This window comes from Athene noctua, chromosome 2 (genome assembly GCF_965140245.1).
Source record: "Athene noctua chromosome 2, bAthNoc1.hap1.1, whole genome shotgun sequence".
Classification (NCBI taxonomy): domain Eukaryota; kingdom Metazoa; phylum Chordata; class Aves; order Strigiformes; family Strigidae; genus Athene; species Athene noctua.
The window spans coordinates 90,729,997-90,874,175 of record NC_134038.1 but is presented as its reverse complement, the minus strand read 5'-3'; the positions used below and the strand labels follow the sequence as shown (position 1 = coordinate 90,874,175).

The 144,179-nt window shown below is 41.7% G+C and overlaps 1 protein-coding gene across 1 annotated transcript; it reads right to left on the bottom strand.

The window, feature by feature from the left end:
* Positions 1-28,933: 28,933 nt before the first annotated feature.
* Positions 28,934-143,325, bottom strand: CDH20 (cadherin 20). Its single transcript, XM_074897864.1, has 12 exons — positions 143,041-143,325; positions 65,841-66,208; positions 59,123-59,417; positions 57,337-57,456; positions 53,745-53,912; positions 51,703-51,890; positions 46,771-47,024; positions 43,121-43,257; positions 40,537-40,658; positions 38,544-38,661; positions 31,940-32,191; positions 28,934-30,471 (listed from the first exon to the last, which is right to left on the bottom strand). Exons 2-12 carry the CDS (start codon positions 66,081-66,083, stop codon positions 29,972-29,974), a joined length of 2,397 nt encoding a protein of 798 aa, XP_074753965.1. The 5' UTR covers positions 66,084-66,208; positions 143,041-143,325; the 3' UTR covers positions 28,934-29,971.
* Between the last annotated feature and the right edge of the window lie 854 nt (positions 143,326-144,179).

The window sequence follows — 144,179 nt, the reverse complement described above, 5'->3', positions numbered from 1 at the left end:
TGAAGTCTTGTTAATTTGTGCCACTGAATTTGTGGGGAAAGTAAGAATGGGAAGTTGGTTCTTCTCCCAGCCTGGTCAGTTCTATTTTGTGAAATAACATTGGGTCTACTTCAATACCTCCAGCAGAATCAGTTGGCAATGGCACTTTTGTTCACTTCCTTGTCTTAACAGCTGTGTTTTGCTACTTCTCTCTGTTCCTACAATTTCTAAAAGCACTGACAGCATTTCAAGGGTTGTATCTGTGTTTGCATGTGTATGTGAATATAACTCTTAATAATATTATAGGGGGTTGCAGAATTAATAAGAAATTCATTTGGGTACTCACTGTGCGTCACTTTTGCTGGCTGAGTTTCTCTACTGCTGCAGAGAAGAACTGGTGTGAAAATGCATGGCTCACGTGTGAATGTGTAATAATTATTGTCAGGCCCCAAATTTGTGGAACCTCATCTAGTCAATGAACGATTATAGTGGTTCAGTATTGATAATATCCAGAAAGTTGGCCATTAAATATTCATCGGTAGGCTGCCTAGTATACAGAACTGTGCGTGGGAAAGGGAATATTTGGATGAAGACATGGAACAATAAAGAGAAACTTTACTGGAGTTCAAAGAAATGTGGTCTCTCGTGGAATTCGCACTTTGTCACATATGCATTATTGTGACCAGTGAACTTCAGAAGGAAACCTTTAGCTCAGCCTAGTAGACACCAGCAGACACTATATGAAGAACTTAATTACAAAGTTTAAGACTAATTAGCTCTTCTGTTACCTTAGTAGTGCCAATTCATTTAAATGGATTTGATGGAGCACGGTTTGATCAAACAAGGATCAGAGAGAGGCAGTCACTGATGGAGGTTGGTGGGAGGAACAGACATCAGGAGATTTGTTCCTTTCTTCCCCCAACCCGCTGGCTCTCTGAGAATTACTGTTTGTAATGATAGCAGGCTTCAGAAGAAGCTTGCTGCAGTAGCTAACTTGTGATCCTGATTCATTTTCTATAACTCAGTAAACTGTAAATAAATGGATTAAAGAGCCATTTGATCTTCAAGAAGAGGTTTAAAGTGGCTTTGATGACTAAGTACCTGGGGGAATACAATGGATTATCATGGATAATTGATTAAAGAAGAGAGGACGTTAAATTGATGTATATGTGAATACATATAATGTACAGTTTGTGCATCTGAGTTCTGCGTGTCTGTGAGCACATGCGTAAATGCAGACATGTATATGAATGAGCAGAGTGGGTGTATGGAAGTATAGATGTTACTATTTATTTACTTTGTCTTCTTTCTAGTTAGGAAATGAGAGATGAGACATTACTCTGTTAAACCGTAACTACATTTGGAGATACAGCAGCATGCTACTAAACTCCAGGTGAAGTTCAGGCACCAGGCAAATTTCTATGAGACATGCTATCCATTAATAAAACTGAATGTAAAGGGCAGCACCATAGCTATAAACTTGTGTGAGGTGAAGCATTCAGTGATGATTGAGAAGCTAGGTGGGTGGTGTAAACACCTCAATACATTAGAAATCATCTCATAAATAAAAGCACAAGCAAGCATGCTTGCTCTTGCCATCTTCCCTAGTGTGTCTTATCTTGGATACCAACACCCCTTTCTATGATGGGTATGTGCTCAAAAAGAGGACTCTGAGAAAAGCTTAAAAACATGTAGAACAAATAGTAAGGGCACAAAAACATCAAGGATCTGCCCCATCCAGCTTTCATAATGAAAGAACATAAAAACTTGGCTCAGCTTTTAAAAGAGCAAATTTCAAAGTCCCATGTGGCTAGAAATAAAAATAATGTAAGGTAACCCTGAGACTTGTTTTGTGACCTCTTCAGATTAAACAGTTGGCTCTCCTGCTTTATAAACTGGATTTCAGCCTGCAGTGTATTAAGTCAGCAGAGCTGTATAAACCTGCTAAAAATAAGAAGTAAAATGGAAACAAGTCAGTCTTGACCTTAGTCCTGTGAAAGCTAGCTTACAGGAACAGAAGTAAATCTATATATTGTTTCTTCTCAATTTCTTTCCTTCTCTTGGATGAAATATGTTTAATTTTACAGATTCATTTTTCTTTCTCTTCATTTTAGTGAAGACTTTGTGGAATAGGGAAGGGTGACAATAACTCAGGGAGGGGAAGAGGAAGGTGATGTTTGTACCTTGTGGCAGTTACTCTGTTGCATCAGTGATGGTATTTTTAGTTTTGTCAGTTTTGTAGTTTAAATGATAACTTTGCAGATAATACAGAAGCAAAATTATATAAAACAATTCATTCCTTGCTTTTGCTCCTCTCCCTCATATATTCCCTGCCCAGCCGTCACTGCTCTTTAAAATTAAGTGGAGAGAGAAGGATTTATTTTGCACTAGGGCTTTGGGAAATCTAGAAAGCAGCTGTTCACTTCCACTAGAGCAACAGAGACGGCACAGACTGTCCTCTGGGAACTGACATTGAGTATAGTACTGCATTATAAATACCATTTCCTAAATGCAGACTAGGCTCCCTGCGGCTGATGAATAGACCCATGCTGTCTTAGTACCGGGAGTTAAAGAACAACATTTTCCTCACTTTCAGAGCAGGGGGAGGTATCGCACAGCATTTCTTTTCTTGAGCTGATTGTGTGTGTGGTTGGATAGGCCTTAAACAATCATTTATGAGCTGACCTTCAGACTATCTCTGGCATCATCATCTCCAACTGAGTTGAGCCATGTTTAGGGGTACAGATCCTTCCCAGCAGAGTGAGAAGAAAGATGTGAGTTTGAACACTTCTGGGCTCAGGCACTGGTTTGATGCATAGCCCTTGATACATGGCCTCACAGGATCTTTGCATTGCATTGCTGGTTTGTGAACTGGAGACTAAATTTCCTCCTAGTACTGCGGGGTTATAATAAACTACAGTAAATGACTGTTGGCTTTGCTGAATGCCTGTCTTTTCTGAAATAACTCTCCAGTCTCATTAGGAGAGTTGAACTCCTCTTGCAGGAGGGAATTAACTTCATACAACCAGTGCAAACTAAAAGAGACATTAAGTAACAGGGTAAGCTCCCACTGAATAACTGTTAGAAATACTCCTCATTAGCGAATGCTCATCACTTTGGGTGCTTTCTTCCTCTTTTGTGTTCCATTTTCTGCAGGAAGTTATGGCCCCTCCTATATTTCATATTCTCATGCACCTGTTCGCCATGAGGTATTGTCTGAGGAGGTAAGAAAGTGGAGCAGAAGGCACTTTACAGCTCCCTGTATCAGCCGTGAAAAGCCTCCTGTGAATTACAGTTGAACAGACATATAATCTCTTCCTTAGAGAAAGCAACTTAAGACAAGACCGTGCTGTTAGGAAACAAGCAAGCTGCAGTGGGGTTTGATTTTTTTTTTTTTTTTTAAATAACTCTTAAGTGAGTCTTTACTGCTTTAAGAGCTTCTTAATTAATCACCAGAATGGAAATGATTGTCAGCATTCAGTATGCTCAGCTGCATGATCATTTTGTTTCTGAAGATTTGAAATTGCAGTAGCTGGTAGTATCTTAGCCCTCATAGAGCTAAACTGCGTTTGAAACTTAGGAACCTCCTGTCAAGGTCACTTCCATGCTGCGACACCAGCCCAAGAGCCAGGGTTTGCCACATGCATCAGTGATATGAATAGTAGTGCAAGAAATAAGAAAGAATACTGATTTTGCCCTCTGTGCGAGGAAAAAAAATGAAGCTGGAATAGGTAAATACAATTTTTCACAAGGTGGAGCAGGGTTGAGTTATAACTTCAAAGAAGACATTGTTTTGGGAATAAAGAATACTTTTATGGTCTCTTGATAAAGTTAAAGCTTAACAACTGAATTTCTGAAGTTCATTCTTTCCATGTTATTTTTCAGTGAGTTTCCTGGTTATCAGAAAGGCAAGCACATACCAGCTGCTACTGAAGTCAATAAAAGCAAGCCTAATGTTTGCCTTTTATTAATTGCTTCTGTGCAGTGGATTCTCCCCTGTGAATCTGTCCCTTTGTTTTTGATTAGAAAAACGGATATTTAGAGCAGAGCTATTTGTGCATACTGTAAGAACCAATCAACCAAATTAAACTTGTGTTTAAAAACTGATTCCCAACATTGAGGAAACTGTAGTGTAGATGAGGAGGAACCAGCTGGAAACTGGGTGAGGTTTTTCTCACAAAGAATTTAACTAATTTTTAGTAATGTGTCAAAATGTTCAGCAGATGATGTCAGTTTTTCACTGAAAAAGGAAATAGTTCATTTTTTCCTATCAAGACAGAGCACTATTCAAAGAAGGAATACGCTTTATGTAATGACAACATTACATAAGTTATAATAATGATGATAATAATGAAACAGGTTTGAGTTGATGGAAAAGATGCTGAAACAGGATGAATGGGATGGAAAGAAGGCTGGAACAGGAATCAAGGCAAAACTGATGGATAGCTCTGTGCACTGAGGTTCCCAGGACTTGTGTCACCAAATGGAATTGCCACAGCAATTAAAATTAAAACAGGAAAATAAAAAAGAAACACAGAACTCTTCCCATTCTTCTTTCATTTGCAGATGTTGTCCCTTCTTGCTGTGTATCACCAGGCATCTTTTGCTTTCTGATGAGCAAAGAAGTTATTTTAGGATAGATTTACTTATTTATATTTTATATTTATATTTAGTAATTTTAGATATATACCCTCTTTTTGAATGTAGCCAGCTGAGCTGGTGGGACACAGAGCTGACTGCATCACTGCATCCGGTCATGTCACTTTAACTGTGACTGAACATGAATTTTTCAGGTTACTCTACTATCCATGTTCCCTGTTTGAGCATGCTGTTTAATGCATCATAGCTGTTTCCCTCAGAAATAAAACCAGAAATGATGATTCAAGTTATGTTTAAAAAACTGCTGATCTTGTTTGCGGCTTTGCTACTTCCCTGGAGTGGAGGTAGAGCAGAGCTCTTAACCAGTGCATGGCGGTACAGCCCATAACTCGCATCAGAAACCATGCCTTGAAGTCAAGGCAAATTCAGGACAAGGAAGCTTGAGTGCTGCCTTTCCTTTCTTCTGTGTGTCCTGTCTCTTTGGAGCACAAGTATTCCTGGTGTAACGATGACACTAAAGGAAAGTAAACAGGGCTGATAGGTAACATGCAGAGTTTAGCTCAGCTAAGCATTCTAGTGTTATTTCTTATTAATTATTGAGAGCAGCTGTGTGCTGGAAATGGTGGAATACACAGAGGATAACATAAACCAGAGAACTCACTGTGTAACTGAGTCACTATATTGCTCTTCTGAGAAGGGGAAACTGTTTTAGAGTGGGTCTCTGATGTGGGTCAGGCATGTGTAGACACGGTGACTTCCTAGAACATCCAAAGCACACACTTAGGATGAATTCTTACACCAAAAAGCCTGCACTTTCTTGCCCTTGCTATAACCTCTCTGTCAGGTGGCATGGAGAAGCACAGGCTCACCCTGGCCCCTTCTATGCCTTGTCCTCCTGGTGTTGGTAGTGATAGTGTCAATTTGCTTAAGGAAAAACTTGTTCTGGATTCTATTTTTTCCAGTCTACACCAGTGCATAGCCCTGACTGTGAGAAATTCATTCAGGACTGGGCCATGCCATCCTCTCAAGCTGAACAGGATTCAAGCTGATGACTTAAAAGGGAAAAAACATATAGGCTATTGGCAGTGTCATGTGGCTTCAAGCTCTCTGTGCACCTATGAGAATGAGTCTTCTAAATTTTTCTCCTTGGAAAAGCAGTGGATGAAGTTGTTAATTCTTTCATAGTACAGTCAAAAGATCTTTTCACAGGACTGTTTCATCTGGACTAAAAATTGCTGTTAGGACAAAATCAGGGCAGATGTAACTGTTATAATTAAAGTGATCCTGTCAGAGAGTGCATGATGTGAATCACACATACAAGCAGCAAGTGAATGTGCTCTAAATTGCATTTGAAAGGAGATTTAAAAGATGTGGAATAGGACCCAGTTTTCAAAACAGAGGTGTCATAGTGCCTTTACAGATGCCCTCCATCTCCTATACTCCAGCTGCTTCTCCAGAAGGTTGTGGATTTGCCATCTCATGTCATGTGTGTCAGGCCCATGTGGATGTCCCACATAAGGGCCTCTGAAATGGCAATTCATGCCTATGTTCAGGCAGCTGAAACCCTTCTGAATTACTATTCCAGCAGCTGCTTGGGTGGAGCCATGGGGCCTAATCCATTTTTTTGCTCTGTATTAGTAAATCCTATTAACATATTGTTGTTCTGCATCATTGCTGAGACCAAAAGTGAAGTAAAAGCAGCCTTTATCACAGGGTATTGTGCACTTATGTCTGTCCCACTGTGGGCAGAGGTAGAAGCAGTTACTCCTAACTGAGGTTTGAAAAATGAGCAACTCTAACTGTCACATTAGGTGCAGGTGTTTTTAATCTCTGCTTGAATCACACATTAGAACTTTTGACTGAGTCAAAAGAAAACATCATTTATTTTCCTAAATTAGGTTTCAAAAAGATCCTAAAAGTGAACATTCTAGATCATATGAAACTGAATGTAGTATTTTGTCATTAAAATCTTGTCCAGACAGTTAAAAGAAGAGTTGTATTAACTAGCTGTGCACTATTCAGTGATTACTTAAGGTAGTAGTTCACATTACCATAAACACTTGATAGTTCTTGGACTTAAATTTCAATACGGAAACATATGTGCCATATTTATATGTCCTCATTCTCTCTTTTTCTTTTTCTCTCTTTTTCTTTTCCTAACAAGATAATAAATTCAGTTCTTCAACAACTGTTCTGATTCTTTTCTTCCCTGAACTGTTCAGGTTCCTGTCTGTGAATAATAATTGCTTTTTAAATCAGTTGTATGTGCAGTGGAGGGCAATGCATTTGTGTTTGGAGAATCCAAAGTTTTAAAATAATTAGATTGAGGGGGGGATCTTGTCTTATTTGTATGTCCATAAAGCACTGCTATTCTGTGCAGGGTCATACATCATTCTAGCATCTGAGTTCCTTCTGGCACTGCAGTAAGCGGTGTGCTTAGTGTTTTGCGGTCTCTGAACTCCTCTAGACCAAAAGCAGAGCCAGAGATTGCATTTCCTTTGTTTTTTTCAGCCACATTAGGGAGCAGTGAGCACACTTTGTATTTGATACTACCACCTGACCTTAGAAACATCAGAGTTATAATACCTTCTTTACATAGGCTTTACAATACTGTAAATTTCCTTGGAGCTCAGATAATCCCAGTTTTGCAAATGATTTGGACATTCTCTCAGATTTTAATGCCATTTAGCTTTCCCTGGAACAAAATAGTGCTATCAGGACTGCTACTTCCAGCTAGATGATAATAACTGTGTGCCTATATTTTGGTGATCCAAAATTTGCAGGTTTATGTACAGAACTATTTTTTGCTGAGGAAGCGGTGTATAATGAGCTCTGAGACCTGCTAGCTAGTGTCTGCAGCTTTTACTTGTACAGCTGAAAAATGAGTTCCTCCCTGTAAATTGTAGGCAGCTCCAGGGGAATCTTTTTAATATGTGTAAAGTAGGGTGTGCATAGCAATAGCAAATGCATGGATACCACAGTTGGAGCAGGGAAACAGTGTTTTTCACACTGTTTTATTTGTTTCAGCTAAGTCATGTGCAGCATAAAAAATGATTTCCAAGACTAACTTTGAGTTCTTGAAAAGTCCCTGTCCTGTGTTAAACTGCAGCAGTGGGATGATGAATCAGTGTGAAAGCGAAGGAAATACGGCCCTGTGCATCGCGGTTTGCTCTGCTTTGTGTAAGGTAGGACTTTGAGACTTGCCATGGGCTATTGAGTATCTGGGGAGAACAAAGAGGTTCTGCAATGACTGCTTGCACCAATAAGTCGTCGTGCTGATGTTCTTGCCAGGGCACTTTGCCAGTGCAGGAAGGCACTTCAGAGACTGCTAACTAACAAGTTACCACGCTTGGGTAGTAAATTACCCAGTTTTACCGGGCCTCCTTATGAAAAATCTTCAGTGAAGCAGGTCTTGTGTTTTGACTGCAGTTCATCAGCCAGCCAGCTGCAGCACAATGTACCTGCTGGTGGGACGTTAGCTGCCTCTCCTTGGGTCAGTGCTCGCAGGACACTGCACGTCCCGGTGAAAGCTGTAGGTCAGAACTGCCGAGCCTGGAACATGACACTTCCCAAAAATGCTTCACTGCTAATGTAACTTTGATACCAAAGACTGAGATACATTTGCCATCCTTCTTTTCCAGTTAAGGTTTGGGCAATGATGATGCTTTAAAGCTCTTTGTTGCTGAGGCTGTACAAAAGCCCAGCCTTTCAACGGCTGCCGTGTTGCCTCTTGGCAGTTGTGAACTCCGTGCCTTCTTTATTTTGTTTACTTTATTGCTTCCGCTGTTTTCTCACAGAATTTGGTAGAGATGTGCTGTATGGTCTGAATCTTTTTTATGTACCTGATGATGTATCTTCTGTGATATCCTAGTTCTTCAAAAACATCCTGGTAAACTTTCAGCAGTTTCACTTCAGGTGTTCTTGCACTGTGAGCAGCCTTAGATAGATAATTTTTAATATTCTTAGTTTCTTATTCCACTTACCTGTAGGACATCATGGCCTTCTGGCATGCTGCTCAGTCTTTGAGCAGAAACAGAAGAAAGAGAAGACAGTGTAACATCCAGGCTTTTTACTCTTTCTGCCCATTTATTATTCTGTTACTAAGCGAAGCAGAGCTCTCTTAGTTTGTAGGCGTAGCATTCCCTCTGTACAAGAGCTCTTTTTGTCATCTGGATCACCTGAATTTTTCACCATTCTCTGAACATAAACTATGAAAATTGTCCCTTTTCTTCCTCCCTGCCTTGTGAATCCCAATTATAAATTGTGGGAGGGTCACGATCAAGATGTGCAGAATACAAGATGTTGCATTATAAAGATTTTACTGATGCTCATTTTGGATGACCTACATAAGTCACTGGTCATGTAATGCTCTAGAAAATTAGAAGGAATTAATTTATAAATGAAATTAATGGAAAAAATGACTATGAATTTTAATAGAAGTGTAATATTAACAGGAATGGAACTCATTAAACTTTGAAATATGAGGCAGCTTCTTCATCCACTACACTCCACAGCTGTGATTATAACTGATGGAGATTCCGAGGTATTAAATTGGCTGCATGAAGGCTTTCTAACTGGCTTATGAATAGCATAAGGGTAAGGGGAAAGGAGAAAGCTAGTTGTAGGGGAACAGCAGAGAAAATCAAGAATGAGGGAAAAAAATACTGAGTTTATACCATGCCTGTTCTTCAGTTCATGGTGAGTTACAATGATGTTCATCATCTGCATTACCTGGGGTTTGGTTTCCTCAGTAAGAAAGCTGGAAGAATTTTCCTTGCCTCTTGCATCTTTGCTTGTGTATTTTCCCCAGTTAGAAGTACTTTTCTGCTCTGAGCATGCTTTATATCTCTCATAAGAAGCAGCCTCTGTGCAACCTGGTGCTTCTCTCTGACTACAAAGGCTTCACACCACTGACAGTGGATACAGAGCAGCATCCTTTTCAGTTTGTCTTGCTTCAGACTGAACCGCAGCTCTGTACCTTGTATCTCTTGATTCCTCTTGGTTTCTTTCCTGCCAGACAATGCTAAGGTGTCCTATGAATACCTGATTACAAGTTTTCAAAAATGTTCTCCTGGGTAAAAAGCATTCCTCTCTAGGCTGATGCTACTTGACACATACAACTGAAACGTATCTGTGTGTGTTGTCTGTCTGCCTATCTAGCTACTAATAATTCTCTTGGTCTTTGAAAAATTAAGGCTCATCTGTGTTTGCCCAGTTTCTTCAACTTGGTATCTAAAGTTTGGTTCTTTTCTGCTCATGCTTTTCTTGTATGTCTCATCGGTGCTTAGTTCTGGTTCACTTAATATGCATTTATACACCTTACTTTTCATTTGAACTTTTACCCGTCACGGGCTGAGAGGCAAGTTATATTGCCAGTCCTTAGTTAATTACCAGTGCCATTATTTTTTTATTTGCAGTTCCTGAGCAAGCAGAAGAACAGCAGGTTAAGTCACATTTGCAAAGAGATCATGACTCAATTAGTGCTTATGAGTAAAAAAGACAAAAATGAATAATTAAGGGTATGGCGGTAACAGCATTACATGCCTGTCTTAGTGCTAAGGAACGTGCTCAAAGTAGAAGCCCAATAAAAGACCGAAGGATTAGAAAGGATGTGCGTAACGCTTGAATGCAACAGGGAATTTTTGTGAGAGACTTTTCACACAGAGGAATTAGAGTTAAAGGATCTTGTTAGAACCGGGCATAAAATCTTGACTCTGGCTTTACAAAATCAATGTATGCAAATGCCTTGGTTTTAGAGGGTTTGCTGTGTGGCTAGTTTAATTTTGGTTGTGAAAGCAAAAATAAAAAGCACCAGATATTCAAGATCATCCCTCTTCACTACAGTCAGAAAGGCCCCAAAGTGTCAAAATTTTGCTTATAAGCTCTGCTCTCTCTCGGAAAACTGTTTTTTCCTTTCAGTTTCAGCTATGCTTCTTCTACCTCCAGCCATTTATAGTTACACCAATTCACATTATTGTTAACTACTTGCCTCAAAAAGTGCTTAACTGCAAACTGAAGAACTGAATGGATCACTCTCATTTGAGTGAATTTGAAGGGCTATCTGTAATTTTGCTACGGCAGTTGGATCCAGTTGAAAAGCTAGCTTTTTGGGTTACAGGTCCTTCCCTGAAAACTAACTTGAGGAACATCACTGTGCTTGGTCTGTGTGTGTAGCAGGGGAGGGGGATCCAGTGGTGGCCCCTGTGAAAAGCTTTTCAAAGCTCCCCCAGCTCCAAGTTGGACCTGCCTCTGTGCCGAGGCCAAGCCAATTAGCAGCAGTGGCTGAGCCTCTGCGATAGTGTATTTAAGAAGGGGAACCTGAGAGGAGGAGTGAGAGTTGTGAGGAGAACATCTATGCAAACACTGAGATCAGTGGAAAAAAAAAGAAGGAGGAGGTGGGGGGGAGGTGCTGAAGCAGAGACTCCCCCGCAGCTTGTGGTGAGAGGGCAGGCTGTGCCCCTGCAGCCCGTGGAGGTCACAGGTGGAGCAGATGCCCACCTGGAGCCCGTGGAGGACCCCACAGCGGAGCAGGTGGCTGCACCTGAAGAAGGCCGGGACTCTGTGGGGAAAAGCCCTTGCTGTTGTAGTTCAGTGCTGGGAGGACTGCAGCATCCAGGAGGGATCCATGCTGGAGCAGCTTGGGAAGCATTGCAGCTGGTGGGAATGACTCACATCGGACTCACTCTCTGCACCGCCATTCCCTGTCCCCTACGCCACTGGCAGGAAGGAGGTAGAGAGATTGGGAGCAAAGCTGAACCCAGGAAGAAGGGAGGGGTGGGGGAAGGAGTTTTTAAGATGTGGCAATGCTTCTCACTGACCTACTCTGTCTGTTAAGTGTGTTTGAATTAAATGGATGTTCTTTTTCTTCCCCCAATGAATCTGTCTTTTGCCTGTGACCTAATGGGTGAGTCATCCCTACCTCTCCTTATCTCAATTCCCAAACCTTTTTCTTTACTTTCTCCTTCCCATTCCTGAGGGGGAAGGTATGAGTAAGAAGTTGCATGCTATTTGTTAGCTTGGTGAAATATTTCTGAATGAAGTGGCAGTTAGAGGATTTTTAAAGGAATTCTGGGGAAGAAATTGTTGTACACAGAATATGCCATGAAAGGTTCCCTAGATTTTAGAATTTCAGGTCCAAAGATGCGCCCTTAAAATGAGTGTGCTGATTTCAAGTTAGAGCAGAGGCTGTCACCATCATCATGTCAGGAGATCCAGCCAGTGCCTGGAGCTGCAAAGATGGAGCCACAGGCTCAGGGTCCTTGAAAATTCTCCAATGATCACCCAAAACCACAGAACACATAAGACCACAGTGTACAAAAAAAAGAGAAGTAACCCAAAAAAACTGTACATCTCGTTTTCCACTGAGGAGGCTTCTCTGGCTTGTCATCTGCTTCCACGCTGGGAGGAAACAGCCCCTTGGCTGTGGTCTGTTCCTTCTTGCACTGTGTAGTTGTCTTCCAAGTTTGTCAGCTTGCTCACTCATTGGGGAAATCTGTCTCCTTGTGAGATATACAACTACTTGCCTTTCCTACAGGCTGCTGGCTGGGAAGATAGGATGTCCTGCATGAAGAGAATCCAGCTGCTCTTAAACCTGGGTGCCTTTGGCTCACTTCTTTGTGGCACTGTTCTACCCTTCCTTCTTAATTTTTTTAAAAATTCTGTGCAGCTCCTGTGATGTGAGTCTGAGTAATCAGACTGGCAGTAATACACAGTTGGACAGGGAAGCTGAGTTGCACATCTAGCGCAGTAAAAAATAATACTGGCATCACCCCAGTCTGCAGTGATGACTACATGCTGATTTCTGTTAAGCATGGGTACATTACAGTGACAAAGGTTGGTTTGGGTTTTTTTTTCCCCCTTGTGTGTGTGTGTGTACAGATCATCAGAAAAGACAGATGATGGTGAATGTGATTATTTTTTTTTGCTGGGTGACAGATCTGTCCAATGATAATACCCTAGAGGAAGTTGATTCTGCAGTGGAGAATGGCCACTCTGCAGTTTCCATTTGAATATACAAGTGCCAAGATGTTTATACGCCACAGTGCCATGTAGCACACATAGGCTAGCTCATTACCTAGCTTACCTACTGGGAGCAGTACAGTTTGGTATTCTGGTGTTCTGCCCTAGCACTGCTAGGAAGTAGGGGTTAGTATCTTCAGAAAAATGAAATTTTAGTGCAGTCAGATTGCAGCTAATTAAAATGTGAACTTTTTCTGTGAGACAGGAGTATCCAGTAACTCATGGGGGCCTCTGAAAGCTCAAACAATGGAAGGATTGTAAACGTCTTTGTTTTGTTGGGGTTTTTTTTTGGTTTTGTTGTGGTTTTTTTTTTTTTTTTTTCAGGAGGGGTGTATGTGTTTAAATTTTATGTATGCCTTTTCAAATGTTGCAAATATTTTCTGAATCTGGGAAACTGATTAGGAAGCACTTTCCTTCACAGAGCCTGGGACTCTTCAGCAGGTGAGCTCGGTGCAACCTTAACCAGCTGATGGCTGCAGTGGCTGCACTTAGTGCAGACATCTCATGTAGATCTAAACAGGCCTGAGGGTTTGATTACATTTGCTTTTCTTATAGAAACATTGGCACCAGTCTCCTCCCTTGATGTGGAACAGAAGTGGACTAACCATACACAGAATTAGCTGTTGCTCAGTGTAGGACTTGGAGGAGAGTGTACATTATTTTCTAAAAGGACATGTGCCTAAGCCAGTGGGTGCTGAGTGTGATTTTTCCTCTAATACATAATTTAGTGGATGAGGATAAAAATTTTTCCTGACTGTCTATGGAAGATGGAGTAAAGAGTTGTCTGGCAAGAATGCTGAAAAAGTGCATTGTCTGTTGCTTTAAATGAGCAGCAGGGCGGTCTTATGCCTCCTAGCTGGCCTTTGGTAGAGGCAAAGTATTAATACTAGAGCAAAGGAGGAATATCAGTGTCTCAGAGTCATGGCATGAATGATAGAGAGCCCTGTCAGAAACATTTGCTTGCAAAAATCCAGGTAATAAGGTGGGAGATGCTGTGTTTCCCACTGCTCTAGAAGAGCAGGAGCCTATTGACCTTCGGGGGCAGGCTGCCAGGTTAATTATGCTCCTTCACCCTTGAGCTGCAGGTTAAGAGCTGGAGATTAACGGCTTTGAGGGACTGGGTAGGTCAGCTGGCTTTTGTAACTTGTACTTGGGGTTGTGCAAAGGGTATGTTCATGACCAGAGCATTTAGAGTTAATAGGGCACTGAGAGATGTTTTAGTATATGGTTAATTAGTTATCATGCAGGCTGATTGATTGCCTATCTATTAAATCTTCTGTTGATGGACTTATAAAATGTATTACTCATCTGTAAAATGGTTATAACAGCTATAAATCATTTAAGAAACCTTATAATTCATTTATGAACCTATCCTTTAGAGTAAAGTAGAATTGATCTTCATCTTCATGCCCTATATTTTTAAATTACACACATGATGACAGTACCTCATATGAGCATGTCTGCTATACTGGGTGGTTGAATAGGAAGGATCCCATGTGTTTCATAGTGGCTGCTTATTTTCTTCTCCAAGTTTTGGTCCTTGTCTTTGTGAAACTTATCACACTGCCTTTAAAGATGCTCCACAGGGTCTGTTGCAAAACCCTGTGTAGCTGTTGAAGCTGACTGGAACACAGCCATTTGCTCAGTCTGTGGGAAGCGCTGCCTTTCGGGCTGTTACACCACCGTGAGAACAGAAGTGTGTCTGCCAAATGCCAGGTGGTCCTTTCCGGTGGAAGCTGGTGGGCTTCTGCCCTGGTTTCAGCTGGAATAAAGCTAGTTTTATTCCTAGTAGCTGATATGTCTGTGATTTGGATTTAGAATGAGAATAATGTTGATAACACACTGATGTTTTAATTGTTGCTAAACAGGGTTTACTCTAAGTCAAGGACTTTTCAGCTTCTCACACTGCCCTGTCAGCAGAGGCTGGGGGTGCACAAGAGGCTGGGAGAGGACACAGCCAGGACGGCTGATCCAAACTGGCCAAAGAGGTATTCCATACCATATGGCATCATGCCCAGGATATAATCTGGGGGAAGCTGCTGGCTTGGGGATTGGCTGCTCATCAGTTTCAATTGTATTGTGCATCTGTTGTTTCGTATATTCTCTTAGTATTATTGTTATTTTCCCTTCCTTTTATGTCCTATTAAACTTTCTTTATCTCAACCCAAGAGTTTAAATTCTTTTAAATTTTTTTCCTCTGACTCTCTCCCCATCCCACTGGGGCAGGGGAGAGTGAGAGAGTGGCTGTGTGGTGCTTAATTGCCAGCTGGGGTTAAACCATGAGAGGTTCTCAGTGGCTTAAGAGGAATAATGTAAGCTCTTGGCCAACACTTTCTGGTTTGATCAAGTTGTGCGTAGCCTGGTTTAACCTGGTGGTCCTTTACAGCATTTCTGGGGTTGTGCTCACTTATGCCTATTTGTAGCACTGAGGAATACTTCCAGGGACTGTGGAAACTTGGGAGTGAAACTTGTTCCCAAACCCTCTTTTTTTCAGAGTAAAACCCTCTGTGTCTGAAAGAGTGAGGGCTACGCCAGCTTTGGGCCATCCTGTCATTTCCCTGCTTTTGGAGAGACCTTGTGGATGACTTGTAGACCCTTTTGCTTGACTTGGATACTATGTGGCTAGGCTGACAGTATAATTCTGGCTATTTTTATGGGCACGGTTTCTGGCACAATTTAGTTCTTTGTTCATACACAGGGACTTGTAATCTCTAAGCGAGATGTCACAGCTGGGTGCTGCGGATGCTGGTTTCTGTCGGCAGGACTTTCCGGGGAGCAGCCGCGCCAGCTCTGCCTGCTGAAGCTGGGGATGCAGAGAGCTGTGAGGCAGAAATGCTGGGGAAACTCACCGAGAGCTTTTTTATTTATTTATTTATTTATTTTTTATTTTTTTAATTTTTTTTTTCCCCTGATTCACCTACAAATGTGTCATCCAGCCTCACTGCTGCTGCTGGAAAGAGACTGCCAGGGCATTTTTAAAAATGAAATTTTAAAATGCTTCTCTACCACCCCTTTACTTATGTTAGGCTCTTGGAAATCAGAAATTGAAATCTGTTTCCTCCCTCAGGTTTTCTTTTTTTTCTTTTTCCTTATATTGCTTGAGCATTTGATGGCTGCTTTTTAAAGGCAGCCTGTAAGTTCATGAAATGAAACAAGCAAAGAAACAAGCTGTACTATATTGAGATGGAGAGGGTATTTATTCAGTTTGCAGACTTCAGACACAGACAGGAAAGCAAGGACACTATAGGTAATATTAGAATGGACTGCATCCCATAAATACCTCTGTGCTGCTCTAGCACAGATGTAGGTTGCCAACAAGCAGCTGGTGCCAGACAATGAAGTTTATACACCCTGTGTAAGTCCATGCAAGTCTCAATGCTATGTGACGAAGATGTTTATATGCTGGAGTGCCTCATGTCTGATAAATCTTTCAGGAGATTATTCACATAGGTCTGTCCTATGTCCTGGAGACCACGCACACTTGCAGAATGACTAAGAGTCCCAAATGAAATGTGTTTCATTATGGCATATACTACATTATGCCTCAGGACATGTTGTCATGAAGGCTGGACATCAGAACATTGGTCCAACAAACGATGCCAGTTTCTCTCTGTGTCGTGTTAGTGCAGTGGGGTGTGATGTCATGCAGCTGTCTGGAGGTGATGCTGACTCAGCCTGGACTTTCTGGCACTATGCCCCTGAAACCCATCACCTCTCAGGATGCATCAATACCACAAAGTGGGCAATAAGCCTGTGTCTGTCTTATTTCTTTTTCCATGTGCCCTTCCACCCTGTCAAGGGATTAACTTTAGGTATCAGATACTAAGAAAATCAGTCCAATTTTTTATAATAAAAACCTGACTCCAGAAGTCCTGGTCAGTATTGCTGGCTTTGGGAATTTCATCACTAAATTCAAGCAATTTGTGCATTTTCATTTAAAAAAAGAAAGCAGCCTCCTAAAGAAGCAGCTCAGCTTTTCGATTATTTAGAGAGGCAAGTTTTTCATGACTGGGAGCTCTGGAACGTGAGCTTCAAAGTCACCAGTGTTAGTGGCAAATTGTTAAAAACAAACTGTGATTTTTTTCTTAAAAGAAAAACATATTACAATGAAGCAAAGAAAATGTAATAATTTTGCGATAGCTGACTTGTGTTTTTTTGAACATTTGTAGCTGATGTAACTGTTCCCTCCTACAAAAGTAAACATAGGGTTAAGGCAGGATTAACTGTCCTCCATATCTCCTTCTAATGTCAGTATGATTTATCCTTCATCTGGATACTTGGTATTAATGACCATAAAAATATAAATAAATGATTTTTTTTTGGTACAACTTTTAGCTTAATTATTGAATATTTAATATTCAAGAAGGGCTTCTGGAAGTGTGCAAAATAGCAAGCTCAGCTATAAGGATAGGGGGCCTTTTTTCTCCTGCCCATGGCTTTGCATGACTGTGTAACCTCCTCACCTGCATCAGAAATTCCAGCATGAAGTAGCTGCTGGAGCCATTGCTTTCGGTTCATCCTCAGATCTTTGTTCAGGCATTTCTAACATGGTCCTTACTTCACTGTCTGCCCTTTTTCCTCTTCAGCTAAGAGGATGGGAATTGGGATCAATGCTTTCATATTATTGTCCTGTCCTCATGTTCTGCATGTGCTCTTTGCAGGGATAAACTGGACATCCTCACAGCTGAATACCTCCAGCTTCTCTCCTCTGTCTGATTCCCGCCCTTTTAAATAATGCTTTCTCTCTGACATGCCCCAAAACTCGTGATCACACAGCAGCTTCTCCCCTGCTTCCTGCTGCTCTTGGATCTGCTCACTCCCCAGCCCTGAGATGCTACCTCCTCCCTTTTCATGTGAGCTGTGCTGCCACTTAACGTGAGTCCACTTGCACATCTCAGTCATGCACCCATTGCGTGGGTCCCACGGGCCTGCGTGAAGCAACAGGGAGAGGTCAGTTGCACCTGATGACAGTCTGGGATATGTGTAGTCTCCATGCAATCTCAGTTCACAATCAGATGCATTTTGACCTTCTCTGATGTGGGTGTTTCTAGATGGAGCCCACCCACTCCAGTGCAAGCCACAGGAATTAATTACCCTTTGCTAAGGCTATCATGAATGCAAAGTAGTTATTATTCACCATGAACTCTTGCTCATCACCTGCACAGCATGACCCCCTTATCAGTCATGCTCAAAGCACCTCATCACTGAGGGAAATCCTGAGCACAGTCAAAACAAAAAAATGAGCCCTGAAGGCAGGAGCTTCCAGCCACAAAAAACTTCAGTTATAAACTCAGCTCATCCAAGTACCTTAAAAATATCATCAGGCTCCATAAGCACTGTTGCAGTGTGTCAGCCCTGACTGCTTGTTGCAGGGAAAGCAAAGCTTTTCCAGTTTTCAGAGTGGTGCTGCTGGAGCCATTGTAGGGTTGGAGTGGACTTCATTGGCTACGTGGAGCAACAGGGAAACCAAAAGCAAAGAGGGGAGGCAAGAGGCCGGCATGTGTAATGGTGTAGTTGGCTCGCAAGAAGTTGCATTAGAGCCTGATCATACTATGGCTCCTGATCCCTTGACTCATTTTCAGCAAAGGGAGATGCTCCAGCTTTTGTAATGTATTGATTAGCAGGGAAAATAATGTGCATGGGTGATGCTGTCTGTAGGCTTTCTCTGTGTAACTTTTCAGCCAAAACTAGGTCAGGTTTAAAGGCCTAACATGTGCACTGAAGTGTAAAGGCAGCAAGAGAGATGACTTGTTCCCAGTAATGATATTTTAAACAAAAGGAAAGAGCCGGCATTCTGTTTGTTTAATGGCTGCAAGCTGATCGGATATTTCACTGCAGCTGTGTTTTGCTGTTAGACGCTATCATAGTATTTACTTGCAGAGACAGGACAATGAGTTGCAGGCAGAGACTGGCAGGGAGGATGCTACAACAAAAGTAGCTAAATAATGTCATTTTTCTTGTTATAATTCTGATACATTGCAGTAGCCATTATCCATACACAAAATGAGAGATGCTCCCCTGGCCTTACAGGCAGAGTAGCTAAGGTGGAGGAGACCATTATCTCTGTTTTGTGGACAGGGATCTGATACTAATAGAATAAATGACTCGCTACAGATCTAAAGAAAGTCTTTACCACAACAGTGTATGAAACCAGTGCCACGTTCTTGCATGTTGTCTTCAGTACAAACATCTTTTATTTAAAAGAGAGGTTGATCAGCTTGGTTTTGCCACATGTCACTGAGCAGCAGAGAATTGGTAATTGGTGCTGTCAACAGGTATATTCACCAGTAGTGGCAGCTCTCACTCACCTACTTTCGGGGCTGTACACCCTCATAAAGCAGCACGTACAGCACTACAGGTACCCAACCCAGCAGTTTGGGTTCCTCTGAGATTTTACTCTTCACTAGTGTCTCTTGCACCAATGTCTCAATGAAACCTCTCTTCATCCCTGTTGGAGATGTGCAGTCAGAAGTCAGGATGCCTTCAGCAGTCTCCAGGGTACCTCTGTCCTGTGTGGACATCTCCTCTGTGGCCAGCAGTCGATGGCCTGGGGAGAGAGAAACAATCCTCTAGGGGCCAACTCTTCCTCTCAAGAGAAGGGTGTCTAAGGTAATATAGTTTTCTTGCTAGGGAATCTTCCTCTGTCTCTATTGTCTATAAAAAGAGCTTAGACATTTAATTTTTAAATCTGTTCTACATTTTTCTGGAAAAAATGGGATCTGCTGTATTATTGGTCTGAAATCCTGCTGGGCTGCACCAAGACACTCAGTTGATTTTCTTTAGTAATAGTATTAACATGTAATACTCTCCAAGGGCTACGGATAACAGAGTCACCATACGCGTCAAGGATGCTGTGCTGCTTCAGTAATTCATATTTACTGTGTGCTTTGATGTTTTTGAAGAGAAGGTCTGACAAAGAAGCAAAATATTGTGACTACAGCTGATAAAGTGAGACAAAGGGAATGGATTAGGATCTGGCTTGCTACAGCACTTTGCTCAAGTCTATTCTAGGTAGGCTTTAAGGGAGCCTGCATCACTGCAATCTCTAAGTGCTTTCCAGTAGTGCGTTAAGAGATGCTACCAACATCTGCTACTTGTGAGTCATCCTTCTTTTCCTCTTTTCCCCGAGGTAGAAGGTCATGTGCTTTTTGAAAAGAAATATGCAGCTTTATATCCTATCTAGCATGTGCTTGGGGCCCTAAAATGCTTAGTAGTCTGCTGAAATAAACCTAAAACTCTTCACATCATTATGCTACTTTAAAGTCGGTAGCAAAGATGGTTATCCTCATGGTATGCTGGGTGGAAAGCCACAGCACAGACTGTGAAAATTTGTCTTGCTCTTATGTAGCATCAACATCAGAGACAAAACCAGCCCACAAGTCTCGTAGTGTCTTGGTGTTGTTTGTTAGAGATGAGCTGGGAAAGCAATTGGGCAATATGTGGCTTTTACAGGGTTAAGGCTGTTCACCAAAGTGTTGGTGGGAGATGCCTTGCTTTCTCTGAGCCCAGATATAAAAATATGACACTTGGATCGTTGGGGAAACTTTTCAGCCTTCCGTTCTCCTTCACCAGACATGTTATTAGGGTGGCTGCTGCAGTGGTTTATACAGTCTAACTCTACCTGTGGGATGGAGCCATTTTCCTTACTGACATTAGTTTCTCTTGTACCAACCTGCAAATGAAGTCAGGACTGCCAAGGCACTGAGCCTAGCCCCCATCCGAAAATGCTGACAGAAAATGGTGACAGAAAATGCTAGTTTTATTTGATCTTGTTCTAAGAAAAGTCAACGGTTTACCATGTCTTTGAATGTGCTGTTCATTTATCAGGCAGATCCATGAGATGGCTGAAATTTTTCAGGGAAGATGAAGGAGGCTCAGTATCTTATAAATCGGTCAGTTTAGAGCTCTCACTGTGAGTAATGTTTCCACAATGCTAACATCATCTCTAATTCCTCAAAATTGCACATAATTTATGTTGTGGTTGTTCACTACTCTAACAGTTTAGGAAAACACTTTACAATTAACTCTGGATGATAAGATTTAATAAGAGCTTTCACACATTTTTTATCCTGTTCATCTGTTTTGAGTTGTAAATGCAACATTGACTTTTGATTTCTTTAGTGGTTGGACAGCTGGCTGAATAGTAGCTGAGAGTTTTAAATATACAGGAATCATGAAATTAACTTTCCTTGTATTAGTAGCAGAGATAAATTTCTGTTGTGCGACTATATTTCTCATTTAACCTGTAGACATGTTTATATTATTGGTAAAAAATAACTTTGCACCTGAGGTATAGCTCAAAATTCTGTTGCCCACCTGCAACATAGGCATAATTTACAATGTCGTAAGAGGAAGTCTGCTTAGATCAACAGACTAACTGTTGGGAGAGGTTACCATTTCTATAATTATTTCCTCTGAAAACTTCATAATTTTTGTAACTTTTCTGTTCTTCCATTCATTTGTCTGTAAAAAACCCATGTGCTTATTCTGTACCAGATATGAGGGCCTTACTTAACTGAGATTTGCAAAACACTTTGCAATCTCAGGACAAGAACATACAGTCTATGGGCAGAATATGCGTAGTTTTCCTTACTTGTAGTTGGCATCTTAAATGCAAGACCACGGTCAGTAAGCACAAGATTGAGGCTGTTTAAGTACATATGTCAACTAGTTAGTTTTCTTTTTAGGAATGTGGGTCCAAGCTGTAAGTAAAGAAGAGTTTTCTAAACCAAAAGGATGCTTCAGTGTTGGAATAGATCATATGCAGGCTGGGGTTCTGTTTCTGTCACCATTAAAAAGTCACTTGATTGCTTTGTACCTCTTTTTTACTACCTTTTCCATCTGTGATACCTATGACCTTACAGAATATTTGGTTGAGATCCTTCAAAAAGAAACACTTTTTGGACAGGCTGTCTCCCTTTGACTGTTCCAAGAAGAATCCGCGCAAAAAGAAAAATACATAAGCCCAAACAACGCATCCTGTGTTAGCACTACTGCTTGGGAGAAGAGCAGCTCTTCTCCTCTGAGCTTGGAAACACTTTTGTAAGTTCATGGCAGTACATGTTACATCTCAGGAAGGCAACAAGAAGGTTATGAAGCTGTAAAGATTCTCCTGTTCCCCATTACATCCCAGGCTATCCAGGGTCAAATACTTCTACACCTGAAGGAAAAAGAGGATTCTTGTCTTTCCTGATATCTCCATTATAGCTGATTTGAATGATGACCTGATTAAGGCAGTCTGGGGCCGTTAGAGACTCACTGGGGACCAGCAGTGGCTTTGATGCTCTGCAGTGATGATGGCACTAAACCCTCTTCCCATCGTAAACGGGGAAAGAGAGATGCAGAGAAGTTTTATTGTACCTATAAGAGTGGGAGCAAGAGAGAGGAAAGTTCCCTTGGCCATGGCTTATCTTCACTACTACTGGTTTCAAGAGGACCTCTCTTTTCCTTCCTTTATCCTTCCTACTTGGGAGGGGTGGCCCTTGTGCTGAAGGACTGGTGTGAGTGGAGCATTAGGCTGTGCTGGGAGGAATAGGGCACTGCACACTGCTCCAGGCTCTCTGCATGCTCCAAACAGCATCCAAATAACATTTTCCAGAGTTTTCTTTTTTAGACATGGTGGAAAAGGCAAAATCTCCTATTCAGCACTCACTGTGGTACTCCGGTGCTGAGGAGAATCGTGTTGTATTCTGACTTACTCCTATTTGTTTGGCAGGATGAATGCCTGGAAATAATAAGCCTTAACTAGGGATTCAGCTTTCCAAGTCACATGATGAGCCTGGGAACCCTCACCTTTCCCACAAAACAGGAACAAATCTGACCGCCCATTAGGATAGACATCATTATTTTATTTTTTTGTTATATGGCATGGCAAGCACTTCTGTCTCTAGCATTAAATGTTGTAGCTCATGCACCTTTGAGAAAAAAATTATGGAATCAGTCATCATGGGACTGACCTACAGATACTAAGATGCTAGTTTGAAAATTCATATACCCCAAGAGATCCATTCTTTAGTGGGTGGCCTTAATAACAAACAAGGTCTGAAAATGGTATTCAGTGTACGGTCTTCTACATCAGCTCTTAAAAAAACACACATGATTTTTTAAAGTAATTATAAAGTGACTCTTCCACCTCCTCCACTATACTACTCCAATGTCTCTTGGGAAATAGAGTATCAGGATTGCACTGCTGCTTCTGCTTGGAGCCAGTGATGCAGGTGGCCTGATTTGCCACCTCGGAGGCCAACAGTAAAATATCTTGCATATCAGTGGGGGCAGGATATTTAGAAGGTTGATATAGGAAAGCAAAACTGAAAATTTGTCCCTAAAGCCTCGGTTTGGCAGTGAGACTCCCCAGCCACTATTGCTTTCCTTGGATCATGGCTCTGACTACACCTCCCGTTCACTGCTGTCCCTTCTAATTTTCCTCTGTCTGTTTAAAGAGGATGCACTGATAGAGATTATTACTGCATTACAGTCCAAATGAGAGGCAAATCACTGACCTCTGTGCATGACTCCCTTAGGTGATACAGCTGTTTTGTAGCAGTGACTATCTTGGAGCACTCTGATGGCATATGCATTGCCCTGAGACAGGGAACTACTGAGTGAACGGCAGTTCCTTCTCTTCTGAGTACTGCAGATCTCAGCAGGCACAAATTAGGATGTCTTGGACAGATTTACTCCCGTTTGTACCAGCTGCATGTGAAAAGAATACATTAAGGGCTATTTCTTGAGTAGGATGCAATGGGCTGCCTTGCATCCTGACAGACAGGAGGGAAAACAGCAACATATTTACTTGCAGCAGGTATGGATTTCCTCACAATGTCATCCTCACTTGTTATTCAACCCACCCTCTTTCCTGGGGAGCAGCAGCCTCTCCTGGGTTTGGTCTAAATGATAGCTAAGCTAGGATAAACCGAAGTGATGATATCTTACAGCACCTTAGTAATAAAACTCTGTCAGCCCAAAGGCAAAAGCAACTGTATCTCCTCAACTTTGAATTTGTCCAGGTCACAACTTCTGGAGTTTGTCAGGCATCATTTGTGCCTCTTTGATGTGCCTCATTTCTCTTACTGATGGCCAGGACAGGTAAGATGTGGTGCATATGCAGGGCAGACCTCTGGGGCCCATCTGGCCCTATTGTTTGATGGTTCCTAGGAGCTGTGGTCAGGCAGAAGGCAATGAAGCAGATTCCATTTTGTGCTATATGACAGTTTCACCAAACAAAACCCAAGTACAGGCTAGTACACCATATTTCAAGGTGACCAAAATATAACTTGTGGGTACCCCAAGGATCTGTGTCACTATTGGTTTTAATGAATGGTCTAAAAGGGGATTGTAGCAGCAAAAGTGACAGTGGCATAAAATGATTAAGAGCAATAAAAGCTGGAGAAGAAATGACAAAATCAAGAGGGATCTAATATAGCTGAATAAATGGGCAATGCAGCAGCAAATGAGACGCGGCATTGCAAGAAAATTTACGCCAGAAAGAATGATGTTAACTCTTTTTATGCATTCTTGAGTTCTACATTGTGCTCTGAAGAGATCAGACTCTTGGCAGACAGCTTAAAGAACGCTGTTACTCAGATCCTAGATGTGATGACCAGTGCAGTATAAGACATAACAGGTCATGCAATCTATCTAGACAAGACAGAGGTGGGTGGTAGAAAAGGAAAAGGAAAACATCAGAGACCGTAGTGTTTGCCAATGGTCACTCATAAAACCAAATATAGAGCAGAGGACTTGAGAATGTCATGCCTAGGGCCGGAGATGGATAAATCCCCAGAGGCCAGGCCATTAACTGAGAGAGAAGCACCTCCAGAGGGCCAAAGCATCATACAGATGGCTGAGACGGGGAACAAATCACTCTTTGTCTAGCTCTGTTAGAGAGAGCTTAGATGAGTTGCTTAGGCCATATGCTTAATTTTTAAGTGCCTGGAACTAGTAAAATGGCTTACACCCTCTGTTATTTTTTTTTCCCAGGAACCATTTATTTTCAGCCACAGATGAGACTAGGGATTGTTCCTGGATGGTAAGTCCTTTTGTTTTTTTTCCTGAGAACTGGCAACTGTGGAAAAAGAATGTTATCAGAGGTACAAAATGAAATTAATAGTGATAAAAGCTCGATGCACTCAGATAGGTCTTGGAGCACAGGAGGACTGGGAACACAGGTGAGGGCATATGGGATCTTGTCTTAGCCTGCTGACATTTCTGCCCTCATACCAGGGCAGTGGATAGAGTGGGAGTCCCATGCAGGACTGGGGCCATCACTTTGAGGTGTGCTGGTGTGGCAAAGCCCTCTCCATCATGGCAAGCTGAGCTCCCCGACTGCAAACCACCAACAGGTTTAATGTAGTGCTGCAAGTGCTCAGGCAGACTGCCAGGTCAGGCCTTGAGGAGCCCCAGGGCAGGAGACTGAGGACCTGTGTGATCAGCATGTTTGTTTCACTGCCAGCCTGTGGCACTATACATTTTATTTAGGCTTAGGTTCTTCTCCCCTCTCCTACTGTGGGCCAAGCCTGCTGATGTGTCTGTACATGGATCCTTTTTATATCTCGTCAGTAAAACCAGAACATTCTTTAGTTTCGTTTGTTGGAGGGTGATAGATGCAAGTGTTGGTTGTTTGCATAGAGATTTCAAGAATGCTAAAACACCATCACCTGTTTCATAAAATGGAAAAAAAGCGCCAGACTGCCAAGAGCCTACTAAACACCAGCTGGTAAGTGTCACAGCGTCAAGCTGTCCGGCTCCTGACTGCTCACAAGCTGAGGCAAAGCTGAGCCTCAGTAATCAGATAGCCTAACGGTGACATGCAGTTAGGAAGGTGGGTTCAGAGCACACTCTCCCTGAAGGCCCCTGTGGTGTGAGTCCAAGCACAGAATCACAGAATCATCTAGGCTGGAAAGGACCCTGGAGATCATCTAGTCCAACCGTTCGCCTAGCACAGTTCCCACCTACAGCATATCCTTAAGCTCTAAATCAACCCGACTCTTGAACACCTCCAGGGATGGGGACTCCACCACCTCCCTGGGCAGCCCATTCCAATGCCTAACAACCCCTTCTGTTAAAGAAATGCTTCCTAATATCTAGTCTAAACTTTCTCTGGTGCAACTTGAGGCCATTCCCTCTTGTCCTATCGCTTATTACTTGGTTAAGGAGACTCATCCCCAGCTCTCCGCAACCTCCTTTCAGGTAACTGTAGAGGGTGATGAGGTCTCCCCTCAGCCTCCTCTTCTCCAGACTAAACACCCCCAGTTCCCTCAGCTGCTTCTCGTACGACCTGTGCTCCAGACCCTGCACCAGCTTCGTTGCCCTTCTCGAGTCATTCAATGTCCTTTTTGTAGTGAGGGGCCCAAAACTGAACACAGGAATCGAGGTGCGGCCTCACCAGTGCCGAGTACAGGGCTCAGATCCCTTCCCTGTCCCTGCTGGCCACGCTATTGCTGACACAAGCCAGGATGCCATTGGCCTTCTTGGCCCCCTGGGCACACTGCTGGCTCCTGTTCAGCCGGCTGTCAATCAACACCCCCAGGTCCCTCTCTGACTGGCAGCTCTCCAGCCACTCCTCCCCAAGCCTGTAGCGCTGCTGGGGGTTGTTGTGGCCCAAGGGCAGCCCCCGGCATTTGGCCTTATGGAAACTCCTCCAGTTGGCCTCAGCCCATGGCTCCAGCCTGTCCAGGTCTCTCTGCAGAGCCTCCCTACCCTCGAGCACATCAACACTCCCACCCAACTGGGTGTCATCTGCAAACTGACTGAGGGTGCACTCGATCCCCTCGTCTAGATCATCAATAAAGATGTTAAACAGGAGTGGCCCCAAAACCCAGCCCTGGGGGACACCATTTGTGACCGGCTGCCAACCAGATTTAACTCTGTTTACCACAACTCTCTGGGCCCAGTCGTCCAGCCAGTTTTTTACCCAGAGAAGTGTGCGATTGTCCAAACCTCGAGGAGCCATTTTTGCCAGGAGAATGCTGTGGGAAATGGTGTCAAAAGCCTTGCTAAAGTCAAGGTAAATTACATCCACAGCCTTTCCCTCATCCAAAAAGCAGGTCGTCCTGTCGTAGAAGGAGATCAGGTTTGTCAGGCAGGACCTGCCTTTCATAAACCCGTGCTGACTGGGCCTGAGCATCTGGTTGTCCCTCATGTGTTGCATGATGGTGTTTAGGATGAGCTGCTCCATCAGCTTCCTGGGCACCAAAGTCAAGCTGACAGGCCTGTAATTTCCTGGATCATCCTTCCGTCCCTTCTTATAGATGGGTGTCACACTGGCCAATTTCCGATCAGTCGGGACCTCCCCGGTCAGCCAGGACTGCTGGTAAATGATGGGAAGTGGCCTGGCGAGCACCCCAGCCAGCTCCTTCAGCACCCTCGGGTGTATCCCATCCGGTCCCATAGACCTGTGTGTGTCTGTGTGATGCAGCAGGTCACTGACTGTCTCCTCCTGGATTGCAGGGGGGTCGTTCTCCCAGTCTCTGTCTTCTGGCTGTGGAGCACCTAACAAAAGTGCTGTTGGTTGTTCCCCACCGAGTGGTACACGCAACCTGGGAAGATGCTCTCGGCTGTCTCATAGCCTGTCTTGCAGAGGCCACTGCCGGGGGCTTCTGCGGGTAAAACCAAACCTTGGAGCAGCTTGTCCTGGGAAAACCCTCAGTAAATGCAGTAGGTATCTTCAAGTTGAAGACAATATGATGCTAGACTGCATTTCTGCCCCTCTACCTCCCACTCTGCCTACAACAGGAGATGTAAACCATTGCAGTATCAGGACATGAAGAACTAATCAGAATCTTTTTGTTACTGTAGACTGTGACTAAAGGGGGAGGCAGTAATGGTCTGAAAATACCAAACCATAGCTCTACAGAGGGACAAAGTCATCTATGTGCCTTGTAGGCTTGTATGGCAGCAAGGGATACTTGCTTTATACTTCCCAGGGAAGGCTTTCTGCACTGAATATATTGATGCAGTGGAAGATTGCCTAGAAGGGTTCCAGATGCTTAACTATTAGGAATTTTAAGAATAAACAGGCATCTGCTTAAAATAATATATAAAAATATATTAAATATATATATAATGATTAATTCAGACAGGGAAGTGGTGTAATAATGTCCTCTCTTATCTTCCTTCCTGCCCTATGTTCTGTGATTCCTATTGGCTCAAGAGCTGAGGAAGCTCTCGGAAGTCTCTCAACAGCAGTTTTGCATCCTGTACACCACTTCCTTGATCATGGTGGTTGCCGTTCTTTGTCTAGTGTTATAAAATCAATGTGATATATGAGGGTAAGTGCTATGGGATGAGTAAAAGAACCATTATCACCTATTTTTCAGTGCTCTTTCTGCAATAGTGTAAGGCAGGTTCAGGTGATAAGCAGTATTATGTTGTATGGCGTATTATGTTTGTTAAGGCACAGATTTTAATTGTGTCAGATGAGCAAATGTTTGGAAAGTCACTAAAAGATTTTTGATTTGTTAGCTGCCTGGCTCTCCAGAGGTGCATGACTTAGTACGAGTTTGTGGAAACAAGGCTCCTGTCTTAAACGGGTATAGTCTAAGATTAGGCAAAGTAGAGACAGCAGTGTTTTGTGCTCATCTGCAACAGAAACTAAGTGCAGTATGCACTTGGTAGAAGTGTGGTAACTGGGTGATTATGTCTGCACATCTGTTTTCTGGGCAATTTGAGATGGAGAGAATCCTTATCTAGAAAGTAATCTGAAAATGCCATTGCAGACTGTTCTGCTTTCAGAAGCCTTTCTCCACCTTCCATGAAACTTGTGTTAGTGTAATTTCCCTGGCCCTTCCCATTTACATGTGCAAACAAGAGAAGATCCAGGCTCAAAACTTCGATTGCCGAGTAAGAATGACCAGAAACGGATACTGTGTGTTACAGACTGTCATGTGTCTGACGGCATGAGATTCTGTCAGGGCTGTGTAACTGTTTTCCAAGCTTTCTGTCAGGGCTGTGTAACTGTGTTCCAAGCTTCTCAATGCCCCAGCCATAACGTTTTAAAAAAATCAGCCAAGACTTTCTTTTGACTTCAGCATGGTTGAAACAGAAAAGTAACTATTCTGGTGTGCTGAACTTGGTCTGATTCACTGCTAAGGACAATGTCCAAGTGAACAATGATAAAAGAAGCAGAAAATCCATTCAAACCTGCAAACTGAAGGCTTGTCTCCTTGACGTGATGCTGATGAACAATATTTTCGTGATGCTCAAGGCATGTAAAGCCACAGATAAACACTAATTACTGTGTGCAAAGTAGTCAATAAATTGCCATTCAGACTTTCCCTTCTGTTTAACTTTTATTAAAAGAGGTGCTAAGGTACTGTACTGTATGCAGTACATCATATTTATTACCAAAATTAACAAATATACAAAACTTATACATGTAATTTTCTTACATCCATTTATTGGTCTATAATACTGCATTTGTTCAAGTAGGTTATCTACAGTATGTAAACATCCCTTGGATTGACTTCACACAGATTAGGAAAGCCCATCTAACCCATGTAGTTACCAAATATAGCTTTTTCTTTTTTTTAAATTTATTTGGCTTTCATTGGTAGAATCTAATCTTCACATTTGGCACATGGAAGAGACATCTACAGTGCAAAAGAGGCAGATTTTCTGGTTTTGTTCTGAGCAGTTTAGCGGAGTCATGGTTTTAAAGAGCCAAGAATAAATTTACACAAACTTCATAGGAGATGGATTAGTGTTAATGCCAATGACTCACAGATCAGTCATCAAACTAGAGCAGAAATTCAACGCCTCTTCCCCAGCCCTCTCAGCCAGGTGGAAAAAAACCCCTCAGCCTTGTTTCTAAAGGCTTAAAAAGGACTCAGTTAGCAACAGAGAGAGGAGGTTTAGTTTACAAAGAGCCCTCTGAGATTCCAGTTTAAATTTTCTGCTTTGTGGGATTTTTTTTCTTGTTAGCAAGCAATTTTTTTTTTTTTTCTTTTTAATGGGGGAAAGATAACCGGTGGGGAACAACTTTTCTGAGCTGGAAATTTCTCAGTGAGTCAGAGATTACAGTTGGAGTTTACAGATCTTTGAACCCAGATGTATAGAGCTCAGTAAGCTGCCGTGTACAAGGGAGAGAGAACGGGAGTAATGTCATTATATTCCAGGAGCTTTCCAATTTTGCTGTAAAAACCAGGAAAAAACTTTCTTCCTTCTGCTTCTCACTGTTTCAAATACATGACTTAATTTAACTGAGTAAAGCTGATCCAGAGAGACCTTCATTCGCACCATTCTTCCCATTCTCATCCAAGCACCGTATTGCTATTTTTTAGGAGGCCTCACCTATGTCCATGGAAGCATCTGATGAGAATGGACCTAACTGGACACCGTTTCACATGGAAACCCCTCTGCCATTCCTCGTCCGTTACCACAGAGCCCCGCTGCTGTCCGTGGCACCGTACATCTCAGCCAGCTTTTTGAAGCGCGGCCCCCAGTCCGTCAGGTAGTCGTAGCTCTGGTCTGAGTCTGTTGTCACCGACTGTAGGGAGCTGAGTGACTCCGCCACTGAGCCGTTCCCTTCAAACATGTATGTCTGGAGGGAGTCGAAGGGAGGCGCCCACAGGTCCATGTCAGCTTCGTACAGCTTGGCGAGCACGTAGTTGTGGACGTTGTTGTCCATGACGCACGCCTGAGGCACGTATCGGGAGAGGCTCTCTATTTCAGGGAGCATGTCCTGCCGGTTTTTCAACACCAGCTGAGCCTCCCGTGGGTTCCACATGGCAGCGATATCAAAGGCCTCTGTGTCCTCCTCCCCACCGCCCTCATCGTCGTACCTGACGATGTTCTCGTGGATGTTCTCCTCCTCATCAATGATGTATGGCTGCTTCCGCTGGCGCCGCATGGAGAGGATGAGGAGCACCAGCACTGCAGGAGGCAACCAAGACACAGGGCCATCAGCGAGGGGGCAGATCTTGCAAGGGCTTCAGGCTCTTTGCTGCCCTATTTTCCCCTTGGTAAGCCCAGCCAACCCCTTGGATTTAAAGAGCTGTGGTGTCTGTAGGTGGAGGGGTATAGAAATCCCCCACCCTCCAGACAAAAGTAGTAACTTGAGGTCTGGCTAATCTGCCCCTTTTCTCACCTTAATTCTTAATGCCTGGTGACACTTAGGACACACATATCCAGCGGTGCTTGCAATGCACTGCAGCAATACCTGAGCTACTTTCAAGCTAGCTAGATCAGGTATCAGTAACAGTTTATCTGCAGCAGCACACAGCTCCATAGAGATATTTTTTTCCTGCTGTACACAGCAGGGTTTTGCAGCCTGCTTTTGGAATGCCTTTTGGGCTGGGCACTGCACATGACATAGATGGATGGTGCTGAGGCACCGTAGTGATATGTCTGCCTACACAACAGAATGTACAGCTCTAACCCCTTAGTCTGCTCCAAAGCATTTTTTTTTTTGTTTATCTGCAAGCCTTCTGCAGTGCTGCAGTGCTGGTGCTCCTCATCCTCCCCATGCTTGTAGTATGGGGAGGAGTGGTCATACAGGCACCAGAGCACCTTACTATTGAAAATGGGCTGTCATGTGGTGACTGTATTTCCAGGGCTAGAACTCAGCAAAGGTTTTGAATGCTGAAATTTTGAACTGAGGTATCTAGGCTCCTTTGAAGAGCCAGAACTGAGGCACTTTTAAAGATGTTTTCCTGTATCTTACTTCACTGTTCCTCAAACTGTGCCCCCTGAAATTTCAGGGAATGTATGTTTTGAACTAGTATCTCATGACTTGAGAGAGTGAATGAGGGAACTGAAGTTCTTTTGATACCAACAACTAACAGGGGGCATAGCAGGTCTGGACAAGAAAGGATGAAATTTATTTGTGGAGACAGAACACATGCAAGATGCTCATCCCCTTTACAGCACCATTTAAATGTATCATCTCAAGGAAAATGGATGGAGGTGGGGATATCTCCTGCCAAAAGACAAGAGGTGAAACTGGGCTTACCACTATTTCCTGTGGGAACATATGATCAGAAACTGCTGAGAGTGAGACAGTAACCTGTCCTCATCCACAGATCCCAGCACTTCTGGCATACTCCTTCCAGGAAAGCAGGGCCATACCAGACATCCTGGCACTCTGGACATCTGGCAGAAATACTTGCAGGCCATAGTCTTCTCCCATTCCTACACCCAGCATCTGAAGCCATATGTAGCTGACTACACCATCTGGTCCTTGATTTGGCCCTTTAAGTATCTATATATGTGTGTCTACATATAATGTATACATAGATGTGTGTGTGTGTGTGCCTTTGTGTCCTTCACCTTCAGTGGATCAGCAACCCCCTGGCCAGAACCAAAGAGTTTGTCCCCTCTCAAGAAGAAGCCAAGGGTTTACCTAGCAGGACAAAGATGCAGGCAAGGATTGCAATGAGTGCCCCTCTGCTCAGGCTGACGGGGAGGGCGTAGGCCTCCGCATTGCAGGACATCACCATGCCGTCATCATCACAGCTGCACACGTGCACGGTCAGTGTGCCTGTGCTGCTCAGCACGGGGCGGCCATTGTCACTGATCAGGATGGGGAGGTAAAAGGTGTTCTGCTCATGTTGTCTGAAGCCGGAGCGCCTTGTCAAAATCCATGCCGTATTGTCTAAGGGTAGAAAATAAATGGAGAGAAGAGCTTGTATGCAGAGCAAATAAATTCAGCAGAGAAGGAAGGTTAAGAAAATCAGCCCTAGACCTGCACACATTTGTCTTCTCTCTTTTTTCCTTTGTTTTTATCAGTTTCTCACTAATCAGCATTTTGTCTCTGCCTCCTCTATTCCAGTATCTTCTCAGGCCATAGCTCCAAACCTGCAAGGCATACACACCTTGGGAGTTGCCTTTACCCCTTCTGACATAAAGTGCCCAGGGCAAACTCACAGCCTTCAGATTTAGCTAAAAGAGCTTTCAGAAGACAAGACAGAAATGAACAATTGAAGGCAACTTGTCCCTCTTTGTTCATGCTCAGCAGCTTTTCCAGACCTCACTCTTAAGTGCTGCCACCATTTTGGAGATGCTGGTGTATAACCCTTGTGGACATGTTAAGGTACTTTTTATGTTTTTTGATACATGGCATAGTCATCTGCTTAGGGCAACAAGAAGACAAAGGAAAACCCAGCTTGCTATCCTAAAGCAGCAGCAAGTTGAAAATTTGCAACTAAACATTTTTCAGGGAAATACATGCAATTTCATTGGCACATTTGCCATTGAAAAAAGTCAGAATGCTTCATGTTATCAGTGTCAGAATTATTCTGCTTTGATGTGACCATTCTGCTTCATTTAGTGTGACCGCCTGTTTTTTATAAGAACTTAAATCAAAAGGAATCAAAATGATGCTGCTGAAACCTAATAGTAAGAGAGTGACCTAACAGCCAGCTGCTGTTGGTCATTTCAAGGGAAATCCCTACCTTTGGGGCTTTTTCCTCCATATTCAGCATGTTTTTAAAATGTCAGAATTTCCCAGTGGCATTTGAATTCCTGTCTACCCCCTCCCTCAAATTCCTCAGACTGTGCACCAAGATTCCTAATCAAAAAGAAATTTGATTCAGGAATTTGTTCTTTTCAATTATTATCTCAGGAATGCCAAGGCAAAATCTTTGGAGATCAGTGATGATTTTGTCAGCGCTGACCTTCCAGCTTCTTGGCCTCAGAGGCTTTTGGAAGCACGAGATCAAATGTTTCCATTGTGATCTGGGCCACTAGGGAGTCTAAAGGAATCTGCAGGAAAATTGGCCCTTCTTACAGACATGTCTGCAAATCTTGCGTCAGCAAAGATAAATGGGGAACATAGGTACTTATTCTCTTTGACAAACCTACAAGCCCTCACCCCATGAAATGATGCTGTGGGATTTCTGGGAGCTGATCTTTATACAGTTTCTTTTACTGCTTAGTTTTGTTTCCTGTTTCTTTGTTTCAAAAGAGGTCACAGTCCGACCATCTGCATCTCCAGGTTGTTACCAATGTATATTTGCTCTGCTTGGAAATGCAGGAAGCCAATCAGCTGTTCCCAGGTGGACTGACACAATGGGGCTGCTACCTGGCAATGGCAAGAAACCTTCTGATCACAAGCAGAGTGTGAACAAAGCCAAAATATCAACAAGGGGTTGTTCCATTTCCTTATTATTTCCCTGTCAATTCACTGCTAAAATTTAAATCTTGGGTGATTTTCTTCTGTGCAGAGACTCAGGTTACATGCAGATGTATTATCTGATGTAGTCTGAACATCAGAAATGATTTGATGTCTTTTAGGAATGAAATCAGGAGTGTTATATACAGCCAGCTATGGAATATATGCAAACTCAAGCTAGACTCTCTAGACTTGCCTGTTAGACTTAAATTATTCTCCATGTTCCATACTTTGTGCTGCAAATTTTATGGCATTCAGACAGTACTGGCACACGTAAGTATTGAGACATTGGGCTCCACAGTTCATGAGATTAGTTTGAATTTTGACATGATTTTAAAAGGAATCTCAGGGTATTTTATTTCTTGCACATCAATGACATTTCAAGCTTTTATTCTGAAAGCATAGAATTCTGACATGTGTTTGCATGTGAATATATAGTGAAATTGTAGTGTCTCAATAAATCATGTGATCCCAAGAGCTGTATCTTTGAGGAAAAACCATCAGGTGCAAGGTGAAATCCCTAAAGTTGCTTAAAATTGATTATGTTTCAATGTTTACTGATTTCACCACGCTTTGATATGCCATGTAGCTCTGAATTTACACAGCAGGTGTAGACATAGATAATTTTCAGGAATTTGTCCCAAAACCCAGCAGAGAGCAGCACCCTGTGGCTCCCGTGGCTCCTGGGCTGTGGGCAGGAGCGCTCTCCTGCAAACCTCCCTCTCTTCTCTGTTGGGGCACATGCAAGTGCTTTCTCTCCCTCAGGCTGTTTATGTGCCCTTTAGTATGTGCTCTCCAGCTATTAATACCACATCTTTTCATCACTGGGCCTGTTTTAGCATGAGAAAGAGCCGCCCAAAGGGCAGAAAATGGCAAAGTGCCTGCATTTATGCTGTGTCAATGGAAATGTCTGAGTCATCTGAACGGTGTAGTGATTTGGTTACATTTCTCTTTCCTGGGAGAAAGACCTACTCTCTTTAAACTGACTTACAATAGAAGTCACAAATTTTACTCAGCTGACAGCAAACCTTCATTTTATGTAAAATTGTTCTTTGTGAGGGCAAAAGACTTCATTATTCTGAGCTGGCCATACTTTGCCTGTAGAAGTTACAGGCAGTGAACCTGACTGAAGCTGTGCAAAATCAGCTAGTGAGATCTCAAGTGTTTTTAACAATAATTCATTTTTTCAGGCTGAAACCAAGTTTCTATAATCAAATATTGAAAGATATATGTGTACATATATATTTTTGCTGTGATATGCTGACCCTATCAACCACATCTTAAATGATCTTGGTGATAAAATTGTCTTGGTGACTCTCAGCATTACATTTTGACCCTTTTGTTTTGCTTTGCTTTGTACCAGGCAGGCATCCAAATCATCCCTAAAGAATCGCTCTACCTGTTACTCTGGAACTGCAATACATTGGTGCCAAAGCTTGTGGTGTGACTCATCAAAAGCAACGTGATTTGACGTGCTACTGCAGTGCAAAGGGCATGCTGGAATGTGATGCAGCATGGCAGAAACCAGAATACACAATTTTCTTCCAACTTTGATATCTGCTAAGCCCCAGCCATCAAGAGAAGGGGGCTTGTAAGGACATGAAAGCCCCATTATATTGGAAAAAAAAAAAGCATAATAAGAATGCACAATATTTTTGCATCACAGCCTCCAACAGTGTCTTTGGCTCACAGAGGGCTGGACAATAGCACTTATCTACCGTGCTGAGCAGAGATACTGAAGATTGCAGTATGGTGGGTTCCACACCTTTGAGATCAGCAGGAGGTGAAAACTGAGCTTCCTGTGGGTGTGCAGGCTGGTGTCTTTAGGTGGTTGCGAAAGCAAGCCATGGAGCATCTCCTTCCTGCAGTTTGGTGCTCCACTGGGAGTAATGTACCTCCCTGGAGAGGTCAGGGGAACTAACCACTGTGTCACGAATCTTGAGATCAGAGCTACCCACCGCTCTTCTCACAAGAAAGGCTTGGTTTCTTCCTGTATGCATCTGTACAAGAACTCAGGATGATTAGCCCAGAACTTCTGTTAGTTTTTAAAAAATAAGTGTAAAAATGATGAATAGTTAGGAATAATATAAAGAAATATTTAACCAGGAGTGGGAGAAAGAGCACAAGGAAGCAGGCATTACAGACACCACCAGCTTGAGGAAGGGGTCACATTTTTCATGGGGATTTTCAGCTCACTGCTTTTGATCTCTGTCAAAGTCTGAGGTAAACCAGTTTTAGGGAAGGATGAAATAGCTGAAAAAATTCCTAGGACAAATTTAAATGCAATGGGGAGGACTTCCAGTGATGGGCCTGGCAGTGGTATGACACCGATGCCTGCACCCATCACAGTGGGTACCCTCCATCAGTTTTTAGTACTCAAAGATGGAAGGCAGCAGTTAAGGGTCAACAGAAGATCGGCTCAGCATTTAATCTGGAAATGCAGTTATCTTATTTTGTCCTTCATCCCATTCTTACAGCAAGCCTCTTTTGCCAACTTTTCCCCAGCATAATCTCACCTGGATTTAGAAGCGGGGGAAGATGGCTTGCTAATGCCCTACATCAGTAACCGAAGAGATGGGAGACCCCAGCTCAATTCCCTGCTTTGTCACATATATCCTATATGGCCTTGGGAAGTCATTTAGGCTCAGATCTTTGCAGATACTTACATGTCTATCTTCCACTGATTTTACTGAACTCAAAGGGAACCAGGCACGTAAGTAGCTTAATTTCTCCTTGCCCTGGATCCCTGTCTATAAAGTGGAGAACAATAGGATTTCTCTGTCTGCTAGAGATATGCAGAGAATGAACAGACTGAAGAAGTTCTCAGAGACTAAAATGACAAGGGCCAAAGAAATATGTAAAACAGTTAATCAGAATGCAAACTGTGATCTATCTGTTGCTCAGTACAAATCAAGGTTTTAACTGTTGCCAGGATGGCTGCATGTCTTGCAGCTTCTCTTACTGCTGTATTGGACAACCAAGTAATCAGCACAATTGCTGATCTTAATAGCGCCTTCCCACAGCCCGGAAAGTATTGCTGTCTTGTGTTTACTTGCATAGGTTGTGACTAGCAAGGTGGGTCTCTTTCTTGTGACATGTGGTATAGCTATCCCCTCTGTGACTAAGTCATATAATTTATATAGTCCTTAGTGGTCCCTAGATGAAAATATAAATATAAATTATTGTTACTGAAATGACTACTGTACTCCAAATTGCTGAGGCAGTAAATGAGTCCTTAATGTGTATATTTCAAATGGTCAGTGGTTTGATACTTAACATTTTTATTTCAAATTTCTAACCAATAGTACCCTAAGGTTCTTGTAATATATATCTCTCTGGAAAACTGGTATTTTACAGAGAGTGGGAGGCACAGCCATTCAGTCACTGCTGTCACTATAAATTATTGCAAGTATGGCCTTAAACAGAAAAAGTACATCTGATGCTGGGGATTTTGTGAGTTTCTTTTTTTAGAACAATGCCTTGAGGATGAGATGAGCCTAGTTTGCCAAATGTTTTAGCAATAGTTGTGTTTTATTTGTTCACTTATTTTGGCAATATATATTCAAAACTAAAAAAAGAGGGAGACATGGATAGAGAAGGAGATAAAAATGAAAGAAATTGTGTGTGGAAGTTCAGGGACACTCTAGAAAAAAGCTGCTTTTAGGATGAAAAAGCATTAGCATGCTGTGGAGGAGGGCTCCAGACTCTGCAAGTAGCATGTTTTTAAGACATGTTTGGTTAGTGACAGCAGGGCCTTCTTTATTAGCCTCTGTGTTGCCTTTCATATGCCTGCAGAGGCACAGATAAGGGCTTATGGAAGTGCCACAAGTAGACATGTGTGGGAGCAGGGGGAGGCACTCTGCTTGGAGACTGGCCACGAGTGTGCTTCAGGTGGCCAGTCCTTCTCCCCCTTTATTCTGGAATTGCTTGCTGATCTGTAGTTCTTTACACATTAAACTTCTACTGAAATCCAGCCCCTTCATATTGACTTTCAAAGATCTGCATCAGGTCACTCTAGGTTGTCCCTCTTTCCCAACGAAGGCTGGTGTGGACCCGACCTCAGCACCGTTGTCTGCCCATGAAGATCTTCTATCACCAGCAGTCATGCAAAAGCCTGCCACAGCAGGGCTTTTCTGCAGACTCCAAAACCACCAAAGCTTCCTCAAAAGAAGCAAATTCCACTGGTTAGGATACTCAAACGCCAGTGCTTTGCCATGGGTCTTCCCACTGGGGTTTCAGTTTCTACTTAGCATATCTTACTCAGACTTTTAGCTGTATGCCAAGTTACCCCCCTAAGGCTCTTCATCTCCTCCCTCCCTCCCTTTCCTAGGGAAATGAGGATATGCAAAGAGGAAGAAAAAAAGTGCTTGGAGGAAAAGACTGGAACAGTACAAGAACTTTCCCTTTCTGTGCCTGGGAGAAAACATGAAGAGTAACAATAAAAGAGCAGTGTAATTCCCTTCAGATTTGTCTCCTAGTTCCAGTTGCTATCCTACCTTTAAGCATCTCCTTTTGAAGGAACGCAATTTCCACTCCGGTAATCCGAGATGCCTGCAGCCTGACCACAAGACCTGAATTTGCACAAAACACTGGCACATTTCCTCGAAGAAGAAAAAGAGGCCTACTGCTAGAGAATATTTATAGAGAAGAAAATATCATATAACCTTCAAGTGTATTAAGTAATATGTCATTTTATCACTGCCTTTAAGGAGCAGGTGTCACTTGGTATTATTTCTAATGGCAGTCTTATCACACACTGTAAGTCACAGACTCTCAAGTCCAACTCAGGCATTAGAAATTAGAGTAGCTAACTGTCTGTGTCCACTCTGATTACCTTGATTGTCCCTTAGAGTAAAGTTGGGGTTGTTGGCTGCCTCTGGAGCCAGGCTGTAGTAGAAGTGCTGACCCTCCTGTGGGTCATCCCTGTCAATGGCGCTCACTGTCTGGATCAGCTACAGAATATGAGAACAAAGCAGAAACAGGTGACAAGTAATATATATATATATATTATAAATAAGTAAACATAATATTTATATATATATGAATATAAGCAACTGGAGCATTTGAATAAAACTGTCTTGCAGAGGTACAATAGATAACTCAAGAAGAGACTTAAACCTTGCAGGCTTCATTTATTTTGCGATGTTCATGCAAATCACTTTTAAACAAAGGAGGAGATAGTCAGTTTGTTTCAAATAACAGATACTTTTTTCTCATACATCCCTGTCTTCTGTTGCACGTTTCTTTTTTCTTTTGAGGGCCCAGTGTGTCCAGAAGATTCATTGTCCATTAGAGAGCTTGTAAGAAAGTCCATATTTATTTTCAGCTTCATTTTGCAAGTAGAAAAGGACTTCAGGTTGATTATTTTATCACTCTCTTAATTTTAAATCAATTAAATTCTTCCCAAGATGTCAGTGGAGAAGAAAGAGAGAAAGGCAACCATGCAGAGACTCTGCATATGCAATAAATAACACCATGCAAAGAAACTAAGACAATGCTAAATCCAGAAAGAGATTTGTCACCTCACCTATAGAGGCTTAGTAAAGTAGGTCTAACACCTTGAAGCACAGTGAGCTATAGCTCTGTCTGAATAAACATTCTGACATCTTTTTAGTCAAGGAATAAATCTTCACCTGGATTTTTGCATTCAGAACTTATTTTTGGATTCAAAGGCAAATGACAGACCCATAAAGTCTTATTTACCACCTTTATAACTGATTTCAGACCTTTTCAAAATGTGGCAACAGAATTTGGCTTTCTATACTGAAGGAAGTCCCAATTAGCATGCATTTCTCAGAAAGCTTATTATTTAGGACACTCACCCTTCAAAACTAGGAAAAAAGCTAGGCAATGATTTCTATTCCCTATATTATTAAGGACCTCTATAAATTAGTGAGATGAAATTATCCTGTGTATGATAGTTGTGAGGACAGTTGTCCCAGCCGTAAGTAGTTATTTTATCCTGCTTCACAGCATGCTGGGAGAAGCTTCAGTGAACACAGAGTGATAGTACTAGCATAATTTTTCCTTCCCAAATAATGAGTGGTGCATGTATGTGTTAAAACTATACGAGTCAGCTTTGCCTTAGGAGATGCAGGTCCCCACTGTGGACCCTGGGTGGTGAACCATCAGGTTGCCTCTCCACAAGTGATCAGCAGTAGAGCTTGCACCAGCTCCAGCGAGGAAAAGCTCATGCCTATCTGTGATACAGGCAGACTTTGTTTAAAGTCTTTTATGGGGTTTTGGAAGGGAGAGGAGAAAAGAGGCTTCACCGCCTGCTTGGAAGTGCTGATTTACAGTGCACAGAGTGGCAAGTCCTGTGTTGTCTATGGCTGTTTGTCATCTCCAGTTCACAGCAAAAAAGATTCAGTTTGGCACCCCGTTGAAGCTGATGTAGTATGTTCTGTCCAGCTCTTAAATTCAGGGGTCCTGAAGACTCTTATAAAAAGGGTCTTTTAATAGTAATCCTTTTCTGTCACATGTGGGCTGGGCTGATTCCATGGCACTCCTCTCTTTGTTGCTGCTACAGGACACACTGGGTGTTTGCCTGCTGGCACATGCTCAAGGGAAGGCTTTATTTCAGCCAAGAAGTGTATTGCACAGTGAGCCTGGAAACTACTGCAGGAGAAAAAAGGGGTGCTATATATGATGCTAATCCTGGTGTGATATGATTGCTTTTTCAAAGCAGCACAGACAGCTCCTGACGAGAGTACAGACGAAATGTGTGTTTAGCTGAGCCCTCTTTCCAATGCTCACCCTTTCTGGCACGCTGTCTCCATGTAGGACAGCATCCCCCCCCAACCCCTGGTATCACTAGCATTTCTCACCTGCCCCGCTTTGGCGTTTTCACAAACAAAAGCTTCATAGAACCTTGCAAACTCTGGTGCATTGTCATTCACATCCAGGACTTTCACTGTCACGGAGACGCTGCCCACCTGTGATGGATTGTCTGGAAGGAGAAGCCACAACGTAAAGAAAGGCAATACAAGGGAAGAATAAGAGGCTGCTCCTCACTCTGCTCAAGAGGTAAAGCAGCTTTTTCATTACTGACTTGCATTAAGTGGCATTTTCCCAATAGGAACTGTGGTCGCTTCTGGGTTGTGTGACTCGTGGTGAAGTTGCAAATGCTGCTCTGTGTCTGTCCTGGTTTCCCATCTAATCACATCTTTTCCAAACAAATTCTGTGAAGGACTTCAACCTAGTTCAGTCCAATGGGACTATTTCTACACCAAAAGCATTTTTTTTTATTGCCCTTTGACTGGGCAATACTGTTTATTAAGCCTTGGTACTGGTAGCACGAATTAGGAAGACACTCTTTTAGGATAGGCTTGTTACTCAGAATTTGTTTAAAGTGGTAATTCTGCAGTTCAGATATGTTTTTGCTCAGAATTTATGTTCCTTGAACTCAAAAATAGTGTCAAGTCTTTGGACAGGGGGGTTTAAAATGTAATAACACATGAAATTGTACAGAAAAGTGTTCACTGAAACTTTAAAATGGCAATGAAAATTTTACATTCTGCATGACATCATTTGTGATATTTCTGTCCCACTGGTTCATTAGCTTTCTTTGCCAGTAAGTCCATACATTGTTTCGCATAACTTCACAATTTCCAAACTAAGTAGCCACAGAATATTTTTTTTGTCTTACTGTGTTTTTCTGCCCCCAAACATCTTTTTTCCCTTATTTAATGATAAAACAAAACTGTAAGCAGAAAGAAAAAATCATTATTAAGAGGTTATAAAAGGTGCAAAAATCCAGAAAATTCTTAAAAATGAGTATTCTTTTTAGCCATACAACTTTGTGCATTTATCTCCAAAGAAATTATATGTTCATATAAACAACAGAGAATTTTCTTACATTCTGGAATTTTCTTCAGTGTTCAATGTGCTGCATCCATAACGTGTTACATTGTATCACTGAGATAATACTCTTAAACTATATTGTTTCTCCCTAATTTATAACTTAATCCTTCAGCTTCCCACATATCCATACCTGTCTTGCTAACACATCTGTCATTGTGGCAGATGAATGCCTGCATTTACACTCTTAGTAATATTGATCTAACTTTTAAAACTAGGAGCTTTATTCAGGAGTGCACAACTATGACATTCTTGAAACTATTCACTAAATTAAATATTGTGCTGCACATGTATAGAGCAAAACTGACAGATTGACAGAGGATGAGTCAAAGGAAGACATGCCTTCATATTGGTTTCACCCTCGAGTGCTGCTACAGGGGCAGCTTTTACAGACTCGTGTGTGTATGTAGATTTACATGGAATTTCAATGGCCATTGGCGGCTGAAAAATAAAACTAGCATAAAAATAGAGGGGGGTGAGATCCTATCATGTCACCAACCGTTCTCACTCCTAAAAAGGGGACAGAAAGGCATAGTGTGCTGGAACAGCCTGCAAATATGTGGCAAGAGTCACCCCAAATCTTGTGAAATATTCCCTCTGCTAACTTCAAGTTGTCTGATTGCATTTTGGGCAAGCTTCTTTTTCCCACTCAAACTGTGCCATATCTCTGGTACAGTCTGGGTGTGCAGGGAGCTCTCTCAGACATGAGGAATGACTTGGCTCTTGGCAGCAAGCTTCTGAAAAGCTGCTGCCCCTCAGCAGATGAACTGAGATCTTGAGCAAAAGCTATGTGGACCAAAGAGATTTCAGATGAAGATTGGGTGAACCTTTTATTTTATTTACTTATATATCCCAAGCTCCTTTATGAAGCTCACTTCTGTTAGTATTTCAAACTCAGATAAATTTTTCATACTGACACTATAAAATGATCAGCATGTCCTTGTTCTTATAGCCTTCCTAAATACCTAGCATGGATGAACCCTCAGCTGAGTTTTAGCTCATTGTAAAACCCAAAAGCATAGTGAGTTCAGCATACTAGAAGATCCCAAAGCACTCTGGCCCAAATTATTTATACAACAAGCAGATGGTGATGACATTTACTTGCTGCTGAACCAGAGCAGTTTTCAACTAGTGACCTAGCAGTGTAAGATCATTGCTGCCTCCCAGTCCCTGCACCACTCAATCCTCCCAGGTAGGACTGGCAGTTCTGGCAGCTGTGCAGCTTTTGCAGCGTCTGCTTTAGCTGACTAGCCCTTCTGACGAGCTACAGCTCTTGCAGAAACACGTTAAATAAATCCCTGGAATACTAATGAATTGAAAAAGCAGTACTCTGCATTTAATTGCCAGCCTCTACTCCTCCCACCACCCTATGAAAAGGAGTGTAAAAAATAAATAAAATGCAATATTCGCTTGTTGATGTCAGAAGAGTAATTTAGTTAATACGGCTTCCTACTCAGTGCATAAGAACATGTGAATTGCTGAATTTGGGTCTCTCAGCCTGCTTTGTCTATTGTATCTCTTTAATCTATGTACAGTCTGCATTCTCCTTACTCAGCTCCACGGCCAGCACCGTGATGTTGTGCCAAGAAACATCCTCCCGGTCAAGAGGTCTTGCAGTCATCAGTGCTCCTGATGTAATGTCGACATAAAAGAACCGCCCCGGATCACTACTTCTGTCAATTGAGTATCTGCAAGAGTACATATTAAAAATATTATGCAACCCTTGTGAAAACTGGGTGTTATAGCCAGTGAAGTACCCCAGCAATGGGAATGCTGTCATACACGGCTGATCCACATTCTTCCACAACCTAGTTATGTGCTCCATTGACTTGTGTAGGTACAGAGTGAGATGCTCAAAAAAACAGAGTATGTATGGATAATGGCATTTAATGGTAAGTAGGACTTGGATGGAGCTGGAAGACAGGGAGATTTAGAAGAAGAAGCCTCAAAGCAAGGCACGGCTCAGCACAGGAACATCTGCTTTACAGAGAGAATCTGTCAGTGAGGAGTGTGATTTCTTTTTCTAAGCAAAATAATTATGCCCTTTCCTTGGGCACAATTCAGACTGGATGAAAATGGCTTTGCATCAGTTCCAGGCACTTAGGCTGTTCCCTTCCTCATGCTTTTATATTCTCTCCTCCTTCAGTGGAATAAACTACCTGCATCCTGGACCATCCTACTGATTGAGCCAGGTCAATGCAAGGGGGATGATGACTGGCTTTCTCATATCATCCAGCCAGAGAAACAGCTCCCTCTGTGAGGTTGATTCATCATAATTACTGAACCTGCCTGGCCAATATCATATCAGTTTAATGCTGGGAACAAGCTTCTCTCACCTGTGAGGAAGGGAATGTGGTGGTACCTGCAGGCCAGAAAATCTGGGCAGGAAGACAGCTGATTTGACAGTTGTCACTGCTGTACTCCGTCAGAGGGACCATTTTGCAGGATGTGTAAAATACTCAATACCCTTCATACGCATCGCCTTGCTCTCCACAGCAGTTTGTGAGTTGCCTTCCTAGATAACTGTGTCAGCATGGTGAGAGATTCTTTGGCAAAAGCCACATGTGCTCATGTAAATGCCACAGCTTAGAACAGAGCCCACACTTATTCTCATTTTTGTTGGTTCTTTCTTCGAAGTTGATGGGAATTGAAAGCATTAGTCACAATGGATGCTGAGCAGGGCTTGTTCTTCTGAATTTTCTCCTTTCAGCACAAATGCGTTCACTAGAACAAGCATGCCAGCCTGATCTTTATCTAGGGACTTATTAAACTGGGATATAAAATACTATTGAGCTATGTTGTTGGAAAATGCTTTTACACTTCTTTTCAGAAAAATCAGAGGGTGGCATGGCAGGCTTGCTTCCCTTACCTTCCCTTACCTTCCCATCACTTCTTAAATAAAGACATTTCCGAGGCATTTGATTTATTTAGGAAATAAGAAAGAGTGTTGCTATATTTTGCTATAATAATTATTCTTGTATGAGGGCTATAAAAAGAATGTCTGACAGTTTAAGGCCAACGAGTATCTGAAATTGAATAAGGCCTTGTGATTAGTGGTGCGATATTAATCACCGGTGTCAAGAGGCACAGGTAGAGTCTTTGTCTGGATTCTCCACATTAAGTTCTCCTATTAATAATAATACCTGCCCCTTCATACTCATTTCCACTGTACTCTCTAGGTAATCTTCCTGAATTGCTTAACAACAATCATGGCATAATTCCAGCCATCAGAATTTCACAGTGTGCGAGTCCATATACTGGACACTGGGAAAATGAGGATTTGAGAATTCCCCCATGTTTAGTGAGCCCTTCCAATATGTGCCCTGGCTTTTCCATACTTGAAAAAATGGCAAAAAGAACTGTCAGATCACAGTTTTAATTTCAGTTTGATTTCATCTTGTGTAACAAAATATATATCTCTGGGATTTTGTTTTCCTTATCTTGCCTTACCCTGTGCAAAATGAATGCAGAGCACGTATAAAACATTGCTGGACTGATACTGCACAGAGTTGGCCTGGATTGAGGAGACCACTTAAGAGGCAAGGAGAACTAATTCCTAACATTTGCATTTTAGATAGCATTACAAATGGTATTTATTCCTTTTTTTCCTGTTTCCTCTACTCCAATCATTTATGTCTATATGTACAAGGTGTGGGGGAGGAATGAGGGAAGAAAGGAAGGAAAGTGGGAAGGGAGGAAGATGGGAAGAAAGGAAGGAAAGTGGGAAGGGAGGAAGATGGGAAGAAAAGGAGGAAGTAAGTTAGGGAGCAGCAGAGTTACAAAGGAATCTGCATATTTGCAACTGTTTATTTTTTTTTTAAATATATCTTTGGTGATGTATTCCATGCTTTATAGAGTGCTGTTTCATCAAGGGTAGTCACTGGAAAGCTCTGAAGAAAACTAAGAAAAACCTCATTAAAAATAACAATGAACACTTCTACCCTCTGATAGTCTGCAGAATTATACTATTTTAAGCAGATTAGCACAAAGCTGTTTGCACTGCAGTGTTTGGATAATGCTAGACAGTAATCAGCAAAATAAGATGCAGGTGGAAAAAAGTTTAGGGTAATGAAATTGTGATGCAGTCACTATAATACTTAGTTTTATTGAAGAATTTTAGGCAATGTCATGAGAAGTACGATAACCTTATAATGTAGGTAGAAAAGATAGGTATATTAAGGTAACAGAGATGAAAAAAATAATTAGAGCAGCAACACAGAAGGCAATATCATTAAGAACAGGCTCTGTGTCTGCTCAGCTCTTCCACCTGAAGCCCACAGAGCTGCTCATATAGATTTCACTTTCTTCAAAAACTCAAAACACTTGATGTTTCGACTTCCCAGGACTGTTCCCAAACACAGACAATTCAGAAGCTGGACTGATGCAAGGTTAGGCAAACAGCAGCTCAACACCCAAAGCATTTCTCAGATGAGAGAAGCATGACCTGCTGGGATTATTAACTTGCAGTCACTCGGAGCTTCTGCAGGTTGTGAAAATTAGTATGTGGGCTGGCCTCAGAGAAAAACAGTGTTCTCTGATAAACTGGGCTGACTTGGCAGCCAGAACAGAAAGGAGTGCTGTGATCACACAAATCTGCTCCTTTGGCTCCTTGCTGAGTTGCAGCTATGAAGCTCCCATGGCTGTAAATACACCTTTACCTTTCTTAACCCCGTATGGGAATATCTAGCTCCACAGCTCTGACCAGACACTATATAATTTAGTGGGTCATGAATATTTATTAGTATGTATTCAGTCTCCTCCAAAAGTAGCTGTGTATTTGAGCTGTTGACAAAGGCAGGCTTTGAAACAGAAGCAGGGGTAAGGAGAAGCGAGTTGATTACCCTCCCCTCAGTATGGCAGCAGATTCTCAGCAACGCTGTCAGGTTTTGTGCCAGCAAAGGCACGAGAGTCCAGGATTTGTTTTTAATGTATGGTATCAGGACACGCCTGACCAGTTCATTGCAATGCTAGATGCAGACATCCTCCATACCACAGAAAAGGCAAGGGTAAGCTCCTGCATTGGTTTGACAGCCGTAGCAGAGCCCCTCTGTGTGTAAGATCTGGTTTGACTAAACCCACTGACAACTACTACTGGTTAAAAAGAGAGAGTTTCTCCCACCAGTGCTGTTTCAGCCCCATCACTGCCACCAACCTGAGTACCAGGGAGTGCTCCTGGGGGAACACAGAGAGAGAGGACAGACCTGATGGAGTTGTTGGTCACATCTGGGTCCCTGGCAGAAATGATTTGTATGGTGGTTCCAATCTCCACATCCTCGGGCACTTCCACAAAGTAGAAGCTGGGCTCGAACACAGGAGGTTCATCCACATCCTCTACGCTGATGTGGACGGTGGTGGTGTCACGGAACGGACCCAGGTTCAAGAACCGCATTTCCAGGTGGGGGTTGGCACCCTCTACTTTCAAAGTGTAGCTTTTCTTGCTCTCAAAACTTAAAGGCTGAGGAGAAAAGATATATCTAGCATTAGTAATACTGAGCCATATCATTTAGGCCATATAATTTTAATTTCCAAAAGTAAAAGATGCCCTCTAATGTAAACTGATGCCTCTTTTTAAAAATAAATCCTTACTATGATTCTTAATCATAAGGGTAACTAAATATTTGCAGATGGAAACAAAGCACTGAGTGACAGTAGTATTAGAAATGGCACTGTCTACATATTTTTTTTTTCTTTTTTACAATTTGACAGTTGAACGAAAAAGCCAGGAGGAATATTTGCAGATCACTTCGGAATACATATTCTTTCATTCTTCTTGCTGAAATGAAAATAAAAGTGGCCACACCACCATTGAGTTGTGATTCATACAGTGAGCTTCATGCCACTCTGAGGAGAAACCAGGCAGAAACAGACAGTATGGGAGCACCTGAAAATAAGGTAAAGATGCAAAGAGTTGGTTCCTCCAAAATGGGTCCTGGTAGCAGGGACAAGGATGCTCACACATGAGGTGGAGGTCCTAGTTAGCATCCTCTTTTCTCCCTGAAGAGATCAGTCTTGTCTCCAGAGAGCCCTGTCTGCCAAGCTGCTAAATCTCTTGCGGGATCCTGTTACAGTTTTTATTATCCTTCCTAGGAGTGGGGTTTTTCACCTCCTCTCAGTAAGTATCTTAAGCACAGTTTAAAAATCCAGGTGTGCTGAGTGCTAGGATCTTAATCTCCTCCCCTGCCTAGAGAACAGTTTAATTTCAAAGCATTATGAGGTACCTCTGACCTCTTCCTGCAGGAGCTCTTCTACTTTGCATGAAATACTCAAGTATTATTTGGAACAGGGAGGGGGAATGTCTCTTTTTTTTTCTTTTTTTTTTCTTTTCTTTCCTGAGATAATGGAGAAAGGGGGGTCAGCCTTCTTTCGTAGTAGTTTCATGAATTTCATTTCTTATCTAGATAAAACTACTTATTTGGTGAACATGGATACAGAAATAATTAATGCTGACACTGAACATTTCAATAAATAAATTTTTCATCTCCTTTCTCTCTTCTTTTCACACATCTCTGAAGAAAATAGGCCTCTCCAAATCCTGATTAGAAATAAATGGAGAATTCCATATTTAACGTGCAATTTACCAGTCTCGATAAGAGATGACTAAAAGCATCTGACAAACCAGAAAGACAGTATGGAAGGATCAGTCTAAAATATAAAAAAAATTTTCACCAGATGAACTACACCTTACAGAGGACACAGCCATACTTGCCAAGTTGCAGTTAGAAGTTGCAAGCAGTTGTGCTGTGGTTAAATGGTCACAATGCTTTACTTGTATAACCTGGGGAGTTTTAATGCTGAAAAGCAGCACAACTGGATCCCCTTAGATGGCACAGAACCTGAGCAAGCCAAACTTTGTACCAGGAAAGAAATGGCCCAGTTCTAAGGGTTGCCCAGTGGGACATACTCCTTTTTGTTATATGAATGGCTTTCAAAACATGTGGCTTTATTCATACGTCGGGATTTGAGCATCATGTGTGGAACCACCACACACAGGCTACAGTAGGATCATTGCTGTTTCCATCCAACACTTTTATGCTTTTCCGATTCAGCTCTTTCATTTTAAAGGCCTACCACCAGACTGGGGCAAAGAGATGGGCAGGAAAACAGAGAAGGAGAATGCCAAAGCAACTGGAAGCCAAAGGTGTGAAGAGCATTACTGTAGCAGTGAAGTCCCACTCAGCTAGTCATAACCCATGTCTTTTCTGCCCCGCCCAGTAGTGCCACCCGCCAATTCTGCAGCCATGAGATGTGTATTAGTTTAAGCAACATCAGCAGAAATGTCACATGCTCAGGCATGGCAGAGTGTATACTGTGGGCCTCAAGACACTCCCTCACTTCAGTGGTGGTTTCAGTACTTGTCTACTGCCACAACAGCTTCTTTCTTCAGAAGTGGAAACACTGCAGTGACATACGAAAGCCCATGTTGTCACAGTAAAATTACCTGTAGTGATGTCCTGCATAGGAATGCCTGATGAAAGACTGGAGTTCTTGAAATTATAGAACTAAAACTCACTCAGCATTTAGTACCTGGGGGTGAGGAATGAAGACGAAGGGGAACTGGTTTTCTTGTGCTGGGGGAGATGATGGTCCAGTATTACTGGAGGTGCTGTGCAGTGATGCAATATGAACTGTGCAACCTGTGGCAGCAGGTACAAACAGATGATCTGAAACTTGCTCATGCTCCCTTTAATTCCACCCGGTAAATCTGTGACTACTGGGGGCATAGCACTTGTCAGCAAAGATTTAGCTAGATCTACAAACATATTACCCATTACCTCAGAGTCATTATAGTCTACCAGTTGCATATTCATACATTGTAAAAATAGCAATAAAATATATTTACATGACCAAGCAACACTTATTGTCCATCTGGCAAGGAATGTACAATGCAAAGCTGCCTAAACATATACTAAGAAGGAGGCCATTATATCTCATGGTTTCTCATGTGAAGAAAACTGTGTAAGAAACATTGCATGTGCACTAAAAAGCTAGGTTATAAAAAGAGCTGTTGAATCACAGAAACACTTAGTAACTATAAAACCCAACTGCATTAGGAAAAGACTTAATCACCTAGTTAGAAAAAGTGAGAAAATCAAACAAGTGTGCAAGGCCATCACATTTTTGATGCATCTGACTTCAGACACCCTCAGTTTGCTTTGGACTCCTTCATCAGCAACCATGGCTTTCCCTCCTGATCCTCTCATGTGCTTATGCCTCAACACCGCTGCCTGCCCACCCCATCAGATTTGTCTTCTATGGGTGCGTTCAAGCCTCTTTCCAACACCGGTCTCATGGGGAGGGCAAGCAGGTTGCCTTCTTCTGTGAACTGAGAATGCTGCAAAACACAGCTGAGAAGAGAGGCAACCCATGGAAACCTCTCCTTGTTCTCGTCCTCCTGCCCCTGGTGCTAGGCAGGCACTGAGAGATGCACCAGGCAGGAGGGATTTAACAAGAGCTGCCGAGTGGGCAATGGCTGGGGACGAGGGCAGCGCAGGGCTCTCCTGGGCACTGGGCTCCATGCTGGCTGGGTAGTCCATCACCATGCCTCCTACGGGCAGCCCAAAAGGGGAGGCAGGGAGAAAGGGGAGGCCGTCACCAGGGTGAGTATCAGCCTCACAAGCTTTGAAGCCTCAGACCTTTGAAGGAGCTGTAACTCTTCAGGAGGTGCTCAATATTTGGTGGGATTAGTGGGCTGAGGTAAGTGGCCACAAGACCTCAAGCAGTGGTCTTATCTGTAACTATAAATTCTGACTTTTTGATGTCCATGATAGAGGCAGAATTAGTGCTAGTTATTTTGTCCGGGAAATCGGTCTAGAAAAATGAAAAGGAAAGTTTTGATTTCTTTCAAATAAGATTTCATTGTTAGTTTAGAAATTCTCTATCCCCTTCTCCCCATTTTGATATAATTTTCTATCAACACCAGTTGATTTTTTAAATTTTTTTTTTTTCAGTTGAGTGGATCCAAAAGACAACTTTCCTAATGTTTGGCTGCTGATAATCATAACAAAAAGCTACAGGCATATATAGAATTTTACATTTATGTACAGTAGATGGATTGAGCAGTATGTACCTGATGCCAGTACATATCTGGTATGATCGATGGCATAAATTTTTATAACTCCTCCTCCTGACGTACATGAACATCTAGTAAAACTGTATTCATAATAACAAAAGTCAAGCTTATTGACACATTCACTCCAAATAAACTGTTTTCTTTCATCAATAAATGAGTGAAAAATTACATTTGAATTTTCACTCAACATCTATTTCATTCCAGCAAACATGCTTAACTTTAGGGACTAGTGTGCATAAACAGGAGTTGGAGAAAGGTGACCATAAATACATTCTTAAATGCTTTGCTGTAGGGCATAGAGGCTTGCAGGGTCAAATCTCTCCCATGTGTTGTTCCATTTTAGTGCACAATTTAGTCTCAGGCTATTTAAATGGAGACTATACTTCCTTATTAGTACACTAGATATGCTTAGGCAGAAATACGGTTACAATTTCATAACCTAGAAACAGAATTGAACTTCTAGCATTTATGTAAGATCGTAGAATAAATATCCGATAGCAGGGAGTCTAAGCAAAATACTCTATGCCTTTCTGCACAGCCTGCGGTACAGAGTACTAGCAGTTTCACAGCTGCCATTTTAGAGACAGCTTCTTCTACCCTAATTAGCATTTATGGATCTTCAAGCAGCAATTAAAAAAAAAACTGCCTGGGTTTTATTGGTTTATAAATAATTCTAAGGCATGCTTTATTATTGTTTGTGGGACACCGGAGTGAAAAATGTGTACAGTTCAAATGCAAATATTGATCTAATTTCTTGCATTGTAGGATAATTAAGCTACAGAGAATATTTAAATAGAGAAATAGTGAATCAGAACATTCCTTTGGTGGCAAAAGACATGTTTATACTAATGCTGTCCCCACTTTTTAAAGGTTGCTCCTAGGAATACAGTCTGCTTTCATATTTTAGCAATGAATGTTAAAGAAATTGTGCTTTACAGCAGGAAAGAGGCAACTGTCATGTAATGGGAACCAAGTTACTACAGGCATAAGGGAATATTGCGCACATAAAATGTAACCAGGACTGTTAGCCATATAAATTACGATACAAAAGAAACTTTACTACCTTTCTCACAGTTATGATGCCAACTTGGTAATTAGGATCAGTGTTAATATCAAAGACATCCAGTCCATCTCCGTCCACAAGGCTGTATTTCATCTCCGCATTAATGCCTTCATCCAGGTCTTTAGCAACCACGCGGCCCACAGTGGAGCTGACAGGAGCAGACTCCAGCACACTCATCTGGTAATGCTCTGGCACAAGCAGCAGAGAGGAAGAGGGTAGCAAAAAACAGGCTGTGAAAAGGAACCAGAAACTGCACAGCAATGAAAAGAGTAGAGCAGGGCAGGCCACAGTACTGCATAGCCTGCAGGGAGTCTCTAGTACCTTTCCCAAAGCTGCAACAGTGGTGTGATTTCCTTTAAAAAGCCACAGCCCGACTGAATTGCCTGGGAAAATTTTATTTAGGTGTTTGTCATATCAACAGGTCTGTTCAACAGATTCTTCTCAAAACAGCAATATACCTGAAAATGGGAACTTCAACTAGAAAAATAGGGCAATTAACACTAGTGCTGTTGCAGCCATGATATAAACAAGATATGAAACAGATTTAATAGAACAGGCATCTTTTACTAGACCAGCTTGTACAGTGGGAATAAACACACAAGTTTTGAGCACCACAAATCCTCAAGTCCATACAAACTTCTTTTCAGCTCTGAACAAGGCTTTGAGAGCTCAGAAGCTTGCCTGTTTCTTTCAAATTAACCAGTTACTCTATCAAAATATACTACCTCTCCCTACAAACCCTGTCTTGAGCACATTTGGTACATCACTAATTTGCTTAGCAGCACACCTGGGGAAAGAGAGAGCTTCTATTTTAGAAGTGTGTTTTAAAAATATAAATATTGTATCTAAAATACTTCTCTGCCATCATACTTCATGTTCAAACCTTCCTTGCTGCTCTCTCTGTTGACTCCACCAATTATTGAGCTTTATAAAGCAGAATAACAGCAAGGATGGGGTTTGATCTATTCTCATTTTTCTTAATCAAGAGTTCAACATCAAACAATTACAATTCATGCCACTTTCAAAACAAGATTGGCTATGGTGTGTTCAACAAGTTGCTCTGACAGAAGAAGAAAAGTGGAAATTGAGGCTTACTGCCGATCTTAGTGGAAGGCTTTGATATAGCAGTGCAACATGCTGAAACAGATGGAGAAGAATAGTAACGAAAAGAACTGCAGCAGTTTTCATTTCTCAGCTAGATGAGAAAAATGGCAAAACCAAAATGGCTTGAGACTTATCTACATCACCAAAAGAATCAGTTTTCTTAAAAAAAAAAAAAAAAAAAAAGTATATCCCTTGAAAGATTTAGTTCTATCAAACTGGAAGAGTTTATTTAAATTTTTTAACAGTAATGTAGAATTATGTAGATAAATTTGTTCTAAGAAATTTGAAAAAGAAAGAACAAAATATTACAAATCTTGCTTTGAAATGAACTTTTGTAAACAAAAAGTAGTGCTTCTGATAAGAGTGGAGTTGGCTATTTTTGCATTCCATTAACTGTGGCTGTTACATATCTTAGGATTTAACTGTATATTGCCAAGGTTTAGATGAACCTTTCCTGGAGAGCAGCCTGTATGACAATGCACTCTACACTGGCAGCACAGCTACCCGACGCTCCCCTGCAGCGGCCTGGCTGGAGTGTAGAATGAATTATCTTTCAATTTCCAGCACTGCCACATGTCCCTGATTTGACAGACATCCTTTTGGAGATAGGATGAAAAGAGAATCAGGGCAGCAATTAGCAGCCAAAGGCAATGGCCATGAGCGACTTCTAGGAACACAAAAGATCTTTCCTTTTCCTGTAAATTAATTTCCCACCCTTTAAAGAAAGTGTTGTCTTTGATGATTCTGGAGGTCAGAAACCTATTCTGAAAGCCAAGGTGGTGAATGCTCTGTTTTGACATTTTTCTGGAAGTTCCTTCATTGATCTGAAATTCTGCCCATCTCTAATTGTCACTCTCCCAAGTATGAAAATGGCGGTAATGAGAGCAAAGAGCAGACGTACAACTCAGCCACCACGTCCCGGTGCAGCTGGTACTCACTCTGTGGAAATCTGGGTGGATTGTCATTGACATCAGAGAGAGTGATGTTGACTGTGGTTGTTCCAGCTAATCCTCCCAGCTGTCCACCCATATCCTTGGCCTGGATAATCACTTCATAATATTCTTTTGCTTCTCGGTCCATGTTCATCAGAGCTGTTCTAATTAACCCTGAGATTGGGGGGGAAAGGGGTTTTGGAAACAAAAGAAATGGCAGTTAGAGAGTACACAAACGAGGTTGAGTGCTCTTGCTTGTGCATTGCGTTCCCTGTGTCAAGAATGAGACCAGACTCTGCATTTAATCTCACCTTTCCTGGCAGAACAAAACTCACCCGATTTAAATCTAGGTTAACAGAAGGTGTGAATTCTAAAGAAGCCCAGTTAAAATGCATCACCTCTGGGGCAGGCTGGCTGTTCAAAATTAAAATGTTGCCTTCCAAAGGAGCTGGAGAAGCATGTCGGGAACAGAGCACGCTACGCTGAATTACGGTCCTGCTCAGGCTAATTCTGTCTGCACAAAAGGTGGACGTGATTAGTGAAAAGCTGTATGAAGACAGACGGGTTTTCCAGAGTGTCTCTACCCACAGAGTCTTGGAGGCAACCTGACAGAAGCCCACATGACTTTGCTCGGGTCCTTCGGGACGCAAGGCTGGCGGCTACGAGAGCAGAATCTGGGGAGCCACCGCTGGTTCGGGCCGCTTGCTCCCGCCCCGGGAGGGGCGGCGGGGGCTGGTCACCCTGCCGAGCGTCCCTTTCCTTCGGGGTAACACTACTGCAAGAGGACATGAGGTGGCAGCAGCACCTCTCCGACGGAGGATGCGAGGAGCCGGCCCGGGCAGCGCTGCCGGGGCCGCCGGGGAAGTGGCCCTTGCCGAGGGCCCGCTCCCGCGTCCCCGGCCTCTGCTTGCCTCGCTGGCCTCGCCTCACCCGAGCTTGTCGGGTGCCGGCCTCAGGGTCTGGATGTTGGGCGTCGGGCCTGTTGGTGAGCGCACTCCCTTTCCTTTTCCTGCTTTCCCCACGTCAGCCTGCCAGGATGGAGGGATACAGGCCTACGTTTGAGAGCTCTCAGGCCTCCAGTCCTGCCAGGGAGAGCCCTTCCTCTCGTCTCAGGAGAGCACCGGTGGCTGGTGATGCAGCCCAGGAGACTTACTGCCAGGGGGACGCTTTCAAGGGCACGAATGGCCCTTGCCAGACACGGGCTGTGACACATCTGGGGTGCCCTCCTGTGTGGGGGCAAATATGTGTCAGGCCCTGGCACCATTCCTGTCGCACGGCTCAACATGCAGTACTGGCGCATCAGGACACTATTAACTTGAGTGATCTGCATTTAGTCTTTATTTTTAGCAGGAAGACAATGTATGGGTTTAATAAAAAAGCAGTAAAAAGATATTGCATTGGCAATTATCACTGTATGTAGAAGGGAAAAAATATTGTACTGAACAATTCACAGTGCGCTATTTTAATCTTGCTATATGGAGTCCTTAAGAGTCTCATCCTGCAAAGTTGAGTGACTCCTGTTAAATGCTGTCGCTCCTCAGCTCCCATGGATATAAATAAGATATGAAAATGCTTAGCATTTTGGGAAGTATTTTCTCCATATATGAACATTTTGTAGGGAATATCCACTCTTGGCTTGTCCTTAATACAGAACAGGCTAGATTTAAAAAAATACATCAGTGCCTAAAAGCCAGGCTCTGCGATGCCTGTGTTTGGGGCCTCTGGTCCCTAGAGGAGGGCCCATCCAGGACACCAGGACTCAGAGTCAGGTTGAGGTTCCTGCTTCTTCAAATGGTACCCAGGGGAGCAGCCATGCTGAGCAAAGGAGCCTCCGATGCTGCTTGTGCACAACCCATCAGCAAGGAAATGCTGAGGATGGTGACGAACCTTAAAACTTTCCTTAGGGCTATGCAAAAGGCTCAGATCCTCAGATGTTCCAAAATAAAGGTGCTGGTACCATTTCTTCTACCTAACTGAGTGAGGTTTGCTCTCTTAAAAAATAGTAGTAAAGCGCAGAGGTGATGTCCTTTCTTTTCTGTAACAGCCAGGTGGTTTCTTGGGAAGTGGGTGACTCAGGGGCCTTTGCCTACTCTGCCTGAGGGCATTTAAATCCATATTTTTTAGCTTCTAGGGGGATATGATTATGAACATGCTGTAAAAGTATTATGGAAAAAGGGAGGAGGAGGCTTTCAGCTTTCCTTTGAAGTTGTGCCCTCGCATATACATTCGTTCAGCACCTGTGTGGCCAAGTGACAGAACAGGAACAGGAGTGCATTTCTGGAACCAAGAGGTTGTGTCAGGAAGTGAAGGATAAGGGCCACACATGCTTCTAGCAGAGGAGTGTATTGAAATGGGTTGCCTGCTATGGGGTGCTTTAATCACTACCCATCAGTATAAAGGAGCTGGTGATCATTTATGCTCTAGCTCTGTTTTAGAAGAATGTGAGAGCTGCAATTGCATTTTGTGGGTTACCAACTCCTGCAGGTGGGTTTGCACCGGGGAAGCCAGTTAGAGTCCTGTGCCTGTGATGGGGGAACAGCTTCTGGCTCACAACTGCACTTAGCCTGAACAGGTGCCTTGCTGCCCACTTGTAAAGGATGAAGCAGCTCTGGACATGTCCAGAGATGCAGGTCTAAGTGACTGGGAAATTAGTAAGTGGAGAAAGAGACCTTTTCTGGGTTAAATGCCAGTCAAGTACATGATTTTGGACTTAAAGACCTATCTTGTAAGTTGCACTCTAGCAGTTAAATCTGTCTCGGATCTGACCCTGAGTATTGCTGTTTTCCTTTCTTAGAAATCATTTATTACTTAGCAGATCTATGATTATGCCCTTTTTTGTCTGTGGTCGATAACCTGATTACAAAATTAACATTACTCTTTTATTTATATTGTAAAGACCTGAGGAAATAACATGCCACATATGAGTTTGTCTTTGGCTAGAGCACCTACCCCATAAACTGCTAACTTTCAGAAGTAGATTATGCAGTGTTTTCTGTATTTGGTCCCCTAGGGCTCAGCAGTGGCTATCGTCTCATGAGTTTCTGACCTACAGATGCCCTTTAGAAACTGTCAAAACCTGTCAGATTCCTCTTTTAGATATAAACCTTGGATATACACAGAAAAGGAGAGTGAGAAAGAAAGCAAAACAGAGAGGGTGTCCTATAGATAGATTGAAGGTTATTAACAGAACACCCTAGGTAAAACTACTCCAGTAAGTGCATCCTTTAGCTTGCACTTTCCAGTCCTGGTTGGTTCATAGATTGCTTTTTTTAACTAAGTCTTGCCACCAATTAGATCTGCTAAAGACTTTGTTGCAACAATAGAAGTCAACAAAAGTATTTACAGCATCAAACCCACCCACCTCCTGAGCTGCAGAATATGGTCATTCAGACGAATATATCATTGCAGAAGCATGTCCTTCTTCTGGAGCTTGTCACCACAGTCATGCTTTAACCCTCACATGGTGCTGCTCTATCTTGGCTCCAAGACATAGAAATACATTTCTCTAACCACAGTCTTGATGCACTGCCTTTTCTTTCTGCTTGAAACTTTTTCTTTCAGTTTTCACAAAGCCTCATTCCCTGATGAAATAACATACCTGTCCGAGAGTCCACAGAGAAATACGGCTGTCCTTGGAGAATACTGTACACTACTCTTGCACTGTTCCCATAGGTTGGGTCATCAGCATCTGTCGCTGTCACCTGGATAACAGAGGTGCCTGACAAAAAAAACCATCAGGTAAGACCTTGTGGGATAAAGAGCCAGCATGAAAAGCACACAGTTCAAAACAAACTGAAATGCCTATCAAGAGCTTTCCCACACCAAACTTCTTCATTTGATGCTTATAGTGCTTTTACTTATTGCTCATACTTGTATCTCATTAGTGCTAAAGGAATTAACAGGCATAAATTCATCATGCATCAAGATATAACTATGGACCACAGTTACAGAATTGCTGATCTAACAGTACTTTGTTAGGGTTTGCAGAGAGCTGGTAGTTACATACCGCTTGCTTCTTTTCCCCTTTTCTTGATTTTAAATGTTATTTAAAGGCAGCTCAAATAAGATCTATAGCTATGCTGACATCAATCATGAACTGCTGTAGTGGGCCCATGGATGCTGTATGTTGACTGAGGGATGGAAATTGTACACAGTGAGCATGAAGGGATGCATCTCTGAGATAATCTCTCTGTGAGACTGCAGTTTACATTGCACAGCCTAGAGATTATACCCTCCTGAATTGCCTTCTGGAGCCCCCACGGATGCACATATATTTCTTTTCTTCAATTGGTTTTCAAGGTCTGCTTCCTCTGAAGCTAATAATGGCTTGCAGGTGATGTAATTTATCAAGAACAAGGAGAAGGTAAGACATCACTGTTTCAAATATATGTGTTTTGACTCATTAAAATGTCAGACAATGCCTTTATGAATGTATCTAGCCTTCCACATAATGTTTTGTGTTAGAAACAAAGCCAGTGTTACTAGATACACCCTGGAAAATAAATATGAATTTAAGCTAGCCATTACCATTAAGAAATACTATTTCTGAACAGAACGTTTGTATTTGATGCTAGTCTCTAGCTTTATGTCAACATAATATTGAAGAATGAGCAGTTGAAGCATATCTGTAACTTCAGGACATGAGATTTATATGGTATTATTATCTCTGTAATGACGTCACAGAGTCAAAAACCAATAAGCAACTCCAAAAGAAAGAAGAAAGTCCAGAAAAACAGTATTTTATGTGACTCTTGGATTTGTTATATGGGAATGGTTTCTCCTGACTTGTGTTAAGTAGGAAGGCCGCTGTTTGTCTTCTGCATTGCAGTAACAGGACTGTCTTTGACATGATCCCATTTTCTAAAAGTGGAGAGTAAACAGTATCAGAATCTTGGGATCCACTGAACTGTGTTTAGTGCAGTTTACAGGGATTAGGGGCAAAGCTGCTAATAATTATTGTCATGTCTCCATATTTTCAAGGACAGTATTTCAACTCAGTATAAACTAGAATAGGTTTCTAAAAATGTGTATCTTCTGGATAGCAATGGTTGTCTAATGGTCATTACAATTGCTACCATCTGATAGCAGGGGAAAAGGGGCACTACGTTACTGCAAAATGTCTGAGGATGGCACGTTCAAATTACATCTTTTTTCATCTCTCTTGCTTGCCATGGCATGTTTTCTTTCAGAGGGACCCAGCTGATGGTGGTGTGAAGCCTGCTACCCCTCCTCTGTGGCACTCAGGCATCCCAGGGGGAACTCTCCTGTCCTGCAGCTCTTGCACAAGGGCAAAAGCTGAGTCCAAGGAGTCAGGGAATTTATGTTTTGGTGACCATCTATGATTTGCTTATAGAGGGGAAGAGACTCCACAAAATCTGCCTTACCCACAGGCGACATTTCTGGAACAGAGGCTACGTAAGGTCCATCCAGGAACTTGGGTTCATTGTCATTGATGTCTTGGATTTTGATGATGAACTCTGACTCTGGTTCCATCGGCCGGCCTGTTCGCCTGTCCAGAGCCTGCGCTCTGAGAGTGTACTGCGACCTTTCTTCCCGATCCAGTCGCTGAATGGCATGAATGTCCCCTGTTGTATCATCAATTGTAAACACAATGCCAGCTCCCTCTCCTGAGAGAATGTATTTGATTGAACCGTCTCCCCTGTCCATGTCAGAGTGGAGCTGCAGAAAGGAACAGGATTCAATTAGACCACGAGCTGGGCAAGCAGCTGCTGAGAAACACTAAGCACGTGAGCATCCTGAGCATTTTGGTCTCACTGTTGGGACTCACAAGCTGGTTTTAATGAACTTGTTTTGCTGAAAGAGGCAAATACTCAGTAAAGTCTGCATCAGAGAGTTGCAATTAAAAACCCTCTCCTGTCTTTCCATTTCTGCATCCACAGCTGTGCCAGAAGAAAAGGCAGAGATACCCAAACAGGAACAGGCTCTGTGCCTTTTTATGAAATTTGACTCAACACAATAATTATTTTTTGCCTGGTTACAATGGCCATTGAGAAGAACTTACTGCCAAGCTTGGAATAAGGTGAGGTCAGCAAAGCTGCAGACTGTGCTTGCTCACATGGCTTAAGAGGGGTCAGATATTCCAGGGGTAGCATAACATTGGGGCAGATAAAGCAAACCTTTTTGGGATCAAGGAGAAATCAGGATGGGAGAGATGCTCAGTAACTGTCATGGTTCAGATTTTTTTTTTTTTTTTCCCATGAAAATGTTAGCAATAAAAATGAGGCTGGATCCTTAAATCTTCAGGAAAGAATTATTGTCAAACAGTAGGTAAGGTAAGCAGCGAGGAACATTTGATTGCGTCCATGGCAGGCTATAGAGATGAGAGGCATCCCAGATTTTCTAGGGAATTAGCAAATGGATTTATTGCATGACTGCTAATTAGTTCTGAGCAGCCACAGATAGCTGTGAATGCAACAGAACAGAAGAAAAGTAAATGCAGTGTTAATTATCATCTAAACCAGAAACAAATCATCCTGGGGACTACCGTTCTGCTAAACACCTGGTTCCCATGAAATACTGGAATGACTATCAAAAGACAAACAAATCACTTAATTTCACTCACACTATGAAGATGTTTAAGAGCCATGCTTTTGAGGAATAAAGTATAAAGACCAATGGCCAGAGATGATATTGGTTCAAGCCCAAAATCCAGGAAAGCAATAGACTTGAGGTGCAATAATCAAAATGGGATTTTCAGGAATGGTTCAGGTGTGAATGCTGTTTTCCAGTGTGATTATAATTTTGAGAGATGAATAAAGAAGAGATAAATAATAATAATTAAAAAAAAAGTGGTCAAAGTGGGCTGGATTCAGTTAAGCACATTTTAAATTGCATACATGAGCTAATTATTTCAGGAAATATGGTCAGAATTAAGTGTGTGTTTAATGCTTTGGTGAGCTCAAAGGACACATGGGAATAATTGTGGAGGATGAGACCAAACACAGGTAAATATTTGTATTGGACAGAATAATCTTGGAATAATAAACTGAATATATGAACACAGAATTGGTAGGATTTGAAGAAAGAATCCAAATAGAAATGGATAACTTGTGTGGAAAAGCAGAAGTCAAACTTGATGCATGTGATTACAGGCTATTCTCTCAAGAAAAAAAGAAGAAATCTCATCTCTAAGGTATTTAAAAACACACTGAAAACTATGGACAAATTGGCTTATCTGACCTAAGCATTTCTAATGCCAGTGGAACAGCTCTTTGGCTGGTTTAGGACATATGGTCCCCTTGACTTGGGAAAGGAAGACCATTGTCCCAGTGAAGGGTCTGGTTGGAAGATGCTCATTCTCTGGAGGTTATTTACCTTACTGGCCTCTCAGAGTGCAGCACATGATCTACACAAAACTTGGGCCTACTGATTTTAGGGTAAGACTGATTTCAGCTGAGGTGGGATCTGTATGGTTCTCTATGGTGTGTCCCACCCTGCAGACAGGTCTGTAAGTAGGTGGGCCATCAACTCTTAGTGACTGCTGGGACACCAAGTGTCAGGAGCAGCAGCACTGCAAAGTGTTTGCAAGAGCTGAAGGTACAGTTTTTCACAACTGCTGTGTCAGGTCATCACTATTTCATTTAATCGCTTTGCCACTGGTCTCTGCAGTGGCTACTGCATCTGAGAGACATTGGTCTTTTGGAGGAATGCTGGCAGCTCTCAGGTGGATGTATCAGCTAAATGGAGGATGAACATGCCCAGAAAAAATTGGCAGTGGCAAACAGTTAAATTTAGATGACTGCCATGTGTATTAATTCACATGCAGGCGCCAGGACTGCAAACTGGCGTATCTTCAGGAAACACCATCTTGTGATTAATTTAAAAAAAGACAGCGGCTGTCATTATTTACCCTAAACAGCCATAACTCAGAGATTATCAGTGTAAGAGCTAGTAAACAGGATGCTTCCAGAAGGAGGACACTATTATAGCATTTTGAATTGATTCAGAACCACTAAGCTACATCTTGGGCATTTGTCTGAGTGCATCAGTACTGCCAGTGAGAGAATGCAGCTGCTGAGTCATATACAGATGTTAGACCTGCTTGGGGAATTAGAACTGGGCCTAATGGAAGAAAATGTGGTTTGGAGCATCAAAAAGTCCTCATTAAATAAGAAAACGCAAGAAGAAGTCAAAATTGAAGTCAAAGTCAAAGAAAAAGCAAAAGCAAGGAAAAATTAAAAAGAAATGGAAAAAATGAGAAAATGAAAATGAAAAGACCAAAACAAAGAAAGAAGAAAGCATTTTTTAAAATAGCAAAATGTGTTTGGAAAAGTTCAAAAGACTTAGAAGATAAGGAATCAAACTCATGGGTTAAAATACACCACCTGTCCAGAGCCCTATTTGGAATGAATGCAGTTGCGTAGGGAGCAAACTAGGAATGCACATGGCACGCTAATAAGAATTTGGGAGTACAAGAGGATCTCTGTCTAACTGATTTGTTAAAAACATTGGGTTTCAACCAAGGCTAGGCAGTGAGAAATGCTAGCAGCACTTTTGCAGCTTCTCACATAACCTACTCTTTCTAGACAAAGCAAAAAAGAGCATGAAAAACATAATACTGCCAGACTGCAATAAAGCGGAAAGAATTTGGAGTCTGAAGGGACTGAAGCTCACACCACTGATCACACCAAACCCAATATTGGGATGCTGCAGTTTGGGGTGTATGTAGAAGTCACTGTGTTGGAAAGGTGATCCAGTTTTAAGTTGGCTGTTTTATGGGTGGTGCAATAAACTGTGCTGCCGTGTGGCTGACATAGAAGTAGGAGTAATTAATTTATTAATTTATTGCTTCATATTAAGGAATGAACTATGGGAGAAATAAAGCTGATAACTCCTGAGCAATTATTAACTGTGTCAACCTGGGTTGCTTCTTTTGATGAGGATAGTACAAAAGACCAAGGAGGCTACACCTGCATCTGAAAGACACATTTTCCAGCAAAAAGCACGTGGAAGAGAGTGGTGCTGCCAAGGGCAGCTCAGGGGAGGACTTGAGCAGCTCCACTAACTGAGCTGTGAATCCATCTTTGACATGCTCTCCCTTCTCTACCCCTAAGGAGGTAGCACCTGCAGGGCATTTTTGTGAGGATGCGTGACTGAGTTTGGTTGATCTGCAGTGATAGTCTGTAGAAAGGATGCATTTTATTCACTCACTCAGCTCCCGTGGTTGAAATGCCTCTCTCCTTCGAAGCAGGCTTAGTGAGTCTCTGACATGGCAAAGTGGTGAAGTCTGTCCCCAGTTCAATTACTGACGCAGTTTAGGCCACTGGATGAATGTGGAAAATAGCTGCTGTAGCAAATGTGGGGGCTTTGTTTCCCTAGTTCATCCTATTAGCCAATAATGGCTATCTCTAGGAAGGTTGAAGGCTCGATTTATCAGTGACAGGACCAGGAACCCTCTGAAGCTAAAAGACTTTAAATTAGGATCATGAGCACTGGAGAAAAGCAAAAAATTGTATGGACTTCACCTCAGAAAGTTTCATTTCTCTGTCTAGAAGGTATTTTGCATCTTGCCTTACAGTTATGTAGGAAAGTACATTTTTAATAGCAGCCTTTAAAATCATATTAGGCAAGTCTGGACCTATGGTTCAAGTCAAGGTGGTTTTTGGGTTGCTCCAGTCATACACAGCTAGCCAGAAACAGCTGTACAAGAGCATCAGAAGAACTCCTCTCTCACGAGAGTATAAAGTAAATACAACTGGATCTATGCTGTGCACTTTCTCCTTCTGACATGGCCTTGAAGAAAGCAGATGGATAAAAGCAAGGCCTGGCTAGCAGGATGTTTCAAGGTGTTGTGGGTGATATCAGCTAGAAGAGGCTCCACCGGGCAGACGTGGGACCCAGGGCTGTTTGGAGGGCTGGTGCTAGCAGCCTGGGAATCCTTCTGCACCTCCACCCCACTCTGCACAAGCCCTTCCAGTCAGTCTGGAGTGATTAATTCAGCCCACAGTCTATTCCCTGTTGACCCCCTTCTTAAGGATCCCTAAGACAAAGGCAACGTGAACGTGGCAGGGCCATGAATTGTGGTGGGCTGCAGCTTCTTCCAAGAGCCTATGCCTTAGGCTGTATGAGATGAGGGGAAGCCTTTCCCTCACAGCATTCATCCCACTGCTTGGCTGGCTGCTCTGCACCCAGTTCAGGGTGAAGATGAAATGTTTGACATGCAAAGGCCCATTTCAGCAGCAGAAGTCCCTGGTGTCTGGTCTACACAGAGCAGTGCAGAGTTAGGAGGCCTTCAGAAATATTCAGCCATGTCAGCTCAGCAGAGCGTGGGACTAATTGGCCCTGTTAACTGTGGGGAGCTAATCACCCCTTGCACACCCCTATATTAACACAGCCATGGTGTAGGCGGTCCTGGAGAGAGCTCACTCATGACAGCTTGGGCCTTTGTGTGCTGGACACAGACCATGAAGAGTCATCTCTGCTTCCCCCATTCAGCAGAGCTGAGCAGCAGTGAGCTCAACAGCACTCACTGATGACTGTGCCAAGTTTTTGTGGTCCTGATGGCACGATCAAGTCTAAAACAAAGATGAGTTGGTTTCTTCTGGTACTTGTTTTAGCTAAAATTCAGCTCACAGTGCAAGTCTGGAGTAATTTCAGATGAAACTGAGTATGTTAAATAATATGTCTGGCCCTTGTTCCAAAGCTGGGAATTGCATGAAAACAAATATTAATTTCTTTAATCAATAGAGATATCAAGAACTGAAAAGCTAGGTGCAGAGATGAATGAAGACTAATGAGGTCTCATTTGGCAGCAGTTACTAGTTATGCCATTGCTGTGGAAGGAAGGCAAGCACATCTTGCTGTCAGTCACACAGGGATAAATCAGGAGGAGGTCTTTAAAAGCCTATGGATTCATTTTGATTTATACTTGTGTGACTGAGGACACAGTTTATCTCTATGGGGTTGTAGAACGATGAATACAAGTCCAAAATGGGCCTCTGGATATGTGATTTTTTTTTTTTTTGTTGTTTTTCCCCCTGCAAATGGATAGTTTGGAAGGAAAGGAGCTTTGATCATGTAAACACAAGCAATGAAATCTGTAGGAATTGTTTTCTGACATCCTTTCTTAATTTTTTATATCTATCTATATGTCATCTGCACTCAGCACTATCTGATATTCTAGGCATGTAAAATCTTAATTGTATTGTTCAAACACTTAAGCACGCTAACTCTCCCCCTCCCCACTTTTTCCAGATTTATCACCTTGGTGTAGATTAGAAGCAAACCTGGTGCTGACCATAACCCTTTGAATTAACAGGGTCAGTACTTTAAACAACTCAGTCTTCAAAAACAGTCAGAAAACAGAAAAAGGAGGATGGTTATAGCGAGGCAGATTGTGATGGCAGACATCACTGGTCTGATTTACATCAGCTTCTTCCTCGAGGAGCTACAGAAAAGTGAATGCAAAATACCAGCAAGTGGATGGGGTGAACTTAGGGATCCATTTTACACATATCTGTACTGATGTGTGGGTTCTGGGGTATAAGAGATCCAAAAGTAGGACCCTCCTTGGTTGGATTTAATGAGCTGTCCCTCTGCCCTTCTAAATCTGAAGCAACTTCTCTGTAGTCCACAGAATTAACCTGTGGTCAAACTGTGGTAATCAGAAAGATACTCTGACCCTAGAGACTTACAGAAAACAAGAACTGAAATGTCGGTTTTCAAGAGAAGATGACTATTTAATTTGATTGTGAATTTCAGCTTCCAGCTGACTTGATCACAGACAGAAGCATGACCACAAACCCTTTCTTTCCTAATCCTCATATGTCAATATAACCTTGCTTTGCCTTGACATTGTAGGAGTCCCTGGAAATATCACTGCAGATTTTTCTAACACTACCTCAATTACAGATGATGATTGATGCAGCAGATTTCTTTGAAATAGGCAAATATATTGACAGCCCCTTGAAACAGAAATTCTTCCCAAATGAAGGTGACACTGGTCAAAAGCTCTTGGGAGCAGAAGTGAAATTAATATGGATAAATTCACTGCCAGAAAGAAGGTAAAGGCACTTAGGGAAACAGTCCACAGATACACAGATGTATACACTCTGCCAGATAACCTCCTGGTGTGGGTCTTACCTTCCCAACATAGAGAGGGTCAGTTCCCGTGTACTCCTCCAGAACAAAGAACTGGTTCCACACCCAGCTCCGCTTCATACGCTGATGCAGCTTATCTGACAGGTTGTCTTCTTGCCCTTCAGTGAGGGACCTGGCACTTCCTGACAGCACAGTTGTAGTAAGGTCCATCAGTCCCAAAAAATACAAGGAGACGCCAAGTCCAAGCAAGTTCTTTGCATTGCTCATTCTACCTGAAGTCCACATCCGTATACTAGGGCTGACTTAAAAGTCAAAACACAGTATCTTATGTCCCTTGAGGAGAAAGTAGGTCCCGTGTGTAGTCCTTTGAAATGTCCAAAAAAGATCCTGGTTCTGAGAATGGCAGTCTCCTGTAAAATTAAAGGAAATTTATAAGAGGATGGGTTTTTTTCCCCAAGGTAAAAGTTTCCTCAATAGGCAAATATGCTATAAAATATTTAACTTCTGTATAAAAATATAATATCAGAATGCACACCTTCTGAAACTAGAAATACTATTACCATATAAGCTGCAGAACTGGAGCTTTAGATACAAGAATTGTCAGGGTTTAGTCAATAAAAAAGAGTTCTCTACGTTGCTAACTTGGCTATAGTGTTGCTTCGTGGTAATGATTGGCCTAAGCTAAGTGCATACTTTTTAGAAATATTTATGACCAGAAATCCTTAGAGAATATTTGAAAACAGTTCACACAAAATTATAATAGCTGGTGAACACTTTTTGGCAACTGTCTTTCTCTTTCTTTTTGGAAACTATGTCACTGACATTACAAGCACGTGCATGCACACATGTCCACATAAATACAGATATTACTGCTGTATTGCAAACCTCGAATATAATTTCTAGCAGATCCAGGTTATTTCTAGTTTTAATTATTTTTTCAACCTCCCTGTTGCTTGAATTCAGGTTTCACACTCTGCTGCCTCCTCTCTGAGGAGCTGATGGCTGCTATAAATGCAACATTTCTAGAATTTGAATGGTCAGTTAATCATTTTATAACCCACAAAAGGTTTCACAGTGCTGATAGTCACATGCTATTGTGTGATGCGTCCAAGCAAGTCAAGCTAACACATATTTTCCTCCAAAAGCCTGAAAGACCCGTTTAGGCAGAGGAATGCTGACCTCTATCAGAGGACACTTTCTCATCAGTCTAGGATCTTTTGTTGTCATGAAGTCACTCTAGTTGGTGACCTCACTCCAGGCTACGGATTTTAGCAAACCTTTCCTTCACCATTTCGCTGAGTTTAATGATGTGGTGCTGCACTCAAGTTACCCTGTCAAAACACTCCATACATCCTCTGTGAGCCTAGTATTTTTGCTGTTCTTTTTAAGTGCTCTTCATTCTCTTTTCAGGACAAACAGACTCATTAGAAAAGGTGTATGGGGCTCTAAAGCTTAAGGAAGTAGTTCACATGTCATTTTACTGCTGTTCTATAACTTCAGTCTTTAGGCTTAATGAATTGTTTTATCCTGCGGAAATAAAATGTAGCAGGAGATGTCTGTCATATTTCTAATTGAAATCTTTGAAAGGTTTCAAAATCATAAAAAATATTTTAAAGATTTGCAGGATAATATTTTGAAGTGAAGACTGAGACAATGCAATGTTTTCAACAGAGAAGAGAGTGTTCGAAAATTCCTCAGCATCCAACTGATACAACTGGAGGACTGGGTACACGTAAAAATCCACAGAAACAGAAATGCAGACTTTAATCCAAAAGTTGGCTGAAATCTGAAAAAGGTGGCTTAAGTCTGGAATAGATGCCCAGTATAGGGGAAGTAAAGACAAAATAATCTATCTTAGACTAATTTCTACGCAAAATAATGTTTCCAAGCATAAAGCCCAGAAGGAATATGACCACACAGTGCTGTTAGTCTATACAGTTGTGAAGTGTAACAAATAACTAACAGGTCCTTTACCTTGAAAAGTTTACAACTTAATGCTCAACAGATACAACAAAGAAGGGTCAAACTGTAAGCACAGAACATGAAAAACCTCTTCTAAGCAGATCAATGTACAGAATTGCTAATTGTTTAGACATTTGCTATGTAATGTGCTAGGGCTTACTGTCTGCAAAGCCAAAGAATGAGGGTTTATTGAAGTGGTACAAGCCCAGAAGGACCACAGTAATCTCTGGGTGTCTTCATGTAGAAGCTGGCAGCTGTTTGTGAGAGACAGGGATGAGGCTCAGCTTGCTGGATACTCAAGTCAAAGGAATCCAAGAACTGTGTGTGCAGTGCTTGCCTCTTGCTATCCTCTGAGTCCTTAGCTCCCAACAGCCAATAACACATTTACACTGGGGAAAGGAGGCTGAAGTCCTCTTCACAGAATAGGTATGTCCACTTTGCTCTTGGCATATTGTCAACAGCAGGTTTTTCTCAGCAAAGTCAGGGGGATGTTATTGACAACCCATGTTTTGCTGGTGAGTAAATGTGGGGAAGGGCCTCCCACCACCCCTGAACATGATTTGAGGGAATCCAGCACTGCCTCTGCTGTGCAACAGGAAGGGAAATTGGAGACAGGCTATGATCCAGCAGCTAAGATCCGGCCTGGAGTTTTTACTTTAAGGAATTCCATCTACTGTACAAGTCAATTACATTTTTGTTCACGTGACAAAAGAGGTGATACAACATGATGGACCAATTTCTGTGGCAATGAGAATTGTGTTTTTAGGTTAACTCCCAAACCATGAATTCAAAACTAACCGTGCCAGATGTCTCCTGCAATTAAGTTCAGCCAACAAAGATCAACAGTGCTCAGGGAAGGTAGTATCAAGACAGGGTTAAGTAAACTTGCAGAGTTACCGGTATACTTGTAAAGAGGCTATAGCAAAAGAAATGTGATCATGAGGATGCTTTTTCTGCACATGTGCATTGTATCAGTAAAGTAAGTAGAAGCAGTGAAATAAAGGTCAAGAGTAGGGACATAAATGCTTCAGGCTCTCTGTGATAAAAGCTTTTATTATTTGAATGTCACTCAGCATCGCAGTGAGGTTCCATGAGGAACCTTTCTTGAAAACAGTGTGCAGCTCAGTGGCCCCCAAGAGCGGTTCCTATTCCCAATGCAATCTTGTTCTGGGTTATAGTAACTATCAGGAAACTTGCCATTAAGCAATGTAAAGTCTTGTAAAAGGATGTTCCTTCCCTGAGTACCAGTAATTTCTCCATTAAATGCCAGCCCACAGTGACACAATCATATACTAATGCAGGAATGGAAGAAAGCATTAGTCTTGAGGTCGCACACTTTTTTTTTTTGTTAATACCAGAGTTTGTCGTGTATCATGCCTTTCCAAAATTATGAGCAAGCAGGCTCAAACTCATCACATTTTGCTTCTTGCCTAAAGGCAAATCACTATTATTAATAACAGTATTTAATGAAGAAGTTCCTCTATTTCTGAGGCTGGAGGAGAATAAGGGTTTTTTTTTCTGTCTCAGGTCCTCAGGTTGTATTAAAAGAACAAAAAAGACCTTTGCTAACTTCTGGCCTGAGGTGCTGCTGATCTCTCTGGGGCTCTTTTCCTGCAACTTCACCAACCCAAGGTGTGTACTATTGGCCTCTGGATCTGCAAGGCCTACTGGTCAGGCAAAATCTTTCTCAGCAGTGTAACACACACTCAGGTACATTTAGGGTTTGAATTATGTCATAGCACAAGTGATGGCTAAGCTACAGTTGAGGTCATGGATAACAGTCTTTTCGAGGACTCCTGCAGATGGTTTCTTGCCCCTGCTTTTGTGATTAATATTTGATTATCAGCTCAGTTGTTTAGATTAGTTTCTCTGATCTTGTTTGCAAACATTACTGAAAATATTTTTTTCTTGTCACTCAACAGTTACAAGTATAGCTTTTGGCTTCATAAATACCTGTGAAGTTCTGACTGAACTCCGTGCAACTGGTGGTCTCTAGACGGTACAAAGGAACTACCTAATTGTTCTACACAAAAGAGTCACAATAATGCACTTTCCACCAATGCAAATATAAATTTATCTTTTAGCCCATATTTATGAATGAAAGTAGGTGTATCCCAAGTGTGAGCTACTATTCATGTTCCAATTTTATACACACACCCCCCCAACACATATTTATACTTTAATTAAACTATTCTTAATTTAATATATATTTCTGGGCAAAGATGGAAAGGAAAAAAAAATATCTGCCAGAACCAACTTTTAGAATTTCTTGCAAGTGACCCATTTATCTTGTTAATTCTGAAGACAACAGCATTTCTAAGGAAAGGATAAAAATATTAGTAGCTTGGATGACCATATGGGCATCCAGAGAGTTCCACTGGGATTGAAATGTATTGTGCTCAATACATATTTACATAAACACTAAAGATTTTGGAGTCAAAAAGCTCAGACTTGAAAAGGTTTATACACACGTTTAGTGTATTCATCATGTTGAGAAAGTGGTCTCCCAGAAAGTCAGTAGACTATTTGCATTCATAAAATTAATAACATGCTTGTATCTTTTATGCCTGGCCCTTCCAATGGATTTTGCTGTGTGGACCCAGCACTCATGTAGAATGCTACATACCTTAGTGGATCCCATGCAACCACATTGCCTGAGTGGAGCAAATTAATTTGACATATTAGACTGAGAAACTTTTAAACTCCATCCTCCACTTTCTCTGTATATAAATACACAAATACATGTGATAGTTCTAATACAGATAGGTAAATGTTTCTTAGCAGCACATACACTGTACTAGGAATATGTTAATGGCAATTTATTTCTGTGTGTAATGACATATTTAAAGATTCTATTTTGCCAAAAGAAACCAAACAACTCAGTAATGACCACAGCAGGAAGAAATTAAATTAGAGTGGAAAGAATTGTCCAGGTGAGCTATTTACTTTTTACTTTGTTCCTTGAATTTCTTGTGATATTTTAAGAGTGTGGGGGTGTGAGTATTGTGCAATTTTGCCTCCCATTAGATGAATTATTCTTCTATGTTTTCACGGATCACTTTTTAGGTTTCCTGTACCCTTGTTTCTCACACCTTTGTCATAAAACGCCTTTGCAATAGCCCCACAGGAATGCCAGTCAGTAAGAAAGTGTAAGAGGCAGACCACATGCAATAGGTGCCTAACACCAGCCTCCAGGGATGGAGGCTCCACTGAGCCAGGATCTAAAATCTCTTAAGCAATACTTTTGCTTACTTTATGCAATACTTGTCTCATTTTAGAAATCCTAATGCTTGAAGTAACTAAATTAGGTACCTCTAAACAGGCTGTCTAATTATAGTCCTAAATGGTTTTGTACTACTTGCAGAACTTCATATGTTTTATCTCTGGCCCATGCCAGTCCTACTGTCATTACCTATTGTTATACTTACTGGACAAGTTTAAATTAAAAGGAAAAATCTAGAGGCACTTGTTACTTTTCTTGAAAGTAGGCTAGGTCTGAACATTTATTTTTATTTTTACTTCATTTTATTGAGAGCTGCATAAATACAATGGAACTTGACAACATACCATATGGCGCATAAACATTAACTTAGAATACAATCCATTGTCATAAAATTACTTCTACAGACCAGTCAACAATCTCTCCTGGGACACATCAGTGAACTCATTTTGCTCAAGATCTGAAGTCCTTCAAAGCTACAGAGTACCTGCAGAGCGAAAAATCCCACAGAATGACAGAGGGAGTCCCATTGTATAAATCCCAGCTCTATGATTACAGACGCATAAAAAGATCAAACAGAATGAAACACAACCACAAAGTAAACATTTCTGAATAAAATGATGCTGTTAACTTACATCAGGGGGGATCTGATCCCCAGCTTTTACTCAGTGTGAGGCACTGTGAATACTACTGTAAAAAAGCAGGACAGAAGTACAAGAGGGTTTCAAAAGCTCCATGCTGGTCTAACTATGCTGAAGTCAGCCTCAATAGGAACTAGTGAGGCATTGCAAATGCACTGGAAAATCCTAATAAATGCCAAATAAAACAACCCCTCTTCAATCAAGGATGTGCAAAAATATGCAATACATATGAAAATCATACTAATTAATCTTTCATTATTAAGGAAAAATTCCTTTTTTGGTTCTCATGGTCTTCTGGCTACTTTTGTCACTCTGCCAAGAAAAACCCTATACAAGTGACTCTAAATTGTGACTTGATGTTCATGCAAACTGTGATAACTCTCTCAAGCACATATCTTATTTAAAAAACACAAAGCCCCTCCTCTCCCCCAAAACATGACCTTTCTTGTTTGCTTTGCAGCTCTACCAGGAGCCTTTACTCAGACCTCTCTCAAGGCTCCTAAGCAGTATAGGCAAAATCTGTAGTTTCCTGACAAGAATGAGAGGGCTGGGTGGGAAGGGTGGAACTTCCTGTGCTATAAAAAAGGAAGAAGGAGAGGGATGGGTCAGGTGTGGGGTGAAAAGCTGGTGCCTGCCAGAGAACCAGGGTTTCTGCGAAGGGAATGAGAAGATGAGATGGTGAATGCTGCTGTGACCACCTAAGCTCTGCAAGCTGAGAGGCCAGCAGGTATAAAGCTCAGGGATGCAGCCTGCTGCCCTAAACTGTGGAGTACTTACGCCCTGAACAGGACCTCTTCAGAACTGTTAGAATCCTCTTTGAGAAAAATGTACTAATGACTTCCCTCTATTTTTCATTTTCTTCCTTCTGCCCATGTGTCTCCTCTCTTCCAGATCCTGAGCAGATGCCTTGCCTGATCTGCCATTCCCCTGCAACAGGATAAAACCTGTTCCTGTTGCACACCTGGAACTTACTTTGAACCCGACATCCCTGTCTGTGCTGCACTGTGGCTATGGTAGCAAACCATGCGTGTACAAACCATTGCATTTTAGGTATGCTAGGCCCCAGAATATGACGTATTTCCATGTAGCAGTGAAAACTGAACTCTTTCTTATCCCATGACTGCGGGACAGATGATAAGGCTCTCTGAGACCCCCTAAATGCCAAAGATGGAAAAAGTGTTATCTCCTATCTGTAGACAGGTATGAGAAGCAGCCATCTGCCTAAAGCAGATAGAGGCAATATTTCTTCCCATGCATGAAGATCAAAAATAATGGTGAACACAACTACCTAGTTTCATTATGACTGTGTTCCTGGTTAAGTAGGCATTTCATACAGCATTTTGACAGATTAGAAATGGACCCAAACCAACCCAGTTCTAAAAGCAGCTGTTGAAGATAAAGAAGTGAACGGGCAATTTCTTTTTCCAACCAGAAAACAATATTTGGCCTTCTCTCATAATAATTGTATTCCCCCACTGGTACATAGTGTTTTCTTATTTTTTTCTTTTTTTGTTAAAAGTTGTGTCTGTATTCATAGAAAAATGATTATCTTTAACCAGATGTAAGAGCTCTAAGAGGTGAAAATCCTCTAATTTGTATTTCCTGAGTCTGACATTGCTTCAGCTGTACAACATTGGCATCTGCACCTTGTCTTGACCTCACTGATTGCCTTGTCTGTGCATGAAGACATGCTACTAACCAACATGGTGAACATTTTCAAGGCAACTTCAAGCTGCTGTCTATGAAATCAAGCCAGCAAAGAAACAGAAGTCTTACAGCCTCTTTCTCTATCTGAACTGTTAGAGTCTACCTTGTTCTTATCACCTAGCTTCAAAGTGTTTCTAGAAATACAGAATATGAGTGCCTAGCCTTCAGAGGGCACTTTCAAGCCGAAAGAATAAAGTAAGAAGGAATAAAGATGTACTGACCTCATTTTTTCCCAGAACTGTTCTAATACAGCAAGAATAAGGTTCATAAAACCTGAAAAACAACCTCAGATGCTTTGCATGCCAGCCTCTAGATTTTGGTCTTCAAACTCAATTGCTGCAGTCTCCACAGGAAGTGTATATGAGACATTATCTAATTTTCCTCTACAAATGTGACATGCACTAACAATACCACTCACGAAGAGGACTCTATCATCTGTTTTCCATCTTCTTCATAATCCACTGCTGAGACATGTTCTCAGCTTTCCTCCCATGTCAGAAGGTGAGTATCCTAGATGAAGCAGTTCCTCCGCCTGGATTTCTTGATGGCTAAGAGGTACTAGGATTTACTAGAAGAGAAAAGATTTCTTATGCTTCTTGCTGGCAAACTCTTGGCTTGGTAGTTTGTTACAGATTAATTGTTCAGAGGGGACTCCAAAACCCTGTGATCGGTTTATGCACTGAAGCATAAGTTTTGATTTCTTCCTTTTGACTGAAGAATCATTCTGTCTCTTTAAAAAATGTAGCACTACAAATATCACCTTCAACTTCTCCCAGATTTTCAGCCTTTTACTACATCTTCTCCTTCTAAATTTGGGGGAGCATGAAGAAATATGACGGATCCATTTTTACTTCATCAGCTTCCCTCGATCTTAGCCAAAAGCCTGATTTAGTGCCCAGTGAAAACTGATGGGATATTTAGATATTATGTTATGTCTTCTCTCAAGCCATATAACCTATATTTTGAAATCTCTTGCCAAATTAATGAGTCCACACAGAATTTTCCCTCAGGTACTTCAGAAACAGCTAAAGCAATAGCCAAAACATTAGTGATTATCTTCATGTGATTATAGAAGATGAGTGAGCTCCTAGAGGACTGGCAGAAGAAAACTATTATACCTATATTTAAAGGGGGAGGGTGCAGTGGGGAAGAGGAACCAGTGAATTATAAAGCCTTCATTCCAAGTTCAGTATGTGGAAAGTTACTGGAACAAGCAACCAATTTTTTCAGCATCTAGGGGATAATGAGGTACTAAGGAATAGTCAACATTGTGAAGAAAAATTTGGCAACAAAACAGCCTGATTTTTCCTCTCTTTGGTGAGATAACTGGCCTAGCAGATGCAAGATGAGAAAAATAAAATATATCTTGACTTTTGTAAACTTTTGCACAACTCCACAACTCATTGTCAAAGGCAACATAGGGCAATATGGCCCAGGTGAAATGAGAGTAAGACAGGCTGGAAAACAATTCAAAGAACCATTATCAGTAGCTCAGTGTCAAACTGGGAGTCAAGATCAAGTGGTCCTGCAGGATTTTTCTTCATGACTATTCAATGTTTATGCTAAGAGTTTGGATGATGCAGTACAGTTACAAAATGTGAGGATGACATCAGGCTGCCAGACGGTGTAAGCACTTGTGAAAATGCGGTTAGAATTCAAAATGATCTTACAAATTGGAGAAATGGTAGGAAATCAATACCAGAAAATTCAATAAGGACAAGTGGAAAGCACAAGCCTTGCAACGGCAAAATCAAATGTCCGGGCATAGAGAGGTGAATAATGGCCTAGGAGTCAGCGTTGTAGGAAAGGAGCTGACCATGAAGTGAATAGGAGCCAGCACTTTGATACACGGGTTGTTGCAAGGGAGGAAAATGCCACTTTGTGCTGTGTCAACAGGATGTTGGGCAAGTTGCTCATGTCGTGTATGTGAAGCACTTTTACTGGCATCCTCAGCACAGAAAGGCAATGCATCACAGCTTAAAGGAGATACGGACAGACTCCCAAGCAGTTGCCAGGAAGACAGCAAGAAATTTGAGCATAAGTATGGAAAAACAAGACATGTGAGAGGGTTAAAAAAACCAGTATTTGCTGAGTCTGGAAAAACAAGATTTGGGGAGAGCAAAAAAGCAGACTTTAAGAAAGTGTAATACATACTAACAGGTATAATAGGAAGAGTGGTGATCTACTTTTCCTCTTAGTTTCTAGGGACAGGTGAAGGTGCAATAAACCTAATTCGAAGCAAGATGAATTTACGTTAAAAGCAAATTGAACCTCTAAGGATAAAGTGGTGAACTATTGGAATAGATGACTGACAGAAACTGTGAAATCTCATTTTTCTTAGCTTTTAAGAAAAGGTTAGAGAGTATAGTCTATTGGAAGTTGTTTAGGTGACCTCCAATTTAGTATGAGAAGCAAAAGACAGAAGAAATTTAGTAAAGTCCTACATTTCTATAACCCTGAACTGCATATAAAAATCACATCTTATAATGTAAACCAAAAGGTTTGAGTACTCATTATGTCTAATCTTCCTCTATCATTTCTTTGGGTCTTTCCATCTGTTCTCCCCCTCTGTTAGGCTGAATCCACATGTGCTGTGAATTGTCCCCAGTGTGTAAGTACTCAAATAAATAAGTCAGTTTTACTAAGTGGTAGAGAGAAACCTTATCAAACATGGACAGTATTTTTAAGCTTATGTGAACATACCAAACGAACCCTAGAATGATCAGTGCTTCTCATGATAATTAGGAAAAAACATGAAGAAAGCCCTGATGCTTTTCTTGGCCATCATAAGAAATTGGTGTTATAAGAAAGATGATCAGAAGGTGATTGGCTGTGATTGCCGTACTGTGGGGCTAACTGGGAATAAAGCATGCATTCCAGCTGCACTGTGATTGCCCTCGGGGGTCCCCACTTCTGTAAGAGCAATAATTTCATGACAGGTAAATCAGATCCAGGACATTGTCTGCTTTCTTTTACATTATCTCTTCAAGAAGGAGGTTGTACCCTTGATCCCAGCATAAGGACTTTTGTGGTGCAAACTACTCTGTAATCTCCCTAACCACACTGAACTGTCACCTTGCTTCATAAAATCACCATCAAATGATGTTCAGTTGATTTTGAAGGGGTTTCTGTTTCTGCATGTGCTAATTGATACTGTATTAAAGTCTGAGGTAGCATAAAAATGCTAACTAGGCCAAATTCCCTGCAGCTTTGTAAAAGACCATTATTCCCCATTACCTTTCAAATCCCTGTATGAGAAGATAAGGACTACCTACCCACTTTTCTCATTGATTCCTGCCTCAGAGTATGTATTGAAGCAAAAAGAAAACCCCAACAACTGACCATTCCTATTAAGTGCAACATATTTTCAATAAAACAAAGTTTGAACCTCAGTGACTCCATCACAGCTTGCTGTACAACATCATGGGGCACATTAAGACACTCCTCTTTGCATTAGTCATTTAAGATAAAAAAGAGACCGTAGCTATTTCTGCCTTTTAAAAATTGATCGACACTTACTGTAAGAGTAGAAGTGTTCTTTTTCATGTCCTATAAACTCACTTTTCTGTTTGTCTAAATCCACTGAAAGCTGGCATTGATTCTCTCATTTTTGGCGTATGCAGTCTTACAGCAATGCTCTACATTATTGCATTTGATCTTGGATTTGCCACGTTTCAATGTGAAGCGAAGTGTTTCAATGTGCGTAAGGCCAAATTTTCCAAAAAAAATCTTCTGGCCTAGTGTGTTTTGTACAGATTTTGCACAGGGCAAATCTTACTTGCTTTGCTCATTCACACTTTCCAGTTGACTTCAGAAAGAATATTCAGATGTGCAAAGCCATGAAGATATGACCTCCAGTTCTGCAGAGGCACGTAAAAGACACATAAAAGAATTACAACACCTAACTATATACTTTGTAGGTACAAATGTAACTTTGGCATTCAGATGGCAGAGTTAAATGCCTCTATTATATCATTTGTGCCCATTAGGCTATTAATTGTCTCATTAGCAACAATGAATAACTGCAGGCACAGAATATGTCTGAAGAAACTAAAATTTTATTCAGATACTATTTATATTACTGTGACATTCCTTGGGATGAAGTGCAATATAAATTCATAGTATTACCTGTCAAAAATCTATCACCTCTTTTCCAGTCACTAGAATATCTTTCCTTCAAGAAATATTTTTCCTGCCAATCACATGATAATAAAAAAAATACAGCTTAAATTAAATTTTCTACTTTTTAATGTCAGAATGATCTCCACTTGCATAATATAAGGGGACTGGGTTTCTTAATATTTCACTCACATAAAATAAAATAGTATAATATACTATACTATACTATACTATAAAGTGATATAATATAATACAATAAAATACGACACATATGGAAAGCACAGTGTCCATTTTCCCTAGAAGATCTGACATGCTCACAAATATGCATCATTTGCTAATACCAGGAAGGGCAAAACCAATACACATGCAGCTCACATCCACAAGTCCCTGGACAGCTCTAAGGCAGGGGGATATGAGCCACCTTTAAGTCCACAGTATGAGATGCACTGAAGAAATGATCGGATTTGGTTAAAGTCAGTTGCTGCTAATTTCTAGTTAAATATTGAAGGCAGAGTAATAAACCAGTGAATGTGACTGACTCAGGAATTCTCAGCAAATAGTTGCATTTTCAGGAGGATTTAAATAGGCAAGTGGCATCTTGCGAAACTCATATAGGGAGAGCATTGGAGGCTGCTGGAGTGACACAGAGATGTGGAGGGCTGGGCTGTCCCGGTTCTGCACAGAGGCAGCTTCAGCACTCTCAGACAGGGCTGGAACAAGGTCTTCCTCTTGTGCCAAACTACAGCTGCTCTGCCCGCCTGCATCTCCCACCTGCCCCAGCTGGTAGAGACGGTACCTGGGGTCCCTGCTTTGAGAAGTGCCTACAAATGGCCGTGGGCAATCAGTGGATGCCTGGGTTACACCCTTCTCCAGCCATTTTGAAAGGGAGATGAAAGACCCTCCTGTGGCTGCCCTGGGCAGAAGCTGGGCGCCCTGAGGAGTTTGTACACTTAAAGTTTGGGCAGAGGAAAGCCTTCCTCTCCAGAAGCTGCCCCAAGGGTTTCGGGTCTCTATCTGCTCTGGCCTGGGGAGGTCTCACAGCCTGCCTGCGATAGTGCCACCCCACTATGTGGGGAACATAGGTGGCTGGGGAGTTGGAGGGTGGTCCCAATGGAGCAGCGAAATAATCGCTGCTTCTTGTGGTGTGGCAGAGGCAGGAGGAGGGAAGCAAGAATTTCCCTGTGTGCAGGAGCTAGACTGCTTTGCTTGCAGAGGGTTTTAACAGGCATTCACCTGTCTGCAGCTTTTGGTAAAAGATGCAGGAGTTCCTTCTTTAATGATAATCCCTATACACCATTAATTTCAGAGGGTGGATTCTGTAGCAGTAGTTCCTAGTAATTTTGCTATAAAGAAAAACTGAATAAACTAGAAAAATGTGAACAGTGAATTGGAAAAAAAGTATGTCAAGGACAATAAAACTTTTGATTTCTGGTTTAACATTCATTCAGTATTTCAAGAAAAGCTATAGTGTCTGTCTGACTTTATTAATTAGCAGGAGCTTCATTCACCGTAACTCTTCTTTCTCTTCAAAGAAACACATATATTGTTATATATCCCCCATTTTGTTTTCCCATAAGGCACATTTCAAAACAGCATGTGCTGTTTCTGGTGCAATACCGTATCACTGTGATTATATTATACATAATAAGATATGCCCTAAGATAAAGCACTGCACATTTATTTAGAATGACACCCTTGATGTTGTGTGCACTAAAGAAATTTTTAAATTCTCCTGAAATAAAAGTGAAATTCTGTGTTATGGTAATCAATCTTGATCCAATGTAGAAGTCTGGGGTCTGCACAAGTGCCATTCTAATATACTTCCAAATATAAACTTCCAACTAGACAGTCAAGACACGTAGATTAGCTCTTTGGACAGGAATTTTCTGAAAGCACAAATAGAAATGTATGTGCCTAATGCCTATTTTACAAATCAACTTTTCAATTAGAAGAGATTTACAACTTGTTTAGAATAACACGTCCATGTCACTGTCACTCTCAAGTAATGCATCGGTTTAAACTTACAGCCTCCTTGAACAGACTTTTAGGAGCAAATAATGGAATTATTCCTGAGCCTTTATATGGATAGGAACGACTGCAACAGCCAGCTACCTAATATTTCTGAAGCACTGTTTCAGACAGCTTGTCCACATCTTAGAGAACACAGCACACTCGTTTCTTACCAATTCAAAAATACAACGCTTCCTAAATCTTTCCTGGTTTTGAACAATCCACTATATTCAGTGAGAAGCAACAGAGAAAATACACTTTACGCCACCGAGAAATATAAATAGGAGTGTTACAACATACCTTTCACTATGTTTGCACTTCTCTGTTTTTCTGTCATTTGCTACAGCAGCTCAGTTTACCTACTGCCTTTCTCTTGTGCGCTTCTAGGCAGTATGTGCAACAGGCGCTTCAGCAGTTCTGACCTCTTTTTAACACAACCCGCTCTAGAGAAGAAGTTCAATTTGTATTATAGTATGCAGCAACTTTCAGGAAAAAGAAAAGACATAATCTCAAACCAATCAGAACCCTCTTTGTCTGACGATCTGGACTCTGTTTCAACTGATGCACCAATATGTGAATGGGACCAGTAATCCATGGGGTGAGGTATACAGACGCCATTCACTAGAAGGGATGCCGGGAGAACATAAGCTACATGGGTGGATGGTGGAAACAATAGCAAACATTTCATGTTGAGGTGGCTGGGAATGAATAATGCATGTGTTGGGGAAACAGTTGCCCCATTCTGGTGTGAAGAGGGTGGAAAGAGTGGGCGTGGGATGTACTTTCCTGATCAAGTTAGCATTTCTAATTAAAATCATCGTCTGCATAGATCCAGAAGACACCGTATGATGAGAAAACAATGTAAAACTATCCAAGGGGGAACCAGTTCCCATTACATGGACCCACAAAAAAAGCAGCTCAGATGCAAAAATAGTATTTTATGTAGGCAAGCAGGCAGGCAGACTTTCACAAATGAAACCAAAGGACCAAGAGAAATGTTAGCAGGCTACATGTTCTTTTGATCTGGTATTGTTTAGATATGCCATCTAAATGAATGCTTCATCTCAGCTGAACCACCCTTTCAAATTATTGTTAATTAAGTAATAATCCCTGAGAAATCTGTCATTACCAACAGTTAGGAACTGGTTTATTATGGTTGCCCCAGGCTATTAATGCTCAAACACAATAGCCACTAATTGCAATAAGAACTAATTTCCCTGGAATTACACATGTCTTTTCTACCTATCTGGTGGCAGAGTTTTTGTTTTTAAACTTTGTTTTTTAACTTGCCTAACTAGAGCGCTGGTCAGTCAGAAAAACTATTCTCTAATTATCTGGCATAGAAATCACCATTAACAAAAAGAAAGCTGATTTTTGTTAGCTTTGTACATTACTAATTTTTGTTGCAGACAACAACAGCAGAGGTTACAATTCCTATAAATGCATCAGCTCCAAATTCAGCAAAGCTAGCAAAAGCATTTCCAATCAATGCAGTGTGCTTTGGATCAGTCCCGACAGTTTCTTTAAAAACAAGGAAGGGGTCTGTTGTTTTCTAAGTTTACATTACAGCTCTTATTCTGTAACATGTTATTAACTTAATGAGAGATAATTTCTTGGATGTCAATGACCAAACTTAAGACATTCGTTCCTGTCAGCTGTTTTCAGTGTAGACAAGTTAGGTGGCCATAAGTATCATTATTAAGCATTGTTAAAGGGATAAATTGAGAAAATTAATCCAGAGGCAAGGAAAAAAAACCTACCTGGAATTTAAAGTGATTTGCTCCACAAACACTTCTTCTCTTGGCTCAGGATCAGAGTATAAGGAAAAAGCCTTAAAGAATAGCTGCCATTGTCATTGCATTTTAAAAGCATCCACATGACAATTTAAAAAGAACTGCTATTTCAGCTGTTTCTTAAAGAACCTCTTTCTTCCTCCATAATCATGTAATATATTTCTTTCACCTTTTGACTAGCACTTTGGTTTTTTTAATAAACCTACACACTCATTTTGCAGGAAATTATATTTTAAAATGCTTCTCAGAGGTGTTTTATCCTAACAGTTTCATTTGGGTTGAAATAATGTTGAGTCTTGATTTACAGAATAGAGGGAGAGGAAGAGCAGGAAGAAAGAGGAAAAAAACCTGAAGCCTAGCTTGTACCCCAGCTCTAAAGTACAGTTATCTTCAATTCACATTTCCAAATCAATCTTACAGTAACTTGTATCTATAATAACAGAATTATTCTGATACTTCTAAAACACATACAGCAGCAGTGTAGTTATCTGCTGGACTAGATAGTAAAAAAAGTTTCCTCTCCTTCTCCTCCCCAGTGCAGTTTGTTTTCAAGCCTTCAACGGCAGTTCTCACTTGATAGTTTTTTTTTTTTTCTTTAGGTCCTCATCTCTCTTTTTTCCCCATTAAGATGCGAATGGGCTGGTACCTCAGCCAATATGTCTATACATGCCTGAATAGACTTGCAGAAAAGCGGGGTCTCCTTTTGTCTGGGCCCGTATGGCTGTATGTCATTCCGCACCAATAGGCAAGGGCTCCTCTCTCTGTGGGAGATTTCCAATAATTGCCAGAACAAATTAAACTGGGGCTTATCTGTTCCTCTCTCTTTTCAGCCTGAAAATGGAGGAACAAGACCAATTTTAACTGGTGACAATGCAGCGTAGAAATAGATTGCACACAGCTTGTGTGAAGTCATGTTGTAGACAGCAGTGGCAGGACACTGCTTTGAGGAGTGAGGTGATGTTGTGCTACATGGACTCGGCCAATCCTTCTGATCTGACAAAGACTAAAAAATGAGTTGGGAGGTTAAGAGCAGTCGATCTAGTCACCGTTGTCACAGGCAAAGACAAATAAAGGCGTATTTCTCATCATAGTGGAGTGGACTGGGCAGCCCAGAAAAGTGGACTGCAGTGTGTAAAAAGTATAGATGTAGCATATTTTGAAAAATAGAAATGAAGTGTACAATTAATTTCAGATATTCCCCACACACATACAGAGCTCCTTCCCCCTCCTCGTCGCCCACCATTTACACGTTGTGCCTTAGTTTATGGGCAAGCATCACAATGTAGAGTCTTAACACTTAACAGAGCAATGGTGAGAGTTCTACCTTGTCTCTGTGGTGAGTATTTGGCAGTCCGGGGCTGAAAAGGGTATTAAGAGATAATATAGTTATCAGACACATATTTTCCACAGCAAAGAGCTGTCATCTTCCTTTGCAGATGAGATAAAGTGAGTTCAGAGTGCTTTCTCCAGTCAAAGACAGACACAAAACCAAGCAAAGGAAATGAATTCTTTGACAGTGTCTGACAGACAGAAGTGTGAACCATCAGATTTGAAAGGGACCCTTAATTCTTGGGGCTGCTGAATGCCAATGAGAAATATTAGGATCTTCTCTTGACCAACATGATTACTGCTATCAAATGAGAATATATCAAACACCTCAACATACTGTTGTCATTCAAGCTCTAAAAAGCCGTAATTCACTGTAAACTATCATCTCAAATACCACTCTGCCTCAGTCAGGCTCTTCAAGCTCCCCCAGTCAGGGAGAAACTAATAGTGAAAAGAAGTCGAGCAGTACTTAGTGCTGTCAGCTTTCCTTCTCTTTTTCTCTCAAGCTCTCATGTTCCTGCTCCACATCAGAAAACCAAGAAGGAAGTTGTGATACAGTCATTAATGAAGGCCAGAGGATGTAACTTCAGGTTACTGGAACTGGATGCAACATCCACTGGTAAGGTCATCCTTGTGTCCTATCATGGGATGCCAGAGAGAAGAGATCACCACTTCCCTCTGCACCCCCCCTCATGAGGAAGTTGTAAACAATGAGTTCACATCCCAGTCTCCTCCTCTCTAAGCTGAACAAACCCAGTACCCTCAGCCACTCCTCATAAACCAGGCCCTCTAGTCCTTTTACTTTCCTTGTTGTCCTCCTTTGGAGTATTCTAATAGTTTTCTATCCTGATATTGTGGCTCCCAGAATTTCACACTGCACTGGAGGTGAGGCCATGCCAATGTGGAGGTGTAGAATATTTGGTGTAGGACTTGGGACAAATGTTTGCCTACTACAATAAAGTACTAGGATCTTGCTTTTGTTTTTTGTACAGATGAGTTCATTTTAATATCACACACAAAAAGCAAAAACATAGTAAAGAGATGAAAACATTGGGGAAAAAACAGATGCATCAATAAAAAGTAAAATGCAAAGTCACATTTTCAATTTGTAATGTCAATCCTGAGAACACCCCTTTGACCCTAATAACTTCTGTAACTTGTGAATCTTAAACAAGCAATTGTGTTTCTTAAATAGCCCATAACTAAACTAATTACCTAAAGAGATGGTGTAATTTCAGATCATTTTTACATGTCTCTGGAGGAAGCTATGCAAAATTCATAATAGGTTCATTTTCCAAGAAAAAAATTAGCAAAGTTCAAGTTTTACAGTGTGATCTTCAGTTCTAAAAATTGTGAACAGTCAGCAAAACTAGAATGGCAAATCCATTCTGAATTGACTTTTTTATCATAAGCCTGTGAATTCAACTTTTTCAGAAGCATGCACTTCAGAGACTCTGCAGTATTTTAGTCCCATACATTCTCATTACTATCTATTCTTTTTGATCGGGGCAGATATCAGCTAGTCACCATCCAATGGACAAATGCTCACATTTGAAAGGGGTATTTTTGAACCCAGACAGAACTCAGCTTCTCTGTTTCCGACTTGAAAACATAGCAAAGTCAATAAAGCCTACATTCCTGCAAAGAAAATACGATCAATTTCAGTCATTATTTATAGTCTAGCAACCTTCCTTACTTAGGAGGAGTCAGTAAAGGAGATTCCATGTCTATAAAATGGGCTAGATTGTCATTGGCCTTAATTAGTGCAATGCTGGAGAAATATGAATATGGAACAAAACTGTCCTTTCTTTTGATAAAAAGGCAAAGGCAAAAATAGAAAATAAAATTTTGCAGAAAGATAAAGATAGAAGAGTAATTGCATGTCAGGATGAAGTTACAGATGACCTCTGAAGTGAATTGCCAACACAAAGCGAAGAAGAGGCAGCGCTCACGGGAGGAATTAGCACCCGTCTGCCTGCCTACTGGTGACCTCTCTTCAGAGCCTCGGGAAGAGAGGACTGACTCTGCTCGTCAAACCGACTGCTTCAAAAGGCGTGGGGTGCCTTGCCAACTGGCCTTGTGTCTGGGCAGAGAACAAAACTTTCCCAAACCAGTCACGGCAGAATTGATGTCTGTTAGTCTTTTATTGTCTCACTGTGGCTGTTGTTACAGGCTTAAAAAGCCTTGCTGCATTCATAGTGAGTGCAGCAGTAGCCAAAATCAGGTTTGTGCCGGTGGGGTGGTGGCTGCCCTGCTGCTCCCCATCCTTGGAGGTGGACAGTCCTACTGGAGGGCTGCCTGGCTTTCCTCCATCCTGGCAGTCCTGGGAGGATGCATGGGGTGCCCCTGCAAAAAGGCAGCATCGCCAGCCATGCCAGAGATGATGAGGGAGAGGAGAGCCAGTGTCTGGCTCACTACTTTCCCCCTTTCCCTTGTTACTGATGGCCCAGATAATTTCTTGCACAGTCTCTCCCTTCAAAAACTGGACACAACAGTGAATGAACAGGTAAAGGGGCCACCATTTGGATTGGAGCAGGGGATCCTGACTGGATGGGGAGCCCCAACCTTCAGTGCAAGAGCGGGTGATGCCTAATAGTGGGAGCTCTCCTGCTCCTGTGACTGTGTCGCTTGTCTCAGTCAGCTGCTCCATGCAACTACTTAATTTATCAGCACTTCGGGCTGCCCTCAGTTGCAAATGAATCAAAAATCTCCTTCCCCTCTGCAGCTCTAAATTAATTATTTTTTAACATCAGGCCAAAGAGGCTTGGCTTTCTCTTGATAGGACAACCTAATCCCCTCTCCCGTCTGTTGAGGACCACTTGTTTTGCTGTTTGACGTACTGAGGCAGAAATGACACCCGCTTGATCTCGACAGCCGTTGTGGCCGCTAACCTCATGCTCAGAGCACCAAGCTCTCTGAAGACCTCCAGTTGCTCAGGTTTTCTCTTCATAGATTTAAAACAATTTTTTTCCTGATTCAGCAAACCTACAGTGTCCAGATAGAAATAGACCCCTTCCTAGATGCATCCTGCAGTAGCTTTTAAGTACTCGTGTCACTCTGCATTATGATTCCCAGGGCTTTTAAAAGCTAGGGAAGGGCTGGAAAATGTCGTGAGTGGGAAATCCCCGAGGAACGCCCACTTGCCACAGATAATGCTTGCTAATTCTGCAGATGGCATGTTCTTTCTTCTGAACAGGACATTAAAATAAGCTCTTGCTTACATGAGGCTATTAAAAGATGCAGTAGTCCTTCCAACAAGGGCAGCGGTGTAGTCTTCTGTGTCCTTTCCAAATTCCAATTCAGTTAATTACTTGTGTAAGGCACTGTGCAAAGCTCCATCACTAGATGCTTGATTCCTGCTAATACTTTCTGCCTAACTACATTCCCTCTGTTGTTTCATCTGTGTGTAGCAGTCATCTTCAGTTCCTACGCTGGACTATTTGAGAGTATACATTCTCTTTCACTGCTGCTCTGTTTTATTCCAGATGTGATCTGGGGAAAAATGAAATGATTCTTGCACATATAAAATCCATAAAGATGAAAGGTGTTGTAAATGTATGTTAATTATTCATCACTAGTACTATTAAACATACTAATGTTTTCCTCAAATTATAGTGTACCCCACTGAGCCATAAACATGTTAAAGAGCTGTAGTTTTTCATATAAATTTGGCACTGAACTCAAATGAATTTCACCAAAGATGTAGGATCGAGATCAGATTTTTTGAATATAAAATCCCTTCCTCACCTAGGGATGAGTTTAGAGAAGGAGGCAACAAAGAGTTCGAAATTATGCATTGTTGATAGCTTACACTGCACCATGAAGTCTTTGAATCAGATAGAGCACAATTCAAAGCCAGCCATAAAGCACATCACCATATGCACAGCAAGGAAACTGAGATCTCTACTGAGCACAGAACTGCTTAACACCAGCTTCACAATTACCCTGTAGGCTGTCCAGCCTGATTAACTACTGACGTCAACAAAAATAGTGACTGAAAATTCCGCAGCTAGATATATTTTTACCCTATAAAGCTGTTTGGGGTCTAAATACAAAGATCTCTGCAGAACTGTGGGAAACAATCAACTACCAGCAGTAACACTTAATAGCTCTGTTCAATGTAAACTGTGCACTTAGGAGTGATCATGGTATAATTATAGAAAAATGCATTAACAAATAAAGCTTTAAAGGAAAAAAGTACTCAAAATCAGATAGTAAGTTGGCAATGATGTTGTGAATCTCAGGTAAATTTAATAAAAACTGCAGTCATTTTAAATAGGAATAGCAATAAAAAAGCACTGGTATTAGGTTATTATGAATGTGTTGGTGAGCGTTCTGCTGTTGTGTTGCCTTTTCTAAATTCTACCAACAGAAGCTATTAAAAAGAAATAAGATTAAGTTGTAAAAAAAGAGTATTCTGCAGTGGTAATCACAACAGACTAAATGACTGCCTGTTCCCAGTTTCAAATGGGAGGCAGCTAGGAGCTTTCCACTCAATGAAGGAGTATTAATGCTGGAATTTTCTTTCCTCGCAAACCCAAGATTGAAGTGGAATGATGGACTACAGGCTGTGAGCAGTGAGTTGAGAAAGGGTGTTGGATGCGATCCTGTTGCTAGATGGAAATGTGTGTGTAGTGTATGCATGTGTATGGTTGAGTACCTAGATGTATATGGGTATATATCTTTAGCTACCCTAACTTCTTTGTATCCAAGAGAAAACAGCAGTTTCCCAAACACATGTGGCAGAAAAGGCAGAGCAGGAAGCTGCTGCTGGCCAGTGGGGGAAGCCTTACCTATAGTAAGTATCCTGCATAAATCCAACACTTTGCTGATCTTTTCATTAATGGTGACTGGAAAACACAATGATCACTGCAAGCGGGAGATGAGTGTGGTAAGTTCGAAACCATTTTATGTTTTGGATGTGGCACTGCATTAACATGAAGAAAATCTGGGGAGTTCGTGCTCAATTATTTAGATTTGTCTCATCCGCCCATACTGAAGAACTATGCAGGGTCGCAGAGCTGTTATCTCATGTCTTTTATGTCAACAGATGACAGGATTTTTGTTACACAGGAAAATTGTACATATGTACATCTTCTGGGGTTTGATGACTACACAGCCTGCCTGCACTCTCCAGCAGTACATGAAATATGCAGCCCATGTCAGCTTCTCAAAAGGCACATCCCTGGCACTTCTTGTGAGCTCCAGTCTCATCAGGAGGTAAGATGCTATACATCATTAAATCAGCACCAATCAGCCACCTATTACTGGTGCAGGAGAAAGGCCCATTCAACAGGCGTTCCCAGCAAGGAATAATCACTAATAATGACAATGCACTAATTTCTACATTATCTATTCAAACACAAGCCACAGTACCAAAAAACCCCATCTCCAATGCTCCTGAAACTTGAGCACAAGCACTAGAACAACATACCAAAAGCTGTTTGTATTAGATATTTGGTTTAATAATTGTGCACTTATTTAAGACCATCAGCACTGGCAGCTCCCAAATGAAGTATCCAGAGACATGTTCACTGATCATGGTTCAGGCTGCGGATGGTACACTAGCAGATGACTTAGTTGTGAAAAAACATACATTTTAGGGCATTGTACTCTCCAGTTAATGTCACTGAAAAAAATCATTTTCCCATAGCATAACATGTATTTGTGGGAGTAATTTTCAGCTGAAACAAACTTTCCTCCAGGTTTCCCATTATAAATGAAATCTTCAAGCTTTTTTTTGTGTTGGGTTTAATTTTTTTTTTTTTTTCCTTTACTGTTGGCTAATCGGGAGGTGGGAAGGATAAACAGAGGGCAAGAAGAAGGAAAGTTTAAAGAATAGCAGATTTCTCAGATTTTGGTCTGTGCAAGCATGAAGCCGCTGTTCTGAAGAGCCAGCCATAGGGGAAAATTTCTCTCTTTGACCAAGGAAAGAAGGAAACTCTGTGCTAATCTTACACCCTATAGGGCTATTTCTGCCCTGCCTACCATCTCCCTAAAGTGGACTCTTGCATCTTCCTTGAATTCTCACTCCAAGCAAGAGGAGGTCTTTATGCAGCTTTTTTGCACCTTCCTCTGGACTCCCAAACATTCAGCACCTCTTCAGTGCAGACATAAATGTTCCTTTCTTTTGCCTTTTGTGAGACTCAGAGTTCACTTGACTTACAGTGCAAAGGGGGCACTGATATCTGACTATAAGGATGTCATGCAATGTTTGCTGGCATACACTGTGCCCCTGTACAACCTCCCTAGGCTCTGCAGATGTTCAAAGTGTCAGGGATGCCCAGGACTTAGCCAGAAGGAGAGCAGCCTCTGTGTAGCCTGCCATTTTTTGCAGACTTAAAATACAGCTGCATATCACACTGCTGGGAGTAATACCGCTTGTATCATCAACCTTGAGAATAAAGGATTTTTAGCTGGATTTCCCAAAGAAATGGGCGTGCAGTAGTTTCTTTGTGCCTGTCAGTCCTCATCTAATAAAATTGGAATCCATTTAGCCAATTTCAACCCTATCTGACAGAGAAGATGTTAGAGCGTATAAGGAAGAGGATTATGTGTGATATACCCAAAGGACTTATTTTTCACAGAAACTTTGTATATGCATGCACTCGGGTTAAGAGCAAGCTCTTCAAGAATATCTGCTTCTTTAATGTGCCACATATATGCTGCTTGCATGGTTGTGTAATGGATGTTATCTTCTTAATGTGTATTTACAGACAGTTTAAAATATGCACTGGGATCTTAATTTGGAATGAGAATGATAGTATGCAATTAAAATCTAAAATGAAATATAGCAGGAACATTGTAGGTTGTAATTGCAATTATTACCAGTAAAAAGATTACATGCCTGAGATATGGTCTGTCTATCATTTTGTGAGTGGAAGTTCTTCAGGGAAAGAACTGTTATTTGTTACGAGGTTGTACACTGCCAGTCACAGCGGTCACCTTGATCCTCTCTACTAACATAATAAAGATGAGCAGAGTTAAGTTAAGGGAAGATAAAACTAGGCAGTATCATAGATGACCACGAGTGACACTAGAGTACTTCCCCTAGTTCTAGAAGATGGCGCCAACACTGCATCTTCAGCAATCCCCGTGTGGTAAAAGTTAGTGACCTTTTAATGGTGACAGTTATATGAAGTGGTTTGAATAATTACCCATGAAAAGATCCTTTTATATATCTTTACAGACATCCTGCAATGAGATGCTCTTTTGTGGCATTTTCATTTCCATTCTAAACCATATTAATGATTCACTGAGTTGGAAATCAGATGGGGAAAAAAAAAACCCCAAACACCTTGGTGCTTCCATCCCATAGACTCTGCCTCACCAGCAGCTGAGCACCCTCTGGAGCTGTGGTGGGTGAGGGCTCCTCGGATGGAGCAGGGAATTCGGGGCGCTCCACCTCTCACAGGACCATCTTACTCCACTGCAACTGTTCCCAGGCAGATGATGGGGAAAGATCATCTGAAACAGCTGCAAACAGCAGAAAACAAGCTGTAAACAAACCTACTTAGGGAAATTCTCATTTGGTGTTGCTGGCTTTACCACCTACATCTATAAGCTTGCAAATAATTGCTTTTATTTAATTCTGCATATAGCGTACTGCTACAGAAAAACAAAATGGGGGAGAAGATGAAAATTGAAGAAAAGGAGGCTGTATAACAAGCAAAAGGAGAGACCTTAAAGATATAAAGCAGTTCAAAACATCAGGGCTTTTTTTTTTTTTTTTTTTTTTTTTTTTTGTTACAGCTGTTTTCTTTTTTCTCACTGATGTTCAAGGAAATATCTACACAGTAAGAAATATCCTGCCCATATATGAGCTTAATTATGTCTGTGTGCTTTTGCAGGAAATCACTGAGGTGAAGGACCCACTTGTATTAATTTCATCAAACTCTTCTGCATTATTATCATCCTTCAGGAAAGTTAAGCCTACATAGATCTAAACCTCCTTCATTCAAAGACAGATCCCAAATCAGTATTTCTTTTCTGTTTTGCATTTTCAGCATAATAGACAGAATAAAAAATATGTTTAGAGGATGGAAGCAGGCTCCACAATGCCCACACAGACCTCTACAGGATATGAAATGGAATTTAGAAGCGTTTTATGCCACGTTCTTTTAGCCTGTTGGTGAAGATTAAAACAGCAGTGATGACAACTGATAACAAATATCAATATTCATCTTTTCAGGGAAAAGTAACCTTGGATCATTATGAAGCTGAGGCGGGAAACTTAGTTTTGTGAGATTCAGAGGTGGCATCCTTAGAAGACTGAAGGAGTCTCAATCGACCTTAACTTTTCTCTGCAGTTTGGTCATGGCTACACATTATCCGACAATTCTCTAAGCTCTGGTGCAGGTGGAGACAGTTCCAGTACTCTGAGGGTCCTTATATAAAGTGGTGTAGGGCAAAAAAGCCCCAAACCCTAAGTAGCAATCAGATGATCATAGCTTTCCTGAGAGTTGAAATACTCTGTTAAAAAACACTGCATGTGACGAAAGTACTTCAACATCAACTTTCCTAATATTTCACTTGGTTCATTCTTGAAACAAAGAGATGGTGTAGAAGGAGGGAAGATTTTTGCCAAAGTGTAAGCAGCTGTTACAGCAAATGTGAGAAGCACAGAGCCTAGGACCTCGTGAGGAAATCGCACACCATGACGTTCTTTCCTGATGTTTTTTGCCCACAGTCAATTTTTTCACAAATTCACTTAATCTGATACCTTCTGTCTTTTAAGATGTTGGCAGGTACAGTTTGCTTGAATTTATGACAGAGAGTTTATTCTGATCTCCTCCTTTTATGACATGCTCACCTGGAGGAGCAGAAAAAATGGTTCACCATTTCTTGTGAAGGGGACTCACATACTCCCATAATTGTGTTGGAAATCCCTGTGAATCTGGGTGGAAGAGAAACATCACTCAGACATGTCACCTCTAAAATAATCAGTGTTCACTGTCTGTTGCATGTTCTGACTCCCTGGCTTGCAGCGAGCAGGAGTGAAGTCAACAAGCAGTCCCATGGAAGTCTGTGCTGTGACAGCTGGAGCTGAGGGAGATCACTTTGGAAAGTCTGAGGTAAGAGAGCAGAACCAGCCTGTAAGTCATGGACCCTATTCATCAGAAAGTCAGAGATGGAAAGAAGCATCAGTCTAGCCTTTTTCTGACACAGCTACTCAACCGGGACCAAATTTGCCATTGATGCAAATTAAGAAAGTACTTTATATATAGCTCACAGAATAAGATAGCCCTCAGCATGAATACATGTATTACAAACTGGCCACAAGCAGGGAAAAGTGCTGCTTGAACAACATCCAGTGAATATGCTACTCAGATCTATATGGTTGCTGTTTAAAAAAAATCAACAAAAACTCCCCCTCTCTTCCCACTGTTCAGATTGCTCTGTTTGCCATAAATGGTACAATATGTCCCTGCCGTTGTAAGCAACCAGCAGCCCAATCCATGCCGACAGTACATCTGGGGCACAGCACATCCTATAATGAAGGGCTCCCACTGTCCCTGTACTCCCTTTCAGTGCTCTCTGTACCTGCTACTGATGCAAAGGACTCAGAGATGTGTCTCTCCCTCACCCACCTCATCATCCTTCATGCCCTGCTCCCCATTGCCCCTTTGACCAGATCACAAAATTCAGGATTTTTCTTTCATGTTTTGACTGCTGCAGCATTTCTCTGCCCTCCTCTCCTTCGCTCCAGCCCTACAGACCATTGCGAGCAGCCTGGTTTATCTTTTCAAGCTAAACAGAAGGTGCTGTTGGTGCATTCAGCTGGTGATGGGCAGAAAGCGCCAAACCCGAGCCTAACAGCACCAACAGTGTGCATGAAGCTTGTGCGTAGTCTTGCCACCCCCAAACAGTCTCAAGACTGAAATACCTGCCTTTATCAGAAGCTGTGAACGTTTGGCTTTAATTAAGTCCAACAAAGATACATTGGGGCTCAATAAACTTGTGTTTTAGATGATAAGGTAAGAAGGTACCACTCCATTCTGTGCATTAAAATGAAGATTCAGCATGAACCGCTGAATTAAGAACTGAAAGGAGAAAAAAAAATGCAATTGAATTAAACCTGACAGCATAATGCAAAGAATCAATAACTTTATTTGCTGTTTAATGATGAAGATACTGTTTTGATTTCACTATACGTGAGTCACAACCAGCTTTGTGTTAGCTTACTTGTATTCCTTAGCAAGTAAACTGAGGCATGCAATTTACAGCAGCAACACCTGTTAAAGAAAGCTTATTTAAGACTACCATAAATTGGTCCTGAGCTATGAAATGAATTTGCTTCCAATCCAGCACACTAGATTATTAAGACATGACATTCTGCTTGTATTTTTTTTTTTTTAAATTAACAATAACATAATAAAGATTTCTTTTGACTAACAGGACAGAAAACCCAAACTACTAGTGATGTAGTGATGTATCTTGTGATCTGAGCCCCACAATGTCGTGTTTCAGTTTTCACATGTTTGGGATTACACAGTAAACCCTAGATCCCTCTGTCTCTGTGAAGTGACTCCAGCTTTTGGCAATGGTTGAACACACTGTATTTATTGCCCTTCCTTTTCATGGTGTCTCTACCAAAAATATCACATAAAAGAACCAGAAAGGGGAACAGAAGTGGGTGAGAAAAGAACTCAAAGGAGCCAGCTGAGGAAGGAATGACTGTCACAAGACTGAAGTCATTGTAGGTGATTTTTTTTTTTTTTAAGCAAAGTAGTGATGGAGAACACTCTCCTCATTCATTTTTTTCTGAAGTCTTACAGTGTGGTTCAGCCTTAAACAGGTTTAGCAATGCTGTAAGTGGGAAAGGACAGCGTTGCAAATGAGTTACAGTAGACTGCAGATACAAAGAGGCACCAGCAAGATGAGAAACAGGTCTGGGGTAGCCAGTGACCAGTTCCTTTGTCTTTATTTCTCCTCTTCTCCTGGTCTGTTTTGTCCACGCTTCTTCTTTTTCCTGTCTGCCTCTCTGTTAGTCTGGGTCTTTTTAGCAGCCACCCTTTTCCCCAGCATCCTGGAGAGGCCCTGGGGGTCTGTGTTTGTCATGTTCCGGGTGTGCAAGTTCAGTGACACAGAGCCCTCCAGGTACCTGGGATGCTCTGTGACCCCTCCAGGACTCAGCTGAATGCCCAGAGTGGGGTGAAGGTGCAAGCACAGCCACGTCCATCCTGGGCTGAGGTGAGCCCTACAGTGCAGATAAAATGGGCAGGTACTGGGGACCATCCTGGTATTCATCCTGCTGCGAGAACAAGGAATGCCAAGTGCTATTTCTGCTTCTCAGCTTTGGCCTGAAGTGGCATCTCTCTTTGACTGAAATAGATTTAGTTTGCCACCATGATCTCTTTTCTCTCCCTTTTCAGCATCCTGCAGTGCCTGTGCTACCATGGGACATTCACGTTGCAGGAAAGTGGGGGTACTCATAATTATTACTGCCATTCCCAGGTTGACTTTGCTTTACAGGTCTGCCCTTAGTTCTGGTCTCAATTACCAGGGATTGCACATTTTAATATTACTCTGAGTTGCCAAAGTGAGGAGCTTTAAACAGCTCAAGAGCCACACCACAGCTGAGGCCTAATATTGTTTTCCTCTAATCAAGAGATGTTAGCTGTGGAGAGGTGTTGAGGTGGGCCTGACAATAGGGTGTCTGCATGGAAAAGGCAGATTTTCAGGGCTTTGTGTAGAACCTGAAGATTTCCTTGGGGACCTAATGAATTAAACATTAAGCCTATGTATACTATGGTAGATACAATTCCATGATTAAATTCAGAAAAAAATAAAGTAAAAAAGGCATCTACATGTGTGAAGACCTCTATGTCCCACAGCATAACTGGGAGTGTTAAAAAGCAGTGTTATCCTAGGAGGTTCTGCTACAGCAAAAATCACATCGTGGGTGTCTATGTTCATTGTGTTGATTTTCTGTATAAAATACATTCAGCTTGAATGTAAAGTGCGTGTTTGTTTCCCAACTGCAGACCTTGCAAACCATAAGTAGATCTGGTTCAGCAATGTTTTTTACACTGAGACCAAGGATGAATGGCTAATTGGCCACTGTGCCACTGTTGAAACTTGTGCAGTTCTATTGGCCTTGCTGCAACTAGGCAAGTTGCAACTAATTAGCTCTCTGTAAACACTTCTGAGGATGATGCGTATGATAGAATAGAAGCCTCAGCTTCTATCTGTCTAATCTGCATCGAGTCTGCAGGGCAAAATAAAGGGAAAAGCAGCAGAAGAAACTCAAGAGTTTTGTAGAGATTCCCTGAGCAAGAAGATGCTCTTTTTATGTGGTAATTTTTCAGAGTAAAGTTACATACAAATGGCAAAAAATCCTCCTCCTCCCCCACCTTTGGGCTACTGAATGCCTTATTAGATGCTTTTCTCCCAGTGTAAGAGTAATCCCTTACAGAGGATGGTCAGCCTCTTGGAATGATAATTTGGGATCTTCACTCCTTGTGTTCATAAGCCCTTTTCTCATACACAAGGCCAGGAAGGATTTTAAGGGAACTGTGGATTAAAATGTGTTGCCCAGTTCTTCCCATGATAGCTTCTGTGAGTAACCAAGAAAGGCACTTTGTAAACAATTTGCATCCATTCCCTTCCATTCCTGTGCATTCAGAGGATCATACACAGCCTGAAGATAAGACCAAAACATGACCATGGAGACCTCTGGAAAATAATGTGCCTTCTCTTCAAGTTGCTTATGGCTAACATTTGCTACTTTCCTTATATGAAGGCAGAAAATGGGGGTAATGGCATCACACATATTACTAAGGAGGCTGTGAAGGTAAATACACCCAAAGCTTGTCAACAGCTTGGATAACAGGAGACCAGAGAGGTGGAGACCACAGACTTCTGTGCTACTTACCCAGAACTGGTATTTCAGTGCTGGCACATGACAATCTTTTTTCGCCTAGAGGGGCATCTGACTCTTAACGGCCAGGATGTATTACTTCTGAAGGTCTGTCTAGCCCAGCAAATCACAGACATTTTCTTTAAGTGGAGGCCTAAAGACTAAGTAGTATGTCAGGACTGATTTTGCAGGGATTTCTGTTTTGCAAGTTGTATTGCTTTAAATATAATGAAAGAAAGTAAAGGTTAGTTTTGTTTTGTTTTTATGCTTTTGAACTTTAAATAAACAAAGAAGGAATTGTAGAATTAGAAAGAACCTTTATGTTCAAAACAAGAGACTTGACTCACTTTGAATAAATAATAACACTTCCCTGTGCTTAAAGATCCATTAAGTAAAATCAAGTTGCAAGGTCCCGATTGTGATCAGAGAGCTGTGGTATGTTAATAGCCTTTGTCTGTAAGTGAGTGGGAGTATGGAGAGGGAAATGCTTTCATAGAAAATAAAGCAAACAGTACTGTTGCGCTTGCAAGGGTATTAGAGGTCTGCAGATGAGTGAGGTAAACAATTGCTTTTATTAATAGCAGCAGATCAATGCCCCGAGATTAGCAGAAACTGAGAATAAAGCAGAAAAAGAGAAGAACATCTCTGTCTACTCACATCCTCTCTCCTTCGCTGCTGAGCACAATCCCTAGCTATGAACAGGAGCAACACATACCCTGCCGAGTACGGACTCAAATTTTAAGACCTAATAGAAAATTCCCCCAAACTTAAAACCTAAACAGAAATGTAGCAATCTGCCTACATGTTATCTGTGCTGATGTAAAGGCTGATGAATGAGTGAATGGCTCAGAAGGGGGATATGGCTCCTCTTTGGCTCTCCACTTTTCTTTGGGGAAGAATAAACTAATGCAATCTGAGAGAGGCTGGCTTTCTGTCTTTTCTTTGCCAGGGAACAGCTGCCTAACTCTAGGTGCTTTACCTATACCTATGGTGGGAGGCAGGAGGTGGGAGGTGGGAGCTCCTGCTCTTCCTCCCAGGCTGGAGCCAGAAAATGATCAGAGCCAACCATGAAGCAAAGATGCAGAGGCAAGATGTGTGGCTGGGAATTTTGAAGGGGTCCTGGGAGCTAGGTACCAAGCTGATTAGCACTGAAAGTCAGTGAGTGAGTAGGTTATCTCTGGGCTGGTGTCTTCATCGGGGTAGGAAAGCTTTAACCCTCACAGGCTAGAAAAGGCTGTATGAACCCCTGTCCTTTTGCTGGCATGTCAGTATTAAAGCTTCCACATACAAAGGAAAAAAGGAAGAGTTATGTAGGCAGTTTAATGTGAATACAGCAGTGGCTATATCAGAAATTTTGACAGGGTATCTACCTAAGAAATTCTCACAATCTTCATGGCTTACACAATTCACAGAACCATAGAATACCAGGTTGCCAACCTTACTTGGCAAAAGCATGGTCTAGACAAGATGGCTCAGCACCCTGTCCAGCTGAATCTTAGAGGAGTAATTTGGAAAGCAGCTGTGTCATTTGGAAAGCAAAGGTGCAATTTAGGCATCTCTTTACAGATATGTGAAAACTTCTATATTTGGAAATTATAAAAAAATAAATGAATGATGTAACTTCTGAAAATTTTAGTTCAAAATATTAAACGAATAATTACCAAATTATTCTCTTGCAAGTCCCCTCATTACATTTTGAATATTTATTTTTTAATCTCAGCATCTATCATCAGATTAACATATCTGAGAATTTCCATTTATTGTTCTATATATCACATAATATCAGTTAAAAAACCCTTGCTCATATTTGGGTCAAAACACCTACTTAATGAGTTGATACATTTCTGTAGTTTATCCTTCCTAGAAGATCAATAATTATTTACTCCTGAGGGAGGTTAACTAGTCAGATCACATATTTCCATAAGACCATTGCTGACTTCTGTGAAAACTGCTAAAGAGTTTCTGCTCTGGAAATCCACACAACCAAATTTTTCAAAACTGCTAAATGTTGTAATGAGATTTTCAGTACACAGAGAATTTAGATTTCAGCATGGCATGTTATGATTAGATGATCTGCTATTATAATAAATAATGAAAGCTAAATTACACTTAGAAAATGAATGAATGAACAAGAGCTCTCTAAGTGACCCATTATCCTCTTTATCCTTTTTATCCTGTTCATGCAGTATATTACAAAATTCAGTCATTCAAAATGGGTATCCCAATTCTTATTTTACACTGGACATAATTTGAGAGGGGAAAAGAAAGGAATATACTTTCTTTGGGTTAATCAGCTGTATGTGACCAGGGGGAAATAATTTGCAACTTCCAGTTCTAGGGAAAAAGCTCAGAGGTTGTAATGGATCACATACTGAACAAGACTCAAAAATGTCCTGCAGGTACAAGAAAAGCAACTGCTGTAGTGGGATGTATGAACAGGGGAAAAATCAAGACATGTGAAACAGCCCTTCTCATCAACTTGGTACTGAGAAGGCTTCACGTGGGGTTGCACCCAGGTTTGGGCATTACGCTTCAACCAGTGTTTGGCTCAACTGAGAGGACAGAGGCAAGCACTGAGGCAGATTAGAGGTCTGGAAAACATGACTTCAGAGGAGAGTCTGCAGTTAATAAGCCTAAAGAAGAAAGAACTAAGGAGGCAGCATTGTAACAGTCATCAAACACATGAAAGTGTGTTGTGAAGAAGAAAGGCACAACCTCCTGTCCATGCCCACGGTGGATGGCCGACACAGGAGGCCTCCCTGCCAGCAAGGAAGATCGGGTCAGACCTGAGGGACCTTGCAAGGACAAGGCTTACCAAGCACTGTGGCAGGCTGCACGGGGAGGGTCTTGCACATCCATTCCCAAACACCTTTAAAACCAGGCTAAACTGGAGGCATAACTGATCCCCTGTTTGGGCAGGGGTGGCCTCCTGACTCTGCAGCCCTGCTTTATTTCTATTCTAGAGATGTACAAACACTGCTAAGCCAGTGCAGAGCACTGACATCCCTCTTCCAGGCTCCCACCTTTGCCAGTGGCTGGTAAGGAGGTTTCAGAGGATGTGCAAAAACTTCGTAACACACAATAGTGAAACAAACTGGATGTCAGAAACAAGTTAGCATTTGGCTTCCTCAGGGAAAAATATGGCTTTATGATATGTTGTATTTTTAAGCTGACCCAGGGTAACAATAGACATTCTCAATGTACATATACATTTCTAACCTTTTAACATTTTTTACTAGATACTGGCCTCAGTGATAGCTAGTGGCAATGAATTCCACATTTAACTGTGCTTTTGGGTAAAACTATATCCCGTCTTAGCAGTTAGTTACATGTTATAAAGAAAAGGTAATTAGGAGTTCCAAAGTTGCCTCCTGTATATTATTCATGACTCGGTATACCTCTTGTCATGCTCTACATTATTTGTTTAAAATTTTCACTATCTCTTCCTATGGAAATCTTTGTGTCTGTAGCAATTTTCATCACTGGTCCCTGAATCATCTCTGCTGGACTAAACAGCACATGCAAATCTTTTTCTGACTGAAGTGAGTGAAGCAAATGCATGGGTGTTTTGGTTGGTGGTGTTTTTTCTTTTTTTTTTTTTTTTTTTTTTTTTGGTGAGGGAGGGAGAACTTTATGTTCATGTTTGTTTTTAGAACATTTTTTGCATGGCTGACTTTCCACAGCTTTCAAAATATATGGCTACACTGGAGGAATTACAGACAGTTCTGAGAGTTTGTTCTGAACTTAGGAAACAGTGCATGCAAGGCATATTGATTTCTTTGTCTATACTGATCCTTCTTCATTACTTAACTCTCAAGCCCATAAAACCTGATGGTTAGAAAAAAATCCTGATAACTTCTTATTAGCTTATTAGAATTTCTATCACAGGTGGTATGTGTTCTTCCACTTTAAAGGAATAGCAAAAACCTGAATTCAAGATTATTCCTTTCTCTCATAGAATTAAAAGTTACTCCAAATAAACGTAAAGAAAGAACAGTAGCCAAAGTACTGTATGCTCTGTTCTGCTTGTCCACTATATATGGAAAAGAGCCTTGTATTTCTTGTCCTTGCTCTATTTCTTTGAGAACTGTAGATTTTTCAACCAGTATGTGGTGCACAGCGATAATCTGCACATTTGCTTCAAAGCTGCACTTCTGCAAATTGCTAGTTTAAGTACAGTCTGGACTCCTAAGACAGCCAGACAGAGGCTGAGAAGACAGGACCGAATCCCAAACTCAATGCCACCTCCACATCCTTCCTAGAGGAGCTGACTGGTAATGTAAGAAGCACAAAACTCCCCCCATCAGCAGAAGTAATAGTGGCAGGAGGAGGTGAGGAAAGCTCCTACAGGGAAGAACGTCCCAAAGCCATCTTCAGGGGGAAAGCGACTCTCAAGGTTTCTTCGTGCATGGTTATGGCTCTGAGAGATATTAAACGCTGCCTTATGAGGTAACATGGCATTTAAAAAATATTTCAATGACAATGTTACCATTGTGAAAAGCGATCAGCTGGGCATGCTCACTTTGTCTGCCTTCAGGTCCTTTTGTCAAAGAATTATAGCATAAAAGATGACATTTTGTTGGAACTTTTTACTGATATGCATTATGGCTAGAGGTAGACACAGAATTCTAATATTGTCTATGGATTGCCTGGCATTTCAGGGCTTATGTCAGATCCTTTGGGTTATATGAATATTTCCTTTGATGTAATGATATTCTTTATTCTTACAAGAGCTATTTAAAAGACAAAGGAAAAATCTCTTTTCAAAATATGTAGTTAATGAAATAGCAGCCCATATCACCTAATGCATTGCGCATTTCATAAATATATATTGCAAGTTAGGACAGACGGGCTTTAACATTTCCCATGCTCATCTCAATCTAATTCTTTGAGATCTTCTGGGTCACGGTAGCTTTTTTTGAGAAATATGGACATAATATTGCGGCTGATTTGCCTTTCGGATACTACATCAACGCAGATAACCCATAAAGAGAGTACAGGGACTCAGAGCTCCCAACCTTTGAGTACTGGAAGTCTGCAAGTACACGTTTTATTTACTTGATAATTCATGTATCAAATTATAGTTTAGATCAGATTCATGTATCACTGGCTGCTCCTTCTAAACCTCTGCAGACCCATTATGACTGTGTGCATGTTGGATTGCAATTTGTGAATATTCAGATATGGTAGGGCTGTTTTTCTTAATTTTATGATCTTTTATTCAGTAATTGAGTGGCTGTGAGTAAGAAACTACATTTTCTAAAGTAATATGAACTCAATTCAGCCTGTTGCATAAAACTGATCATAAGAGTCAGAAAAACTCATGGAGAACAATGAGGTGTTCAACTGATAAGAGCAGGTGCTCTGCTGAAGTCTGAGCAACAGGCACAAAAAAATAAAACCAGAAAACAATGGTATAAAAAAAAGTGCTGGAAAATAAGCTATAAAAAAAAAAAAAAAAGAGCGGACATGCTACTTGACCTACCATTTCCTCTGGGAAGGATATATTTAGAAAGCTGATTGGAAGGAAGTATTAGCATAATACAAATAAGCAGATAGTGTGTGTGATGGGGACACCTCTGATTACAGAACGCACCCAAACACTTTAGGACCTTACTTTCCCTGATCCTGGAAAATTATGATACTAAACCAAGGAAGCATCAGAGGGATCTGAGGACATCAACAGCTCTTTCGCCTCAGGACCACTTCTGGCAAAGATCTATCGTATAATGAATGAATTCGTAGTTCTCTCTCTTCTTTTTATGCTCTTTTCCATCTCCATCCCTATTTGCTCTTTTTCTATACTCTTTTTTTTTTTTTTTTTTCTTTTTTGATGTGCCTGTGTCTTTTTTCTGTGAATCTGGTGTGCCTGGCTAAGACAGCAGCTTTTGTTGCTACATTGAGCATACTGTCTAAAAGGAAGCTACCAGCAAGTCAGCCCAATGCTAGTCCAAAGACACTGGCTCTTGAAAGGGCCAAGAAGAGTGTGCGTAGTGCCTGCCATTTTCAAGAAGCACTGTTGCAGGTAAGAGCCAGTCTTAGACACCAAAGCCATTTTTTTCTGTCCTTGATGGTCTTCGCTCCTTTGGTGCACATTCTGTCCTTTTTTTCTTGTCTTCAGGGAACCAAGATGTATCAAAATAGCTCCAACCCAGTTCAGATGACATTCTGTCTTTTCTTTAACAAGAACAATTACTATTACCTCCAATACCAGCCAAATGGTCTCTCTACAGCTAAAGTCTAAAGAAATGTGGTATATTGCTAACAAGAAGCTACTTTGCTGTTTATATGTCAGATGCATTAATCTCTTCCTTTTCTTATTCTGCATCTTTAATAAAGGATGATAGATTTTTAAGCTAGTTGTTTACTATGGTATTAAGCAGACTGAGATTTCTCTGTCAAAACCATGAATGTATTTAATTTTCTAATGTTCTGCAGTGACAAGGTCATGTTAACACCACTGGGCCTCTAGACCCATTAACCCATTGAAACCAACACAGAATTCAGTTGTTTCTCCCTTCATGTCAGGCTGTGTCCCAGGAGGCACAGATGGTATTTTACATAATATGAGGCAGTGATTTGTTAGCAAATTTTCCATTTCCTAATTTCTCACCGTGCTCACACCCAGATAACTTTCCTGTTCTCTCTGCAGATTGCATCTTAATTATGTTTTTCTCACTGGTGGACTGAGTAGTGCTGTCCTTCCCTCCATCAAAGCAGATTTTGGGCGTGACTCTAAGGCTGCTCCTCCTCACCAGGTCCCAGGCAGAGCTTCCAAAGACTGCCTGCTCTTCCAGAGGGATAGAGTTCCCGTCTTTGGAAGTCCAGACAACCCACTCATTCCTGGACCATGCTCTGCTGCTCCTTTGCTTGGCTACACCTGGGAGGCCTGCCTTTGATACTGCAGAGCTGGCTTGCCATCAGCCTCCACCATGGGAAACTGAAACTCAAGAATAAGGCCATGCCTGCACCCTGGATGAGCCGAGCTGCTCCTGTGGCTGACACCCAGGAAAGATGGGGTGCAGAATGCTGCAGTGCAGATTTTGGGCACAGTCCAGCTGCATCCAGGGGTTGCACTGCCTCATCCACTGGGAGGAGAACTGCATGGAAATGGCAGCCACTAATCCGAGAGCTTTTATATTGCTTCTGGAAACAAGCAGCTAAGTCTGCTTAGCACCATGTGCTACCACTGGGAGTTTTGGATATGCCCTGAGAAAGCTCTGGATGCAAACTGTTCGGCTATCTTTACCTTAGTAAATTAAATAATGATGCCTGGGCAGTGGATGGTGGTCATCCGTCTTTCAAGATTTTCTGAACAGTCCCCAGTCTCATGGGCTGTTTCACGCCTACCAGTCTCAGTGCCAGAGAGCAGTTTTGGGCATGTTTAATTAACTAGGATAGATGCAGCCTCAGATTGCTTTTATCATCTGCCCAGATGCTGACTGGCTGCACTTCTCACTCTCCTGATTCTCCTACTGCTGAGCACCTGAATATTTTCATTGGCTTATTGCTGCTGTCCCTCATAGGAAAAAAACACTCAGCAGTACCTCAAATGACCATAAATTACAAGCTGATAGAAAGAAATATGCAAATATGACATAGTAACTTACTCCTTCAGTAGGAGTGTGTGTGCACATGTGTGTGTCTGTGTGTAGTGTCTTCTGAAATCCCCTAAGATCTTGATAAACCCATGCAATCATCTTCTGCTATCTAGGCTTTTGTTAAAGTATAACTTTAAATAAAGTATGTTGGATATAGTAAACCTGAGTTTATGCAAATCTAGAAAGTTATGCAAATGTGAAACCTACTTCTTGTTTTTACAGATAATGTTGGCAGGTATATATAACCTATCAGTTCTTAATGTGATGCCATTGTGGTGATAACACTTCTGTATGTATTAAATGGTTCTGAAATGAAAGCAGCTAATATGTGTGCTCTAGCCAACATTCAGATGTTCACAACTCAGAAATTTTAATTTGAAGAGAATAAAGAGCTCATCTATATCATTAACTGATGTTACACAACATGTCATTCTGAAGAACAAAACTGTTTCTAAACTATAGGAGTCTTGAAAAATAGCCAAAACTCCAGCTAATTTTTGCTTTCACACATTATAACCAACCTCAGAAGTAATCTACCTGAGCTTTGGATTGTAATGTATTAATAGCATGTGCAAAACTAGCACTCTCTGAAGAGAAGGAAATAACTGCTGCAAGGAGAGGTCTTACTAAAAAGCATCAACAATGTTGCAAGCAGTCATCTGACAATTTCTTCCAATACTCATTAAAAACATCAGATCAATAACAACAGAAGGAGAGCACCTCTGGTCATTTATACAAAGCAGACAACAAAACCAATGTCTTTCCCCATCTACCATAAAAACATATCGTCGTGCATCAAATTGCAAAGGTCTTTCCAATCATTCAGTGCTTTTTCTCTAAGATTGCAAAAAAAGTTATGCCAGTTGAAAAACTGGAGATTTTGTTCTTCTACCATGATATAAAAAAGCAGCCACAAAAGTCTTCCTGAGAGGTTTTTCTTAACAGCCGAAGCAAAACAAAAAGAGAACTACTTGAAGCCACATTTATTTTTCCACTCCTCACCACTGAAATGGACAAAAATCAATCAAAACATCCCACTTCACTCTTCCTCCTCCCATTCTCTTCACTTTCACTGAAGAGAGATTTCAGTGCCGCTTCAGCTTTTTGAAGGAAAAAAAAGCAATCAATAAAAATTAAAGCTCTAATACACTTTGGAGCATTCTACATGTACTTGAAGAAGTAGGAAAACAAGCTTCAAATCACTGCTTTGAAACAGGGGAAGAAGGGATTGCAGACTATACTTCCAAAGCCAGAGGGTCAAAAGAAATTTGGTTATGCATCGCTTTTAATCTCTCATGTTTATTTTATGCCACTTTGCATAAATAGTTAAGCATCCATAAGTACAAAAAAGAACTGAGAGGGACTTTATAGTTCTGTGGTTAGGGTACTCACCTGAGAGTCTCGAAACCTGCTTTCAATTTCCACTCCAAATACTATTTGTCTGTTTTACACAGTGGAGCAACAATGCTAGCATGCAGAGCAAAGATGCTGCTTCCTGAAATGCCCAGTACCTTTTTTCAGGGTTCAGAGTATGCAGGTTCTCACACAGAGAAGAGAATTGACCAAAACTGCTGGGATTCTCTCAATTGACATCAGTGATGATTGCAGACCCCCTTCCCTTTTAGCTAACGCACCACCACATCCCATTTCTGTCTGTTCAAGCTGTTCCACAACAAGCTGTTCCACAACTACAACCTAGATTCACAGTTACATTTGTAAACAGCACATATTGGAAGGGCATTATTTTATATATTTAAATATATAGACAGATAGATTTTCACCCTAATTTTCAACAAACATTTTTGACGACAGACAAAAATATGTTTCTGAGTTTAGTTGGTCTATATATGATATTCAGCACAGGGTAATAATTTGCCATTTTCTAACATATTGTAGACTCAGTTAAACTTCAGGCAAGTTATGAACAGCTGTATGTGCAGAGACTTACTTTCAAACTGCTGACACACTCTGAACTGCAAAAGCACCCGTAAAAAAAAATTATCATTTCTCAATACAGGTCTCTAAAACACACACATAGTTTAAAATAAATTGACTGAACATTTAAACCTGCTTAATTTTGGAATCAATTCCACGTTTGAAATAATCTACAAGTTGAAGCAGCTGAAGCATAAAATGTGTTTGAAACCGAACAAGTTTAAATATTGAATCAATTTTGACATAAATGTGTTTGCATATTAAGGCATTAAAAATGAATCCAGTTTAAATATTAAGCTGATGAGAGAAAGAGCTGTGCTAGGGGAAAAAAGATTAAGGATGACCACTAAAATTACAACACACTCAAATATTAGAAAATCCTGGAGTTTGTTATTTAATCTTAGTGAAACAGCTAGGGCTAAAAGAAAAAAGGAAAATCCTGTAAGCATCAGTATGTAAAGGAGTTAGTAAGGCATTTGAGAGCACAGAATGGTGATGGCTGAAGAGTTTCTTACTCAGATTTTTCCCAGTGTTTGATTTTGAGGGCCACCCTACAAATCCCTCTTCTACTCACAGCTCTAGACTATTTTTTTCCTTTAGCTTTCCTTGGGAGCGAAGGAAGGGGCCACAAACCTCACCCTTCCGCTCTGTAATGCCACTGCACTCACAAGCTGTAATCTTTTTAAATGTTAGCTGTAATTGATTGGGACTCAAAACAAGGTTTTCTTCATATAAGCAAACATGCCACAAAACCCTCTCCACAGTCTGCTGCAGTCTAAGGGGAAACTGCCTGCCCCTTCCAGTCCCCTTTCCAAGTACAGAATAAACTGCAGGTCTCAGCACGGTCTTGGTCATCTCTTGCTTATACCAGGTCATACAGGACGCAAGCTGGAGCATAAAGGACTGAAAGGAAAGGGAAGCAACAGTTAAGGCAGTGGGGCAAATGTACTCAGGAAAAAAAATTTTTAAAAAATCACATGCTGTCATAAGCAATTTCCTTAGGTTAAGAAGTCAGGCTAAATTAGGGCTCTCTGCCTTGGCCTCATCCAGCTGCACATGGCTGGTAAGCCTGGCATGAGGGAAAGCATGTTACGGCTTCCCAGTTTAGTGCTGCTGCTGGGAGCAGCAGCAGGTTCAGTAACTCAGCCTACATTTTTCACCTGAATTCAGATGACTGAGTACGCCAGATTTCATGCTATTTAGTCAATTATTCACTTGGGCTGCTCATGCTCTGTTGGGTAAGGTGCACCTACCTTGCTCTGTGTGTTGCTCTGAAAGTCCCCATGGCTGAAGACACTCCTTGCCCTCACAGAGCATTCAGCTGCATGTGACTGTGAGCCACCGATGTTACCCAGTGGCACCTTATACGCACCTGAAGCCTAAACCTTCCAACAAGCTGGCTCTATGTTGAGGCTTACCAACCAGCTGACATTCTGCCTCCAATATTAATTCAATAGCCAGAGGGAGATGACCATTGCTTAACTATTTTATTTATGACATCATCCCTTTCTCCACCTCACTATCTGACACTGTTCCTGCTGCAAAGAGCAGAGCTAAAATAGCATGGGTGCTCCAGGTGAGGAGTATGTGAAACAGGCAGTGACACACCCTCTGGAAAAACACCCTGTAATCATTAGCCAATAGCACTAAACTGTCACTGTTGTTAGTTTTGGTACTCAAAACCAAAATTACAGGACAGCCTCTTGAGACCTGGTTGTCATTTCTTCTAGACTTTACAGTGCTGACCTTAGTAGCAAAGCCCATACACCATACACCACCTCAACATCTCTCCCTGTCACCTCCAGTACAAGAAGGCGGCACTTCTGTGAGAATTAATGAGACCTGGGTCCGAAGCCTTGAACATCTGGAATGCTCAGGTCCATATTCACCAAAATAACCGTTATTGCAAATACTAACAGTCCATAGACTACATCATTCCTTAAGGAGAACATCAAACACTTAGACCTCTGGAATGGAGTCTGCTTGCTGATGAAGTTTCAAAGAGAATGGCAGTTTTAGTTCTTTGTACTCTCTGTGTGGAAATCTCAAAGAAGTTATTTTATGCTGGAGTTTTATTTTAATAAGACAAAAGTTTATGCATGACAAGAACTATTGTCTGACTATGCGAATTTGAAGACCATTAAGCTGCGGCTTTCAAACGATAATGAAGTGTTGCCTGTAGTTGTGTAATGCACATTAAAAATGGAGTCTTCAGAGAAAAGCGACCAGGGATGCTTGATGGTAGGAGGTACAGAACCAGCCTCCTGCCCCACAGCTGTGAAATTCCTCAGTGATCAAGGCACACTGATGCTATCACATCCACCTGTTTTTTTGATATTTGTCTGCATCTTTCCAAAAAATAATAATGGAACCTGAACACACAGTACCTATCACAACCCTTCTTCTTTTCTTATATAGATTCTCCTTTTGCCCATGAGGATGGCAGACAATTTTACTCTGTGACATGTTGCATGCGCTTTGAACTCGCTGACTGGAGTTTACTCCCTCAGTTTTACTGGTTTCAGGGTAACAACTCAGAGAGACAAATATTAAGGAGTGTGAATAGGAGCTCAATATTTTTATCAGCTGCTTGCTAGTCTTTTTTTTTTTTTTTTTTTTTTAATGACCTGTGATCCATGAAAATGGCTGATCCATGAAGTTGTTCCGAAAAACTTATGAATGCATTTGCATCACTTGACATGATAGCAACTCACTGAAGTGCTTCATGGCCCTGGGTGCACAGGAGTACAGGGAGTCTGGTGGGCAGTGAGACAGTTGCACCTGGCCTGCATAGCAGACAGCAGATGTGTATGCTCTGCACACACTGAAGAAAACTCCTCTACTCTACTCTCGTTTCCTTCTGAGACAAAGGCCCTTCTAAACCACACACCAGTGAGCTGTATCTCTCCATATATTTCTGTGAGAGAAGTCCCTCACAGAGCTCATCTTGGTGATGTAAAGCAAAATCCTTTCTTCTTTCAAGTCTGGGGTGGTGGGGTTATCACTAACTTTATTGGGGGTAAAATCCAATGCAGCATTTTTGTCAGCTCTAGCTGCAAGGACTGGCTAAGTCGGACACCTCCCCAGCAGCTCTGGAGCACAGGACAGCCTCCTGCCGCATGGATTTTATTTAATTTCCTTTATTCATTCACTGACAACCTTTCCTTCATCCTTTATTGTACATGAAGCATTTTCTGTATAAAAGGACCGAAGGAACTCGATCCTGCTTCTTCCTATCTCAGCCTGAATAGGTTAAATTGCCATGGTTACCTCTCCTGTGCTGCTAGACCTTGAAATACATCTCTATTTCACTTCAGCTTTCCAAGCTCAAAGCTGAGCTCTAGACAAATTTAGGAAGACTTTTCATCAGGATATTAGCTCCCCTCCCAGAAGTCTCCTTTTGGGTTTTGTTCATGCCTCTAGCTTCCTTCTGTGCCTGTTTAAACCAACAGTTGCAGCAAACCTCCAAATCAACAGCCTTGTCAGGATGAATAATCTAAAATTAATGTGCACTTGTCGACACGCATTACTGTTCCTGACAGAGATGCGTTGCCTGTGCTGGCTACAAACCGACAATCCTTCAGAAGAAGTTTGCTCACTGCAGTCCAAGGGCTGATGGAGAGCCAGGATAAAGCTGGGAGTCGGATTTCAGATGATAAGTACAATGGTTCCTGACACATGAGACTCAGAGTGAATTCACCAAAGACCAGGCTGCTTACTTTTTTTCCTGCTGTTTGCTTTATTCTCACTGGTGATGGTTATCACATTTATACAGCACCCCCTGAGAAATCATCCAGATTGGTTTTGAACATCTTGTTTTTACCACCCTCAAGTTCTGAAGCAGGAGCGTGAATAATCTAGCACACCACTGATACCTTACAAACGCACACTTTAACTCTTGACTTTGTGCCTGGCACTCCCCCTGCCACCTTGTTTTTCTTCCCATCCTCAGCTCTTGCAAGCCCTTCTCGGCAACGAAGTGTGCTCTTTCACGGTGGGGTAGGCAAATTGCAGATAGAGACATGGGCTCTGGAGTCAGAGAAATGCAGTTCATGGGAGCAGTATAGGGTTACAGCTGTTAGCACTGCACCTGCTGAAGTAATGAAATCAACTTGGAATGAAAATACCAGAATAAAATACTGCTCTGATTTCTTTTTTTTTTACCCCTTTTTACACAGCTCAGTAATCAGCATTCAGCATATTGCTGCGTTTTTAAAGTTAACTGTTATGGAATTCATGAATTCTTCTTCATGAATACCAAAGGACTCAATCTTTTGCAATTTAATAGGTAACAGAGTCGCTTTAAATAAACTGTCGCTAAGCTTTCGTATGTCAACACAGTTATATGAAAATTGAGAGAGGCTTTTATTTTTGGTTCTGCCTAAACTTTGTCACTCCCATACCCTCTCTGCTCAGCCACAGCTTGGGCTGGACTCCTGTCTCCGAATCTTTCTGTTCCGGATGACCTGGCAACAGCGGGGTGGCACCTTCCTTGCACAAGGATGCCCTCACAGGGGAACCCAGAGCGCTTCTGGAAACTCAGAGGCAAGTGGTGTTTCCTGGGTGGGTTATGTATTTGGAGAGAGAACACACGTACTGCTTGTTCTGAAGGCAGCTGTGACTGGCTGCTTTGCTCCCTTTGAGCAAAGGACAACCCTGAGTGCCCAGGTTCACCCCACGGGCACCCTGCCTCACACAGACTGGGGCTAACCCCACACCCTTTGAGACAGAGGTGACTCATGGGAGCCTGAGGGCTGTAGCCCTGGCCTCCACACCTTACACCGGCTCCCACCCAGCTCTCATCCCCTGGCATTTTGTCCTCCATGCCGGTGTGCACCAGGGAGGCGACACAGCTGCCGACATTTTAGTGTCTAACGTCCTGGCTGCTCGAGGCACTGAGGCTTCTGCCCTGGGAAATACCGGCCAACTGCCCTGATCTGGCTGGATGAATCCTCGGCTGGGAAAAGCCTGCCCCAAGGGAAGGCTGCTCTCCTTTCCTGACGCTGCCCCTGCAATGATGTGCCAGGCTGCCTGCCCGCTCCTGCGCCCGTCCACGCATCCTTCCGGGCAGCCATCCGGCGGCAGCAGCAGGGGCAAGACGTTGGAGAGGCAGCTTCTGGCAGTCAGAGAGCTGCAGCACACTCCTTGGGAAGCGCTGCCTGCGTGCGGGGAGAGCTCTGTGTGACTGAAGGACGAAGGGAGAGACTGAGCAGAGAGGGAGGCTGCAGAGGTGGGGGCAAAGGATGAAAATGCCACAGGGCAGCAGCAGCATGGGAACAGCTTTGCAAGCAGGAGAGGAAAGAGCATCCCCCGCCGCATCCCCTGATGTTCTTCCTAAGGGATGATTCTAGGTAATTTCTGGGGAATTGTAGATTATTTTTCTTTATTGTTTTCCCCTACTCTCTTTCCATTTTTCTAAGAAGAAAATTACCTAGAATTTACTAAGCTGCACAAACAGCTAGTTGGCAGCTTTCAGCCTATTTAGAAAAACATTTCCTTGGCAGAACAGCATACAGGTTTGTAACTCGGGGATGACATTGTCATAATACGTCATGGGGCTCAGACTAGCATCCCAGCAGATTAAACATAAAAGTGTTACCAGCAGTGTTTTCTCACAAGGGACTTATTGCCTTAGAAATATATGTCCCTAGCTGGTGCTGAAGAACAAACACCTCAGCAGCCCCTGGCTAATGCTGCGTGGCCCATCTATACATGCTTTGCTGACTGCAAACAAAACTGGTATCTGGATGTGAGGCATACCTTTATTTCTTGCTCTTGCTTTTGGACTCTTTGTCTAGTCAGGGAGGACCATGCTGAAATAGATCTGAATCTGAGCTAGGAGAGTTTTAGGGGCTGGTAGAACATCATGCATGGGCGAAATGGGAGCAAGAAATTAAACTGCAGGAATTAGCTCCCAATATAAAGCAGAGTTTCACAGCTAGGCATGCTCATTTCTGTTGTGAATGTTCCTACAAAAGTGCTGGGAAGTTGAAAGGTATCTGCATTTTAATGGTAAAAATGACCAACCTGTGCACTCAGAACTTTAAGGGCACACAGGGAACAAGGTTCAGGGAACCCTGTTTATGTAAAAAGGGAAAAGAGTCCATTTAAACCCAGGTGGAGTTTGAGTGCTGGTTTTAGGGGGCTTCTGAGTCTCCAAATTATTGTCTTCAGCACCCAGTTAACACTTGCACCCTGTGCTCTGTTCGCTGCCCTTCAGGGCCTGGAGACATGCTAAAGGGAGTGAACAAAACAAAAGTGGTCCCTAACAATTATCTTCCACAGAGTGCATCACGCCCTTAATGACACACATCTCACCATGTAGTGTTGGTTTTGTGTATCTTTCCATAGGAGCTAGGTGAGCCAACCTGCCTTTTTTCTTTTTTTTTTCTTTTCCCTTTTGCAAGGTACTCTGAAGACAAGCTGCTGGGAGGCATCATCAGGATAATGACTCCCTAGTGCCTATTATACAGGTTACATCTCATCAAGTTATGCTATGGCACGTGTCTATGAAGACAACATGAGGTGAGATCATGCCACAGAAATTAACAATGCAGAAAGACATTTTCTTGATTCACAGCAAGGTATCAACTTATACATCTGAGTAGTGGATTAAGGGCTTCCAGCAGTGAGGTGGGGAGGAAGTAAGAGAACAAGCTGCCAACTGGTAAATATCCACACTAATTTTGCACATGCAGGTATTTCATGTCTTTCCTAATCTAATCTTGAATGCAAACTGGATTACTGCATCTGACATGACAAGAATAAACCAGCACCAAGAGACTCTTGAAACTAGCAGAGGGAGTTTGCTGGAGGAACTACATTGCTGATACAAGTCACTCTCGTAATAAAAGGCACTCCTAAAAATGCAGGTGGGAAGCAGGAAAAACAGAAGAAGCAGAAGAAGGCGGCCTTTTTCCCTAAATGAGAGGCACAACTAAGAAGCTAACTCTTTTTGCACCAAGAACAGAAGATTTTCCCTTCTGATGCTCACTGCAGAATGCAAATTAGTGAAACCATCTATGATCTCCTGACAGGAGAATGTAGGGAAGGATGTGGCAAATACCAAGAGCAGTAGTAGAACATTCACAGGGACTGGAAAAGACAAGCCACCGGAGATGCATGGAGGTTCAGGGGGGAAATCTATGAAACTGCAGAGGGTAAGAAGAGCTGTAAGCAGGTGGGTGCATCTCCTCAGAGAGGTACTAAAAGGGGTCTCGCCCTTTCTGGTGCCCTCAGGTTTGGGCAGCTGTTTAAATTATGATAAAGTTACTGTAAAGAAAAAGCACTCCAAACTGGTTTTATTTCTGACATCATGTATTATACAGAAGTGCAGAGCAGTAGAGAGTCTTGTTCTGAAATCTGCTTCTTTTCTGTGTCATTTTCAGGTTATTGTTAACAGAGCCCTTACAACTAGCAAAGCTGCACTGTTTCTCCAAGCTCCTATCTTCTGCATGTAGCATGGCTGGACGTAGTCTCCAAACACGTAAGTCTTGCATCTGAGAAAAGAGGAGTTGCACCTCACCCTAAGCTGCAGGCTGTTACCTGGCTGCTGCAAGTGTAAAAGATGACAAGAGCAAAAATATGCTAAGAGAATGGTTGCAAAAAGAAAAGCTCTAAATCAGAAAGGGTACAAGAAAAAAAACAAAGCAGGTCAAAGAAATTTAAAGTCACAATGAAAAAGAAATCTCCTTTTACAGGTGTGGAGAAACTGGGCTCAAAGCCAAAATGAATAAGCTGCGACAGCAAGGAGGAACAGATCCCACAGAGACAAAATGGGAGAGGGGACTGTCTCTGCAGGAGCAGTGAGAAGAAAACCAAACCATTAACATTGCTATGGAAAAGACCAAAATAAAGTGAAGAATTGAAGGAGCAGAAGATAATTTTCATAGGCATTGGAGTTAATGGGTCTCATAATCCTCTTCCATCTCTCCTCTGCCTCAAACAAGGAAGCTTTGCCTTTGCTCATAAATGACCATGGCTGGGATGGAGAGGCTGCTTTCAGGGAGCTTTGTGCAGTACCAAGACTTCCTAGAGACAAGCCAGCCTCCTCCCCTGTTGCAGGGGCAGGAGGACTGCTTACCAGCCCTTCCACCAGGGAAGCTGGGATCAGCTGCTATAGGATGGCAAAAGAAAATGGTAGGATGCTGAGCAGTGATGGACGACTTGGGGATAGGAAACAGACAGTGGCAAAGACTGTGAAATCAGCACCCCCAACCTGCACTGCACCCCTGAGTGTGTGGAAAACCTGCCCTCGGGAGCGAAATGTTAAAGAAAACGTTAAAAGAACAAACTAGTCGGGCCTGAAGCAAAGAGAAAAGAGAAAGCCAGTGTCAAAGAGAAGGAGATGGTACAGATCAAGCCTCAAGCCAGAAATGAATAAGCTTAAAGCTACTGAAGAAAAAACTTAAGGCAGGAAACACTAAAGCACAGAATATAAGGAAAGAGAGCCAAGTGACCATGGAGGCAGGCTAATCTCTGTTCCGCTTAGCTGGTCATCTGCAATAAAGTTTACCATGAGGCCCAGCAGGATACGTTAGTGTCAAGAACTCTTTCTGGAATTAAAAAGCAAAGGTGTTTTGAAAGGAAAGCCAAAGCGATAATGCTGGTTGTCTCATTACACCCAGAGGTTTTGGCCATCTCCCATGTTATACCTAATCAAGGATTTACCTCTGTTGTATCTGTCTCTGCCTCTACCAGACCACAACAACACTGAGGTAGAGCAGATATTCTCATGTTCAGGTACCATGAGGGCTAATTTGCCTTGGCTGAAAATGTTAGTGCTTACTTCTGGTTCCTTCTCCACTGGCAACTGCTTAAGTAACTACATTTTTAGCTTGGCTGCAGCAAGCCTCCAGTTACAAACTTCTCATCCTAATATGTCATTGGCATTAATAATGTCTCTGCCTACTGCTGTGATGAGGAAAGATTATACTTCTGGGCATTTTTTTCCTCAGAAATAAAGCCTTAACCCATTTCATTTCAGTCACACAATTGATTCTGATGTATCTCTCCTCTCTCTATCAAACTGATAGGTTGTTTTGGGGAAATTCAAGGGAAGCTGGGGCTGACCTTTCAGCCCCCCATTTTCCCAGCAAGAGAGGTCTCACTTAACTAATGAGATCACTGAAGGAACCAAAGTACAAGGAAATAAACCAGTAACAGCCACAAATGTAAAGCAACCTGGCTTTAGCTCAGTTTAGTGAGAACAAAACTTGCTCCTAAGCTTTCAAGGTATTATACAGGCTCAAAACACAACTCTTCCCTAGGTTTTTTCACACATTAATGGAGCTAACTACTCTAGCTCTTTGCCCTACTTGGAAATTTCAGAGGTAAGAGACAGGAGGCTGCTTGAGCAGTAACAGAGCTTCAACTCCTGGATATCAAATGCTGGCTTTGTTGGTATTCAAATAATACCCAAAGGTAATGTCTTATTTAAATCCTAGGAGCCCAGAAGAGCAGCAACAAAATGACTCTGCCTACATATGAAGAAAATACTTCATAGTCCATGCATGCTGCCCCAGAATTAGTCTGAAGAATTACTAAATGTTCTCCAGAGCGTATCTTCCCAAATGGTGGCATGAGGAGGCATCCAGCAAACCCATTCCTTCTTCTGCCCTCTCACACATCACCCCCCCAACCACCGAGAACGAGCCATGCCTTTCCTTTTGACCTTTTCCTTCTGCACTGATGAGGAGCCAGACTTGGCCAGGAACACCGAGACTGTTTTCTATGACTCTACAATGGTTGTGCTCATCTATGTGGTCCTGCCAGTGCCCTTCATGCTCACAGTGACTGAGAAGGTAGTTTGGCCAATAGGTTTCACGAGTTAACTCTTCACTAATGGAAAAACTAATGACAAAACACATCACACAGAGGCTACTACAATTTTCTGACTTGTATAGTCTGCCTTTGAACACCTGGCCATTAGGTGAAAGGCTTTATGTTTTCTAGAAATCTCTAAAATAATTTAACTACTGATATATATGTACTAAATACTTAATTTTGTCTCATAGAGGAAAAAGAAGGAAAATATAAGAGAAGGGGAGGGGAGGGAAGGGTTAAAGGTAAAAGGAGAAGGGGAAAGGGAAGGGAGGCAATTCAATCAAAATTAACCAAGATAAAGTTTGCTGGATAGAGTCTGCACTCTGCAAGTATAGATGCTGCAGTACAATGACTTCATGCTACCTTAGTGTGAATTTACAATACTGTTCTAAAAAGCCCTGGCTCAGGTCTTAGTGCCTATCCCAGTACCAGAGCTGCACCCGTCTCCACAGAAATCCATCTTTCTGCCCTGGCAGCCCATCCATAAGGAAGGGGACGGAGAAGGACAATCTTTTGTCTTTCCAACTGGCTGCTCCTGCCCATCACATGCTGGGTTTATAACACTGTGGCATTCTGCAAAGCGGTATTGCCTGATGATGCCAGATGGAAGCATTACGAGGGGAGGATGTAGCTCAGGTTGGGGTTGCCTAATAGTGTTGGCTGCAATTCAAATGCAAGCACCGTCCAGCTAACTCACTCATCCCAATTAAAGGTCAAGGCCTTACATGGCACTGCCCCCACTGATATGTACGTCGCACAATCACCAGGGGAGGACAGTCAGCTCACACAACAGTCCTTGAAGAAGCACTGGTGCAGAAGAAGCTCCTCTGATAAAACTTAAAGGAGACTGAGGAACACACGACTGATTAGACAAAGCAAGTTAATAGAACTGATTTAAAACATTCTTAATTGTATTATTCCTCACTAATTATTTTTTCCAGTAGGAAAGAGAAAAAACAAAAAGTCAACCAGCCAGAACTAATGAAGAAATACTTTATGGTAACAGTTTGCATTAATAATAATATGGAGTGTTATGATTAATCAGAAGGGTACAAACACAGCAAGTTAATTGCAGGTTGCTGATTACAGATTCTGAGACTTGGACTAATGCACTAAGTGGACACAGAGACAAATTTAAATATGAAGTAGCATTACTGACTACCTTGAAGTTTGCAGCAGTATAACACATCCAAATATGACCCATGGTCTTCTTTTTCTACTTGCTTTGCCCTGTTTGGCCAGGTAATTACATCAGCTGAATACCTTATTCTTTGACTTTAGCGCATAAATGGAAAAGCTTTGTTCACCAGCTCTTTGTGAGCCTCTGTCCCACTGAAGCAAGGGCGCATTTGGTCACTATCTCTAAGAAGTTAATGACTCAGTCCTATGTTTTCTGGAGACAGAATTTGGCTGTTCATTTGAGGGGTAAGGGAAGTTCTTAAAAAGAAGGAAAGTGATGGTCACTAAAAGGGACAGGCTAAAGTGGGAAGTCTGAAAAATTTTCTTTTGCTTTTGGAATATGGGCATTATATGGGCTGCATAATTTTTATGACACAAAAGCAACTGCTATTTAAACAAGCATTAAATCCAAGTCAGGGACTTCGGGCTTCACCTCCAGGCCAAACAACTAATTACCACAAGGGTTAGAAATAATTTCTTCTCCTCCTGCACCTCCTCCACAGTATTTCATAACTGAATGAGCCCATTAGAGAGATTTTGCTTTCCTGTTTACTATTTTGCCTGGTTTTGGAAGAGGAATAACAGACTACAGGATTATTCAAGTTTTGGCAAAAAAGTTTTTCATTGCAAGAGTTTTTCCAGCAGCACCAAGGTATAGCGCAACCCTAATCAACACAGATTTTAACTGGAGGTAAGCATTAGTTATATTGTTATTCAATAGCTATTAATAAATTTTTAAATAATAGTGTATTACTCTGTTAACTGGATAACAATTAAACCTCCTAAACACCTGTAATGAAATGAACAGTTCAATGCACATTCATTTCTAGGCAGATGTCTTTGTACTTGAGATGATCCTCTGCTTCAGGAGTGGATTACAGCAGGTATTTGGGGTCTTTCTGAAAGTTAAGTAGGTACTTAACTGTTGTCCTACAGTGGGATGAACTTCAGCACCATTAAATTCACCAAGGCAGAAACGTGCATCTTTTCTTAAGCATGTCCTTAGTTGAATAGAGACAGCCAGAGGATGGGGTGCTACTGAAAAACAGGGTCAGGCTTATGTCTCAGTTCTACTGCATACGAGAGAGTTGCATCACATTTGTTTTTAAACAAATTTGCCTGCTCCTGAATTGACTCCATTTTACAATAAAAAAGAGGACTATTCATCTGCAGTTTAGTCAGGGTTTTCCCTGTCTTGCCGATGTCTCTTTGCTCTCTTGTCTTTCTGGGAATATAATCCCTTCCAGTGACTGCACCATTTTAAGAACAGTCTCATACAGAAACGACACAATTTTTCCATCCCTCTGTCCATGGCAGAGCCAACATACAAATGTTGGACAGTGTGGACTGGGGACCTTGACGATTCTGGATAAATACGTGTTACATGAGCAGGATGACTCCCTGGTGCCTGTGGAGCAGGGTCTGGGCAGGCATGCTGCCCATGGGAGGTATAGCCTCCCTGCAGATGCAGTCCAGTACATCAGATTTACAGACCATGTCTGACTTATCTGCAAGCAAACAGCAGTCAGTTTCTGGACGTGCAGTCGCCTGGCATGCTGAACATCTTGTTGCTGCAAAAATACAGAGAATACCTGTCCCTCCCAAAGGTTTTCCCATCTGAGATCTGGGATTGGATCATCTATACAGGACTGCACAATAGAGGATCATCTCTATTATCAAGCACAATCCCAGCACTGACTGATGGGTCTCCAGGGCCTTTTCAAAGTTGGGGCCTTGGGAGCTCAGGCACTCACAGCCCCTCTCCTTAAGACAGGGCTCTCTATCAATGTCTGTCCATCCAGGCTGCCCAGTTACTTTGAAACCTGTTGGCTTATTTCAGTTTCAGTTATTTCAGCCAGTTTCAGTGGCTTAATTCAGAGCTGACAGCACCAGAAATCGTCAGGGCCCTACACATATTATATAAAATTGAACTGAAATGAATATCCCACAGAGAGAGAAAACCTACAGCAAGTTCTACCCAGTTAATTGTGGTTTTGGGCTTGGCCTGTGCTGGGCAGCCTGCGGATGTGGTTGGCCAACCAGCACTGGGTGGCTTGGACCCTGTCATGGAGCAGACCCTTGGGGCCTTGGAAGAGTCTAGAGTTTTGCACGGACACTTATGGGGCACGGGGAGGAAAACTTGAGATGTTGCTGGGATGGCTCAGACCATAGGAGTCAGAACAGAGGCAATAAGGCTACGCTAGAGGAGGGACAGGCGTCTATGTGTAATAGAAAACAATCTATAGGATTCTGGGCTTTTTTTAATTGCACTGCTCCTGAAGCAACTTGTTAATTTTCATGATTCTGACCATTTCTCTGCTTACTTCTCACTTGGAAGTTATATGAAACAAACCCCTGATGAGCTCTCGCATCTCACTATGGGATAGACCTCAGCATGTAAGAGCCAGGAATTTATTTTACCTTTGCAGTCCCTAGTGACTTCATTCAGTATTCTTGTAAGCCTGATCTCTACTGCCTAAAATATTCCACAGTAATTTGTCACCATTATCTATTGCTTTACTAATGTTACTCACGTAAATTATTATAATCTCAGCAAAAACATTTTAGTATTTCCTTTACAACTTTGTTCAAAGTAGTCTAACCAGAATTAGATTAATAAAACATCTGTCTTTCAATATAGTTCAAAGTAGCCTAGCAAGATATGTGCATGCCCATTAATACTACAGTAACAAGCAGAGAGTGTATAAAGGCTGATTTTAGCTATTGGGATAAGTGGCCACATCTCTTATTTTTCTTTAAAATCTGCCTGTAATGTAGGGAGTTAACATTTTGGTCTCAGTTAACAACATTTTTCTCTGGGCAAAAGTACCAACACTCAAGGTATGTTGGGATCAAGAGATATCTTTTGCTTTAAAGATCTTAAACTGTTCTGCTTTCCTATACAACTTCCCATTTTCTGCATCTGCACTGCTTCTCCTTCTCTGCTAGCCTGGGACTGTACATGCTCTGATCCCCCAAAGCTGTCTCCATGGCCTGTACAAGGAATGCCTTCCTAATATACCCTCTAGCTTACAGTCAGGTAACTCCTGAAGGCTCACTTCCAATTGCTCATTGGCATCTAACAATGCTGAGGTTAGTGGGCAAAGAAATATAATCTATTTATTCTCGGGTGCCTACCTTCAAAAGAAAAGCCATTATGTTATCAAGAGCTACATTACCAATATTGCAATGCCATTACCATGACCTATTGCTGCCTTAACTCTTCTCTTTCCAGTATACCTTGTCTGAACATAGCTTCTACTCATGTTCTCAAGTCACAGGAACAACCTTGCTTTTTTCATTTGCTCCTCTAGCACCCACAACACTCTGAATGCTATCTGAATTTAATAACAACAGTAATACAGCACTGCAATGGAAAACTAAATGAAGATACAGAAATAAGATTGTGTCCTCTGCAGTAATTCAAAAGCAATGTTATTTTAAATTGATCCATAGTACTTATTAAGAAGAGTTCCTATGTCTTTATTAAAAACAAAATAATTTAACACACAATACTGTAATGGCACTTTAAATAAAATTTACTGTCAATACTGTAAAAAAATGTGGAGGAAAAAACCCCTACATTTTGTCTACTCTGTATGTGGGATACAGAGCTTTGGGGAAAAAGAATGCACCACATTCACCCTATGACATACAGAACCTGACAAGAGGATCGTGACTATTTTTTGGCCAGGTCAAATAAAAGGAAAAAAAAGTTAAGAAGTTCAGCATTCTTTGAAAAAGCTTTCCATGGGGACCTAGACCTGGCGCTTTAGAGTTTGAAGCTCTGTGCCGCAGGGGTTGAGTCTTCCTACACGTTTCTGTGGAGTGTGTCATCCCAGTACCTGGCACTCCCTGGGAGATGGCCCTTAATAATAAATAGCAGTATAGGATGTAGGGTAGCTTGTTTTCCTCCAGGGTCTAGTGATATTATCGACCCATTCCTATATGCATTAGTGAGCCTAATATTTCAATGGAATTCAGTGCTAAAATTCTCATTAAACTTGAGTTGGATTCAGACTTTAAGATACGTTTCATCATTTTCAATTCTACCTTTATAAGCAAATATTTAATGTTTGAAGACTAGCATCAGCAATGACTGAAGTCTGCTGTCAAAAGAGCCATCTCTGCATTTCCACCATCACAGTCATTCCCCATAACCTTTCCAAGACATTCCCAGTTTGGAGCAGGGGAGAGGCAAAGAGCACTGAGTAGAAGAAACACAATTGCTACAGGCTCCCACTGTTATCCTTCTGCAGCAAACATTGCACATTGGTCTGAACTGCAAGAGGTTGGTTACCTGTGCTGGTACAATGAACATGTTAGAGTATCTAACTATCTCATTTAGCCAGATAAGAAAGGACTTTCTTTTCCGTGCAGTCTATCAGTCACTTTCATGAAATAATTAGTTTTACTAGCATCCACTGCAATGCACTCCATAAATTGGGAAGAAATACTCCTGAAGGCTTGAAGCAAGACTGAACACAATTTTAGAGGTCTTTTCCATAAGGGAAATCAACAATCCATGCTAAGCTATTATTAGAAGCTCAAGGTGGAATTTCTATCCTGGAAAAAAATTATTTCGAACACCCTAGACTCAAAGTCTGCAATTCTCTTGGAGGGTAAAAAGGACCACATCACTTAAAAAAGCCCTGGGGTTTTTTTTTTTTTTTGTCTGCTCTGCCTTCCTAACCCTGACATATCTGTACCAGCTCCCCAGAGGGATTTCAGTGTTGTTGCAGGAACTCGTCAGAAGAGTGCAGTGTATAGTAAGAGAGAGTACTACTGGTGTCATGCAACAAGTCCTGTGAGCAGAATTAATATCCTTCATTAGATAGGCTGATGGAGCTGAATCAAAGTTATGGGTCCAAAAGCTTGCCCGATTTTATCATCTGGCTCAACAACAGTTACTACCTCTTCTTAAAAAGGTCCCCTTGCTAGCCGGAGGTGCACTAAGCACCTTCCAGTAAGAGGCTGGGCTAGGTGTCCTCTGTAATGCACAGCATGCAGACAGCCTATAGCGCTTGATGCGATGACACCGCGTAAGTTACTTCCATCTCAAGAAGTTAGTGGAAGTTTTACAGCAGAGTACATCTAATGGATGTTAGTAAAAACAAACTCCGCTTACTTTGTCACAAGAAGTAAATAGGGTAAGAACATCTTCTACTATATTTAGGTACTTACATTGTGCTCTAATTCTGAACTAATGTACTTAGCATATAATTTTGCAACCAAGCAGTGTAATAGAATCTAATGTACTAATGCATAACACTTTTCATCCTGTATACTGTAGCCAGACAGCTTTTTACAATTAGTATGACTTTGGTTTTTTTTAAAGTAATACATGTATAGTCATTAAGAACTGCAATGTAATACACAGGATGTCCACACTTTTCCTCCCCCTTTATCTTCTGCATGAAGAAAAAAGAGAGAAAAAAAGGACACCTAATGTGACTAGAAGATGCATGCATAGCTAAGAATGAATACTGACTGTGTGCTCAAAAAAAAGCAGGAAAGCATTAGGGCAGGCATTAATAATCCCACACTATGTACTTTAGAACAACTCACTGCCAGAAAGAAAGATAGTGAGGACAAATATAAAATAAAACAAACAATCAAGCAAAAAAAAAAAAAAAAAAGAATTTTATGATTTCTTCATACAAATTAACTGAAACATTTGTAGCAACAATATGGGGATGTTTCAGTCAGTCACAAAACAGCCTGACAGAATGATAATCAAATTAATTATCTACATTAACTGAACAGTTGAGAGCCCAGGTTGAAATTTAATAAACCACGCTGCATGAGGATGCTTAAAGATAAATCATAGCTTGTGACTCTGAGCATCATTTATTTTAAAACACTGCACTGTGTCTGCAAATTGCATTTATTAAAGCTATACAAAAGCTTCAAGTCTTTTCAAAGGTGAGTACATTTTGATTGTGCCGGTTCTTGTTATTTAAGATGTATTCACATTTCTTCACCCTCCCCAGTAATTCTTGGTCAAATGTGTTCAGCACAGACATGCTGTGGGGAAAAACATGGATCCAGATGTTTCCCCAAGCTTGATCCTGCCTTTTCCTATCTTCCCTCTTCAGCTCATGGTCCTAACTGAATTTGCACCATTTATTCCTTTGACAGATACGCCACTGTCTCAGACACATGACCCTCTGTGTATATGGCTACTCCTCATTTTTATTTACCTTCCCTATGCTAAGATGTCCAGGGCACAGTGTCTGTGGTTTCAGCTGCCCATGGGGCTGGAGGAGAGGTGGCCACAGGGTTGTGTCTTATGCAGAGACACCAAGCTCCTGCCCCAAACATGGGAAGAAGGGTGCCAAAACCCTTGAATAAGCTGGGTCCTTCCCAGCCCTTTAATAACAGCCTGGGCAACAAGGAGAAGCGAGGCCGAGCAGACTGCAGCACAGCTTCCCCCTCCTCTCCCTGCTGGCAAGAGCGCGGGCACGGGGATCATGCCAGGGTGAGGGGGAGCAGGAAGTCACGGGGTGCAAGAAAGCAGCTTCCCAGCTGTTATTTCAACAGGGTTTGTGGGAGAGTACAGCGCTACCCAACAGCACAGCCCCAGCTTTGGGGGGCCCCGAGTGGCCACCCTCCCCCTCAGCCGCTGGGTGCGTGGGGGACATGGGGGAGTGCTACAGTCAGCAGCTCCCTGGTGGGGAAGGGCGGCCTGGGGGATCGTGACAGTCTCACCCCTCCCTCCTGTCTGGGATCAGCCCTGAATCCCTGGGGGACCGGGTGGCTCCTAGTGGTCCTGGAATGGGAACTGTGCTCCTGTCCCACGCAGGGACGTGGCACATGTGCACACCTGACTGACGTGAGTGCTCAGGACCCACAAGGTTAATTTTAAAGCCACCTGTAGGAGGTACTTTCCTGCAAATATTAACCTTCTGGTTTTTCCATATGCTCCCATATGGTCCAATTTTTCTTCATAAGGAGAGCTGTACTAGAGCTAAGAAATGACAGCTAAGCTTTACTTTTGTGCCTGTAATGTCAAGACCAGAAGTCACCTGACTTTGATAAATTAAGTGGGTTTTTTTTTAAAATTAATTTTAATTTAAATAAATTTCACCTTTTCCTCCCATACTGTAACTTTTTAGGAATACTTCGCACTCACAAGATAAATGCCATTTGATAGACTTTGTCATGAAACAGTTTCATCTGTGCCTGGCAGGAGTTCAGTGAGAAGACTCAGATTGCCTTATCTCAGCACCCTTTCTGCAGCCTTCTCACTTTGCATCCTCGTTGCAGTCCAGATATTCTCAGTTCTACAAATGTAGAAAATTACAGAAATCAGATACAATCTCTGTTAATCTTGGGAGGAGCAGAAGAACCAGCTGTATTGTGATGTAATGTAAAACATAGTTTTAATCACTCAAATAATAGGTGAAATAAGCACACATTCTTAATCAATTACCACTAATTCTTATCAAGAATAAAAAAAAATCAGACAATAAAAATGCTTGAAGCTTCTTAGGTTCCTCCACGCAGTGTCTGAAAACAGAATTTGTTAGCAGATTGACTGAAATCTTGCTGGTCTTAGAGATGTGCAAACGGTTGTGAGAGGAATGCCTGAAACAAATCACTTCTAGAGGAGCTTTGAACAATAAAGGGCCTTTGTTTTCCAGTGAATTGTGTGTATGCACACAAACGCTCATCCATAATGTGAATTTAAAATAATCCTGATGGGAGTGAGGGAAGGGGAGGGAAGGGACACATGGAAATAACTAGGCAGACTTTGACCCTTTGTGTCAGAAAACAAAGCCTTCTGGTTCGAATCTGAGATAGCAGTTCCCATTTGACATGGTTTCAACAGACATACATGCCTTCTGGCTTAAGCCTGTCCCTAAAGGATACTAAGACCAAGCAAAGCTTGCTTACAAGTCACCCAAGCGCAACACGATGGTTTTAAGTGGAAATGAATGGAATAGACGTAATTAAAAATCCAAACTGAATTAGGCAAAATTGCTATAGCTTCACTTTACAAAGTCAGTGAAGGGCAGGAATGGAGCATCTGAAATAGCTATTTGGCATAGGGTCACTATGAAGATGAATTAGGGTTAATTTTCTACTGGAGTGTAGGTCAGGCACTGTGCTGTGGCAGAATGCTCATTTTACTGGGTATGTTTTGGCCTACTTACAACTTTAGAAAATAAATATTACAATGTTAAATTAAATATGCTCTGTGACAAGGACTTGCAACATTGGGAGAATGTGATTTATATGCAATTGGCTCATATATACCATCTAATATGATATGCACAGTGTAATGAAAGCTCAAGGGTCTGATCTGCAGTGCAGAAATGCTTTACAATCCTCTTTCAGGTTGCATGTTGTTTTTCCTTCCTCTTCTTCTTCTTTGTTTTTTTTTTTAATGACTACATGAGTTAATTAGTGGTTATGTACTCTGTCTCTTTGCCTGGCCTAGCTTATCCCTACTGCAATAAATCTCTTTTCTTTCCCTCTCCCAAGGATCATTACAACATTAGCCAGCACTGTCAACAAAACTAATTGAAAGCCACCTGCTTTTAGGATCACCCTAATGAAAAACAGCGAAGTTAAGAAACAAAATTCAATCAACTTTCTAATAGCCTGTAATTTCCTATTAATTCACACAAATGCAGGGGTAGAAAAAAAAAGGCATAAAATCCTTTTTGTTTTCACTGCTTGCCTTACAGTCCACCCCTCCTTACATCTGTATAATTAGAAATTATTAGTTTTGCAACCTAAATCTCTCACCACTCCTTAAAGTTGAACTAATAGTATTACGTTTCGTCTTTTCAACTGCAGCTATACAAAAAAGGAAAGTACTTGCAAATAGCCTTCCAATTATAAATCGATCTGTTAGTTTTGCTAAACATTTGGGTTATTTTAATCAGGCGGGCCCAGATTCAGCAGAACTTTTAAAGATGACAAAGTCCTCTTAAGTGCTTACACAAATGATCTAAATCTCATTGCCTTTGACGAAATTCAAGCACTTGCAGAAACCTGGGGAAAGGCTGAACATGCAGGACTGAATAGGTATGGACTTCCTGAGGGGGGACCTTGTCCCCAAACATGCAAAGCTCTTCACCACATGCTGAACCTCAGGTAGGCGATTAAGTACTATTGGAGTCAATAGGAAATAAGCATGTGCTTCAGGATAAGTACTTAGCTACCATTGCACAGGAGCATACAATTTAGTCAAGTGAGCATGAGTAAAGAAAACATTCTTGAGATAGCTTGATGGCTAAACTGTTTCCCATTAAGTAGTTTCCCAGCTCATCCTTAATTGTAGAGAAATAAGCCTGGAAAAGGATAAATGTGGCAGATTGATTTCTGTTAGGCCAACTGAAGTAAAATACTGAGGAAAAAAAAAAAGAAAACACAAGACAGACGGTACTAATGACTATTTGTATTATAGCAGGGCTTAGATGTCCCAGTAAAGCCTGAGATCCCACTGCGCTAGACGCTGTGCAAACATGTCAGTGAGGGTGTTCAGTAAAGGAGAGCTGCCTGTAAACACGACATCTGGAAGTGCCTTTGAAGTCAGCCAGAACTCAAGCATGCAAGCGGTTTGTACTGTCAGGCCATACGTTTCAAGCTATATGATTAATTGCTATCAAGTGTGCTGAAGCAGAAGACAGGGTCTCATACTATGGCCACCAAAGATATAATGAGCCAAGGAAAAAAAATAAGGTCACAGATAATATATTGGTTGTATTTAATAGTCCACTGTTTACTTCCTGGGAATGTAAACATATCATTATTTTTCCTACTTCAAAAGAATAAAAACTCTATTTAGATGAAATACATTTAAAACAATGCAGGTGACATGCAATATGGGATAAATGCTACCTTCATGCAAATGTATGCATCTCTCATCAATTATAGTCATGAGATATGCAAAGAAAGATCAGAGGAATATAATTTGATCCTTTTTGGAAGCTACTCCGAAATTCATGCTGGATGCAGTGTGCATGTGTGCACAGAAGAGGAAGAAGAGTGAGGAGTCATAGTATTGAGGAACCTTCCCAAAGAACACAAATTACTGCTGCTTCAGAAGCGGACTGATGCCTACAGCAGATCAAGGGACCTAGAAACAAGGTGAGTCCCCCAGTTTGTGAACCCACATTTTCAGTGATGCAATCATTGCTACAACACGCAGAAAAGGCTTAAAAATAAAGGCATACAGAAGAACGAAAGGAAGGAAAAAATACCAGTCAGGAATAATTATCACAGTGTATAAAACTTTCCACTCCTTTATTATCATAAATTGCAAAGTTTTATTGATGCATATTTTATCACAGCACTCTTGCCATATGTGATCTGAAGATTCAGAGCCTGTCCCTGGGGACAACGGTACTGATATAGATAATCAAGAATTCCTTTTATGCTCCTCTCAACACAGCTACAGCTCAGATTGAAATTAACATCTTTTACAATGAAACACCAGTTTTCTGCCACAACTAGACATGACAGCTGGAGAGAGAGGCCTGCTTATCCAGTTATTCCTTCAAGTCTCAGTTTCATTACAGCCCGTGAAGATGTAAACTATGTACAAAGCAATGCGGATGGTCACTGAATACCAGAAAAACGAATCTGCATGCAACCTGCCATATGAAGAAACAGGGGAGAAATGCTTCCAAACAAATCCAGGGATGAAAAGCAAAGATCAGAGGCATCCCCTAAAAAAAGCAGTGAAAAGGAATCTAAAAGCTTTGAACTTTTGCAGCATACACTGCCTGGGTTAGACTGGGGGTGATGCTTGCACACACACATGTACACAAGGAAGTAGAACTCCTGCCCAAAAAGAATCCCAGCATGGAGCTCTGTCCTACTTAAATCCTCCAAAGCAAGGATTTTACCTAAATGAAACACTAAGGATGCTTACTGTTGGCACTTGTTCTTGGTCATCTTTTTAGGTTGACTGCTTCCACCCATACGTTGGCCCCATTTCTCACGCTGCTGAGAAGAGGGGCATGGAAGTTGTTTTTCTCTGCTCCCCATGGGGTCATGCATCACTGTAGCATCTGAGTGCCTTCCTGTAGAGCATTAAACGACCAACATCTGCTATGTGTGGTTCATTCTCCCTCTCATCATACTCCCAAGGGAGAACTGGGTATGCAGTGTAGTGTTTTGTTTTGGCAGGACTTTGTTTTTGTTGTTTTAAATCTACATGCTGCCATATGTTAGGAAGGGAAAAAAAGAAGTACCTTGCTTGTGAGGGAGAAGGTGGTGGGGTCTGTGATGGTCATTAGGTTCTGAGGGAGCTAGTGTCAAGGTCTCAGCTTGGCTTCCCAGAAGGTGCAGCTTCCCACTGGCTGCTAGAAAGGTGCAAACTTCACAGGCTGTCAGAAGCAATTGGATATGATAATGCACTGGAATCACATTTCTTTCATGTGTGAAAGCAGTTCAAGTCCAACTTTGAGCACATGCCTACCTACCACAACATTTTGAAAGAGCCTGTTGCTTTGGCATATTACATGCTAGAACAATACATAGTAAAACCTACTCTATTGATCAGTGGGGTTTTTTCTTCCTTTTCCCTTTTCCCTTTTCCCTTTTCCCTTTCCTTTCCTTTCTTTTTTTTTCTTTTCTATGTCATGTCATGTCATGTCATGTCATGTCATGTCATGTCATGTCATGTCATGTCATGTTTGGTTATCTCCAAACAAACACCAGGAAAGCATAGAAAAGAGAATATCAATGTAAGTTTTGGGACATTTAAGTGGGCAAATATGCTGTTAGAGATGCAAGGATCTTCAGGAAACATTTAAAGCATACTGCATGCCTTCAGTATAGATCAGTAAAGAAGTACACAAAGGAGGACAGATGCCACATTTCTAGCCTTATGTCTTCTTCTACAGGTTGCACGAAACAGTACTTCTACAGTTATATACTATGGGCAAGCTTAGGCTAAAACCGTGCATAACAGCAAGGCCACTTTAGGGCCATTATCAAGTAAGACAGGGAAACAGAATGTTATATGAAGAAGATGGGTATATGACAGAACTGCACTGTAAGGATCTAATTTATATCATCAGCAGAAAAAATATCACTTTTTCTAATTTATATCATCAGCAGAAAAAATATCACTGGATGAGCCTTCAGTGGTTAAAAAGGACAGTGCAGGACCTCTCACCCTGCATTAAGAGACTGTTGCTTTTGCTTTCCTAAAGTCAAGGAATTTTTGGAATTTCCTGCTCCTCATCCCACTGGATCATCTCGCTGGGAAGGGCTTATTCCCAAATCCTCAAAAGTTTTTTGCATTTATGAAGGAGATTCTTTTGGGGATTACTCATTCTCTCTTCCATTATATTTTTAATTGACACATTTCCCAAAGTTCATTGTTACAGGATACTGATATTGGAGGGATTCAATATTGAAGATATTTTTCCTAATGAAGGAAACCTTGGACCATAGATTCAGGTGACCATTTCTCCAGTCTTGCACACACACACAGAGTGATGGCTGCAACCTCACTCCAACTATAAAGTCTGGATTAGCTAAGGATCATTTGAAGATAAATGTAACCGTACCTATTATTTTTTCTTTTACAAGAAATTTAAGCTAGAATATTTACTATGATCATACAATTTCTGTATCAGATTGAAAACCAAAATCTCCATCTTGCAAGAATTTATAGTATTTGGCATTTCTCCCAAGTCAGGGTAAAAAGACAAAATAATGCAATTTATCTCTCCATAAAGCTTTAAAAAAATCAGTTTAAAAAGGTAAAAATGTTTTCTGGGCTATGAAATGGGTCATCTTAAACTTTCAGAAATAAAATGTTTGGTGTTGGGGGCAGGAAGGTTGTGGTCGCCTTGCTCCGTGACTCCACCTAAATGGCCACAACTGGGAGCTGATAGTCTTGACCCACTTGTCTCTATCTATCCCATGGATCATTTTCCCCCATCAGGCTTAGAGCCCCACCTAGCATGACAGTCTCATGGTGCTGCTGTTCTCAAGATGCTTCACATCCCTGCAAAATCTTATCCCAAATACAAAAGATATATGTCAGCCAGATTTTCCTGTGTGGAGCGTTTTGCCAAAAGGTCTATTTTCCCTATGAATACTTTTAAATTTAATGAACAACAGGAAAATACTTAATTTGACACTTTGTGATCAAACCTAGTTGTTTTATTACAGCTTGCCTTTTGAATCCTTTGAGTGGGACTATCAAGGCAGAACCAGGTAAGAACACTAGTATCAAGCTAGTCTCAGTGCAATGTGTAGATAAAAGACTTTGAAAAGCATTTTATATTAATCTTTCTTCACAACCACAAGTTTTAAAAGTACTATTTATAAGCAACCCTCTTCGTCATTCTTTTCATAGTAATGTTCGTTTAAAAACTTATTTTACACCTGGGAATTGAGAAGCACACTGGAGATAAACACTTTTCTATAAACCTCTTAAGGTAGAGACTTCATCAGGAATCTATACAAGGTCTACCATGATGGATAGAATGACCAAACCAAAGGGGGTGTAATCACTGTAAAATAACAATAAATCAATTTTAAAAAATCAGAGACCATCAATAAATCAAAAATTAGCTGCTTACTATGAACAAAACTCAGACCCTCTGAGTGAAACCCCATTCTAATTTCAACAGCATAACCCCACGGAAACCAGTGAGCTTGCATTAGTGTATTAAAGAGCAGAATAGCATAGAGACATGCCATGTTGTAAAGATTTTTTACATCTTTCTTTGAAATACTGACATGGGTCAATTTCCCAGACACCAGTCTGTCCTGAGATAGTAAATCCTGGATCTTTAAGATAGATAGGGAGTGATTAAAACTAGAATATGGCCTATGGGGAAAGATCTCTCCCCACTTAAATCACATTGTTTTCATTGCTGTACTGGTGTAAATGGTATTTTTATGTATGTCTTCAGAAGAGAACTCAACTGCAATATTTCTTTCCTACTGTTGAAATATTAGCATTAAAAAAGTAGTATTTTATAAAAGTCATACACAGTGACTATAACACAATCAATTTTGTTGGAATTATTTTATATCAGCCTTCATCCTTGAAATTATATCCCTTTCTTTGTGGGATGTTTTAAAACTTAAAAATGTTATTTGAAGTAAGACTTGACAGTACATTAACTGGTAAAAATCAAAGTACTCCTTTTTTTCCCCAAGCCCAGAAGAATTAATTTTGTTGCCACTAAAGAAGAAAAGACACCCAACTTTTGAACAGGAAATGACCTAATATTTCTGAAAACCCTGCATGCAATTAGCTTCTTGTAAGAGCCATCTTTCAAGCAGTTTTTTTCTGCCTCTGAACTCCAAAAGCTGCTCATCAGATTCAGTAAAATTAGGATATTAATAGAGAACCATTTATCAATCTTGATAGGTTTGTTAGAGGCACACTTGTCTAGTTAACCAACACTGTCAGAGTATCTTTTAAAGCAGAAAGATATTGTTAAGGCCCTCCTGAAGTGTTTAGTTCTGCTCCAGGTTTTCCACACCAGTACTTCTCCAGCGGTGGGCTGGCAGCAGTGCTGCCTGAGGAAGCGGGTGCTCAGGCAGCAGAGAGTCTCCCCAGAAAGGGAACCCTCCTTGGCTACAAGGTGGTGTGACACCCTTGTTCCAAGATGTCAGAAGGGGCGCCTGTTACAGCAGGGTTTATGCTGGCACCCCTTAGTGCTTTGCACACATGGCGTTACCGGTGGGTGTTAAAAGCAAGGAGCACTGCTGTCCCCCTGACCCCAGGGCTCGCCACCCATGGCTCAGAAACTCTGGCCTAGGTTGAAATGAGGAAAATATGTGGTGCATTGGCATGGCAAATTGGTAGTACAGGACTGGGAAGCAGAGGGCTGACTCCAGTTTTTGGCTTGTCCCCCACCTTGCTCCTTGATGGCCCACGCTGTTCTCTGCCTTGTGTTTTCAGTCTACTGGTCAGCAACATTTTTATTTTCTAAATATATTCTCCTTTGAGTAAAAAAAGCAATTATTTTTTCTTTTTTAACCAGAAACATATGAACTTCAACATTTTCCAGGGAAAGATTTCTCAGATCAGGGTTCTTTCCTGTGACTTTCTGAGAGACACAAATCAAAACCTTGACCTATTCATTCCTAAATGTGAATGCTCTGACAGCTCTTTTGTCTGATCATTTCTAAAGGCTTTGGTTTCCTTCTAAAACGTGATGATTTTGAAATCTAAGCTTTGGCAAAACAGAAGTGTGATCTCCCAGCTCTGGTATCGGGACTGCAAGTGCTATGACCTATGTGTTTGTACAGTACAGTGGTGTGCATCATACCCAGCTCATGCAGGCACCTCTAAAGAGCACGAATTATAACTACCAATAGAATTATACAATTATAACTACCTTTGACTGGTGCTTCGGTCTCAGAAACCTACAACCACGTATTTCCTCAAGCACCCAGATCCACTGTGTGGACAAAAGCAGCACGATTCCTGTTATATCAGGAGATTTGCCCTTATCTAGACATATAATCCCATCAGATCATGAACCGTTGGCTTTGCCAATAGGGTGCCTAAGAGTGGCAGAAGCTGTGCTAAGGCAGGACCCTTCTTCCAGCTCATCCCTGCCTCCTTTTTCACTCATCCTCACTTGGCTGTGCTCATTTATTGGCACCAGTATTGTACAATTTTCAGACAAAGCAGCATTATTCTTTCCCCTCCTTTTCCTTAAACATTTAACATATCACACCTGTGATCCTTCTAGTTCCAGGGTTTTCTGAGACAGGAATATTGAGGTTATCTTACCGATGTTGACAATACCCCACACATGGCAGAGGACAAAACACTGGGAATGCTGCCTCTTTCCCCTTTTTTCACTTTCTGTTAACATTACTGGAGAAGATTGTACTGCAAAGTCATAAATAAAGTATACTTGTCAGAAGCTACAGTCTTAAAATATTCTAAAGGTTTGTGTTCTCTCCATAAATTGTTTATTGGTCAATATGGCCAGAACTCTCAAACGTTATCCTCCTTTGCTGTTCACTGATATTATCTCCATTCTAAATACCTTCATCTAGTATTGAGCTTTCAAAAATCCCACTTTCGGCCTTTCTTTCATTGAGGAGAGATTTTTCTAATGCTGAACATTCAGATTATGCAGCATTACATTACCCTGTGTTTCTTATCCTTACAGAGACTGCTAGCATTAAAGAAGAACTGTATTACTGAATACAGAAGAACTGATTATACTGAAGTTAGTATCGGCGGCAGGGTTATGCAGCAGGGGGCTGCTTTTTGAGTGGTCTCTATCTATGCAGTAAAACAAATCAGAAAATAAAAACCTCTGTACAAAGTATTGCTCTAATTTGTATTCTGTTCCACTATGTCATGCAAATGTTCTTCAAGTAACAGATTGACATTGTGAAATGGTACCCTGATGAGTAAATTATCATAGAAAGAAGTTCATCAAAGCAATGATTTCAGACATGTGTCTGAATAGCCTATGAGCATACAGAACCAAAGATACCTCTTTAGCCAGAGATGACACCAATCATTAACATAGAAAACAGACTTTCTTCTAACTCTCCTGGAGCCCTGCAATGCAGGTGGTCTTCCAAGTAAAACAATCATCCTGCATAGGATGATATTTTAAATCGTAAGTTAAGTGGTTCAGTCCCCTCTGGATAGTTCCTGAAGAGGCTAAAGGAAGACCAGTGGACTTAAAAACACTTTTAAATGCACATAATGGTTGACAGATTGGATATGTACAGCTAGTAAGTCAAATATGCTATGCCATTTGGTAATTGCTTCTTCAATAAATAATTTTGTAAGTTCCTGGAGAAAAGGAGGTAATTTATCTCAGAATAAAACCAGCTTTGGTGCACCAACTCTTTGGGGACAATTTGGTAGATATCTGTAACTACATAGGGAATTTGGATGCTCAGTGATCATTAAAAATAATGGGAACTTAAATGTCTAGATCCTACAGTAGCTTCAAAAATCTTGGGCATGCACGCCTGGGACAATCACTTTTTGCCCACTGCAAAGGTATGAACATGGAAGCACTCATATCTTAGAAAAGAAAGAGAACAAATTGCATAAAAAACTCCTTCAAATGGTTATCTATCAGCATTTTACTGATGTTTTACTAAACTGACACATGAAGAAAACAAATAAAACACTTTGAATAAGTTATTCTGATGCTACAATTATTGATGTTTCAACAAAACAAGGACCTCAAAGGGTTGATTTGCAACGGGATTAAAGTGGCAACAGATTTTAATCAAAATGCATTTTTTGAGGCTAGAAATTTGTAGCAAAAAGTAAACACCTACCTGACACACATCATTATATATGCTTATTCTGTATAAACACCTGTAAAACCCAGTAAGGGATTACAGAGGTAATGCATTGGAGCGTCTTCTCCCAAAGGTGAGAAATGAATGGGACAGAGATAACAAACAGTACAGAACAGTTAATAGCTGTACTGGGTATAGCTACTCTTAGACACGGTTCATTCATTGCCTCACTAATAGTCATGTATTTAGCAGTCATCATAACACAAATGAGTCTTAATAGGAGATCCTTCCATTGCCCCAGAGCAGCGTGACAGCAAGCAAGAGGGCACTTGAACAGTTATATGGGACAAACAGGCAAGGAAAACAAGACAGGCAGAGACTGACAACTCAGTGTCGAGCTGCTCTTTTTCTTTTTTTTTTTTTTTTTTTTTTTTTTCCCCATTATCTCTTCTACACATCCAGTTTCTTAGTGCTTGACTTCATGTTGAGATGTACCATGCACACAAGGCAGCACAACTAGCCCACCTAAAACAGTGGATCCGCAGCCTCAGTGTATTTAACACAGAGCCCTTAGCAATGTCCCTGAACTCACCTTAATGAGGATTAACCTTTCTAAAATCTATACTACAAAATAAAGGTTTAGCCATGATTCAGTTCAGCATTTCTATATAATGGTTCTGTTATGTATATAACCCTAATATCTATGACACAGTGCAGTAAGACACCTCTCTCTTGGCATATTGATGAGCTATACCCTGAAACTCCACATGCAAATCTAGGAATCGAATTTTTTTACAAAAGCCCTCCAATATCCCATACTCACCCCAGAGGCTTCTTGTGGGATCCAGATGCTGTTATTCCAATCTCTGTTTGTTACCACAAATTACTCTGCTTTCTGCCACGCTCTTTCACAAGCCTGTGAAACAGTTGTCTTCTTTTCATATTAGTCCCTCTCCAAGCCAGAGCCAAATTCTATACCTGCCACTGATCAGATCTGTCCTTTTTCGTCTCTGTTATTTTATGAAGACATTTGTCAGTTCTTTCTCTCTGCCTCACTATACAAATCCTCTGTTTTCTTGCCCTCCTGCAGCTTCTTCCTCTGTTCAGTCTCTGCAAGGTTTTGTTGCTATTATCATCGTTTTCTCTCAGCATGCTCTCTGTCCTCTTGAAGGCTGGTTTGACAGATTCTCTCTTGTCATCTGCTTGAAGGCTGATTTCAGTTCTTCCTTACAGCACTGTGCCTGTGCGCCTCCTCCACTGCAAGTGTTTAGCGTGGAGCTTGTTCTACTTGGGTAATGTGTCTGCTCCTCGTGGCCCTTCCTCCCAAGGAGAGTCACGGGGATGTAAGGTGTGCAGGGCTGTGGGCCACAGGCACTAGTCTGATAATGTCAATAGGTGACTGCTGCCTTTCCATTAGGCCTGGTAGATCTTCCCCTTGTCATTAGCAAGGACATGCACTAGTCACTTCACAGGATCTCCCCTGGGTGTCCACAGGGTGCTCAGAAGAGAGGATGTTTAGGCTTGCTATCAGAATAAATTTGTCAGCCTGTGCTCACTCCCCCTTGCCTTAGGGGGAGACGTTCTTGAGGAGGTGGCCACCCCTAACTGTTTTGCATGGTGCCTGCCCATCTCCATATCACTTTCTAAAGGAGACACAAGACTACACCAGATCTATATGGGAAGCAGGAACTAAACAGGCAAGTGCAGTGGTTCCTCCCAGAAGATACAGTAGTTGGTTGATGCATGCAGCCCCCCTCTGACACTGAAAGAAACGGACATGCACCACTGATACACACTCTTCCCAAACTTTCCTTCCTGGGGAGGCATTTGTGTACACTTCACACGTCCTTCATAAGGCATGCTGATTATCTTCTCATTTCTACACTCTGCTCCTTAAAAACATATTTTTGTTCTAAAGCCTTAATATATTATACCTGCAGGTCGAGCAATACAAAATATGTACTTGAATGATTAATGTCCTCCAGATTATGCGTGGATTGGAGGACACTTGGGGCAAAACTTCCATTTTTTTTTTTTTTTTTCAGAGAAATTCTTCTTTTCATTTAGGAAACTTCCCTTTCCAGAAGTCAGTCTCCTAATTCTCACTGAGAGTCAGCAGATCTTCACCTGTTAAAGCATTTATCTTCAGAAGTATCTTAAAATTAAAAAATAGACTAATTTCAGCAATGGACTAAGCACACAGAAGGCAGTCCATATGTAACAATCTAGTGAGGTACCTATATTATTCTTAAGAGATTTGCCAACTAGTGATCTACTACTGCTATTTAAGTTTATGTTACATCATGATTGTAATTCTAAATTAAACTCATGCAAGCAAGGAAATTTCTAGTCAAGCCTTTCACTCAATCTTTAACTTGCTTTGCTGTAACTAATCTACATATTGCAAGTGCTCTTAACTGTGTCTCACAATACCTAGGTATGTAGAAAGGTTAATTACTGTATTGGGTTTGCATGGCAAGGCTTTGGTAGAGGGGGTGCTGCAGGGGTGGCTTCTGTGAGAAGCTGCTAGAAACTTCCTGTACATCTGAGAGAGCCAATGCCAGATGGCTCCAAGACAGACCCACCACTGGACAAGGCTGAGCGTGGTAGTGCCTCTGGGATAACATACTTAAGAAAGGGAAAAAAAATCTGGCACAATTGCAGCCAAAGAGAGGAGTGAGAATATGTGAGACAAACAACTCTGCAGACACAAACGTCAGTGAAGAAGGAGGGGGAGGAGGCATTCCAGGTGCCAGAGCAGATTCCCCTGCAGCCCATAGTGAGGCAGGCTGTGCCCCTGCAGCCCATTAACGGGAGATCAGATCTTCACCTGCAGCCCGTGGAGGACCCTATGCTGGAGCAGGTGGATGCTTGAAGGAGGCTGTGACCCCGTGGGAAGCCCATGCTGGAGCAGGCTCCTGGCAGCACCTGTGGACCCATAAGAGAGAGGAGCCCACGCTGGAGCAGGTTTGCTGGCAGGACTTGTGACCCCGTGAGGAACCCAAGCTGGAACAGTCTGTTCCTGAAGGACTTGGAAGAGACCCACGCTGGAGCAGTTTGTGAAGAGCTGTGGCCCATGGGAAGGACTCACATCAGAGAAGTTCATGGAGGACTGTCTCCCATGGGAGGGATCCCACGCTAGAGTAGGGGAAGAGTGTGAGGAGTCCTCCCCTTGAGGGGGAAAGAGCAGCAGAGACAACAGGTGATGAATCGACCACAACACCCGTTCCCCATCCCCCTGTGCTGCTCAGGGGAAGGAGGCAGAGAAAATCAGGAATAAAGTTGAGCCCAGGAAGAAGGGAGGAGTGGGGGGAAGGTGTTTTAAAATTTAGCTTTTATTTTTTGATCAGCCTACTCTGATTTTGATTGGTAATAAATTAAACTGATTTCCCCAAGTCGAGTATGTTTTGCACATGACGGCAATTGGTGAATGATCTCTCCCTGTCCTTATCTCAACCCACAAGCTTTTCGTTATATTTTCCCTCCCCTGTCCAGTTAAGGAGGGGGAGTGACAGCGTGGCTTTTGGGGGGGAACGTGGTGTCCAGCCAAGGTCAACCCACCACAACTACATAGAATAATTTTTCACCTTTGATTTGCTTCTGTAGGAGGCTAAAAGGAATCACATAGAAGAGTTCAGCCTGGTATGTTCTCAACTTGAAAACTGTTAGCACCTCTTGGGCTACATTGTCAGGTGCTCCACGGTACAGCAGGGCAAACCCTACACAGTCTGGAGAGTGCTTGCTCCACTGGGTATCTACACAGAAGCATGAAGGGCTTCAGTCCTTCTGAAATAATTTACAGAAAAGCCCTACTGAGAAACAAATCCACATATTCTCTCCAGGGGCCTCACGGCAACCCTAACCAGCCCTTTTCCTTCCCTCTTTGGTGAGGACATGGACAGGAACTAACGGCATAAGCCCATGACAGCACCCCGATGCTGTCACTGTTAGAAAAACCAGGAGATGACACAAACAGCAAAAGTAGAAAATCAAGACAGAAATTCAGAAGGCAGTCCTGTAACCTGAACACCTTGATGTTTCCCTGATTCCAGGTTAAGTTTGGACTGGTTACTATTTGGGGTATCAACCCCTCCATGCTCAGGGTTTTAAAGAGCTATTACAGAAACAAGAGAGGCAAACATTTTAAACATACAGAATGCATCTGACAGCATACCTTCACCCTAAATATCTGAAATCCCTTTAATTTATTTCTTAGCACATGAACTATACTTGCGCTTTTCAAAGCAAAACAAGTAGTTTAAAAATTGGAACATCCTGTGACTGCATGAAATGTTCCTTTCATCCATTCATTCTTTAAATGAGGACCCGAGTCAACTCCTTCACAACAGTTACGGTTTCTCAAGTTTGCAAACACTTTTCAAAGGTGGGCTCTATCTTTTGGAATACCATCATGACATGCTTGATAGTGTTGTAGCTGATGAATTTTAAGTGTCTAACTTTCCGATGAGATGTATGTAACTGTGTTAAAAATTCCTGTGAAAAAAGTAGGTCTAATACATGCGTTGCAGTCAGTTTTCACAGTTCTAGTATGTTTTTAATTACCCAAGACATTCTGATTACAGAGCTACAAAGTAATCTATTTAAAACTGGCTTTTACAATGATCTAATGGGCACAAAAAGCATATGGAATTAGGAAACATTTACTTCTCTTCCCCTCCTTCTTATATTGCCAAATATATTTAAATCAAACTTGTTTTAAAAACAAATATTGCCAGAATATGGACTTTCATATCAACTTCTAGTTAAGTTGTTTCTGCTAAATTAGAAACCTCTGGCAATTTTCCCCACTGAAATGTAAATGATGACATATCATTAACTAGAAGCATTACACCACTAAGATACTAAGATGTCTCTTGCTTGCCTCAAACTTCCCTTTCCTTAAGTGCAATGCCTTAGAGGCAGCAGTGTTTAAATGGTACAAAGTACTCTACTAGCACCAGCCTGAATCTTTATTTAGGAGAACAAGCTTCACATTCTTTCCTGCTAACGCAGTATATGGGCATGTTCAGCTCCTCCACAAAACACGCTCACACACTATTACTGTCTACACCAAGGTACAGTACTGACATGACAGATTCATGTTCCCAGCTGTGACATAAGGGCTCTTTGACAATACCACAGTGAAAGCCCTATTAAGAAAACATGTGCCGGACAGTGCATCTGATGCAGTTAAATGCTATAAAAGATTTTCCAGGTGTTAATGAGTTACATGAGTAGAATGAAAATGAGATGGATCTGCGCGCTTGGAAATTCTCAAGAAGCAGGACTCAGGCTCTCAGAGAGACAGACAAACAGTGCTTTATAACCATCACTGGCCACGCTCTGCACCTGACCGCGTGAGGTGATGAGCGACCCTGACTATTCACTGGGGGAACTGTTCATTGAGGATCGTTTGCATGGGAAAAGACAGACTCATGTCTTCCTGCATCCTTTTTACTTTGCTCTATTTGTGAAAAAGCACTAGCTATTTTCCCCTTTTAAGCTTTTTTTTTTTTTTTCTTCCTAAAAAGAAGGAAAACATTATGCCTGTTACTTCATTTCTTGTTCTTAGTTTTATGAGGGATTCAGCTTCACCCAGTACAGATAAGAAACTGTCATTTAACCCACATTAAAGTATCGCTACTTAAGTTTATGCTTTTAAAAGACAGTCTTTTGCATGCTTTGAAACAGCAGTAGCTGAAATTTTTCAAGGCAATGTTAGGGTTTAAGATATTCCCTTAAGTGATGTATAAAATCATACGTAGGGGCTGCCCTGAAAATTTCAACCACTGATATTTCAGAGCATGTGGATACATTATCTTGTACATCGGGTATTTACAGTAGAATTGTTTATTCATATCATCTGTTGACTTGATAGAAGATTGCTTAATTTCTTTAACATGTGTGAATTTTATGGTTACTGTCCTTGAGGAGCTAAGTTTTGTTTTATCTACATATGACAGGTACACTGTGGGAAGGCTGCAATGCAGATTTTTCCATGCTGTTGTGACCACAACTTCAGTCTTAATCCTGCATACCATTGTATCTAGGAAAAAAAGGTAATTTTGTCTCCATGCTAATTCCAGCCTGATTTTCCTTAAAGGGGAAGCTCCCAGTAATATGAGAGCCAATGGAGAGTCTCCTCTCAGAAACTGATGTAAACCCACCTATTTTTTTTCCCCACAATGTCATCAGGTCAGTACCATTTTATCTTTCATTTCCAATTGAATATCCCAAGTCCTCTTCCCATTCTTCCTCCAGCCCAAGAGAGCTACTTAAAGTAACTTGGAGAACTGTATTTTCTTCAACGTGTCAAAAGACTAGGTGGAGAGAATGAGGAAACCAGTCTAACAGTACATTGACACAAGTTCTTGAAATTCATTTCTTAAGGGTTAAAATTCCTCTGGCTTGCCAGGTGTTCTGTGCAAATGTTGCATTCATACAATGTAGTATCTGACCATTTAACCATATGTCAAACAATCTCTGCTATGACAACCAGATGTAGACATTGCCATGGAATGAAATTATCATTTTATTAATTACCCTTTAATTAGTTGATACAGCAGAGAACATGCAGTAATTTAGGCATAATTGGCCTGACTGAGACTCAATACTTACAGGGATGGAATCTGTTTGTGAGACTACTTGTTATGAATAACAATTATGTCTGTGACAATGCAATTTTATTATGAAGATGTACTGTGCATTTCAAACAACTTTTAGGTATAAGATCATATTCAGGATTTAACTACAACTTGATGGCAAATGTTTTCCTTGAATAAGTGTATAATCCTTTGTGTATTTTGTTAAACATGTTAAAACAGTGTAAGAAAGACCTCTTCCTAAACTTACTGTGATGGCCAAAGCATGTTTTCGATGCATTTTATTACAAAAATGAGGTGCCACTTGATAAATTTTGTAATTGAAAATGGAGGAAAAACCACTTCAGACTTCTCTGAAAATCTAATTATTGGTCTTTAAATTATTCTAGAGTTTATTGTAGTATTTGGGGTACACTATGCAGATTTTTAGAAACATTCTCTGTCAGAACAACACAAGAAGAAACTTGAGCAGTGTCTCTTATGCAACCACTAGATCACTACACTTTTTGGATTTCTGTAGGAAGAGTAGAACATCCGGAGGTTTCTTGGACTAGATAGGTACAAATAAAGTTAGCAACACCCCCCTGTAGACTGTACTAGTAAGTAAAATGCCTTGAAGATGTCCTTTCAGTACAGCTTTCAATGAAATCAGCAATAGTCATCATAGAATACTGTCACTGTGGTAGGACAGAGTGCATCCAACAGCTTAATAAAAATGCTTGTAAAGTGGATCTTCACGTCGGCCCGTACATACCCAGTTGTTACAAGGGTTTTTTATTATCACTTTGGACAAAACTCTGGAGTCACCATTCTGCCCTTGCTCTTCTAAACTCTGTGACCTGAGTGAAGACCGCAGTGGTTTATATTAGTTTTATACTGTTAGATACACAATATGTCTCATGTTTTCTCCACTCGTCTTTCCACAAAAATCTCACAAACTGCAGGTCAAAAACCTGCATCAAACTTAGCTTCAGCAAAATGTAACAAATATCTCTACTTTTCAGCATTGAATGAAAGCTTTTTCTTTTTTTTTTTCTTTTTCATGTAATAGGTAGCTCCTAGCTTTCTGCATGTGCAATGACAAAAAAAATGATACTTAACTGAATTTCTTTTTAAATCTTGCCCAACTCCAGCACATTTATTTATTTATGATGGATAGGAGGACTACATGGACGTCTCCGAGGCAAACAAATCTTTCATATAAATACTCTAAAGTTAAGGAAGTTATAAGAAAGATGAGTCTGTTTCCTTTACAATCAGAGTAATTGTTTTACTTTGCTCAAATGACTATGGACTTCTTTGTAAATTTTGTTTTAAACATAGCATTATTCCATCCTTTCTGATAATTAATCCACTATTATGCTTCTTTATTACAAATGTATACATATGGAAAAACATGCTATATAGGAAAGAAAAACATTTTTTGCCTATGGTGCCATCTTTCAGTTAATATCAGTAAGTCATATTCTATTGCTTGTAAGCACATCTTGCTCGACAACTTACAACCACCTCCAGTACAAATACACACAGGTTGTGTTTTCCTGCTGTGTCACAGGGAATAGCTAACAGAGTGTAACAAGAGTTCATTTCATTAGATTACCCTGGAAGAGTCACCACTGCAAGGAACTCGAGTTGAACTGGGACACAATCACAGTGTTAAAAACTCAAAACAGTTTACCATTAAAACCTTGTGTGCCTGCTTGAAAAATGTCTTAGAGCAGCATAGAAGCTGGCACCATTAGCTTTCATCCCTGCTGAGTTGGCAATAAAGTGCAGACATAAGTAAAATGCATTAATTGGTATTAGTCAATCTAGTTAAGATGTTCATTCTCCAGGCATCTTCAGATTTCATTTCCATAAAACAGGATTTCTTTAAGTCTCATAACTTGATTGTGTCCAGCCCAAAATGATGTTGACACAGTGGCAGCAAAAGCACAATTACACCGCAGTTTTACAAAGGTGTTCTCTATCTAAATAGACCGGGACCCACGTGCTCCCAGTCTCACCAAAAAAACCCACAAAAAAACAAAACCTAACCCAAAAAAACCCACCCAAAACCTGCAGAAGAGGAAAAAGTGATACATTTTCCTATAATTTTCCTACTTCTATTTTTCCTCCCTTTCCGTCGTATTTTTTCCTACTGTGCACTACTGATTACTGCACTTTAAGATCAGAATGAACAATTAACTGACTAATTATTCCAGTCACACCAAGCCACAATGAAATCTTTATTCAGTGTTTACAGCAATCTTTGGCAGAGACTGTCTTGCTGTTTTTAAACCAAGAAGAACTGCTCCCTTTGGCTCCCCTCAGCATCAGCTGCCCGGGTTTCAGAGCTGGATGCCAATAATCAGCCTCCTTTTTCTGTTCCAAAGTGGCTATTTTTTTTTTAAGGGTGAAAAGACCTATTCTCATCAACTCCCCATATATTCTGCCTGATTTATGTCCCAGCCACTGGGTCTCTTCCTTCCGTATCTTTTAGCATTTGTGTCCCCCCACACACCCTCTGCGCCGCTCCCGCAGCGCCCGCCGAGCCCCGGAGCCCCCGGACGGGAGTGGGGGTGCTGGGGAGGGTGCGCTTCTTCCTCGGGAGCCCCGGCGAGGCGAGAGGCGAGGGGGCGAGAGGCGAGGGGTAGTTTCCAGCTCCTGCTGTGCAGCAGCTCCCCCTCCCACACAAACACACCTTTTTCTATCGGTTTTCCGCTTTCTGCGCAAAGCTCCCGCGGCGGCTCCCCGCCGCCTCCGCCCCGGGAAAGTTGGAAGGAGCCGCTCCGCGCCCCGGGGCGGCTCCTTCTGCCGCCGCTCCGCCTCGACGATCGGCTCCCGGGTCCCGACGGCGACCCGCGCTGCCGGGACACCCCCTGCCCCGCCCCGCCCCGCCCGGCCCGGCCGCGCACCTGCAGAGGGGGAACACTGTCCCAGGCAAACTCCGGAGCGACCCGGTGGGGGCTTTTGCTCCGTCCCCCACCGCCTCCTCCTCGCGCCCCGAGTGCGGCTGGGCAGCTAGGGGGCCGGGGACAGAAGAAGGGGGTAGGGGGAAGCAACAAATAATAGTAATTAAAAAAAAAAAAAAAAAGAAAAAAAAGAAAAAAAAGGAACGGGGGAAAATGAGAAAGAAAAAAAAAGAAAAAAGACAAGAGACAAGAAAAAGGAGGAGAAAAAGGAAAAAGAGGGGGGAAAGCCAAATAGCAGAAGAAAAAGTCCCCGAAGGACAGGACGGGTTACCTTGCAGCGTGGAGGAGCTCCCGGCCGCCTTCCCGGCGATGGGACTGCCCTCCGCCGCCGGGTGCGCCCCTCACATCCCGCGCCCCCGCCGCTCCGTGCGCAGGGGCCGCGCCGGGCGCCTCCACGCAGCGCTGCCGCTCGCTCGGGGCTCCGGCTGCGGAGGGAGGCGGCGGGGCTGGGGCTGGGGCTGGACGCGGGCGCTGCGCGGCGCTGCGCGGCGGGCGGAGGAGGAGGAGGAGGGAGGAGGAGGAGGGAGCCCGGCGGCCGCCCCGCTGCCCGGAGCTGCCCCCGCTGGAAGTGGCCGCCGCTGCCCCTGGCTCCGCTGCCCGTGAATATCGCGGCGGGTCTAACGCTACCGCGGGGACCTGCGGATTGGTGTCGGGGAGCTGCGCCCTCCTCCTCCGCCGCCCCCCCGCCCCCTTCCCGGGGACCCCCCCTCCCGCCCCCAGCTGCTGCCCCGGGCCCCCTGTGCAGCTCCCCGGCTGTGGGAAAAGGGGCCCCGTGTCTCCCCTCCGCAGGGGTTTTTACATCTCCGGAGGATTTTAAAACGCACCACACGGGCTGTGAGAAAATGGGCTGCCGAGGTAGACCAAAAGTACTAATGCTGGAGAGACGAAGCGTGGCTTTATTTAACAAAAAGGGTACAGAGATGAAAGCTGAATTTCTTTAGACGGCTCAATTTGAGTTAATAAATATCCTGACGCTAATGTCAGAGCTACTTTTATGAGGGTAAACAGTACAGTTTCCTGGAGGGTTTGTGTAAGGCTGGAAAAACAACCAAATAATAAAGGGGTTTTACATCCACTTTTTAAGATCATTTTAGTGTTCATAAAAGCTGCCAGACTTCTGAAATACTCCCTACCCGCAGAACGACAGCAGCAAAGGCAGCGGCAGGACAAGGCATCCCCTCTGCCTACCAATTTGCCTCAGTCTCTCAAGCTGAAGTAACCCAGAGGGCAGATATTTCTTACACTGTCCCGGCGCTTGCCTTCGTCTTCCTGCACGCTGTGGGAAGGTGGCAAACCTGCACCAATTCTGATGACGTCTACATGCAAAAGAGATAGGGAAACTTGTCCACTTGGCTATGAGGAGCTTATTACCTCTGTAATAGCTCCCTGCCGTAATAACTTCTTTTCACT

Excerpts from the sequence above, each read along its gene's own strand:
- CDH20 (XM_074897864.1), bottom strand. The coding sequence starts at position 66,083 with ATGTGGACTTCAGGTAGAATGAGCAATGCAAAGAACTTGCTTGGACTT. Across the intron at positions 59,418-65,840 it reads ACCCTCTCTATGTTGGGAAG|CTCCACTCTGACATGGACAG; the intron begins GTAAGACCCACA and ends TCCTTTCTGCAG. Across the intron at positions 30,472-31,939 it reads CTGCATCTTTGTCCTGCTAG|TGCTGGTGCTCCTCATCCTC; the intron begins GTAAACCCTTGG and ends TGCCTCCTGCAG.